This window comes from Gymnoscopelus braueri (assembly GCF_963280865.1).
Source record: "Gymnoscopelus braueri genome assembly, chromosome: 22".
Lineage (NCBI taxonomy): Eukaryota > Metazoa > Chordata > Actinopteri > Myctophiformes > Myctophidae > Gymnoscopelus > Gymnoscopelus braueri.
The window spans coordinates 22,076,238-22,194,231 of record NC_137624.1 but is presented as its reverse complement, the minus strand read 5'-3'; the positions used below and the strand labels follow the sequence as shown (position 1 = coordinate 22,194,231).

Genomic DNA, 117,994 nt, shown 5'->3' with positions numbered 1-117,994 from the left:
AGCAAAACCAGCACAGAGCACACTCTAGACAGGTCTGATGAATGCCAAATTATTGTGGTAGGATATAAGGAAAGCCCCGTCAATTTGTAAAAAAAAAAAAAAGAAAAGAAAAGGGGGAGTCCCACACACTGTTTTGAGTGTTTTCATTACAACAACAAAAAGTTTAATGCATATACAAAGTTTCGGTCGCTCGGACCTTCATCAACCATGACTGATGAAGGTCTGAGCGACTGAAACGTATCTGCATTAAGCTTTTGTTGTTGTAAGTGAATACAGTGTGGACTCCCCTTTTTCGCTCTTTTCAAGTTCATTACTCCAACGCACCTGTCCATTTCAGTAGGTGTGCAAAAGTACTTTTTCTACCAAGGGCTTTTCTTTTCTTAAGGACTGCCATACTGTATAAGAGAAACAGCTCTGCAGTGTTACCATTAAGCATGTGACACCTGAGGTGACGAAATAGGCCTCTCTCTCTTTTGAAATGCCAGACATTTAAAAGACATTCACACAAGAGCACTATCGTTAGTGAAGACACGTCGTTTCCGACAGCAAAGAGGGTGGAAGTGGCCATGCTTTGGGGATGCTCCGGATCTTAGGTTATGTGGAACTGAGTCTCAGAGCGGATCATCCTCTTCACAGGGCACAAAGTGTCCCTTCATTCCCTCCTCTATCCTCTCCTTTGTGAGGAAGCCTGCCGTCTCCAAAGGGCCCCACTCCCTCCCTCAGACTCATCACAAGCCTAAATGGACCCCCTGTCTTAAGCCCTAGGTCCAAGCCAGTTCAGAGCCTCAGCTGCACTTACTTAAACATCACAGGTACAAATAGACACACAAGCAAGTCCCAGATCCAGTGGTAGATGTCACATCAGTGACAGTGAAGACCAAGTACAATTCTGAAGTTTGACTGGATGAATTATTCTACAGTGGATAATAGGGGTTTAGATGTATACTTATACCAAGTGTGTATTAGCACTACAGCCAGAATCACAGCTGTAATAAGTCAGCTGTCACTCTCTCTCTCTCTCTCTCTCTCTCTCTCTCTCTCTCTCTCTCTCTCTCTCTCTCTCTCTCTCTCTCTCTCTCTCTCTCTCTCTCTCTCTCTCTCTCTCTCTCTCTCTCTCAATTTCAATTCAATTCAAATCAAAGGAGCTTTATTGCCATGAGAAAACATACTTTACATTGCCAATTTATGCCAAAGCAAAAGTGGAACAAAACAAAACAACGTATGTACAATTAAATATTAAATATAAATGCGAATAAATAAATGTGTAAACAGAGCTATGTTACATTGCAACTTAGAGGGAAGACTATCTTACACATATACAAATTGTGCATTCTCTCTCTCTTGCATCCATGCCCCCCCCCCCCCCCCCCCCACACACACACACAGACTGTTCTGCATAGCCCTTTCCTGGCAGGTGGTATTTTGAAAAGCCCACCATGACAAAGAACAGACAGATCTATGGTCGAAACTAAAAAGAGAAAGAGAAGAAAGTGTGGAACAAATTAACACCACTACTCTAATTGCAAAATTGTTCATGCCTATTGTTCCAAATCTGGTAACACTTGGTGTAGTCTATTGTCTATTGCATGCAATGTGGGATTTTTCCTGACATAATTTCAGCAGTAAAATTTGAAATAAAAAACATTTCTTCATCTCTCCCAGACTCATTTTGACACCACCGTGTTTGCCTGTTTTGTATTATTGAAACATATAAACTGGCACATTTTACCGGGGCATGTTTGAGCTGGGAAACACTGACCCCTAGTGGTGACACCGCTGGCACGAAGTCTTGTGCGGAACCTTCTTTAGGCTTTGCTGGCGGACTTGTAAATCAGCAGGACCGGAAACAACCAGTGTTGCCATGTACGCTTATTATAAGCGACTTTGGGCTTGTTTATCTATACAAGTTGCTTGTAAATATTGTTTAGTTGCGGTTGCGTTTTTTTGCTTGCTTCTTATTTTGGGCTTGCTTCCTAAATGTTGTTTAAAACAGTGTTTTTCAAATATTCTCTTGTCAAGGATATTTTTTGTGACCCCTGTACCAGATTAGTGTTAAAATGTTTCAAAAACATATTCAAAATGTTTCACTTTATTTCAAGATTATTATTTTTTTAAATAGCAGATCGACATGCTCACAACGCGTCACATCGTGACGCGTTGTGAGCTTGTAGATCTGCTATTTTCAAATATCCGACGCTTATGTGGCCTAGTCGCTTGGGCTTGTTTTCATAGACCTAGTTGCTTATTCTGTCGCAATATCTGGCAACACTGAACAGGGTGGATGTTCCAATGCTAATGTTTTGGTATTTTGTTCTCCTTTATTTGCCAATACAGTGTCGTGTGGTTCTATTAATTAACTAGACACTGGACTTAGCATTGGCTATAATTCAGTTGGGTTATATTTCGTACTAGTGGTGGTTATTTTGTCAAGGTCGTTGGCTATTAAACAGTTGTTCGGTTCTCGGCCTGGTTTGCTAGTTAGCGTTTTATAATCGTAACCGGAAGCCTCACCCCAAAACACGCTCGCCCCCACCTTTTTCACGGACCAGCGGTTCTTGTATTGTATTCTTGTATCTGTTTTACTGAGGATAAGGTTAGAAATAAGCTTAGGGTTTGTCACGGTTTTACCGAGGTTACGTTTAGGAATAAGGTTAGGGTTAGGCATAGTTTACTACTGAGGTTACGTTCAGGAATACCAGGTGAATACCGCCGGATTTGTCCCGGGGCGACTGTGTTTTGGGGCGAGCGTTTTGGTATTCTTAATAATGGCTTCTCGAAAACAGAAGCGAGTTGTGAGATACGTGGAGGAGGGTAGTCTGTTGAAGTTGAAGTCGTACCTGCGTAAACACTCAGAGTTGGACGTCAACTTCTCTCACAACAAAAAGCAGAGAAGCCCGTTGCACCTGGCCTGTAAACTGGGCGACGACGCCGTCCTTCGACTTTTGTTAAAGCACGGAGCTGACGTCCTTCAGAAGGATCTGAAAGGAGATACACCTTTACACCTCGCAGCCAACAGAGCACTTAAACATGGGAAAAGAGGTGAAGGGACTACTACACTACACTACTACAATCTAGAGTGTGCTGTGAACTTATTGAATGAATAACCCATTATTTTAAGTACCAAACTGTATGGTGGGTAGAGTTTCTTCAGTGGTGGAAAAAGTACTGACATTTTTTACTTAAGTAAAAGTATCAATACTGCAATGTAGAAACACTCTGTTACAAGTAAAAGTCTGGAATTCAAAATTGACTTGAGTAAAAGTACAAAAGTACTGCTATCAAAATGTACTTAAAGTACCATAAGTAGAAAGCACTCATTATGCAAAATGTCCCATTTCACACGTTTTCAGATGTATAAAATCTTCTGTCTGTCTGTTAAGACACAGCAGATCTGTCTCTTAACTACCCCACAGCATTCCATTGCTGTATAATCCTTAATCTGACTTTGTATTACTTTTCCTTTCTTAAGCCTATGATGAGCTGGTTGTGCCTTTACGAAACAGCTGCCCAGAAGCTATGGATATGTGTAATAATGCTGGAATTACCCCGAAAGACCTCTTACTGTGGATGAAAGATGAAAAGGTAACCCAGTTTCAAATGAATTAAAACTGATGTATGATATAGACTATGAGGACTTGTCTGGAATTACACGGTTGACAGACAAAAACATACATAGATTTTATATTAATAATGTATTGTTCATGTAATTATAGCCTGCTGCAACTAGTAGGAATGCTGCACCTGCTTCAGACCAAGAGAAGGAATGGAGGGATAAGCTCTTTGGGGAGTGTGAAGATGAGTTCTTTGAAACCTTTGGGGTGTATGATGGTAAGTAGAAAATACACTTAAAAATATATATATTTAAATAATATGTTTATAAACAGTGCTGTTTTTACCAAATCCTGAATATGTGTTAATTTTGAGGGCTTTGTTTTGCAGATGATGATTTCCTTCCAGTTGATGACGATGAGGAGGACTTCGGGGACTGGGCTGATAAAATCAGAAGAGAGTATTTTGCTGAAAAGCATGCTGAAGCTCAAAGACTGGCAGCATCAGCTTCAGGATGGAAAAGGACTAAAAGTACGAAGGAGGCAGAAGAGGAGGAGAGAGGCCGGAAGGAGCTGACAGAGAAGCTGCAGAGGGAGCATGAAGAGTACCTGGGTCGTGCAGCACGTAAAGAGGAAGAGACCCGACAGGGCAAGAAGCAACGTTATGAAGAGAGATGCGCTGCTACTTTCCAAAAGAGTGCTTCGGCAGAAAACACAAAGCTGAGCTATAGTGACATCCCATGGCCAACCCCACGAGGCACAGTACAAGAAATGGTGGATGTGATGTTGCATGGTGCCAACCGGAAGGATGTGCCCGTATTCCGGAAAGTGCTCAAGCGGCAACAGACGCTGTGGCACCCAGATAGGTTTGCCCAGCGCTGTGGAGACCGACTGGCAGAAAATGACAAGCAAAAGATTCTAGACACAGTCACTGCCCTTTCACAGGAGCTGAACAGACTGTCTCAGAGTCTGAAGTAGAGTCAGACCGATATCTGGCATAATCCATTATTTGACCTTTTTGACGACATCCGTATCGGCAATTATGCTGCCGATGTGTGGTAAACGTTCACATTTAACTGTAAAGATATATATTAAATCCTTGGTATCTTGATCATGTAATTACAACTGAGTGGTTTGTGCTTTGTCTTACTGTTCATTAATTTATTTATTTACCACTTATTTTGTTTGAGGAAGCAAATGATATAGGCTTGGGGGTGGGGGGCGGCCAGAGGTTGATGCTTCTCATTTATTTACATCATTTCCACAGAAGTTTATTTTCCTACTGTTTTTTTTCCTACACATTTTTTAAATCTACTCCTTGCTTAAATTGTATTATGAAGCCCATGTTCCTCACAGTTATTTTGAAGCTTACGAAAATCCTTCATCTCTGTTCCAATGGCTGTAATGGCACTAACTGAAGAGAATATAATACCTGAGCATCAATTTAAAGACACCATCATTGCATGAGGCTTTTCAAAAGTGTGTCATTAAAATACATGGATATTTAAAACTGCTATACGAATATACTGTCAAATACGCTACTTTAAAACGGCTGAGCAGTGAGTGAATAAATCACATCAGATACACTCTTTCACACAAAGGAAGGGCAGATGGTCGGCCTGGTTTCAGCGATGGAACAGAATATATAAGTGGATGCAACGGTTGCCATGTTTGATATTACCACCCACTTCTAGAATAATTATGTAAATTCAGAATTCTATAGAAAACTTCTAACATGATGTTCACCTCAATGGTACTATAGTATACATCTTGTGTGATTGATGTAAATATTTTGCAGGCTGGTGATGAGATATTATAGGCTGTTTATTATGCTACACATTGCATTCATTTATATTTCCCAGAGGGTTATAGTTTGGTAATGTATACCTAATTCGTATCAGAAAAGAGATAATCATTATAGGAATATTTGAATAGCCACTTTTTTTAATTTGAAGTATGAATAAATTGACACCAAGACATGGGTGGGTGTAGGGTAGGCTAAATAATAGGCTATGTATGCAGGTGTAATAAATAGACCATATAAATGGGCTGCAGGGAATCCTGCTAGTGTGATTTCCCCGGTGATTAATATAATTATATAATATATATATCATTTAAAGATCTGGGAGGTTATTGATTGCTGTACATTTCAAACAAGGAAAACTGGAACATTTCTCCTATATACGACAAATGGTCGGTCTACGAGTCAGGCGCACTCATTTACGTATAGAGCAATATCTGGCAACCCAAAGACGCAATCTGTGTCAATTGCCGGGGCGACGTAGCAGCCCGGTGCGAATCTAAAGGCCGTAGCCTATTTCTGATTATCGCCTTTAAACGTACTTTAGACGAATCTGCCTTATTGCCCAAACCGTTCAGTAATTATACAACATTTAGCCGTTTCTTCTGTAGTTTTGACCGACCCGTTAGTATCGCGTTGTTACAGTCTTTTCTGCAATACGGTGACAGGTGTTCAAGGTATAGCCTGCAGCAGGATGACGGCTTGCGTGGAGCTCTTTGGATGGAATAGGTGCATTAAGGAGGTTTCGGCCTTTGTTTCCACGTTATTTATGCCGTAGAGATTAAAAACGTCTTCTTGGAAGGAACGCGAGCTTAAAGCATAAGCTTACAGTGCGATCATGTCTAGACTGACAATGTCACAACCGATCCTTTGAAATATCATCTTTATTTACTGACATTAATTCATCATCGGGATCGTTAATTGGTTAAGAGGTTGGTGTAGTGTGGTGATGATGATGATGATGATGGCATATTCTATTCTTATTAGTGATACATCGCTCGATGTCTAACGGATATTAGACGAATTAAGGCCGGGTGGGGAGGTGGATATAGCCTACAGATAAGATGGTGTTCCGAAGTGAGGAGATGTGCTTGGCGCAATTGTTCCTGCAGTCCGGCTCTGAATATGACTGCATCAGTGAGCTGGGAGAAATGGGACTGGTCGAGTTCCGAGATGTAAGTATGTAGGCAGTGGTGGTAAAAGTACTGGCATTTTTTACTTGAGTAAAAGTATCAATTCTGCAATGTAGAAATACTCTGTTACAAGTAAAAGGAATACAACATTTACTTGAGTAAAAGTGCAAAAGTATTGGTATCAAAATGTACTTCAAGTACCAAAAGTAGAAAGTATAGCCTACTCATTATGCAGAATGTCCCATTTCACAAGTTGTATGAAATGTATTAAAATCTTTTGAAAATAGCAGATCTACAAGTTCACAATGCATCACATCGCAAGGCATTGTGAGCTTGTAGATCTGCTTTTTTCAAATGGTCGAAATGTATATAGGGTTAATGTATGTTTTGTAATAATAATCAAAATATACTGTAACTAGTAACTGAAGTTTCCAAAAAAATGTAGTGGAGTATTAAGCACAATATTTGCCTCTGAGATGATGAGTAGAAGTAAAAGTACTGAAAATTGGAAATACTCCAGTAAAGTAAAAACACCTCAAACTTGTACTTAAGTACAGTACTTGAGTAAATGTACTTAATTACTTTACACCACTGAGTATAGGCTACTGAACTGAACTAACTGCCAATACACAGTGAAATTCGCAGTGGTCATTTAACTCTGATAGAGCACAAGTGGACTCTTGTGGGTCCATTTTGTTACATTTGTACACTTGGAGTTACTGATGGATAAATGAACACTGGGGATTTTTACTATAGCCCAATAAACTGGCTGTTTAAAATACGTTGTCTTTTATTTTTAAAGCAGCAAAATAAATGGTTATAGTCTTTGTTTCTGCATGCAATGCATGCATGTCCGTGCTAATTAGAGCTGCCATAAATATGCCTGAATGTCCCAATATAGGCCGCCTACTCCATTTAGATATCACTTGGGTAAAGTAGAACACTACCAAAACTGTAGCTATTTGCACGTGGTAATCATCAGCCCGATGTTAACCCTAACTCTCAACTCTAACACTAACATGGGAACATAGGACCCTGGGAATATAGGGATGACCCTGTGGTGGTAATAATAATAATAATAATAATAATAATAATCATCGTCATCATTTTATTTTACTTTATTTAGACAGGCAATCATCTCATTGAAGTCGGAGGTGTCATTCTCCAGAGAGACCTGCAGACTTGCCATGTACATGCAATATGTCAATAAAGAACTCAATACAAAAGAACAGCAGCAACTATCACACAAAATCATGTGTGGGACGTGTTCGGCTGAATGAAGTACGTCAATGGGTGGCATTAACTTACCAACAGTTGACTTAGTGCCTGCTGTCAAAAGTGCTAAAGAATGCAGCCACCTTTCATGACCTCGATCAGGTATTATTGGCAAATGTTCTTATTTGCACAGTGACTATAATGCTTCTCTGGTTACAGCTCAACCCAAGTGTCAGCTCATTCCAGCGCCGCTTTGTCAGCGAAATCAAAAGGTGCGAGGAGATGGAGAGAATTCTGGGTAAGACAGCAATTGGAATGGACCACTATATATCTGGATGAAAGGTCATCTGGACGTTGAATAGCTGATGGGCTCTCTGATTATGATGTAGTGAAACTAATCTTTTAGCTAATAGTTCTAACTTGTTCTGATGTTTAATTGAGCTATCATAACAAGATGATCTTTGATTGATTTTGATTTTGATTATTTCTTTCTATGACCAAGGCTACCTCTTAAGAGAGATCCGCAAGGCTAATATAGCTTTTCCAGAAGATGATGAAAGTCCAGTTGCTCCACCACCCAAACAAGTCCTTGAGATCATGGTAAATTGTCTGTGTTTACCTTTGTTTGAGTACATATGACATGCTAAGATATAATATGGTTTAAATGTGGCCAAATATGAACTACCCAGCCTGATCGCCAGAGAATTTAGTATTCATTGCACGGATCCAGTGCACGTCATTCCGTGCATAGTCGCCTAGAAACCCCGAAAATCTGTGCATATGTACGGCGAGTCCCATGGTGGGCGTAACCAGTTGCAACCCGGAAAAACCCGGAAGCAGAGCAGTCCCCACAACAAAATGTACGATTCTGTGCCTATCGGTACGTAACTCAAGCGGCGCTGAGTAGGCTCAAGGGAACGTCGCAACGTTCGGGACGGCAACTCGCTCGCTTTACCTCACTCGGTGGTCCCTTACGTGGCGACAGTTCCCTTGAGACTGCGCGCCTCCGAAATGGTTTAGTCACAATGGGGGAGATGCGAGGCGGCTATGCACGGATTTTCGGGTTTTCCAGTTGTCTATGCACGGAATTTGAAAAAGGTTCAATGAGAACGTTTCCTCTGGCAATCGGGTTGCAGCACCATAACCAACCACATGCAGTGTTAAAGCTGCAATCCATAACTTTCATGTCCGACTAAGGATTCAATCTCGGTTTCCCCGTGAAACTTTTGTTGTTGAGCTTTAACAGAGAGCTCATTTGGGAAGTTGAGTTCTTTCATTTGAGTTTCATGCAATACCTCTTGTCAACCAGTAGTGGTCATACCCATAGCACAGGATGTCTAGGTTATGTCTCAATAGAAGAGCAGGGAGACCACCTCTCCAATCACCGCTGCAGTTTTGTTAGTATTGTAGTAAATAAATAAGTAGCCTTGGGAACCAACAGTTCCAGAGCCATGTGACCCCTAGGGCAGGAGCCTATATCCTGTTTCTGTAGTGTGAGGCAGCTTCATGTACAAGTAGGCTACATCCCCCAGTCATGATGTACAAGTATACCCCCTGGACATGACGCCAGTATGTCGCAGGGACTTACCCCCAATCCAACACTTGATGCTCTGAGTGTGTCAAGTAGTGTCAATTTGTAACTGCAACCTCCCTGTCTCAGGGCGGACACTCTAACCACAAGGCCACTGAGCTGGTAATAGCTATATTGTGCTCTACCATAAACATTGGTTAAAATCATGCTTTATTCACACAAAAACAAGTTATGGATTGCAACTTTAAGTTAGCATCATCATCCTTATCCTTTATTTAATCAGGTAAAAACTATCAGTGAGATTACAACCTCTTTTCCAAGAGCGACCGGCCAAGAGAGCAGGTTATCCGACTGATAAGGCATAAGGCTAAAAGTTTATGTTGGATCTGCTGTGATTTTCAGGAGCAGCTTCAGAGGCTTGAGATGGAGCTTAGTGAGGTGACTAGGAACAAGGAGAAGCTGCAGAGGAATCTGTTGGAGCTCACCGAGTACACACACATGTTGAAGATCACACGGACCTTCGTACACAGCCGTTCAAGAGTGAGTTTGTTTATACAGCTACAGTTTTAGGCCCGTTCATCTAATTGACACCAACCATCTGTCACACGCAATCCATACTCCGGTCTCAGATTGATCTGTTTTCATGTCAGGTGAGACTCAGCAACATGTGTCGTATTTGTTTTACCAGATGAGGTTGTAATAGAAAGCATCCTGTATATAATTAATAGCACAGTCACAGTGTAGGTATTAAGCCTAATGTATGCTATTATATTCATATAGAACTCGGTTTTCAAAAGAGAGGCAGATAGCCATATGCTATCTAGTCTGGAGAAGCTAAAGTCAATTACACAGTTTTAGGCTTGGATATGTTAGATGCTTGTCATAAAGACTTGATAGAAATCTGATTATTCAAACGTGTTTCTTTTTATTTGTAGCATGAGGCTCTTGGTCCACAGTATGAAGAATTTCCCACTATGGAGACAGACTCTGTGACTGGATGCACTGGCATGCAAAGACTAGGAGCCAAGCTGGGGTGAGTTACAGTATGCTTGATTTATATATGGTTTGCGCATCGTGTCGCCCACCAAAAATAGGCAATCTACAAGCTCACAAAGCGCCACATTGAGACGTGTTGTGAGCTTGTAGACCTTGAGTGTGTGACACTGCTGCCGCGCAACTTCGGATAAATTCGGCTTTTACGACAGTTACACTATATAAGATTACTGACATCACTGATGTAACCATGATATGAATCTGGACTCATGTTGAACTCTCTTGGCCATAGATTTGTATCAGGACTTATCCTGCGCGTAAAGATGGAGGCCTTTGAGCGGATGCTGTGGAGAGTCTGTAAAGGCTACACCATCCTCAGCTATGCCGAAATGGATGAGAACCTCACTGATTTGGACACTGTGAGTTGATTAACACAACTATTATGGACATGATATGATGAGACATGCTATCCACAGAAATGTAATATGTAAGTAATAACATATCTATTATTCCAGGGTGAGATCAACAAAAGCGTTGTGTTTCTCATCTCATTCTGGGGTGATCAGATTGGCCAAAAGGTTCAAAAAATCTGTGACTGGTAAGTTTGTTACCATACACTAACTTCATCTGAGAATACACGATTAATATCAGATGCCTCATGTACTTCACCCTCTCGATACCATAGTTTCATAATATTTCACATCATCGTGTGCTTGGTTATCCCTCAGTTACCACTGTCATCTTTACCCTCACCCCGAGAATGACGAGGAGAGAGCGGATGTGATGGATAGCCTAAGAACACGCATGCAAGACCTTAACAATGTAGGACTTTGATAAACCTTCTGCCAGGGCTAAAACTACCATAGTACATTACAGAAAACTCTTAACATGCAATCAATACTTCCTCCATACAGACATATATAAACATGGTTGTATAATAAAAGCTCCCTTCTCCAGGTGCTGCACCGTACAGAGGACTACTTAAAGCAGGTGTTGCAGAAGGCCTCTGAGTCAGCCTTTACATGGGTTGTGCAGGTGAAAAAGATGAAGGCTATTTTTCACATACTCAACCTCTGCAGCTTTGACGTCACCAACAAGTGTCTAATAGCAGAAGTATGGTGTCCTGTTAATGACCTGGCGAACCTGCGCGGGGCGCTAGAGGAGGGTTCGGTGAGTTTGCTAGAACATTCATTAACCACTTTTTGTGACTAAATGGCTCTGCAAGAGGTTAAACAGTCTATAAGAGGTGTGTGTGTGTGTGTGTGTGTGTGTGTGTGTGTGTGTGTGTGTGTGTGTGTGTGTGTGTGTGTGTGTGTGTGTGTGTGTGTGTCCGGAGCTAATCTAAACTGCCTTGAGGTTTGTGCAGAAGGGTTTAGTACATTGTTTCAATATGTGAAAAATGGAGATAACATGTACCACTGCAGGAATTTCATGGCCACTGTGCCCCCGTATTTTGGGAAATAAACAGCTCTTTGTTTATGTATTTATGTATGCATGTATGTATTATATCATACTCTGAATTTTAAATAAAATCATCCTTACCCATTAAGTAATTTAAATTCATAATTTCCTTGGACTTACAATTATTGTTTTATTTGATGGCCTTGCTGCACTGGCATTTGGCCTTGGTGACCTCAAAACATTTCCAAAACCAAAGATCAGGTTGCCTTGCCCCTAAAATGATGAAATTCCAGTCATGAGCTCCACTCATTTCTTTCTTCTTGAACTGTACTTTTACAATGGAAGTCAGTGGGGCTGGGCTTGGGCTGAAATGGTGCTCAAAAATAGTCAATCTACAAGCTCACAACCCCTCTCATCACGACACATTGAGCTTGTAGATTGGCTATTTTTGCTGTTTTTGTTCTCATTTTTTTGTAAACATGATAATAGTTATTGATGACATGACATTGATGATATGAGTTATTCATCCTTAACATTTTTGTTCCTACTTTTTCAGAGAAAAGGTGAGGCAACTGTACCGTCCTTTGTGAACCGGATCCCTAGTAATGACACTCCGCCCACCTTGTTGAGAACCAACAAATTCACATCTGGCTTCCAGAGCATCGTGGAGGCATATGGGGTTGGAGACTACAGGGAGGCCAGCCCAGGTACGAACAGATGCATGTCCCTGTATATATACAATTTGATGGTCTTATGTACCCGATGTCTCCAATCTCCTCAAGGGGCCCAGACGTTTTTCATATGTTTTTGGTTTTACTGAAGGTTTGCGATAGCTTAGATACAAGTGTGTTTAATCCTTTTTCTCATATTGGCAGCTCCGTACACCATCATCACATTCCCTTTCCTGTTTGCTGTTATGTTTGGGGATCTGGGACATGGGCTGGTCATGGCTCTCTTTGGCCTGTATATGGTGCTGACAGAGAAGGGACACAGAAAAAAAAGATCCAGTAACGAGGTAGAAGATCTGTGGTCATTTGTATGATCATGATGACATGATTTTTATTATTTATTATTCCCTGGAATGACAACATTCTACTGTATCTGGGTTAAGATTTGGATCATGTTCTTCGAGGGACGTTATATCATCCTGATGATGGGGCTCTTCTCTGTGTACACTGGGCTGATCTACAACGACTGTTTTTCGAAGTCCCTCAACATATTTGGCTCTGGTTGGAGTGTCAGGGCTATGTTCATAAACCAACAATGGACGTGAGTATAGTCTATTCAATAGAAACATGCTCAGCCATGCAAAGCAATTATGCATGTTATAGGACAATAAAAGTGGTCTGGAATATTTATCCCATTGAGTCACAGAACACAGTATACAGCTGACCATTTTCCAAAGCATACTGTAGTTTTTGTTATTGTTGTAATTTTTGATTGACCTGACTTCCTGACTTTTTTTTAATTCATGCTGTCAGGTGATAAGCTCTCTTTACAATTCTCAGTTCCTCTGGCTGATATTTATGTCCACGTGACAAAGTCATGAACATTTGAATTTCGTTTCTAAAACGATCTTTTCTTTAGAGACACATTTTTAGCAACACTTTTCAAATCTGCACTTTAAGCTGCATTAAATGATGTCAAAACTTTGACATAAAATAAAGGCAACAAAAACGTATGTTGTTGAATTACCTGTCTCAAGCGAGTTTCAATACTATGCAAGTTTCATACTGAAATTAATTTAAACCATTGGTTTCCTCAAAAACTCCAACTACGATAGGCATTGGAAAATTGTCAGCAGTAATGTAATGTGTATACCATGAGTCATAGTCAATACTTTGCTTTAAGTTGTCTGGTCCTTTATGTTGTATCTTGTATAAATATATGTTTCAAAATCTTCGTGTTATATTGCAGAAATGAAACCCTCCAAACAAATGCATTGCTCACTCTTGACCCCAATGTCAGTGGTGTGTTCAATGGACCCTACCCATTTGGCATTGATCCTGTGAGTATACCCAGATATTAACAATAGAATTAGTGTCTGGTGCAGTATTTTTGTGAATTATAATTTTTATGTTTCCAATTCTCTGACAGATATGGAACATGGCAGTGAATCGCTTGTCCTTCCTCAACTCGTACAAGATGAAGATGTCTGTCATAATTGGTGTCATACACATGAGCTTTGGAGTGGTGCTAAGTGTCTTCAATCACCTGTGAGTGAATTAATTAATTAATTAATGAATTAATTAATGATAGTGTTATAGTAAACCCGTCTACGGATTCACGAAGTCCGGTAGACAGGTTACTACATGTGTTCTCTCCCTCTAGGCATTTCCGGCAGAAGTTTAATGTCTACCTGCTATTTCTTCCTGAGCTGCTTTTCCTGCTCTGTCTCTTTGGCTACCTGGTCTGCATGATTCTCTACAAGTGGGTAGCATTTGGCGCACGTGACTCCCGGCTGGCCCCTAGCATCCTCATCCACTTCATCAACATGTTCCTAATGCAGGGAGGAGATGTTACTCCACTCTATCCAGGACAGGTTTGTGTTGAGTTGACTGTTGAGGATACATACTGTACCATGTCAAATATGAAAGGTCATACCGATAAAAAATGTATGTAGTCATCTTTTTTTTAATTTATGGTCTGGTCCAAAATGATCGGTTTTGTTCACCTTTGTAAGCTGATGGCCGCCTTTATGCATGTCCTCCCGTTTTCGGACCACAACGGAGGATTTTTGTGTTATCCTTTTAGCATATCTTTTGACTGTACTACATGTACTGTTAACAAACGTGTTAATAAAGTATTCAATCAATCAGCCAATCAATCAATTCGTTGGGAAAGGTACTTTTTCACCCTAAAGAAATATTTGGAGGCGTTACAACATCTGCATAGTTGTTCCTTACAGATGTGAGTCAGGGAATTAAGGAAGTAAGGAATCTTATGCAACAGAGAGAATGCGACAATCTAGTGGCTGAGTGTTGCCTTTTGCCCCTTTAATTAGTTATCAACATGGCATACATTTGATCACTGTGTGTGTGTGTGTGTGTGTGTGTGTGTGTGTGTGTGTGTGTGTGTGTGTGTGTGTGTGTGTGTGTGTGTGTGTGTGTGTGTGTGTGTGTGTGTGTGTGTGTGTGTGTCTGTGTGTGTCTGTGTGTGTGTGTGTGTTTTGACTCCCCAGACTGGACTACAGATCTTTCTGGTGGTGGTAGCTATGCTGTCTGTTCCTGTGCTGTTGTTAGGAAAGCCTCTGTATCTCTACTGGTTGTACCGTGGAGGCAAAGGCCTGCGCAGACGCAGAGTGAGTTTGTTAACACATGGGCTATGTTCAGATTTCTTCCCCTCTATCTCCGATTTAGGCCTTTCCAGACTGGAATCAGATTGGTTTGATCAAGTCTGAACAGCAAAAAACACATGGAAACAGATCTTTCGAAACAGATTTGAACCACATTCCTAGGTTGTTGAAAATGGAATCTGATTTCTAAAGATGTGTCTCAGTCTGGACATTCGGACACTGAAGCCTGATTTATACTTTGATGTACGATGGTGTCACTAGCCGAAAACACAATGCATCACATTGCAATGCATGCATAAAGCCTTAGTCACACCTATGTGACATGCCTGTGGCATGTTTTGAGTTACTCAATGTGCAGTAATCACGTAAAAATTATTGGTTACTTTTTTTTAAATATTTTTTTTCATTATTTTTTTTCTTTTTTTGCGTTCGCTTACCGCGTTCGCGCGTCTTACTTGTTATTAAAGCTATTGTCTTAACTCAGGGTTATGAGAGGGTAAGACGTGTGAGTGAAGATGACAATTCTACAGTACCATCCTATGAAGAAGATGAAGAAGAGGGACTTGATGATGAGAGCGGCAGAGAAACCATGCCCAAAGAGGTCAGGCATTTTTCTTTCTATCTATGCCAAATATTTTATTTAAGTCAAATCACATCTTAGCCCTTAATACTGAATTAGCCCGATGGGCAGCATTTGTTTCCAGAGGGCCATACTGACTTTGATAAAGGGAGCGAAGGGCCACAACTTGGACGTGGCAGGTATTTGGTAGACATGTCAGACTACTTTACAATAGGGTCTACAAAACGTTGATGTTTATTACTATTATTATTATTATTATTGTTATTATGTATTATTATTATTCCCATTGCATTATGTTTTAAATATGGACCCAATGCAGACTGTTTCACCGTTACATTATCACCATTTAACATATGAGTACATACCGATGGAATATACAGGTACTGTATGCACTCAAATGGTAAATATGTATTACGGTACTATAAATTGGAGTAGAGTAATTTCCCTCAAAACCATTAACATAACGCTGCCTTTTAGAATATAGATTTTTCTGGGGGGTCATTTTGCTTTTCTTTGAGGGCTTTGCGGGCCCTGAGTCAAAGGGCCGGGTCCGGCCCTTTGACCATCTCAACTTATGTTTTCCATGTGTGATGTAGATGTACCTTGTTTCCCGTCATTTTCACTCAGTGTCTTATACTGTATATGCTTTTGTCTGTGTGGCAGTTTGACTTTGCAGATGTTCTCCTGCACCAGTCCATCCATACCATTGAGTACTGCTTGGGCTGTATCTCCAACACTGCGTCCTATCTGCGTCTCTGGGCCCTCAGCTTGGCCCATGCCCGTAAGTGCATTGTCAACAATGTATGAAGATATTTCCACACCCTACTCTGCTACAGTATTTATTTGTTGTTGTGTGCTGTTGTTTTCTTTTTTAGAGCTGTCTGAGGTTTTGTGGTCCATGGTGATGCGCCTGGGTCTGAGGTTCAGTACCAGAATAGGAGTGTTATTCTTGGTGCCTGTATTCGGCCTCTTTGCTACTCTCACCGTGTCCATCCTACTAGTCATGGAGGGCCTGTCAGCCTTTCTCCATGCTCTCCGCCTCCACTGGTGAGTACCGCCTCATGTCCATGAAACTGAAAGTCAGGTTTCACCTCTACAATTTAGTGTAGGTTTATTAACAACTTTCAACCTGGCGTCCCTATTATGGACACATCATTATAGGCAATACGAACCAGAATGCTGCTCCCATTGTGGGTTTTTGCTTTATTGGTGGTAACGTTTCGAGCCGGGAGGCTCTTCCTCAGACCTTACTTACTTACTTCATGTTGAATTTTTGATCCAGCACCCAGCCCAGCAGGATAGGATGGGACATTTTTCACATCATTATAGGCGAAATGTTTTTTTATTTAACTTTTTTCTTTTCTTTTGTGAAAATGTAAATCGGCAAGCTCCCAACGCGTCGCAATTGTGATATGTTGTTTTTGCTAATCGACATATGACAAAGAATAGGGCTTAAGTAGTTAACAAGCTTGTGTACAGTGTAATTGCTAAAAAGGAAAAATGTAAATTTCAGGGTGGAGTTCCAGAACAAATTCTACCATGGGACAGGTGTCAAGTTTGTCCCCTTCGACTTCTCCCTGCTGCCCTCCGTATTTGAGCAAGATGGCTTACTGTAACAAAGATGAACAAATTGATGACTTTTATAAATTAAGAAGGATGCTGAAGGTTTGAGCAATGCACACTGTGATAATGACAACAGATAAAAACTCATTGTTATAGCAATGTTTTTCCACCATGACAATGTTTAAACTATATATTATTGGCTGCACTGACTGCCTTACATGATTGCCACCGTATCCAGCAAACCTCTGAAAACACTGGGGTTCAAAATTCTTAATCTATGAATTATCTCATTTTGTAGGTACAGTATGTGCTATACACTATTGGTTAATCCATAATTGGGCAAATTCTAACATTTGATTTGCTTTGTGCTGTGTAAAATAGTTTTTGTAATATTTATTACTTAATATTTCCAATTAACATATGTTCGGGGCAATACAAATATGTTACAACAGTACACTTCATATCACGCTTCCTGATTTTGAGTGCCATATAGATTAGCTCCCGATGATGACAAGTGAACAGCTGAGGGTTTGTGAAGTTATTCAATGCTGCTTATTTATGTGATGAAGATACTTGTTGGCAAAGATCATCAAAGTTCCTCTGATAAATGTTGTTACTAATATTAAGGAAAGACATCACAACCTTTTAGTGAAAAATACTGTCACAACGCACTTTTCAAAGAACAATGTAGAAATGATTGTACAAGAGAAAAGAAATCAGAAATTTCAGCAATGACTGTGATGATGCCAAATGAAAATAATCTTCAACTGTTAGCTGTTTACTTTAATTTAATGCTTATTTAAAAAATAACCTCCCCTGCAATAAATAGGGAAATGTTCCTGAAAAAGTCAAGATGCCATAGTTCTTTCTTCAGACGTGATACTGCTTTTAGCATCTTTTGGTGATGACTGGTTAAATTATAATTATTTAGGCCTAAATTGTTGTCAGTATAAGGCTCTAATCCTATTTTACCATTTTTGTGTTGGATAAAGGTTGCAAGAAATGCCAGCAAATAAAATGTTTATGCTCAAAGATATATCTTATTTCCTGTTTCCCTCTAAATCTAATTAAATAATCTACAGTATGTTTTCATGTTTACTGACTGAGACACTTGCTGTCAGCAATAAAACTAAGCTACACAGGTGGGGAAAAGAAAAGAATAAAGGAAAGATTCATAATGGCTGGACTTTTTTGACCAATGCGATGTGAAAACACAAACAAACGAACAAACATGGGATATACAGTACTATACACTGGTCTACTACGGTTAGACATCAAAATAGGAGATTGTGGCACAAATATTTAATTAAAAGAAAGAACTAATTTACACATGCCTGATAATATATTCAAAACACACACACACACACACACACACACGCGCACACACATACACACACACACACACACACACACACACACACACACACACACACACACACACACACACACACACACACACACACACACACACACACCACACACACACACACACACACACACACACACACACACACACACACACACACACACACACACACACACACACACACACGCACGCACACACACGCACACACACGCACACACACACACGTCACTTGATGTCACTTAACTCTTTATACTGCTGGCACAGAACACATTGCAGTAGGTGTGGACCGACTAGTGCTACTGCAAATATCTCAGTATTTAAGTACGTTAACATCTTTACTAACTACATTTAAACTTCGCAACAGAAATAATGCTAGTATTGCCATCCAAAAAATGCCATCCAGGTATAACAATATAACAAATGGCAAAGGGCACCACCTTCTGGACAATTGTCACTACTGACCACATTAACTACAACCCATAAAACCTTATTTTAACCAAAGGGTATGGTAGAGTATGCTAATACAATATTAACCAGTACATTTGCAGTGGTTGGAGGTGGTTAACCTATTCTACCATTGAGAAATGTAGACCTTGGTATCGGGTAGGACTAGTTCACAATGTCAATTAAATAATTTGAAGAAGATGGCTAGAACATGCTTGTCATTGTGAAGTACTATGAATTTTGAAACAAGTGATAACCTAGTCTGTCCATCGTCGTTTGTCTAATTTTCTGTACTTTTACTTCTACTCCATTAAATCTCAGAGGCAAATATTGTAGTTTTACTCCACTACAGTTATTTGAAAACTTAAGTTACTCTTTGTAGATTTTGATTATTATTACAAAACATGCATTAACTACTTGAGCCCAATGTACATTTCGGCCATTTGAAAATAGCCGATCTACAAGCTCACAATGCCTTCACGATGCAACACATTGTGATTTTGTAGATCTGCTATTTTCATTTTGATACCAATGACCACCCTGAGAAGCACTTGGAATTGTAGGCATTACATTTAGTTTGACTCAGTTCCACAGATACATATTGTGAAAATAGCTGATTTGTGACCAGTTTTTATAGTTTAGTTTGTTGATATTTATTTTATTAAAAAGGTCTTAAAAGTCCTTAAATTGCCACTTCACTGTCATCTGGGGACCCCGCCAAAATCATGTGGGGATCCCCCCTGGGGTCCCGACCCACAGGTTGAGAACCACTGGCCTAGCAGGGCACTCATCATGAGCCTCAAGGCCTTGTTGTCGGCACGCCTGCGTGGTTGTTAAAAGTGATGGGGTCATGCCATGGTTTGTGTAATTTGTGAGCATACACGCTGTTTAGAGAGATGCTAGGTTTGATTGTGGTCAAAGGTCAAGGTCACTGTCACCTCACAGCCGTCCCATTCTCAGGAACAGATATCTCGGGAACGCCTAGCTGGAGGGAATTCTATTACATCTAACACAAACGTTCACTTGGACTCATGGATGAACTAATTAGAATTTGGTTGCCAACTAATGTTTCTCAACTCTACCAAACTGTAGATACTGTAGGCTTCTCTTACTCCGTCACATCCAGCAGTTTTGGTGCTTTAATGGATTTGTTTGCCGATCAATTGTACTGTTTCACACAGGTTACAGATTATTTCCCAATGCAAGAGAGCAAGGTCTCAAAACAGAACCCAACACACTGTGTTGTTATGGGTGTTATGTCAGATTTTCATTGAAATCAAGAGGTTTGTCACTCACTCATACATGTGCAAGCAGCGAAATATTGGTGTGACATGGTCTGTTCAGGTTGATGGAGTTGTCCCTTAAAGATCACTATGTTAAGGTAAGATGTGCATTATTGTAGAGAACCTTTTTCTTCTCCAAGGTGATTGGTGTAAGCTCCCCAATAGACCACAAGAGGGTGGTAGTGTTCCACAAATCTATATACAGAGGTTCAAATGGGTTCTGTGTGTAGAGGTGTTTTATTCAAAATGTATATAATACACATGTGTTTCTGATATACATACCTCCCAACCTCAGACCGTCAGATAAAAGGAGATTTTTTTCCAGGGGGGGGGGCTCTTGACCACGTGGGGTTCCCCACCCAGGACATTTTTAACAGAGTAGATGTAATTTCCAGTATTCTGGTGGATTTTGGGAGCTTGACACTTTTATCAGGCTTTACTTACATAGGATCCATTAAAAAGTTAAAAGTAGCAATAAAAGAGCCATATTTAATAACATTTTGCTGGGGACCCCCTGGCAGTACACACGGTTAAACATGACCAAAAATAAATATTCACCAGGACCAAGATTCAAACCCACAAACTCCGAGGCTGTGGAACCTCAGCTTTTCTCTTGCACCACCTGACATTTCTGATATCATAGATGTTTGAAGGTAACATCTCTCACCTTGACAGAATGACTGAATCTCCAAATAAATCCACTACCTAATTTCTTAGTTTTATGACCAAAACTATAGCAGTTTTAATCAACCAGAACTATACTAGTTTTTTTGTAATCAAGTGCAGTGGCTGAGTTTTCAACTAGTTTCTCAAACAGTGTTGTATTTAAATAGTTTAGAAACATTTTAAAAACAGAAATCTTGTATGGGGGTCCACATCCACGGCCAAATACATTAATTCGGGGGTCCTTGACATAAAACAATGCATTGATTTTTTTCAGCCAGCAGGTGTCATGGCAACAACATGAGACCACTTACTGAGGTCTGACTTGGACGTCGTGTAGACGTCGTAGGCACGGCGTATCGGCGTTGTATAAGATGTCTGGTTGGTTTTGTTTTTTTTTGGTGGTTACTGAGGTCCGACCTGGACGTCGTATAGACGTCATATGGACGGCGTGTCGGCGTTGTTGTATGGATGTCTTTTTGACGGTTACAGTGGAACGTCATATCGACGTCGGCTGACTCGGTCTCGGACGTCAGTGTTGCCATATTTTGTGACAGAAATAAGCAACCAGGTCTAGGAAAACAAGACCACAATTATAAGCAACCTACCTGCATATGCATCGCCTATCTACAAGCTCACAACGCGTCCCTTGTAGATCTGCTATTTTCAAACACTCTTGCAAAAAATGTGCAATATAATATTGAACTTTTTACTTTGACCAAAAATAAATATTCACCGGGACCAAGATTCAAACCTTTTTGAGGAACCTCAGCTTTTCTCTTGCACCGCCAGGCATTTCTGATAGATGTTTGAAGTTAATACCTCTCACCTTGACAGAATGCATTGAATCTGAAAATACATCCATTCATGATCAGGGTTCATTATGAGGGTTCATTATTTTGGAATCCCTTGAAAACCAGATGCTGCATGATCTCAAGGGGCTTACCCTCCAGTGAAATTTCAAAATAAAATAAAATATGACACAAGTGATATTTAGTTCATTGTTTAAAAAGCATCTGTTGGAAAGTCTTTACTCTGCACCCAAGAGCAGCTAAAAAAAAACAGCAACCATCATAAGCACTTTTTTTGCATTTTTTTTGCTTTTTTTTTTCCAGCAGGGACCGGTATAAATGTATAAAGCAATAAGACACTAGAGGTCACTGTTTACCGTAGCTTTTGCAATGGCTAAGAGGCGTAGTGTGGCACGACCATAGTTATAAGACCCTAACCCACATATAACTCATACCTGACAACCTCAGAGGGGGTGCTCTTGCCTCTTGACCACGCTGCCCCCCCCCCCCCCCCCACCAGGACATTTTTAACAGAGTGGATGTAATTTCCAGTATTCTGGTGGATTTTGGGAGTTTGACACTTTTATCAGGCTTTACTTACATAGGATCCATTAAAAAGTTAAAAGTAGCAATAAAAGAGCCATATTTAATAATCTTAAATATGGCCTGGGGACCCCCTGGGGACAAGACTCGCGCAACAAAAATCAGCAAGACACACCATCTCCGGTTTACTTCCCGTATCTGCATAGTCTCGCGTCTCGCGTAGCTATCTGCGTGAAGTGGGCGGACGCCTTTTTAGGAGACCGGAAGCAGCTGGCGTCCGCCCACTTCACGCAGATAGCTACGCGAGACGCGAGATATGCAGATACGGGAAGTAAACCGGAGATGGTGTGTCTTGCCAAATTATCTTGCGCGAGTTTTGTATTTTTTTGGCAATCTGCTGTTTTTGCTATTTTAGAATGTTTATGCTGAAAAGTAACAGTTTTGGCCAAAATGAGGTTTCCGCCCGACAGACAATATATTTATATTTATTTTGTACATGCAAAATTGCTGCTATACGAAAACGTATTGTTACTGCACTGTTTCTTATTTTTCATTTTCATTTGTAATACAATGTCACTGACATCACAAGGTATTCTTCATTTTATGTATGGTCCAGTATATTATTAATTCATATCAGTCACTGTATTCCAGTGGGGCAAGGCAGCCTACTGTAAGTCTTAAACAAAATATATAAAACATAACCCTAACCCTAAACAGTGGGATAAAATCAATATGGTAACGTCTTATGCAAATGAGTCATGCGGTCGAATGTAAACAAATTGCTAGTGCAGTCTGAATCTGTCATGACCTTCATGGATGAACTTCAACCTGGTGTTTGCACTTTCTCCATTTTTGACCCGTTCATCTACATAAACGTTTTTCAAATAAAACGTTTTTTTTTTTTTTATTGTCTATGTAATCCTGGGCACTACCTTCCCTCTGCCAACCTAGGGAGGCCAGGGCCGAGCTCATGCCTCCTTCAATGCATGAGAGCCAACTGACCTTCTTGTCACCTGACAGGGGAGAGTTTCCCTGGTTGGACGTAGCGCGTGGAAGGAACACGTTATTCCAACCAGTTCCCTTCCCCTCCATCAGGCGCCCCGGCTGGCCAGGGGGAGGCAGTATAGTGACCAGGATTACTGCATGTTTTTGTGAGGGTACCTACCCTAGGAGACATATGATATTGTGTATAGCATGGTGATGATTGGTTAAAACTATTTATTTAGGCCTAAATTGTTGTCAGTATGAGGCTCTACTTCTATTTTTCAAATGTTGTGTTGGATAAAGGTTGCAAGAAAGGCCAGCAAATACAATCATTATGCTCAAATATATATCTAATTTCCTGTTTCTCTCTAAATCTAATTCAATCAGTATGTTTTAATTTATTGACTGAATCTCTCTCTTAGTTATTACCCTCGCTATAATGATCTACCCAGCTTTCCCCTTATTTGCGTGTCTTTAATATCACAAAGGCTCAAATGGCTCATTCATGTTCACCATATTTTGATTGAAATATCCTTGTGAGTAATTATCTTCTATTTTGTCCAATTTTCTGTTTGGATTGTCTTGACAACTCTGATGCAATGGGTCTGCTAGTAGCAGTGTACAGTACATATACTGTACATTGTGTCTTTTTCCTTTACATACCCAGAGACCTACAGTAAATCAGTCATGCATCTTATGAACATCCTTACTTGAAGGCAAGCTCCCTCCCGCCCAACACTGTTTTTCTGTCTCCCTCCCTTTTTCCCCCAGTATGACGACAGTTAGAGCTGAATGAAATGACCTTCCTTTAGACTCCTCCTATTCTGTGTGTGTGTGAGAGAGAGAGAGAGAGAGAGAGAGAGAGAGAGAGAGAGAGAGAGAGAGAGAGAGAGAGAGAGAGAGAGAGAGAGAGAGAGAGAGAGAGAGAGAGAGAGAGGCAAGGTGAATGAAAAAGAGGAAGTGTAGCTATACCTACACATCTATCTCCATCCACATTGTAAAACAATAGGGAGCAATGAGGGCATTCTTCTCAACTAGTTTCCCATGGTAAGTAACCTCTTTATTACCTGCAGTTATACTGTGAAAAAAATGAAAAGTAAGCTTCAGATGTTGGAATTTGTAACTGTTACGGTGTGTACCTTCATGAGGTTAAATTACTTGGCAGTGGCTTCACAGAGCATGTAAAGATATTACACAATATAGTGTTAAGCTAATAAGACATCTCTCAAAAACAACCTGCAGGTTTTTCTTAAGGTGAGTAACATGGCTCTCTTAATTCAAAAAGCAGGTTATTTCAGAACCTCAGAACACAAATGAGTCTGCATCTGACCCTCTTTGGGAATTGTGAGCCAGCTACTACAGTGTCTATTTCTGAAAGGGGTGTGTCTCTTGAGTGCTCAGTGCTCCTAATACTCTCAATTACAATTAGAATTTAAGGCATACATCTGAAATCATGTGCAAAGAAAGCTTTCTTTTATTCTGGCTGCTTATCTATAGGCAATGAGATTGTAGAAGGTGTCATGTATCCATCAGTATTTGTTTGTTTTGTTTCTTTGGGTGGCTTTAATCATTGACTCTTTAGGGATTCAAGTTAAGATTTACCACTTAAATAGCTGATCTACAAACTTACAACGTGTTGCATCGTGATGAGTTGTGAGCTTGTAGATCTGCTATTTTCTAAAAGTTAAAGTGGTTAAGACACTAAGCAGGGTTTTAACACATGAGCCCATTCGGAAGGTTCTACATGTATCTTATTTGGTCATGCTATGTTTATTTGTCAAATCACTGGTATATTTAAATTGACACATGGATTTTCAAAACAATTTTGAGCTTTAATGTTTTTCTTTGTTTTATTTATGTTAATTTGCTGCAGCCATTGCAGCTCATCCAGTTGTAACAAAAATAATAAATAGGGAGATTTTAACACAAGACTGTGTCAAACAACTGTCACCCCGTTCTTCGTGCCTACAGGCAAATGAATAGATTTGTAAACTCTCACTGCATATGTGAGTTTAAAATCTGAATTCTAATAGATAAGAAAATAACTCAAGAAACAGTGCAGCTACTGTTGTGGAGCAGACTATTTAAACCCTCTACATTAGTTGTACATCAAATAGCAAAAACAGTTGATCTACATGCTCACAAGGCTGTAGATCTGCTGCCTTTTCACCCGTTTTTGCAGAATGTTTGCCTATGACATACCCAGAAAAGGGACGCTAGGGTTCATGTGGTTAAGAAAGTGACTCTTTGATAATTTCCACATTCCCTCTCTTCCTCCCTATTGGTGACCACTCTATCTCTATCTTCAGCCATTCAGTGATGAGTCATATGTCTCAGACTGAAGGCAAGGAATAAGCACAGCACGTTTATATGCTTTCCTCATAATGATTTGTCACCCACTTGCCTTCTTGTTGACGATGTCACTCATATTCACATTAGTATGATTTCCCACTTTTTCTATTAATTATCAATGTCTGTTGATATAGGTGTGTGATGTGTGATATAGAGTGATATCATGTGTATTTGTCTTACCATGTACTGTATATGGGTCATGAAATCATTACAAATGCCAGAATGAGTTTTAATTCTCTCCTTCACTGCTCCTGACTGTTTACACTAATCCAGTTTAGCTTAGACTGTTTGCATTTAATTTAATACAGCATGGAAGTCTGTCTCACTGCTCCGATGCTCAAGGCAGATCTGACACTGGCCTACATTCAGGCAACGTGTGTGGATGATTTCACCTTGCACACAGACAAACGAAAAAAGCAATCTGCGGAATGTTCCTGTAACTGTTAAACCGGACATACTGTAATAGGTTGTCAGCAGTTTTTAGCATCAGGCAAGGTGAATGAAAAAGAGGAAGTGTTGCTATATAAATGTGTGTGATATTTAGCTCTATGACAGCCAGGCCACAGTTTGCTTTAATATCTCTGGCATAAATTAATACATTTTAATCAAATGTGATTGCAAGTGGCTTGTATTCAAGGGGTAGTCTATTGAGCTGTTTCTTTGTTCTCTTGCGAGGTGAGATGTAATAATCTCCTGTAATAATCTGATGGAAAATGCCCATCTTGGCGAATGACAATAAGACTCTCTCTGTCTTTCTCTGTCCTGTATTTCAAGAGCTGAGACTGATGCTTTACCTCATGCCTACACAGGAAACAGAGTGCAGGGAACGTGTAATGCGTCATCTTGTTTTTCTTTTTCTCGCCTCAGCTGCTATAAATAGCTCAACCTCCCAATGGCACAGTCCTGCGTTTCCAGGACAACCACGTTCATTCATAGCTTTGAACATGTGGATGAGAGTGTGTACAGCCTCTCTGTTTACTCCTTAACCCATTGATACCTGGGACGCATCTGTGTCACTTTTAGATTTCTTTAGGCTATTCAAAAATAGCAGATATACAAGCTCATAGCGCGGCACCGAGTGCCGCGCTACGAGCTTGTAGATCTGCTATTTTTGAAAAATCGTGAAAATTATTTTTAAAATATTTTTTTCCGATTTTTTTTTAGGATTTTGAAAATGTTTAGAAGCCGCCTCAGGTCTTAATGGGTTAAGCCTAATTTATATACTTTGTCATAAAACACGATGCTTGCTTCGTACTACCTCTTTGTCAATTTGATATCCATGAACATCTATACAGCCTATTGTAGTGTCGCTGTTACGTAACAGAAAAATAACTGGGGACAGTATGACCTTCAGTAATACCCGAGTGTCATACTGTCATTTGTAATTTATATAATTATCGCTCAGTTCAGTTGGCTGTATGTTTTATGAATACAGGTTTATGAATGTGATTAAAACATCCATGAACTTCCTTTCTCCTCCACCTTTGGTGGAAGATGACTCGGGAGACGAGAGTCTTGTACCACACGAGGACCGTGCACTGACTCAGCGAGCACTCAAGACTTTGGCCATTAAGCTTGATTTCCTGCAGTTAGATCCTGTGAGTTAACAGTCACGCATAGTGCCGCCCTCTACTAGTGTACTGGAGAAACTGCAGGGATCCACTGATGGCACAGACAAACACTCTCTTCTACATCTTACAATATGAGTTTGTCCAATTTGAGCTGCACTGTATTTATATTCTTCATTGTTTTAAAATGTCCCTCACAATTTAGTCTCCAATTCCTAATCAATTGCCACTGTGGCTGATCACAACTGTTTGGTCTTGGGGAAGGTTTCTCGAGTCTAGAGTCTAGACAACTACTCTGCTCTGATACACGTGACATCACTGGCTGCGTCTTTTCACCTGGCAGTGAAGAGTTGCATGCAGTTGCCTGTAGGCTGTAGGAGTCTAGTAGTCACTAGTGTCACTATAGTCTAGTGCAGTGACAGAGAATGCCCTCTCTACCTGGCTTCCCACCTATGAACACCCTGTAATGGAAAGGCCAGCAGGTGCCATGCATTTGGTGAATTATGGTGCTTATGAGGTCTCCATTGATGGGATCTAGATCTTGTGTGTTGACACCTCAGGCTCCTCTGGACCTTTTGGAAATAGCAGAAACTCCCACAGCTGGAGGTGGCAAAAGGCCCTGCATGCAGCATGAGAGAGAACATCTCCCCCATCTGGAGGAGACCATTGGACAGCTAGCCAGCACAACAGCCTAGAAAAAGCCTGGAGGAAGAATCCCAGTTCCAAATAGGTTAAAAGCATCTCTCTCTCTCTCTCTCTCTCTCTCTCTCTCTCTCTCTCTCTCTCTCTCTCTCTCTCTCTCGCTCTGGCTCTGGCTCTTTCGCTCTGGCTCTTTCTCCACTTTCATCCTTGTCCTCAACAAATTACAGCTCTCAAATATGAATACAGCCACCTTCTGATCGGCAGTGGTATTGCAGTCATGTCACTTTGATTTGTGGCTGATATTTTATACTGTAATAACAAGGACTGTGCCACAAACAGTGCCCTCAATCACCTCACTGTTTTTGCAGCAGCTGATGTGGAGGCAACTCAAAGAAGGAGAGGTGTGGAGAGACAATGAGGAGAATGAGTTCATTGATGCCATGGAGGAATCCCCTGCATTCATATCTGTGACTGCCAATGACCACACAAAGCACAAGTAAGATTTCTGCTCTTTAAGAGGAGTTACATAGGAGCTGGATCATCTGAACCCAGCTCCACTGATGTACAATAATTATGACATCACAACCTCAAGCCTGGATCATCTGACCTTATTGTGGATAATTAACATACATTAATGGAGAAAAGTACTTAGGTAAATTAAGCAAAAGTTGTGTAATGAAATATTGTGAATACAATTTCTCTCAGGCACTCAGGGAGTAATCAGAGTATGATGAGTGGAGGAATTCCCAATGACTGGAGCCACAATGACAACGTAAGTCGTCAAGCAGGCTGATCTTGATTAAGTAAAATGTAATATGCATTAGACATGTTACAGCTGTAGCACTATGCTTACATTAAGAGTACCTCAACTACTGTTGTTTTATTTTTTAAACCAGGACTCGACTAGCTCAAACCACACACAGCTACGAAGAACGAGACGCAGCCGTATCCCTGACAAACCCAATTACTCCCTCAACCTATGGTGCATCATGAAGAACTGCATTGGCAAAGAGCTGTCCAAGATACCCATGCCTGTAAAGACTTGACTTATCAACTGGTTCTTTGTCTCCTTTGTATTGTTTACCACTTAAGCTCCAGGTCGTATGATATGAAGTTGTGAAAATATCAGATCCACAAGCCCATTGTGTGCATGTCCTGTTTTCACTATTTCAGAAAAAAATTAACGTTTTGACATTTTTGGGAAAATTTCACACATATACATGCCCAAGGAACGCCAGGGTTAAATGAGTAGTTCACCCCAAAATGACGTATTTTCTATCAATTACACACCCCATGAAGCCTTTAATATTCACAGAGATTTTTTTGTTTTTGTCGCATTCCTATGCCAATAATTTGATGACCGGCGGAGACTCAAATGCAGGTCAATTGAGTCTCCTACCAGTCGTGTTGAATATCGTGTACCTCTCTAGGGGCGAGATATGCAGATACGGGAAGTAAACCGGAGATGGTGTGTCTTGCCAAATTATCTTGCGCGAGTTTTGTATTTTTTTGGCAATCTGCTGTTTTTGCTATTTTAGAATGTTTATGCTGAAAAGTAACAGTTTTGGCCAAAATGAGGTTTCCGCCCGACAGACAATATATTTATATTTATTTTGTACATGCAAAATTGCTGCTATACGAAAACGTATTGTTACTGCACTGTTTCTTATTTTTCATTTTCATTTGTAATACAATGTCACTGACATCACAAGGTATTCTTCATTTTATGTATGGTCCAGTATATTATTAATTCATATCAGTCACTGTATTCCAGTGGGGCAAGGCAGCCTACTGTAAGTCTTAAACAAAATATATAAAACATAACCCTAACCCTAAACAGTGGGATAAAATCAATATGGTAACGTCTTATGCAAATGAGTCATGCGGTCGAATGTAAACAAATTGCTAGTGCAGTCTGAATCTGTCATGACCTTCATGGATGAACTTCAACCTGGTGTTTGCACTTTCTCCATTTTTGACCCGTTCATCTACATAAACGTTTTTCAAATAAAACGTTTTTTTTTTTTTATTGTCTATGTAATCCTGGGCACTACCTTCCCTCTGCCAACCTAGGGAGGCCAGGGCCGAGCTCATGCCTCCTTCAATGCATGAGAGCCAACTGACCTTCTTGTCACCTGACAGGGGAGAGTTTCCCTGGTTGGACGTAGCGCGTGGAAGGAACACGTTATTCCAACCAGTTCCCTTCCCCTCCATCAGGCGCCCCGGCTGGCCAGGGGGAGGCAGTATAGTGACCAGGATTACTGCATGTTTTTGTGAGGGTACCTACCCTAGGAGACATATGATATTGTGTATAGCATGGTGATGATTGGTTAAAACTATTTATTTAGGCCTAAATTGTTGTCAGTATGAGGCTCTACTTCTATTTTTCAAATGTTGTGTTGGATAAAGGTTGCAAGAAAGGCCAGCAAATACAATCATTATGCTCAAATATATATCTAATTTCCTGTTTCTCTCTAAATCTAATTCAATCAGTATGTTTTAATTTATTGACTGAATCTCTCTCTTAGTTATTACCCTCGCTATAATGATCTACCCAGCTTTCCCCTTATTTGCGTGTCTTTAATATCACAAAGGCTCAAATGGCTCATTCATGTTCACCATATTTTGATTGAAATATCCTTGTGAGTAATTATCTTCTATTTTGTCCAATTTTCTGTTTGGATTGTCTTGACAACTCTGATGCAATGGGTCTGCTAGTAGCAGTGTACAGTACATATACTGTACATTGTGTCTTTTTCCTTTACATACCCAGAGACCTACAGTAAATCAGTCATGCATCTTATGAACATCCTTACTTGAAGGCAAGCTCCCTCCCGCCCAACACTGTTTTTCTGTCTCCCTCCCTTTTTCCCCCAGTATGACGACAGTTAGAGCTGAATGAAATGACCTTCCTTTAGACTCCTCCTATTCTGTGTGTGTGTGAGAGAGAGAGAGAGAGAGAGAGAGAGAGAGAGAGAGAGAGAGAGAGAGAGAGAGAGAGAGAGAGAGAGAGAGAGAGAGAGAGAGAGAGAGAGAGAGCAAGGTGAATGAAAAAGAGGAAGTGTAGCTATACCTACACATCTATCTCCATCCACATTGTAAAACAATAGGGAGCAATGAGGGCATTCTTCTCAACTAGTTTCCCATGGTAAGTAACCTCTTTATTACCTGCAGTTATACTGTGAAAAAAATGAAAAGTAAGCTTCAGATGTTGGAATTTGTAACTGTTACGGTGTGTACCTTCATGAGGTTAAATTACTTGGCAGTGGCTTCACAGAGCATGTAAAGATATTACACAATATAGTGTTAAGCTAATAAGACATCTCTCAAAAACAACCTGCAGGTTTTTCTTAAGGTGAGTAACATGGCTCTCTTAATTCAAAAAGCAGGTTATTTCAGAACCTCAGAACACAAATGAGTCTGCATCTGACCCTCTTTGGGAATTGTGAGCCAGCTACTACAGTGTCTATTTCTGAAAGGGGTGTGTCTCTTGAGTGCTCAGTGCTCCTAATACTCTCAATTACAATTAGAATTTAAGGCATACATCTGAAATCATGTGCAAAGAAAGCTTTCTTTTATTCTGGCTGCTTATCTATAGGCAATGAGATTGTAGAAGGTGTCATGTATCCATCAGTATTTGTTTGTTTTGTTTCTTTGGGTGGCTTTAATCATTGACTCTTTAGGGATTCAAGTTAAGATTTACCACTTAAATAGCTGATCTACAAACTTACAACGTGTTGCATCGTGATGAGTTGTGAGCTTGTAGATCTGCTATTTTCTAAAAGTTAAAGTGGTTAAGACACTAAGCAGGGTTTTAACACATGAGCCCATTCGGAAGGTTCTACATGTATCTTATTTGGTCATGCTATGTTTATTTGTCAAATCACTGGTATATTTAAATTGACACATGGATTTTCAAAACAATTTTGAGCTTTAATGTTTTTCTTTGTTTTATTTATGTTAATTTGCTGCAGCCATTGCAGCTCATCCAGTTGTAACAAAAATAATAAATAGGGAGATTTTAACACAAGACTGTGTCAAACAACTGTCACCCCGTTCTTCGTGCCTACAGGCAAATGAATAGATTTGTAAACTCTCACTGCATATGTGAGTTTAAAATCTGAATTCTAATAGATAAGAAAATAACTCAAGAAACAGTGCAGCTACTGTTGTGGAGCAGACTATTTAAACCCTCTACATTAGTTGTACATCAAATAGCAAAAACAGTTGATCTACATGCTCACAAGGCTGTAGATCTGCTGCCTTTTCACCCGTTTTTGCAGAATGTTTGCCTATGACATACCCAGAAAAGGGACGCTAGGGTTCATGTGGTTAAGAAAGTGACTCTTTGATAATTTCCACATTCCCTCTCTTCCTCCCTATTGGTGACCACTCTATCTCTATCTTCAGCCATTCAGTGATGAGTCATATGTCTCAGACTGAAGGCAAGGAATAAGCACAGCACGTTTATATGCTTTCCTCATAATGATTTGTCACCCACTTGCCTTCTTGTTGACGATGTCACTCATATTCACATTAGTATGATTTCCCACTTTTTCTATTAATTATCAATGTCTGTTGATATAGGTGTGTGATGTGTGATATAGAGTGATATCATGTGTATTTGTCTTACCATGTACTGTATATGGGTCATGAAATCATTACAAATGCCAGAATGAGTTTTAATTCTCTCCTTCACTGCTCCTGACTGTTTACACTAATCCAGTTTAGCTTAGACTGTTTGCATTTAATTTAATACAGCATGGAAGTCTGTCTCACTGCTCCGATGCTCAAGGCAGATCTGACACTGGCCTACATTCAGGCAACGTGTGTGGATGATTTCACCTTGCACACAGACAAACGAAAAAAGCAATCTGCGGAATGTTCCTGTAACTGTTAAACCGGACATACTGTAATAGGTTGTCAGCAGTTTTTAGCATCAGGCAAGGTGAATGAAAAAGAGGAAGTGTTGCTATATAAATGTGTGTGATATTTAGCTCTATGACAGCCAGGCCACAGTTTGCTTTAATATCTCTGGCATAAATTAATACATTTTAATCAAATGTGATTGCAAGTGGCTTGTATTCAAGGGGTAGTCTATTGAGCTGTTTCTTTGTTCTCTTGCGAGGTGAGATGTAATAATCTCCTGTAATAATCTGATGGAAAATGCCCATCTTGGCGAATGACAATAAGACTCTCTCTGTCTTTCTCTGTCCTGTATTTCAAGAGCTGAGACTGATGCTTTACCTCATGCCTACACAGGAAACAGAGTGCAGGGAACGTGTAATGCGTCATCTTGTTTTTCTTTTTCTCGCCTCAGCTGCTATAAATAGCTCAACCTCCCAATGGCACAGTCCTGCGTTTCCAGGACAACCACGTTCATTCATAGCTTTGAACATGTGGATGAGAGTGTGTACAGCCTCTCTGTTTACTCCTTAACCCATTGATACCTGGGACGCATCTGTGTCACTTTTAGATTTCTTTAGGCTATTCAAAAATAGCAGATATACAAGCTCATAGCGCGGCACCGAGTGCCGCGCTACGAGCTTGTAGATCTGCTATTTTTGAAAAATCGTGAAAATTATTTTTAAAATATTTTTTTCCGATTTTTTTTTAGGATTTTGAAAATGTTTAGAAGCCGCCTCAGGTCTTAATGGGTTAAGCCTAATTTATATACTTTGTCATAAAACACGATGCTTGCTTCGTACTACCTCTTTGTCAATTTGATATCCATGAACATCTATACAGCCTATTGTAGTGTCGCTGTTACGTAACAGAAAAATAACTGGGGACAGTATGACCTTCAGTAATACCCGAGTGTCATACTGTCATTTGTAATTTATATAATTATCGCTCAGTTCAGTTGGCTGTATGTTTTATGAATACAGGTTTATGAATGTGATTAAAACATCCATGAACTTCCTTTCTCCTCCACCTTTGGTGGAAGATGACTCGGGAGACGAGAGTCTTGTACCACACGAGGACCGTGCACTGACTCAGCGAGCACTCAAGACTTTGGCCATTAAGCTTGATTTCCTGCAGTTAGATCCTGTGAGTTAACAGTCACGCATAGTGCCGCCCTCTACTAGTGTACTGGAGAAACTGCAGGGATCCACTGATGGCACAGACAAACACTCTCTTCTACATCTTACAATATGAGTTTGTCCAATTTGAGCTGCACTGTATTTATATTCTTCATTGTTTTAAAATGTCCCTCACAATTTAGTCTCCAATTCCTAATCAATTGCCACTGTGGCTGATCACAACTGTTTGGTCTTGGGGAAGGTTTCTCGAGTCTAGAGTCTAGACAACTACTCTGCTCTGATACACGTGACATCACTGGCTGCGTCTTTTCACCTGGCAGTGAAGAGTTGCATGCAGTTGCCTGTAGGCTGTAGGAGTCTAGTAGTCACTAGTGTCACTATAGTCTAGTGCAGTGACAGAGAATGCCCTCTCTACCTGGCTTCCCACCTATGAACACCCTGTAATGGAAAGGCCAGCAGGTGCCATGCATTTGGTGAATTATGGTGCTTATGAGGTCTCCATTGATGGGATCTAGATCTTGTGTGTTGACACCTCAGGCTCCTCTGGACCTTTTGGAAATAGCAGAAACTCCCACAGCTGGAGGTGGCAAAAGGCCCTGCATGCAGCATGAGAGAGAACATCTCCCCCATCTGGAGGAGACCATTGGACAGCTAGCCAGCACAACAGCCTAGAAAAAGCCTGGAGGAAGAATCCCAGTTCCAAATAGGTTAAAAGCATCTCTCTCTCTCTCTCTCTCTCTCTCTCTCTCTCTCTCTCTCTCTCTCTCTCTCTCTCTCTCGCTCTGGCTCTGGCTCTTTCGCTCTGGCTCTTTCTCCACTTTCATCCTTGTCCTCAACAAATTACAGCTCTCAAATATGAATACAGCCACCTTCTGATCGGCAGTGGTATTGCAGTCATGTCACTTTGATTTGTGGCTGATATTTTATACTGTAATAACAAGGACTGTGCCACAAACAGTGCCCTCAATCACCTCACTGTTTTTGCAGCAGCTGATGTGGAGGCAACTCAAAGAAGGAGAGGTGTGGAGAGACAATGAGGAGAATGAGTTCATTGATGCCATGGAGGAATCCCCTGCATTCATATCTGTGACTGCCAATGACCACACAAAGCACAAGTAAGATTTCTGCTCTTTAAGAGGAGTTACATAGGAGCTGGATCATCTGAACCCAGCTCCACTGATGTACAATAATTATGACATCACAACCTCAAGCCTGGATCATCTGACCTTATTGTGGATAATTAACATACATTAATGGAGAAAAGTACTTAGGTAAATTAAGCAAAAGTTGTGTAATGAAATATTGTGAATACAATTTCTCTCAGGCACTCAGGGAGTAATCAGAGTATGATGAGTGGAGGAATTCCCAATGACTGGAGCCACAATGACAACGTAAGTCGTCAAGCAGGCTGATCTTGATTAAGTAAAATGTAATATGCATTAGACATGTTACAGCTGTAGCACTATGCTTACATTAAGAGTACCTCAACTACTGTTGTTTTATTTTTTAAACCAGGACTCGACTAGCTCAAACCACACACAGCTACGAAGAACGAGACGCAGCCGTATCCCTGACAAACCCAATTACTCCCTCAACCTATGGTGCATCATGAAGAACTGCATTGGCAAAGAGCTGTCCAAGATACCCATGCCTGTAAAGACTTGACTTATCAACTGGTTCTTTGTCTCCTTTGTATTGTTTACCACTTAAGCTCCAGGTCGTATGATATGAAGTTGTGAAAATATCAGATCCACAAGCCCATTGTGTGCATGTCCTGTTTTCACTATTTCAGAAAAAAATTAACGTTTTGACATTTTTGGGAAAATTTCACACATATACATGCCCAAGGAACGCCAGGGTTAAATGAGTAGTTCACCCCAAAATGACGTATTTTCTATCAATTACACACCCCATGAAGCCTTTAATATTCACAGAGATTTTTTTGTTTTTGTCGCATTCCTATGCCAATAATTTGATGACCGGCGGAGACTCAAATGCAGGTCAATTGAGTCTCCTACCAGTCGTGTTGAATATCGTGTACCTCTCTAGGGCCTTATCTCCATACTCAGATTACTTGTGTGTTTGTGTTAACGTGCTGCAGGTAAACTTCAACGAGCCCTTGTCAATGCTGCAGCGCCTGACCGAGGACCTGGAGTACAGTGAGCTTCTGGACCGGGCGGCTCACTGTGACTCCTCCTTGGAGCAGATGTGCTTGGTGGCTGCCTTCTCAGTGAGCTCCTACTCCACCACGGCCCACCGCTCAGCAAAGCCCTTCAATCCTCTCATGGGGGAGACCTATGAGCTGAACCGCTTAGATGAGTATGGGTATCGCTCCATCTCTGAACAGGTGAGGCACACACAGAAGCGGTGGTGGGAAAAAAGTATATATATTTTTTCTACTTAAGTAAAAGTATCAATACTGCAATGTAAAAGTTCTGAATTAAAAATGTACTTGAGTAAAAGTACAAAAGTATTGGTATCAGAAGTACATAAAGTGCCAAAAGTCCTTATGTAGAATGTCCCATTTCACAAGTCTTTCACAAAGATCATTTGAAAATAGCAGATTTACAAGCTCACAATGCGTCGCTTGCGAGCTTGTAGATCGGCTATTTTCAAATAGCCAAAGTATATATATAGGGCTGAAGTGGTTAACGTACGTTTTGTAATAATAATCTAAATCTACAAAGTTACTAGTAACTAAAGTTTTCATATAATTGTGGTGGAGTAAAAGTACAATATTTGCCTCTGAGATGTAGTGGAGTAGAAAATTGGAAATACTCCAGTAAAGAAAAAATACCTCAAAATTGTACTTAAGTACAGTACTGAAGTACATGTACTTAGTTACTTTACACCACTGCACAGAGATACACGGGCACGGGCACACATTGTCGCTGTCGTGTCAGGTGGTACTTGTGCGTCCAAAACCGTTACATTTCAGGAGATGGAAAAAGGTACCTGTGCTCAAATGGATCTGTCGTGGCAGGAATTAATGTAGCCTATACCTACTTCAGTATGACTTATAGAAAACAATTCCCACAAGGGTAGAGTGGAATGAATCAATGTATTTATTCAACAAAAGGCGAGAGCTCCCGGAGACTGCCACATGCAAATGCAGCCCCCCCCCCCCCCCAATATCAGACATGTGTTCCCTTTATCAGTGGTGGAAAAAGTTCTCAAATGTTTCTCTTAAGTAAAAGTATCAATACTGCAATGTAGAAGTACTCTGTTAGGTAAAAGTCCGGTACCAACAAAATTATTGGTATAAAAATGTACTCAAAGTACCAAAAGTAAAAGTACTCAAATGTTTGAAAATAGCAGATCTACAAGCTCACGACGCATCGCGATGCGACGCGTTGAGAGCTTGTAGATTGGCTATTTTCAAATAGCCTAGGTATAAAATAGGGCTAAAGTGGTTAATGTATGTTTTATAATGTAATAATTTATATCTGCAAAGTAACTAGTAACTAAGGTTTTCAAATAATTGTAGTGGAGTAAAAGTACAATATTTGCCTCTGAGATGTAGTGGAGTAGAAGTGAAAGTATAGACAATTGGAAATACTCCAGTGAAGTAAAAGTACCTCACAATTGTACTTAAGTACAGTACAGTACTTGAGTAAATGTACTTACTTTACACCACTGCCCTTTAAACACAACAAGAGAACCCAAATAGATGGAGGCTTGGTTAGTGGACAGAGCCATACATGGCTCTTTCTACATGACCATGCTAGATTTACAAACAGTTACTCTGACAGACTGCCAACAGGTGAGAACATGATTTGCTTACTAAACTGTGAGTTGTAAATAGACCTGCATAGTGACCAGATGTCCTCTTAGTAAAGGCTCACAGGAGGCATCACTATAGAATTATCACATTATTACAGATCCATTGTAGTTATTTAGTCACAAGCTCTTTATACTTTTCATTGGTTAAAGGTAGGGTAAGTGATTTGCTTTTGTTAAAATAAATGTTAAATAGCTCTATATTCTGATAGTACTCATTGCTATTGAGCGTTTGTTCAGTAAAAGGAGTCTCCCATGTCTCTCCAGCTCTTTATTAAACCGAAAATGCATTTTCAGTGCTCTCTCCTGATTGGCTTAAATGTTGTCACCTACCTGAAAATGTACTATATTCTGTTTACTAAAGAGCTGGAGAGACCCCTGTGACCGAACAAACGCTCTGTAGCAATGATTATGTGGTAAATGGTCTAAGTTTTTCCAACGAAAACAAGTATCATCTCCTGAGTGTTAAAAATGATGAACAAAGCTTCGGTTCAAGTGTGGGTTTATAACAATGTATTTATTGTCATAGAGGCAAAACCATTCAAGGGTCAAATGAGAATAGCGCAAATTACATTACAACAAACACACCTTTTATACTGAACAGTAGGTCTACCTCCATTTCTTTAACAATGAACTTAGACACGCCTTTACTTTCTCAATAGCCAATAACTTTGTCAGGTAAACTGCATCTGACTCCACCTCTCACATCAGCGGGTTTTTTCAAAGAAATTAATTAGCACAAAACTTTAAACCAATATCTCTACAACAGTTATTTTGCAAAGGTATGACTTTAAAATAGAAACTCATAATTCAAACATTACTCCACAATTCATGTACTTCAAGAAATGTCCAAACAGCATAAAAAATATGTTTATGTTAACCCAGAATAATAAAATAAAACAGAATTAAAATTATTACACTAAAAATAGACTTTATGCATGATATCCAATTAAAATTTCATGACTATTTATCACCAAAGTTTTATTCACCTAATTCCTATAAATACGTTTTGAAGGGTAAACCAAATGATATTATTTAATATTTAGAAGTCATGTTTCTTCATCCAGTTAAACATTTGACCATTCTCTGTAACTCTAAACAAACTAAATGAGTGATCCTATTTAACCCAAGATACTATTATATTTCCACCTAAAGTCTTATTTACCTATTTTACAGTTTTTTAAAGGATCTTACATTTTACTATTTCTCATCCTAAGTCTACTTTAGAAAAAGTTACAACCTAATAATTAGACTCATTTACATTAGGTAATTTACATTTGGCTAAATGCTTAAGCCTGGTGACCTTTGGTTTTTCACAGTCAGGGAAAATTACTGCAACTCAACTCTATTTTATCTTACTTATCTTATCTATTTCCTTACAAACTTGCTTTTTGGCTTCCAGCAACTGTCTTGCTTGTCTGGGGAATCAGTAAAAGAGAGGAACTCATGATTTATGCTATTTACATTGGTGACCACCCTCTGTTCTCTTCATCAAAGTAGTTCAGTCTTTGGAGCTTCATCAGGTGATGTACTCATCACACCTTTCAATGTAAATGTGAGAACTGATTAGTCTTTTGTTAGGCAAACTCAGTCACTTTTTGCTGGCACAGTGGACTTTGAGTGATACATCAATTTCTTTAACCTAGTTGCTTATTATTAAACCAATGTGTTATAACAAAATAATCTGGTAGTAATAGCGGATTCACACTATGGTCCCGGGTGCGCACTCCAGACCGCTTGGCAGGTGTCGCGCTAGTGTGAATGTTGCGCATCGTTCCCCGAAACGGATCACCGTTCCGTACCCGAAACCACCTCCGGAGGCAGTCTCGGATCCGGATCATGCGTTTTCGGGTACGGTACGCTGCAATGTGAAAGCAAGCGTGAAATTACATTTCTTCATTAGACCAGAGGGAAAAGTAAATTTGAAGTGCCAAATTGTTTTAGTAAGAAATTTAAATGGCAAATAGCCTACATATTTCACATGAACATTTTGTTCATGCTGTTATGATTTGTTACAATGTTTTGTTCAAATGTTTATTTTCTTTTATTGAAGGACATGATGTTTTGGCTGACTTACTTGGCTGTTTGCAATAAAACAGGGTCATTGACCAGTATTTCTCTATACTAAGTTTTTTATCAAATCTTATTAGTGTGAAATCATATCTTTGCTGTTAGGAAGAAACCCTGTATCGCCATATTGCAACTTTTAATGCTTTTTCATCATAAATGAATGCCCTATTGTCATACAGTGTCACACAAAAGTAGCAAAAATAGCCAAGCTACAAGCTGAAAATGCGGCGCAATGCGACACATTGAGCTTGTTGATCTGCTATTTTTGATATTACAATATAGAGCAGATAACCACACTGATCTTGCATTGGAAAATATAATTTTTATTTTAAATATGAACAAAGGCAGGAGATGCACGTCCCCACAGTTCTTTTTTACACACAGTGCTGGACCCACAAATCATAAATAAATAAAAATAAAAAGGTGAGTCTGCACACAAACTGCTCTACAGTCTTTTAAAATTATAACCAAAAGCTCTAAAGTTAACGTTTCTCCCATGTAGGGCTAATAAATTAATACATAAAATAAGGAGACTCTTTTTAAATAACCAAAAGTGAACTTTCTCTTATTATTATTATTATTACTTTGGAGACTATGGCAAGCGCGATCCTATCGCACACCTTCCTACATGACCAGATATGGCTTTGCAGTCCAGAGGATGAGATCTGCACGTAATGCGCGGATGCGCAGATTAAACAACAGACAGGCAGCGTTGCGGAATGCGTTTGTGTCAACTGTACTTGTACTTTTCTTCATAGAGAAAAAGAAGAGCACAGGTCATATATATATATATATATATATATATATAGTATATCTTGTGGATATCTTGTGGAGTTTCAGCTACTATGCATCCCAGAAATATATAGCTTATAAGGCTTTGTAATTTGAAATTTGTAAGTAAATATGGTAACTCATTTAGATGTAGGCCTACGTAGGTTTATGGTTTCCCAAGGACTATAGCCGTTTCACTCATGATGCAATTTCTCTTTCATAACAGATACATACATGTGCCAGATAATCCCCACACCAAGAGAGTAAAAAAAGAAAAGACGTTGGATTGATTGATTGATGTACTTTATTTAGACATGAGACATGAGAAACAATACATGGAAGTACAATTCACAATACAAGGTTTCAGTCATTCAGTCCGACTTCACTGTATAGGCTACTATAGTTGCCTTTTCATAAATGATATATTTTTGTACTTAAGCTGTCGTGAAAGTTTATAATATTTAGAGAAATTTAAAGTTTCAAATGCAAAAGTAGTAGTAGTTGTGAAGGTTAGCAAACTGGACATTTAGACTGAATGTTTCCTGTATCCTCATCTTGTAATGCACACAAGTGTTTCACCAGGTTTTATTTGTGTTGTTTCTCATAAGCGTACATCCGTTGTCCGTCAACAACACATCAGTCTGTGCTTTGACTTCTGTGCGCTCACTGCGCTCAGTGCGTTGACTCTCTCCCCAGCCGCAACCCTATATGTATGCGCGACCAGCACAAACATTGTCGCATAGTTGATGACGTCTGTGTCCACTGGCGAACCACTATGTGCATGCCGCCACCTATAGGATCGGGGGTATATATGCAAGTGTACTCTGGTGCGCAAGGATCTTGGCCAATGTGAATGCCGGCCAGCTGGTAGAGGCCATTCGTACTCGGGAACGGTTCGAATGCAAACGGACCCAGTGTGAAGCCGCCCTAATATTCTCATGTGTAATAACTACTTTTAGTCCTGGATATACCACAATTACTATCAAAATATAGTACTTTAACCTTTTAACAAAAAAACAACAGCAAAAAAAATCACTTACCCTGCCTTTAAATATTTATAAAACGCACAAAACAACTTAAACACCTGGAGTCCCTGCACAATACTGGCATATGACAAATTATAAAATAGGGCATTAATAAAAATCTAAATAGATTATTATACACTCACTTGCAGCCACACATGAAGATTCTTTTTTTTTATACCTATCAAATCCTACTTCAGTTTTCAACTTCACCAGGTGAGTGTTGCCCACAGAGGAGCGCGGAGGGGGCAGCAGTTCGGAGTTAAGTTTCTTGCTCAGGGACACTTGGACCTTCGGGACCTCCAGAGTCCTAGGCGGGCTCACTAACCATTCAGCTATGGCCTGAATACTGAATACTTGATACACGCATGACAAAATTGCACAGAAAAGAGCACACTGACGGAGCTACGAATCTTTGCACGAAAATAGATGCCATTCTTTCACTCTCTCAGGTCAGTCATCACCCCCCAGCCGCTGCACACCATGTGACATCACAACGAGGCTGGACCCTGAGGCAGGACATTACCATTGACAGCAAGTTTCGTGGGAAATATATCTCTGTTATGCCTTTAGGTGAGAGCAAGAATTAATATGGTGCAGTCAATTCTGACATTTGATGACAATTATCAGTAGCAGGGAAATAACAAATCAAATCCAGAAATACTGTAAATTAAAACTGCAATCTGTAAACTTCTGTGCCCTATGGTATTCAACCCCTGGTCCCCTGTGTGAGTGCCAATTTCTGCCAAAATGTCTACCGTTGAGCAGTGGCGTTCCCAGAAATTACATTTAGGGCAGGCGAGATCCCCCCCCCCCTCCGAAGGGGGGGGGGGGGGGGGGGGGACAAGTTAACAACACAACAACACTACCTGACTACAAAACTGAAAAACATTAATAAAAACAATAATAAGTATAATCAATGTATGTATTTTTATTCAAAAAAAAAAGCAGCATTACAGAAAAGGCGAACATGATGTCCTGCACAAATTATTGAGTCATTTCAACATTGTGATTACAACAGTAACAATAACAGCCAAATCAAATAGTTTTCAAGCATGTAGTGATGTCTCAAAACATGAGACGACGGGGCTTGCTGCACTTGAAAATATCTACAACTGAATCGTAGTTCAGACCTTCAGTTAAATCTCTCTCAAACGCTAGGAGACACAGACTAGGCGAGAGGTTGTCATTGTACTTCTGCGAGGAGTTTTTATGCCAGGTGAGTAGCCTACAGGTGATGGCCCAGCTAGACCCCCACTCCTGGCACTCCTAGTACCCCATGAAGACAATGGCATACATGATTTGCATCACTATAGGCGCGGGTCGCTCTGCTGAATGGATACGGTAGTGATTGACTGCCTGCCTGCGTGAATGACGGCCGCTGTCTGTCAGTCTTTTACTTTATTTTCTAGGGGTGGCGAGATTTTAGTTGGGCAGGCGGCCGCCTGCCTTGCCTCTATGGTGGGTACGCCACTGCCGTTGAGCTAGAATGGAAAGTCCATCTGGGCAGAGGATAAAATACGATTTAAGCCTAATGCAATACCTCTTGTCAACCAGTAGTGGTCCTATCTAACCACAGGATATAAATGTCTAAAAAGAAGAGCATGCGCACCAACTACACCCACCGCAGTTGTGTTAGTTATATTGTAATAACATACTCTACCATACAGATTGGTCAACATAACATTTAATTCACTTAAAAAGGTTATGGATTGCAGCTTTAAAGTGAATACAGAGGAATTTCTTCTTTTTGTTACTATTGTGCATCTTTGGTCATCTTCTTTGTTTCTCTGTAGGCTGTATACACCTTCAATTCCACTCAAGTGGGAATCATTATGTCTGGAGCAAAGTCACCTCCACTGTGCACAACATCATTGTAGGAAAGTTGTGGATTGATCAGGTGTGTTATGTTCAATAAATGTGAAAATATATTTGATCCTCTAGCTCCTCTACCTTCCAGTGTGTTAGTCATAGTTAATATCTCATAGCATTTCTCTCCCTTACATTCCTTCCTCTCTTTCTCAAATCTTCCTCTGTGATTGTTTCCTCCTCCTCTTTTACTATTTGTAGTCTGGTGACATTGAAATAATTAATAACACTACCAAGGACACCTGCCACCTCAAGTTCACCCCCTATAGCTACTTCTCCAGAGAGGTCCCACGCAAAGTAAGTCTATTGTCCCTTCAGTCTTTGCACATTTGCTTCTTTGAAGATTCACTTGATAATAATGACCATATTCATAGTTGGCAAATGTTTTCTTATATCATACTCCAACCATCGGAGTACATTAAAAAGAATGCACACATACACTCATGTTAACTAGTACACACATGTTTGTGCATATTTAAAGAAAGTGGACTGTAAAATAATATCTTTTAGTAATAAATAGCTTTATAAATTACTTTGAGACTGTCTGTCTGATTGAATGGAATGCCGAGAAGACACGGCTTACAATATGACCAGTAAAAAATAAACAATACATAAAGAATTTACCCCATCTTTGCCATTGTCTCAAGGTAACAGGGGTGGTAGAGGACAGTGAAGGAACAGCGCATTATATTTTGTCTGGAACCTGGGACGACAAGATGGAGAGTGCCAAGATAGTGGACAGCAGCGATGGAAATGGAGGGTCTGAAGGCAAACAAAAGATGGTTTATCAGACTCTTCCACCAAAACTGCTGTGGAAGAAATACCCACTACCGTATGTTCATTTTCAGTTCACCCCATTTCCAACGCATCTTGTAAGAAAACCTGTACCACTCTTGCTAAATTTGCTAAAGTTTTATGCCGTCGTACACAGATGTTGCACGCCAATGTCATGTGCTGAAAATAGCAGATCTACAAGCGCACACCGCACGGTGTGTCGCAAATTCGTGATTCAACACATTGTGAGTTTGTAGATCTGCTATTTTCGGCACAAGATACCATTGTACGCCGAAATATAAATCAGGCTTTACAATCCCCTACCCCATGCCTACCCCATACATTTTCTTCATGTCGCCCAATGCACAGGGATAATGCAGAGAACATGCACTTTTTCTCTACCCTGGCTCTAACTCTGAATGAGCCAGAAGAAGGTGTGGCCCCCACTGACAGCCGTATGCGTCCTGACCAACGCCTCATGGAGGCAGGTTTGTGGGATGAAGCTAACGTCCACAAACTGCGTCTAGAGGAACAACAAAGACAGGAAAGAAGGAGAATGGAGGCACAAGCCAACGAAGCCCTGCAACAAGGTATGTAAACCGAGAGAAATAGGGGAGAGGGAGACATGGGTGAAGCTGTGATAGCCACTAAGATGATTTTGATGAGTGCAGGGGGGTACCTTCCATTTCCCAGCTCTATCCACTCAGCTACGTCTGTTCAGAAGAAGATAGCAAATATATAGTATATTGAGCAGTACCTACTAGTACAGTGTGAAGTAACTGGTGATACTTGATAGGGGTGGGACGATATGGGTACCTCACGATACGATATAGGCCCATGATAACAATATATATCACAATATTTGACGATATTCGATATATTGCGATATCACGATATTCAATATATATTGCAAGAAATTTCACCAACGATATATCACGATATCTGAAAATATCGATATATTGCGATATCACGATATATTGCATGAAATTTCACCAACGATATATCACGATAGTCCTTGTATTCAATTCATAAACACATAAAATAGCACCAAACAGTTCAAAATCATTCTTCTTTTTCTTTTTTTAATATCGATATTTTTCGGCAGTATATCGATTAGTTATCGCGGGAGAAAGTATCGTGATATATCGCAATATCGATATATCGTCCCACCGCTAATACTTGAGCAATATGCCAAGCATGTACTGAATAGCTTGTGGTAACCTGCAGGCCAAGACATCGAGGGTCACCAGCCAATGTGGTTTGAGAGGAGGACAGATGATGCAACAGGCGAGAGCACCTACGTCTACAAGGGTGGCTACTGGGAAGCTAAAGAAAGACAAGACTGGAGACAATGTCCTGCAATCTTCTAAGATTGTTTCTCCTGCCTCTGTTTTGACAGAACGTTTTGAGGACAGAGTTGATTAAGAAGCAGAGAGAGGGTCAACTTGCCACAGCAAATACAGTATGAGAGGTGTGAGTAGTAGTGAGTGAGTGAGTGAGTGAGTGAGTGAGTGAGTGAGTGAGTGAGTGAGTGAGTGAGTGAGTGAGTGCGTGCGTGCGTGTGCATGCATGCGTGCATACAATGCCAATTTATATAACCGACTTTTCACTAATGTACTTCAAATCACACCTGCTCTTCTATAACATCTGCAACTTTACAAAGGCAAGCGCTTGGTTGGTGTGTTTGTTCTCCAAAATACTTGGCAGAGAGAACTATTTTAAATTATTTGTGTGTATACGGTATGTACAGTTACGGGTAAGAAAATGTGAACTGCAGAGAAAGGATTGCCGTATTGAAGCACTGTTTCATAGGTTGTACCTGATGGTATCTCTCGGGAGAGCGTAGGAAAGGGACAGCACTCACTGGATGACCTTTGCTCAAAGTGCTCCTCCAGCTTCAGTCTGACTTTGACAACAGATTGTGAACGGACTGCAGCAATGCATTCCACAGTGGAAATATTCATTGCTCCCATTCAGTTTACGAGAACATTTTATATTTTTGTTAAAATCACTCAAACTGTGTTTTTAGAGACCATTCTGACATGGTTCGTTAGAGATAAGGTCACCACTGTATATAGCAAGCTAGAAGCAGGTCCCCCTGTTTGCATAATTGACAATTGACAATTCACATTATGACAGCATACATTCTATAGTGTGGAATAAACATATTTTTGTGCCTGGTTGCATAGAATATATTGAGTTAACCTCCCCTTGCTTACACCCATAAAAATGTATGGTGCTGGTACTATATACTGTAGTACATTCCTTTATTTGTGTGTCCCTAAAAACATTTATTGTGCACTTCTGCATTCTGTGTGAATCACAGATGATTGTAATATACTGTAAAAAGCCTGTTTGATTTTGGCCAGTGTATAACAAGGTAACAAGTATTATGATAGAATTATCACATGTACTGTATTATTACTGGAAGAGAATATTGATTGTTCTCAGTTGTCCTGAACCTTTACAGTATATTCTGTTAGAACTAAAATGCAATTTGTGTAAGCATAATCTTAAATGGATTCAATTTAATTAAATTAATATCCAAGTTTTGGATATTAAATTATGAATCAGAATATTAAATTATAAGTTATGTAATTGTAGTGAAGGTGCAACCGAGATCAAATAATGCACATACTGTATTTACTTTGTCTGGTGGCAATTAAACATGCAACTAAGTTTTTGTAAAAACATAAACAAGTAGCTATGCATGATTTTAGAGTTACTTAACACTGCACTAGTAAAAAACCCTCATCACCTAGCAGATTGTATTTAGATTCTCACTGGACATGATGTGAACTCACCTTTTGTGCCCTATGACCTGGGAAAATTAAAAATTTAAGCTAAAAAAGATTAAAACTGTGTGCTTCTTCACAACCACTGCCAAAAGAGAGCCCTGCTAGTCACAGGGGCCTGAAAACTAAATGTCGGTTGGTCTGTATGTCCACCCATCCAACTCTTACAATTGTATGTGTAGGTCGCAAACAAGGTAACTCAAAAGATACTGGCAGGATAACCAAGGAATTTGCTGACCCCATGACCTTTCCTCTAGCGCCACCCATGTGCCAAAATTTTACTTTGCACACAAGACAACTGATAATCTAATAGGCAGATTGCAGGATGTGCCCTACTGATTTTAGTGACACCATGACTTTTCCTCTAGCGCCATCTTTAGGCCAAAATGTCAAATTCCATACAAAATAGTCTTGACACTTTGTTCCCAAACTTCTTGGAACCTGCTTCCTGGGGTTTTAAGAGCAGCCCGACCTCAAGCCTAGTAGTGGGTTTTTATAAGACTTTTTGTCTTGATAATTCACAAGTGACATGTGGTAGGAATCAAAATAAAAGGTCATGATGTCATGATAACCCACCACCTAAATCTCTAACCTCAGTAGAGATTCTCTAAGGAGTGGTTCTCAAAATAGGGTTTGGGGACCCCCAGGGGTCCTTAAAGGGCAAGACCACTTTGGTAGAGGTTTGGGTTGTGTAGTTACCTTGCCATGATGTAACTCCAAAGGTGGGCAAGAAATTAAAAAAAATTGCTCCATTGATTAGAAATTGATAATTCAAAATATGCTCCTCATTGACTTACATTGTACGGTAAAACAGCTCTCAAAGTCACTCTTTTAGCACAAAAACGAACGCAAACAAAGTTGATTCAGACAATATAGAACATCACCAAACCCAGTACTGTTTTTTTTTTAAATAAAAATGTCAACTTCCTGTTGATTTTGCCATTTTTAATAAGTAGAAAACCCGGACTGGATCCGCGGATCCGGATCCAGATTTTCAAATAGTAAAATCAACAGGAAGTTAAAAAAAAAAAAAAAAAAAACAGTACTGGGTTTGGTGATGCTCTATATTGTCTGAATCAACTTTGTTTGGGTTCATTTACGTGCTAAAAGAGTGACTTTGAGAGCTGTTTTACCGTACAATGTAAGTCAATGAGGAGCATATTTTGAATTATCAATTTCTAATCAATGGAGCAATTTTTTTTTTATTTCTTGCCCACCTTTGGAGTTACATCATGGCAAGGTAACTACACAACCCAAACCTCTACCAAAGTGGTCTTACCCTTTAAGGTGGTTCCCCTATAAAAGACAATGAAGAGCTACTTAAACCTTTTTTATACAGTAGGAATTCTCCTCGTCGGTAACAAAGCCTGATTAAAATGTTGTCTTATTTCACTTACAGTAATGGTTTTTAACTGTACATTTCCCTAGTTAATGGTTTTTAAAATGAGTTTTTGTAAGGAATTACATTTTCAGAACTAATTAGAGCACATACTGAGAAGGTTATGACAGGGTTGGAATAGAAAGCTGTGTGAGAGGACAGAGTGTTCTCTGGCTAGAGAACACCCTGTTTGTGTGCATTTTACAGCGTTCTGAGAACAGCATGTTCCACACTGACAGTCTGGTGTGGATCCCAGCTGAGCTTCTACAGCAGTTTTCTCAGGCAACTTCATGTACAGGTACAGTATGTGAGAGCCAAGAAATTGTGTGTGCACGTGCGTGCATGTGTGTGTGTGTGTGTGTGTGTGTGTGTGTGTGTGTGTGTGTGTGTGTGTGTGTGTGTGTGTGTGTGTGTGTGTGTGTGTGTTTACCCCAAATCTGAATGTTGAGAAAAGGATAGCCGACACTGCAAAATAAACCATGCACTGTAAAATCCTCAGTGTTACTTTAACTCTGAAAAGTACACATGGATAAATTAACCCTGAGGATTTTACTGTATAGGATTGAGATATTTCTGTCTCTAATATATATACACCACACTTAACCCAATTGCAGTAGGCTTTGCTGCGTGGATTATACGTTTTATCTTATAAGGAAACAGTTTTTGAAACAAATCTCCAATTAGAACATTAGGGGCCATTTTGCTTCATGCAGGAGGCAATTCTTTTGCATATTTTTCAATGAATAATGAACTCTGTTATGCAAATATAAAAAGACCAGACACCATCTTCATTCACTGTTACATATACTGAAAAGACAACCAAGAAACTTCCCAATGTCCATATACAGTATAAAAAAGTTATCACTGATTCTGTGATTCATTGATTTTATTATTGCTATCTCTAATGTAGTTATTTGGTTTTACTCCCAGTCCCTGGCATTTGCGTGCAAATGGGCATTATTTTATCAAAGTGAAATACTTTTTTGCATATTACAGACATTTTAATTGATTGATTTTAGTATTTCATTGCTGGCATTTTGGGGTTTGAACAATGTTTTCCAGAATGCTCAAACCGGGTTACTTGGTTAGGTACACCTAAATTGGGTATCAGAGGTCTTTTAGAGAAACTTAACACGATGGATGTATGTTATATCTTATATAACCTTTATTTAACCAGACAGTCGCAATGAGGTTAAAAACCTGGCCAACAACAGAAGTGTGCAACAATTATTCAAACCAAAGATCAAAAATACAACTACAAATTTAAAAGTCTAACAGTACAGTACAGCATTATTAACATATCTCATTATCAGATTTGAAGTAGTACTACAGGGTTTAAAAATATGAGCAGGACATACAGTCTATTATCCGCCTTTTAAAATCTGATAATGAGATATGGTGTTCAAGTAAGTAAGAACATAAGTTATGGTCACAATGTGAAAATGAAAACTTTGCATTTGTGTAGATAGACAGCTTACCAAGGATATAATTACAAATGTACCAGAGTTGCATCCTATGCACTGCAAAGGATGTCCAGTCAACTAAGTTGTACTACAAGAATACAGTGATCGATCCTATATTTGTCATTTGAAATGGATCATAATGCTGAATGAAACAGGGGATCGATAAACAGTTGTACAATAGTCAGGCTGAGACAAAAAAAAGTCCAGCAAATATTCTTTTGCAAGGCATTATGTTGTTTAATATAGTGTTTTGTCCAACCAAATTCAAAAGTATTTGTAACTGTCAACAAATTAAAAGGTAGTTGGACCTTTTGATGATAGACCTGATGAGAAGACCATGGCCTTTATTTTATTAGCGTTCAACAGTAATTTGACGTTTGCCAATTCGAAATCTGGGAACCCATTGGCAAAAAAAAAGGAAACAAAATATGAATCTGTCTTGAGAGATTAGCCAATTCGTGTCACTGTTGCAGGAAGTTATGATTGTAGGGTTAGTGAAGGCCAACTCAGCAGAAGGAGCTCACGAGTAGAGAGCTGTAATGGTAATTACAATGTTAAAACTGGTCAGACGACACACATATTGTTTCAATGAGAAAAAGCAACACATGCCTTGTATGGTTATGGCAGTGTGGTGTCCGGTTATCAGTCCAGTTCATGATGTTTAACTAACACCAACTAATCTTGCTATTTTCACTACTTCTTAAGTTTTTTTTTTTTTATATGTTTGTTTTTACTTTTTGAAAATATTTTGAAATAACGATAATAATTAAAAAATATATATAAATATTTATTTGCTCGTGACCCATAAAAAGTATGCCTAAACCTAAACTCAGTGAAAACCAGGTCGACCAGGGCGAAACACCGGGAAGTAGACCTTGTATTGTGAATTTGTACTTCCATGTACTGTTATGTACTGTCATGTACTATTCTCATGTCTTTCTAAATAAACTACATCAATCAATCAATCAATCAGTCTCCCATAAGATCAGAGCCTATGATCAGAGCCCTATGATCAGAGCACTGAGCAGCAGTAAACAGAAAGCACTGCAGGCTTTCCACAGGTACTGCAGGAAAGGCTGCTGTGTGGTGACGCGAGGTTTAGTACTGAATCTGTGTCGGTCCGACGAGGCAAACGAACTGCCTGGGAGGCTGTGTCAAACCAAAGATACTTCGAGAATAAAGGTAAAGAAATATATAATACACTGATGTCGTGTAAGTTAAACTCTGTGTAGGTAGCTCGGCCACTGTCACATTGTTTATTCGCTTCATAATAAGCTATTAGTCCCAGTAGAAGCCTCGTTAGCGCCGCGGGGCTAAACGTGATTTTTAGCATAACAACACAGGCTGAGGCCAGGGGACATCCGACATGCAGCTGCCCCCCGGGCCGGGTGTCAAATGACACCTCATTTCTAAACGAAGGTTATTGTCATCTAACCTTGCTTACCTTTCCCCCCCTGTGGGCTAAAGCCTGATTTATTTTTCACTTGGTCCGACGTACGGTGATTTTTTTTATTCGACACGATCTATTGGCGTCGTTAACTACATGACTGGATGAATAAAGAACAATCCAGTGAGTGATGATGGCCATGCTGCATAACACGCCCCATTAATTTGATATAATACCGTAACCTTCGCGATATTATATGATAACCCCGCTTTTTGTCAGTCAGAGTTTGATTTGGATGGAGTTCAGGAGTTGTCAGTTATAGCGACACGGACACACATGATGATGATGGGTATGAAGTAAGTTGCTATTTTAAAACTATATAACACCCGACCCGATGTCACCCGTCGTGCAGTGAGGCGTGGTTTCTGTTTTACGAACAACGGATGTCTTAAAATAAATCCTAAAAGAAAACAAACAGTCAACGCAGTTAGTCCTCTAACCTCTATTAAAAGCATCATAGCGCCAAGTCGTCATCATCGCCATCTCGTGATTTGCATGTTAAGATTGAACCAATCACGCCAGTCCCCGTCGTGAAAGAGTATCCTGTGTTGCCATGTCTGCTTATTATAACCGACTTTGGGCTTGTTTTTCTGTAAAGTTGCTTGTAAATATTGGTAGTTGGGCTTGTTTCTAAAATGTAGTTGCTTATTTGGGCTTGTTTACAATGTTTTTTTTAATTATGTTTGAAACCAGTGGTTCTCAAACATTTTCATGGCAAGGACCCCCAAATTAATATATTTGTCCTGGAGCTGGAGGACCCCATCTGAAAATATTTAGTTCCAGGGACCCTCATACAAGATTTGTGTTGTTACAATCATGGTTTTTTTTTTAAATCCACATTTTGCATTAAACAGATTTAAAAAGAAATAGCAGACCCCTTGTTAGAGCCAAATCTGAGCCAAATCCAACATTGTGGACTTCATTGACGTTTGTGAAGTATTTTGACAAGTACATGGTGGGTGTCTTTGTGGTGTACTGTAGTGTATCTTGTAGACCAGGCCCATTGCAAGTTGCTGTACTCTGTCTTCTACCCTGAGCCATCCGACCCTAGCAAAGTGAGCAGTCGCTTATTTGAGGCTGTTTTTCACAGACCTGGTTGCTTATTTCTCTCACAAAAACCTGGCAACACTGAGGAGTATACACTTCAATACAGGGAGGGTTGAACAAGGTTCTCTCTTTCACCCTGTTACACAACCAGCCAGCTGCCAATGCAAAATAGAAGCACGTGTCTAGTCTTTCAGTGGGACAGGAAAAAAACGCCAGTTCACGGGACGGCAACAGAACGAACGAGGCTTATTTTTCAACCATAACGTTAGGATTTGACCGCCGGATTATTATGTAATAGTCGTGAGATAGTTTGTTTTTTGGTAGGTGCCTTTGCGAGATGCGAGTGTGGTTGTTGTTGCGTTATTACGAAGCCAAGCCAAGCTATGTGTTTACCTTTCAGAGACGAGGATGACACGAACAACATGATCAACGCCGATGGCTTCTCAAAATGCGAGGAGACCCCCCGGCCGGAGACGACGACGACGACGAGGAGGAGGCCACCTGCCGAGATGCTTCATCTTCTGTCCGCCGTCATCGTATGGCTTGTGACTGGAACGACCATCTCCAGTCTCAACAAATGGATCTTCGCCGTCTATAACTTTAGATACCCTTTACTGCTGTCGGCTTTGCACATGCTGACAGCCATCGTTGTGGACTACGGTCTGATCAAGCTGAGAGTGGTCAAGCACCAAGGGGCCGGGGAGCAGGAGTTGACCCCCTCTGCCAAATGCAAGGTGTTCCTGTTAAGCTTGACATTTTGTGCCAGCATTGCTTTTGGCAACATGGGTCTGAACTATGTCCAGCTGTCCTTTGCGCAGATGATTTACACCACCACTCCACTCTTCACCCTGGCCATCTCCACCCTGGTCCTGGGCAAACAGCACCATATCCTCAAATACACGGCCATGATGCCAATCTGCCTGGGAGCCTCCTTCAGCATCATGGGCGAGGTCCAGTTCGATCAGACCGGCTGCTTCTTTGTGTTTGCAGCCACCATGTTGAGGGGAGTCAAGAGCATCCAGCAGAGTAAGTCCTGTCATTATTATCCACCACTGGTGTGGTTTCAGACAGTTGTCATTAACTTTCTTTAAAAAAAAAGAAAATGTAACAACTGCAATTATTTTATATACTAATGTAAACTTTAAATGTCATTTTCTGAGATGGACATAATTTTCTCCACGTGAAAGTGGAAAATGTCTCATGCTGCTGACCTCAAAGTGTATTTTGGTGTTTCCCTCGTCTGCATCACTGCAGTCTGAGGTCGTGGAACCTTTTTAGTTGCTCACTGATTCATTCCTCAGTCTTGTAACACACACACACCCATCTTTATAGGTGCATGACGCCCAAGCTTGTTTCCCTGTATTCTGTTTACCATGGAAACCGTTCAGGGTAGCCTATGAAGCTTATAGCAACAGGCAAGCCTCCCACATGTCATGGTTAACCTGGGAATTAAATGGTTGTTTGTACTGTGGGCACAAATGGAACAAATGCAAGTGAATACAAATCACAGGCAACCTTTTTGCGGTTCTGGGTAATGAATGGGTCATTCGCTCTGATTTCAAGAACATTATCGTTAGCATTAAAAGCTGCAAAACGGATCAAGTTTTGACAGTCCAGCATTCATACAGGTTAATGTAATATTAATTTGTTAATGCAGCAGTGATGCAATTGTAACAAACGGTAAACTGACATTAAGCATGTCTTCTTTAATCAAAGGTGTGCTGTGAAGTTTCCTCAAAAGAGTGGACACCCTTTCATGAGGAGGTTGTCTTGTGTTCTAGCCGTCTGCATTTGTTTACTTTTCAAATTGATATCAGCTGGGATGTCTTATGTTAAGTGGTATCCTCACTAGAATCATTTAGCTAATGTCCTGTGCTCAGAGGGAATCAGGCTGGAATTGCTGGAATGGTAGTTTTTGAAAAATAAATGTCCACTACTGTGGTCAAGAGATGTATTTTGTGCAGTGGATTAGGGTTACTAATGTCATTAGTTCACATAATGTGATAGCTGTCTGGGAAGAAATAAACCACAAAGTCTCTAAAATAAATGTATTCTATATGTAGACTGAATGCAGCAGTGTATGCTTATACATAGAAGAGTGTTTATAGCCTTGTGAACAGAGAAGTAGACTTGTTTTCAGTTTGAGTCGTCCTAATACAGCGTTCACACTAGCTGCACTGGCAACAAAAGCTACAAAACAACCAAGCATTGCCACTGCCAAGTCGCAGTTGAAGTGTTGCTCCTCAAGCCTCTCTGCGTAAATGAAAAGGGTAGGTTTAAATAGCACAGGCAGCTGATTAATAGAAAGAAAGAGTTTGTCTTCCTTTTATGGAATGGAGCAGGAATTGTGAAACAAAAATATATGATTGATTGATGCTTCACTGCGTCATTGGAGTGCTGAAAAAAAGTCAGCTTTTTTTTGGTAACGTGTCTTCGCCTGTCACGCAGCAACAAGTGTCTGGCATCAGTTTGTAGCTTTGGTGATGTCTTCCATTGAAAATGACTTAAGTTGAACCTGGTTGCTTTCCACACCGCTAGTGTGGACGCAGCATCGGGCTGCCACAGAAAACTTGAGTGGGGGAAGTGAGTAAGATCCCCTATCACCTATCTCAACGTTTATTGTTGTACTGACCATGAGCAAGATACCGGGGTTTTCACAATGTTCTAGTGCTGCTCAGTGGCAAGCAGTTCAACCTAGTTGTACTGGATAGATCCAAGGCCTCCCGTTTGTCAATTGTCACTGCACATGAGTCATGACTATTACTGTGGTGGTGACGTACTGTATGTATAGTCAAACGTACCTGGTGAAAGAAGTATTCAGCAGCAAAGGTTCTGCTTTAATGTGTGGACCAACATTTGGAGACACAACTAAATGTTTAAAAACGGATGTCATTCCTTGCATTGATGATGCCCACAACCAAAAGGAGCCTTGTCAGATCACATTTGAGCGAAGTTAAAATTGTGGGCTGGCTTTGCCAGGCCACTCAGAGAGGGGTCCTCAGAGAATATGCAGGCCTGAATGTGTGTTTTTCGTATTTTGCTTTATACACGTCTCCGTAACAAATTCTTTGTTATTTCTCAGGCATTCTTCTTCAGGAGGAGAAGATCAACTCTGTTTTCCTGCTCTACCTGATGTCAATTCCCAGCTTCTGTATCCTGGCGGTGGCGGCTTTGGCGTTGGAAAACTGGGCTGTGCTCGAGTCTCCATCCCACTATGACCACCACCTGTGGATCTTCATACTGCTCAGTTGCCTGGGTTCTGTCATGTACAACCTGGCCAGCTGCTGTGTCATCACGCTCACTTCTGCTGTCACACTGCACATTCTGGGCAACCTGAGTGTGGTGGGCAACCTGCTGCTCTCCCAGTTGCTCTTTGGCAGCGAATTGTCTGCCCTCAGTTGTGCTGGGGTGGTGCTCACACTGTCTGGCATGCTTATCTATCAGAACTCTGAGTTTATTGCCAGCTATCTGGATTCACGGAGAGACAAAGTTAAGGGTAAAGGAGAGGGCAAGTTACCTACTGGGAATGAAGAGGGTGTGGAGGACAATGCAAATACATCTGAATGTACAGCGCCAGATCATCAGGAGAGAAGACATGGGAAACAGGAAGACAAGCTGGACTGAACTCGTAAGAGTAGGAGAATGCAGTGAATAATAAAGGTGAATGGTGGAAACCTTTGTTGTTGACAAGTGTAAATCATACTAAACGGTGGCAGGGAGTAGCGGGGTCGACTGTGACCTAATGAGGCCATTGTCAATAAGGACACAGCTGAACATGTTCAGTGTATTTTATTTTGTACTTTATTCACTGTGCCAATTTATTTATTGCTCTTATGGTCTCATGGAACTGGGGTCTGACATAGAAAAAGGTTGCCTTTTAAACAGTGACAGTTGCAATTTTCTCCTTTGTACATGCACTCATACATAGTCTATTATGGTATATTCATGCATGAGCACACTAAAATACTGTACTGTATGTGATACCTCATAAGGTATCCACACTGTCACTCATACGACACTGTGAAAATGTTCTCCTTTACAGAGGGCTCTAAAGCCGGATTTATACTTTGTTGCGCACTGGTGTTGTGCACTGAAAATAACCGATCTACAACTAGATAGTAGTGTAGTGTAGGCTATTATCGGTGCGTGACACTGTGGAACAAAGTATATGCATATCAAGCCCTTAATGGTTTGGGTGGCAGGTGTGGATATTGTACACTACAGATAACCTAACATCATGGTGTTAAGGTCGGAACTGTTACAGGTATGGATATTGAACACTACAGATAATCTAATATTAATGTGTTAAGGTCATAGCTGGTAGAGAGCAGGTATGGATGAATATTGTACACTACAGTTAACCTAACGTTATGGCGTTTAGGTTGGAGCTGGTAGAAAGCACTACAGATAAGATAACCGACCGTTGTGGCTAAGGTCGGAGCTGGTAGGGAGCACTCCACCTCCAAGTTTGATGGGCACAAGTTATTGAAAAAGCACTTGTACTGTTACCTAACAATGACCTGGTCCTGCCTGTCAGGAGACTGGGTTTTTATGGCAGCTTTTTGTGTGTGTCCGTGTGTGTGAGAACAAAAGGAAGCGTGTCAGGGGTGCTGCATTTGTTGTAGAGCTATAGCTTTTGTCTTCATAAAGTTTACAAGGATGGACACATGCAAAGTTTGCAAACCAACATTTTCATGTAATGGCATAGCACTTCTTCAGTCTCTTGTTGCGTTCACATTATCGGCGACAAAAGCTACAAAGCGACCAAGGGTGGCCAGCTGTATTGCTGCTGTATGCAGTTTGGCTTGAGCAACACTGCGTACAGCAGTAAATGAAAAGGGTAGGAAAATGAAAATTTTCCCTCCCATTTACAGAATGGAGCAGGAATTGTGCAGTGAGAAGGGGAGTGAAAATGGTCAAACAAAAACATGATTGATTGACGCTTCACTGCGTCATTGGAATGCTGGATAAAAGTTTAAGCCAGCTCAACTTTTTTTTGTAGCGTGTCATGCAGTCATAAGTGTCTGATGTCAGTTTGTAGTAAGTTCCATGACGCTGGCTCCTTTGAAAATGACTTGTAGCATGTTGCTTTGTCGCTGCTAGTGAACGCAGCATTAGTCCGCTACTAAAGCACAGTCATAACGAGAATGCCTGGCTGAGTCCTTTCTTTAGCCTAGTGCTATGACCCTCAGCAAGATTAAGATCTAGATTTTTTTTGTTGGGGAAGAGAAAAATGGCCTCCTTGGAATTAATCAAATTACGGTATGTTTTACAATAATGTATTCACTGTGGCATACTTGCGTATATTATTAGGTTCCGAAATTCTCTAAGGAGTCTCACCCAAAGAGAGAGGAAAAAAAGTCCTCTTTTCTGGTTGCCTCTAAAAAAAGGCAAAATCATATTTCATTGAGTGACAGTGTCATTGCATGAAAATGCATTGAGTTTGTCCTGTCATGTAAGTATAAATTAGCTGTATGCCAAAGCAATGTTAATCCCTTGGTTGCTCTCTGTTACAGTATGTCCATTGTCCAGGTGCCTCTGTTTGATTATTGGTTTAGTTAACCAGTAAAATGAGAAAACTGGCTTCTTACTACTGGGAAATGTTGTATGTTTTCTTAAAGTATTTGTGGTACATTTTAATATGATTTTCTTTTTGTTGCAAATTGGATTTTACACATTAATGTTGTGAGAACAGCATGTAATTGTTTTAGTTTGGTCATCATAATAGTCAAAGGCTTTGTCTTGCCATAATTGTATCCTATAAGTACAGTAAATTAGAAAGCGCATCTTATAAAACTCTTATCACACATTGAAATCTCATCCATGTGTCAATGTAGCTACTGATATTTCGCTCACAACTAAGTATAAATTAAGCCTTATTCTTCCTCTGCTCAAGCCTAGAGCTCAGATGAGCCAAAATGTCTCTAATCAAAGATGGCATACCTTTACTTCAGATCTGATTTGCAGTTAGGCTGTGTCTGGTTATGATATTTCCATCCAACCATTCCAGACACATCCATGATCAGTCAGATGACTTGCATGCAGTCAAGCTAAGCACAAGACACAGAGTAGCAAAGATAATAGAGGATATTTTATTACTAACTCCTGCTGCTTTCTTTTCTTCTTAAATCTTTTGCCGTAAGCATATTACAGTTGGCAGGATGGCATTTCAAAAGTCTTGAATTCACACACATTGACAGGTATGGAAAATGTAGATTGTCTGATTTGAACTGTTAAGGATACAACCAGGATACTGACCAGGTCAGTCAAGAGCCTTCAAACCACCAACATGATGTGGGAAGTCCTAAAGAATAAAATAACTGCTGGAGATTTCATGTCTTGCTGTTACAATCCTTGAAAGAGCTGTAGCATTATTCACAATCCAGAATTATATGCCCTCTCAATTCAAGGTATATTTACTGTTCATGTAGGCTTATGGTAAATAATATCCTGCTGACTGCAAACAAATGACCACCTTATTATTTTTTGTCATATTGTTATAGTGCTATCGGCCCATGCACATTAATGATCTACTCCCATTCCAGATAATTTTGTTTTGATTGTTAAAACACGATTTCTGATAGTTTGATTGGTATGGCTGCTTGTTTTCATTGGTATTGTTTTCGGGAGGTTATGAAAGCGCATATTGCACTGACAAGTTACGGAGATGCCACCTTCAAAGCGTTTGGCTTCTGTGTACATACTGTTTTGATTGTAAAGATTGTTGGATGTAAATAGTTATTTTATTATATTTATGTATTTTCCAGTCATGAATAGGTGGCTCAAATATACTGACTCAAGAACGACAATTGCCTCCTGTCTTCTTTTAACTAAAAGTATATATATATTTGTTTTAGTTAATTCAAGGCTTAACTTGCATTTGTTATTGTCTGTTATTTCACTTATGATTAGTCTCTAAATTGAATCCCCAAAATATGCCAAAAATGTACATGGTCAAATCTAATTCCATTAATAAAGACTAAAGGGACTGTGATGCAATGCAGGCTGCAGGAGAATGCAGGGCCATAATATGCTATGAAATGTCACATGGGATTGTAGTGTACGTGCTTACACTGACCACTTGATGGAGCTGTCTGTGTAATTTATATAATAGTTTTGTTAGAGCCAACAGGTTCTATTACAGATAAAAAGTCATTAAACTGTTTTGGCTTACTCCGTCTACTGCCAAATTAGTGTGTCAATGTACATGAATGCATACAGGGAAGTATATGTCCTTCAATATGGAGGCTATTCCCTGTAAACTGGGTGTCACTGAGTAGCCCATCAACTTTTTGCCTGAATAAGGCAGTGCTATTCGCTTGCTCTTTCTTTTGTTTTTTCTTCTAGATTTTAACCCCTTGCTTTCCTGCCATTGTGTGTGGTAAACTGTACATGGTCTCCAAAACAGTACAGCATTTAATGACAAATTATCGTCATCGGTTCAAATGTCTAATGAAGATTCAGATTATATCATCTCCAATTCACCTAATAGATAGAGCACTGACAAAAGTATTGAGGAATGGAGATGCAGATAGTTGCAAATGTGTTCTCTGTCCCCCTTCCTACAGTATCTTGGGCAGCTCATGTAAGCGACCTCCACTTACACTCCAAACATGCATCCTTATGAAGTGCTATGGTAGGGGGTGTGATGACAGGGCTGGGTGCAAACACTCCAAGTTTAAAGAAGGGGAGAGAAGGGGAAGGGAGACATTTAACCCTGCTAAGAAGGAGAGAACACAACAACGGAATATATTTGGGAGAAAAACATCCTTAACTGACAACATCATTGCTTCACAGCAAACAAGGGACTCCATCCATAAAACAGGTACGTAACCTAGGAGCCATATTGCTCCACATCCCAACATGATCTCACCTTTTACAATTCCCCCAAATCAATTGATTTATGGTATTGGTTGTTATTAATAGTTTTCGATGTGTAAGCGTAACTTAAACTCTTCATAGCTGCTCTGAGAACATGTTTTAGCACTATAATTAGATTTTCTGGGGAGTTCTCCTACATTACTATATTTGTACGTGTATTAGGAATTTCTTTGCCTGCTCCTGAGCCAGTTGCTGAGTACTTCACGAAAGACAAACACATCTCTAGCACAGCTGCTTGGTTAATGTCAGACTGTTTACATTCAGATTGCTGAACAGAACAGACTGCAAATAGAATAGTTGCATTCTTTCCCCCACATTCATTAATGTCTTTGCTCGACAATCATCTTAAAGTAAAAGTCCACTTTGTCTGTTCTGGCTAATATTATGTTAAAGATTGAGTTTTTATAACTGATAATGCATATAGTTGTACATTATCCTACAAGCAACATGCTGTGGTGTCATGCCTGTAACTTCCTCTTCATCTAACCTCTTCTATGACTGTAAAATAAATTAATATAATACATTTGCTGATTGTCATTTAGTGACCGCCATACAAAATGTTTCTAATTTCTGTGACACAGCAATATTCTCAGTGTTCGTTTAATTCTGATCATGTAAAAGTAGACCTAAAAGGGTCGATTTTTACACTCCAAAGTAACCACGTAGTATGTATTGTTTTATTGTTTATTAGGATCCCCATTAGCTTTTGCCATGGCAAAAGTTAGTATGTATGATGGTGTGTATCTCTACTACAGTAGTCTCACACGCTGAACATGGACATAAAGGCAGATGGAGGACCAACAGTTCCTGACCATGCATCAAGCTCCATGACCAGCCAGGAGTTGGCAGCTATTGAGGATGAGGAGGTCCTCAATCAGATGGTGAGCCTGTTAAATAGGCAACTCATCTAATAGTTAAAAGGATCTTTGCCATTTGTCATGTGTTGAAAGTATTCTTTTTAGAGTAGGCTTTTTAGCTTTCATGCGAAAGCTCAGCATTAAAAGGTGATTCTGCAATGGAGAAATTGTGAAGAAGCTTATGAAAGCAAGCATACTTGTACTGCATGTCACCAGAGTGGCTATATTGGTGGTTGGCTGTTCATGATGAACATCAAGTGCTCTTAAAGGTGAACATTTATTGAATTAATGCTTCAAATATACAATGGGTTTTATGAAACCTTGTTAATTCTTAGATTTCTTTGTTTTGTTTTTGCCACTGTGTACCTCTGATAGTTGGATAAAGCTGTGGATTTTGAAGAGAGACGTATGCTTCGATCTGCACTGAGGGAACTACTCAAGAAAAAGAGAGGTGAATACTTAAGAAAAGATTTGCTGGAAATTATTAGTGCAGTTGTGACGAGCCACACCTCTGGAGGTTTGTTGCAAAAAAACATCTCTATAATTCTGTGATTATGGTTTTATTTTCAACCCGCCATTGTCTCTATTCAGCAGTGGTGTAAAGTAACTAAGTACATTTACTCAAGTACTGTACTTAAGTACACTTTTGAGGAATGTTTACTTAGCTGGAGTGTTTCCAATTTTCAATACTTTTACTTCTACTCCACTACATCTCAGAGGCAAATATTGTACTTTTTACTCCGCTTAAATTATTTGAAAACTTTAGTTACTAGTTACTTTGTAGATTTTGGTTATTATTACAAAACATTACATTAACCACTTCAGCCCTAAATCCGATCTACAAGCTCGGTGTCACGGTGCGACGCGTTGTGAGCTTGTAGATCTGCTGTTTACAAAAGATTTGTATACATTTTAGACTTTTGAAAACTTGTGAACATTCTGCATATTTAGTAAATTACTTTTGGTACTTTAAGTATGTTTTGATGCCAATACTTTTTGTACTTTTGCTCAAGTAAATGTTGATTACCGGACTTTTACTTGTAACAGAGTGTTTCTACATTGCAGTATTGATACTTTTACTTAAGTAAAATTGTCTCTATTCAGATAAGCGTGAGAAGGACAGAGGGTCCAGGCAGCAGGATTTGAGACAGCATGGCTTAAGCAAAGCGGGGACAGTAGGTGTGTCCGTAAGTGTAGGCAGAGGGTCCATGAATCACCAGCCCTTTTCAAACAGTGAGTATCCCATTGATCAAACGGACATACTCAGACTGTCACACACTGATTCACATAGCTGAGTGATATTGTATCAAAATCTGTAATTCTGTATATAATTGTTGTATAAATGTTTTTCTCTTCAGAGCCACAAACTCAGTTCTCACAATCACCATCCAAACCATTTAACAAGCCAACAGGCGGGTAAGTTACCATATGGAAGCATAGCTTGTGTGTGAATGTTAATGTTTTTTATTTTATGGTGTGGCAAAACACCTTAATCCAAAATGCTTTACACAATATGCATAACATTCACCCATTCACACACTGACGGCGGAGGCAACCGTGCAAAGCTCCAACCTGCGTGTTGGGAGCAATTAGAGGTACAGTGTCTTGCTCAAAGACACTTTGACACAAAGCCACGAGTATGTCAAATTGGGGATCCAACGAGAGACCTTTCGGTTCCCAGACAGCCACTCTACCTCATGAGCCACTGCCACCCCGCCAGTATGGCATTTTAGCTAGATGTCACAGTACACATGGCAGGTCTCCTGTCTGTTTACAAAACTCGTCAAATAAACTTAAAATCTGTATGTGCATGGTTTATTTGTATGTTTTCCTCAGCAATGCAAATCTCCCTGTTGCTTCAACTCAAGCATGCCCTGCCACTACAGCACCCAACACTAAAAATGTCAAACAGATGCTACTGGATTGGTGCAGGGCCAAAACAGAACCATATGAGGTAATAAATACTGTACTACAAACTGTCTGCTCTCCACCCATATAGCCTACTGCCCTGTAGAGCTTCAGTCTATGATATGGGTGCTGTATAATAGTAAAATCATGATTTTACTGTGTATTTTACTGCAAGAATGCTTGTCTCATTTACTGCTTGCGTTCTTCTTCATATTGTTTCTTATAAATACTATTCTCTCCTTGGTTGCATATAAGGGGGTGGAGATCCGTAACTTCTCCTCCAGTTGGAGTGATGGCATAGCTTTTTGTGCCTTGGTGCACCGGTTTTTCCCTGATGCCTTTGAGTATTCCATCCTCAATCCTAACAAGCGCCGGGACAACTTCCAGTTGGCCTTCAGCACCGCAGAGTGAGTGTCCCTTCCTAATATGAGCATGCAGATTTATACATTTACAGCTTTGGACAAAACACTTTCTCTCTTGTTCTGTATCTCAAGTTAGTAGGAAAATAATATTTTGTACTGTATGCGTTTCCTCCTCTTTCTTGTTCATACAGATTGGTTGATACACATCACTGTTGATTCTCTGTATACCTACTGTAGTGCATGCTCATTATACTGGTGGTTATAGATTGTACATTTGCCTGTGGCCAAATATAACTAGATAGCTTTATCTACACTGTGCCTATATTTATATAATACCTTTATCTACATGCCTAAATGTGCATAATGATCTATTTTACTGTTGTTACTCGGTAGGCTACATACATAATGACTATACCGTACGTATGCCAGACAGACGACCCCCCTCCCCTTTTTTTCCCTGTATTTGTTATGTTGATGTGAACTGTTTGGTTGCTACTATATATGTCTATGAAATTAATTCAAGGACCCCAAAGGAAACAAGTCCGCAAGGACTTTTTTGGTCGGACCTTTTAGACAAATTTCAATCAATCAACCAATGCCCATTTAACTGAGATAGAATTCACATTATATTTATTTATGCCCAAGTGCAGGTCAGTCCCTAGGTCTTTAAGTCTATTTGTATGCCATTTTTATTAGTGATAAATGCATACAATACCTACACCTCTATTTATTGATTTCTACCTCCTATACGTACATCTGACCAGGTCGGATTATTAAATCATCTTTATAGTGTGTTTTATATTAATTCTCCTATTTTTTACTAGTGTCACTACTTATTCTGTACATGTTTTCTACCCTTACCTGTATCTTTCATCCTTACTGTGGTGCTGCTATTGACAACTGAATTTCCCTCAACATCAATAAAGATCTCTCTCTCTCTCTCTATCTACTCTCTCTGCAGGAGACTGGCAGATTGCCCCCCTCTGCTGGATGTTGAGGACTTGCTGCGGATGGACGAGCCTGACTGGAAGTGTGTGTACACATACATCCAGGAGTTCTACCGATGCCTAGTGGAGAAAGGCCTCGTCAAAACTAAAAAGCGACTCTAGACATTGAGATGTCTGAAACAGTCTGTCATGATGACATGACTGTCTATGATATATGTTTAACAAATGATTCACAAATCTTCACTAGTTGTGTTCAAGTACCTAGCACATGCACTTTGCATATAGCGTGTTTAATTGTTACAATTGTTGTCTTTTTTAATAGTTTGATTAGTTTTACAGAACCGAGTATATTTGTATTCGTTTGTATACATGTGCTTATCTACGTCTATGTGTTTTGAGTAGACAGCTGGCACTAGGATCAGTACATTCCATTGAGATTACACATCTGTATTAATCTCTGTCAAAGCCATAGCAAATCTGGGAATAGCTTTTTATGGTACTGCTACGTGGGGTAGGCCCATGTTACCAGTGGTGTGTGTGTGTGTGTGTGTGTGTGTGTGTGTGTGTGTGTGTGTGTGTGTGTGTGTGTGCGTGTGCGTGTGCGTGTACATGTGCGTGCGTGAGCGTGTGTGTGTGCGCGTGCGTGGGTGCCAGCGTGCGTGCACATATGTCTCTTTATTTCAAAAAAATTAGATAATGAGATCTAATTGTTTGCCCCAACACATTTTTCTCCACTGCCAGCTAAGTTGTATTTTTGTATTAGCCTATGTAAGTTATCTACACTTGATCAATAATCTTTTTTTTATAACAATAATAACAATAAAAGGTAAACAAAATATACTTATTCAAGCATCACGTTTACCTTTTTCTTGGTTTTGTTTAGGTCTAATGCATAGCCTATCAATAGGCTATCATTATGTTATGAGGCTGCATGTCAATCATAGGCCTATAGGCTATTATTACTGCTACAAATATCTCATCTAACTGAGTGCTCTTCATATATTTACCAGCCTGATGTTTTAATTCTCGGTTGTATGCAAATTCTAGAATAGCCAATAAGTCATTGATAGGACAGATGTTATTTATGATAGACATAGACAGACAGCTATAGAAACAGTTGCACTTTCACAAAAGGAGCGTTTTTTCATGTTGCACTGTCGGCTATTGCCACAATTCATATTCATATCTGGGCTGCCTATTATGATAGCCTTGATACAACAAGACTGTCATATATTATATGACAGTCTTGGATGATTTTGAAAATAGTGTTTGCACTTTCTGCCTTTTTAGTACGTGCATCTACATAAACGCTCAAATTTCAAATATAAATTGCTTACCCCATGGCCACAGATGTTACAATTATGTACGTTCCCTCAGAAGTACCCGTATCTTCTGTGCTGTTCAATAAAAAGCATTTTAACCCGATCGGTAGCCATTTTTCCCGTATGCTTTCATCTACGTGACCCTATCGGTTTGGAGGTGTATTGCACTCTGATACATTATAACGCTGAGAAAATGGCCACCGATCAGATTAAAATGCCTTTTATTGAACAATACGGAATATACGGGGTATTAATACCCATCCGAAGTGAAATGCAACATCCGTGGCCATGGGGTAAGCACTTTATATTTGAAATCTGAACGTTTATGTAGATGTACGGACTAAAAGGGGAGAAAGTGCAAACACTATTTTGAAAATCATCCAAGACGGTCATGACAGATGACCGTCTTGTGATCCAAGGCTACCTACAGTATATGAAAGCCTATTCCTCTGATAGCTGGAGCAGGTAGGCTAGGCTAGCAGAAACAAAGTGCACAGCTGTGCACAGCTGTCCAGTGTAAGTGCGCAGCACAGTAGATTTAGTCAGAATCAGATTATAACGTCATTAATAATTAATAAAGTAAGGAATTGCGTTAGATTCAATCATCGTGCAGCTCAGCCTCTGAAGATACAGAGACATCAAGTGTCACCAGTTCCTCTCGTGACCGCTCAGCCCATCTAAGCGTGACAGACGGTCGCTCATCGCTGTCCCAAACATTGCTTTTCGCAACATTCAGTCTGGTTAAGTCGAATCGACATCGCGCTCAAATGATGTGATAGGATAGGCTACCATATGGCATCCCATGCTTTAATCACAGTCTGGAGAAGAACAGGACAACCGATGCCTTAATTTGCCTCGTCTGATTCTGCGAGGTCACTTGGCGATTCACCTTGGAAAACGCATGAAAGGTAAGAGAGATGTTGCGTTTAGGCAATCTCTGTATATCAGCACAACACACCTTTGCATTTATATTTGATCGTGCGTGTAAAATTGCGTTTTAATGGCCAACTCATTGGCCAGTTTAATGTAGGCTATATTATAATAGAATCGGGTATTATTGACTTGAAGGCTTACATAATGGACATAAGACGCATCTCTGCTATGCATTTGCCCCTTCACTTTGGAGCGTGGATTTGAACACAGAATATTTGACAGGTTAGGCCACATGGGATTTCCAGTTACCTGGAGATCCTGAATGTCATCATGAATAAGTAAAGGGGGTGTATTATTTCTGTATGGAGGGAAGGGATGGGAAACAATAACATGGAAAGCCTGCCTGTATGCCTGATGTTGACCTAGAGAGTGAGGTGAACTTAGGCTAGTGTGTGCAATTAAATAGTCTACCATGTGATGTAGCCTACTGTTTGAGGTGTTGTGATAGTGTCCCATGTGCAGCTGTGATGTGTTTTGATCTCAGGCACTGGGGGCTGTGGTCTGTTAGCCACTTTAACTCTGACTTCCCTATTTTGGGTGTGTCAACTCATTATAGGTGAAGATTTTTTATTTCCCCCCTCCCCCGTTAATACTTTGAAAATAGGAGATCTGTCAGATATTTAATACTAAAAAGAAGAAGAAGAGAGGAAGAAAATATGGCTTAAGTGGTTAACAGGTTGGGAAGGAGAGGGTGAGCAAGTAGGAGAGGCAAATAAACAGATAGAGAAAGAAAGCGAGAGAGGTGGAGGTAGATAAAGCGATGAAGAGCAGAGGCCTCTTAGTAGTTCTCCTTGCCATTAGTGATGCTCAGTGGTAAGGCAGGCTTTGATCCATACAGTAAATCACAGAACATTCTCTGCCCCACCACAAGCACATCCATCAATCCTTGGAAGAGGGTCATGGACTATAAAACGTAGGGCTGTACCTAAAGCGAGACCAATTCAAGGCCGAGACCAAGGCCAGAATCATTTTCATCCTATAGAGGCCACTATACAAAATAATTCAGTTTTTAAAAATATTTTAAGCAAAATAGAAATATGTTGATACATCTTATAACAGAATGCAATCTTTGTTTTATTTTTAAATTTAAGATATCTTTCGGGGCTTTTTGGCCTTTATTTATAGTTTTCAGTGGAGACTGACAGGAAACAGGGAGAGAGAGATGGTGAGAGACATGCAGCAAAGATCATCACCCGCGATGCGCTGTCAGGCTACATTGGAGCCTAGGTGCCCGGACCGCTACGCTAGCCATCCAGGCCAGAGCAAATAGTTTGATCTGAAACACTGAAATTGTATTTAGTGTCTTTGGAAAAGCCCTGAATTGGGTAAAGAGTGTCACCTTACTGCTATACTGATAATGAGAAATTTGGCCTATATAACAGTCTGTATTGCTACTGTATGTAGTAGACCTCTGAGTACTACAGCCCTAAAAACATTGCCAGTCAACAGTTGTGTCGTCCAGAATGGAGACGAAATTTGGTCCCTCTGTCCAAATGTCTACCAATGATGTCTATGGAACAGGAGATGAACAGGTACCAATTTAAGTTTGCTATTTTCTTCTCCTAGCTTCCATTGGCGGAAACATTTATCACACAAAAAAATCACCAATTTCCTTCCATTAAGGTCTGTGATCCTCAAGGGAATGCAAGATGGGCAAGAAAGGTGTGGTGGCATGCAGGGGTGGGATGCAAGATACAAAACTAAGTCACTTGTGTCATTCTATTCTGTCTTCATTCGTGCACTGTTGAACCTGCACCATCCTCTTTTTTTATTATCCTGCAGCTCTCTTCTCTTTCAAACTCGTATTTTTCCTTCTTCCAATTCTCCTTGTACTGCATGTTGCAGGTTGATGGATCAGATGCAGCAGAAGCAAAGCAGCACTGACCCAGGCAGGCTCAAAGGTCAACTTGGGTGTGATGCTTTCCCCCAGACCGGCCCAGGACAACCTCCCTGGCCAACAGCCCAAGAAGACCCTACCATTAGTCCCTCAGGAAGGCTCCAAAAGAATGCTGGGCTGGGTCTGTCACAGGCAGCTGGTGCATCTGCTAAAGTGACAGACCCAATGCAGCCAGGGCAAACAACATGTGGAGTAAGTCCAGCACCACTAGCCAGTATCAGCCGACCCAGACCAACTGTTCTGGGAACCAAACCTGCTATAAAGCCCACAAGAGTTTCAGAAGACCTCTCCAAGGATATGGACCACATCACAGTTTGCATCCCAGGACCTCAGAGTGCCAACAACACCCATTCACATTCCCCCACAGAGTCCTCTCTCTCTCTCCAAAGCCCTCCAAGTCCTCATAGTCCTCAGCCTTACACCATTCAGCCTTACCCGAACTTCCAGCCCAGTCCAAATTCAGCTTCCAGCTACAGCCCCAAACTCAGCCCCAAACTCAGCCCCATTCCTCATTCTCAGGGGCTCATTTCACCTTCGAAAACAGCAGAGGACCTTCAACAGTCAGTGGAAATTGATGAATTCAGGTGAGACTGATAATGTTTTTGAACATATCATGTTCATGATATTAGAAGGCCTCTGTCTCTTGTACAAAGGTTTCAACGGTTTGTTTGTCTCCTTGGAAGTTGTTATACCCTTCTCTATTTGGCGTATTAAACAATAGCGACAGAAGGTAGCTTCTGTGACAGCAGTCATTGGCTGTACAAAAGTGTGCCAGACTGTGTCTGATTAATCAAAAGCTGCATGTTTGAGCTTTGTAAAACTGACAGAATAGCACAAGCATGTTATATTGGCCAAGGTCCCAGAAACCTTTTCTGTAAGTTTCTCTAATAAACAACAAATAATCTAACAATCAACTCAGTACAAATATCTTAAACTGTGTTTGTATATTAAATAAATTGAAGAAAGTGGAAACACCTGTATTGGTGAGGTGCTGGCTGTGAGGAACAAAAGCAGGGTCTATAATGGGGAATCCACACACTTTTTGTGTTGACAAGCTAGATGCTTTCATCCTGAAGAAGACAGCTTGTCTGCCAAAATGTTGTGTATATAGTGAAACATTGCATGGGAAATACGAGTGTGTGGCATACAACAAATGTGCCTCATTGATTGATTCTGCTTTTCTTTATCTAAATATAAAGAAAAGCAAATAATAAAGAAAATAATTTCACTGAAGGCAGCACGATAGCTACCTACAATTTCTAATTATATACGATCATATCTATTACCATCCATTATAGGGTGTATGTAGTCACATGGAATGTTGGATCAGCTGTTCCTCCAGACGACGTCACCTCTCTGTTTGGGCCAAATGTTTCTGACGGGAGCATAGACATGTTTATCGTGGGGTAAGGAAGCATTTTTGCCATGCCAGAGAAACTGCCTCGATTGTCCACATACTATATATATCCAGGGGCTGACCGTTAGTCTGACGGCCCATTATTCCAACGTCCCAATTGCATGACAAATGTTAGGTTAATGTGAGGTTAGGGTTAGGCATAGTCATAAAGGGGGCCATCAGACCAATGGTACTTCGGAACAATGGACCGTTGGACTAATGGCATTGCACCATATATCCATGATCTGTTCCGTCCTTCAGTAAACATACAACAGTTTTTGTTCTTGTTAGTAATAATATTTGGGTTCTCTTCTGCCTCCTTCTAGTCTTCAGGAAGTGAACTCCATGATAAACAAACGGCTGAAAGATGCTCTGTTCACAGATCAGTGGAGTGTTCTGTGCATGGACACACTCAGTCCTTTTGGATATGTGTTGGTGAGTGTTATTAATCTAGGACTTTTACAGGTATATACTGCATGTAAGGTGTTAATTCTCTTGGTCTTTATACTCATACACACTGTGTGTGTGTGTGTGTGTGTGTGTGTGTGTGTGTGTGTGTGTGTGTGTGTGTGTGTGTGTGTGTGTGTGTGTGTCTGTGTGTCTGTGTGTCTGTGTGCCTGTGGGGACTGGGATCAACTAGTTTTGCCATTTTCTGATCCGGTCTGAAGAAACCATGGCCAAAACCATGGCGGAATCCAAGAGCGCCTGTACTCCAAAATGATTCCTCACTGCCAATTTGTCATGTGTCATTTGTTTAGCTTGGTATAATCATTTTGTTTGGTTTGGTATAATAATCGTTTGGTATATAGGCCTACATCTTTTATTCAAACTTGTAGCGTGACTAGCAAGACTACTACTAGAAAAACTACTTTATTCAGTGTTATGTGGGGGAACAAAAACAATGTTTCCCTCCAACCGGTAACCATAACTGGAAACGTGGCCATAGCTGAGTGGTTAGTGAGCCCGCCTGGGGAGCCAGAGCCCCGGGTTGTACCAGGTACAATTCCAGGCCCTGAGCAACACTCTTAACCCCTAATTGCTCCCCGAGCGCCGGCTCCCCGAGGTAATGGCTGCTCACTGCTCCTAGTTGTTATAGGATGGGTAAATGAAAGGGACGAATTTTGCGTATGTACATATATAGAGTGACAAAAAACACCCCAAGAAGTGGGGACTATTCTATCTAAACCACCACTTTCTAAAATTATAGAGTAGGCGGGTCCTAGACCGGATCACACTGGTCAGTTTAGAATGAAAAGCAGGCATTCCTCCCTGGTGACATGAGGTTTGCGCGTGTGTAAGAAGAGATGAACGCTGGAGCAACACGGACAATTTAAGCCTTTTATTTTTCAAGTGCAAGTAATAGTTGACTGACGTTTCGGTCTTACGACCTTCCTCAGAGTCATGGGTAGCAGCATACAGGTAGACATATACACAGAGGTAGGCATGGGCTGTGCTCTCAATAAACCAATGGTAGATGGCCCTCTGTTTAGTGGTAATTACCTAGTACTACAAGTCACAGTCTCAAGGTATGTGCGTGTGTGTGTGCGTGTGTGTGTGTGTGTGTGTGTGTGTGCGTGCGTGTGTGTGTGTGTGTGTGTGTGTGTGTGTGTGTTACATATGATACGATACTTAATAACTGCTTCTTTTTATCTCATTACCCCCATAGATAGCATCGCAACGAATGCAGGGAGTGTTATTGCTTGTGTTCTCAAAATTCGGCCACCTTCCCTTTCTGAGAGGAGTGCAAACAGTGACCACACGCACAGGACTTGGGGGCTATTGGGTATGTGCTTTGCATTGCACGTCACTCTACTGACTGTATATCACACATATGTACAGACAGACTAAATGTCCATTGTAACACTGGTGTACTTCACCCTGCGTATTATGGGATGAGGGGGGTGTGCTCATGACAGTGGGTGCATGTTTCTGTGGATTTGTGACCTTCCTGTGAATGTTGATGTCAGCATCACCTCTGACTGCTGGTGCAGTCTCCTTCTCTCTGAGGTCAGTGCAGCTGCTGCAGCGGAAGGACTGTCTGGGTTTCTGGTTCTCTAATTTAGTAGCAGAACCCCCCCACAAATCAGATCCAGAGCACAGCTATGACAGACGCATAATGATGCTGATTTATACGCCATTCATCAATGACGTGTAGTTCATTCATATCACAGTCTCTCTCTCTCTCTCTCTCTCTCTCTCTCTCACTCTCTCTCCCTGTCCCAACTCAAGGGTAATAAAGGCGGTGTCAGTGCAAGGATGACAATGTTCGGCCACCCAGTTTGTTTTCTGAACTGTCACCTGCCAGCTCACATGAGGAATCTAGAGCAGCGCATGGAAGATTTTGAGAGCATTCTGCAGCAGCAGCAGTTTGAGGGAGGGACCGCCAGTGGTGTGCTAGACCATGAGTGCGTGACTTGAATTTTGCACATGACTAGGTGCCATTATTATACAGATTTGTGCTGAGTTATTTAGTCCTTTTTATTGTCTTAGCGCTGTTGAAATGGCTAATGACTTTCTCTTTCCTCAGTGTGGTGTTTTGGTTTGGGGATCTAAACTTCCGCATTGAAGACTATGACATTCATGTGGTGAAATGTGCCATTGATAGCAACAAGCTGCCTCTGCTTTTGGAGAGAGACCAGGTAAGGCAGCTGTAGACTGCCATCTTTTTACCTTTGCAGAAATCAAGTCTTCATCATAGCTACTTGTCACTTGATCAAAAATTGTGTCAACAGGGGGCACTGTTGCACAACAAAACATTATTAAAAAGGATCTAAGTAATACATTTTCCTCCCACCATATTTCTCTTCAACAGCTCAACATGGCTAAAAACACTGAGTCCATTTTGGAGGGCTTCGTGGAGGGCCCTCTTGATTTCCCTCCTACTTACAAGTTTGATGTGGGCACACATACATACGATACCAGGTATGCTCTCTTATGTGGAACAACTACTTTACTGTAGCACACAGGCTTTCAAAGTGTGGACCCCCTGGGGGCCAAATGGAAAGGAAAGTAAATCAAAAAATAAACTCAAAATAGGATAATAATTATTTCAATTCAAATTCAATCAATATGATTATTGTGCCATTTTAAACACTTTCATCCTGGCATCCCTATTTTGGGGGCGTGCATGTCTTGCGAGTGAAAATAGCAGATTTACAAGCTCACAACGCAGCACATTGCCAGTTGCCACACGTTGTGAGCTTGTAGATCAGCTTTTTGGCTTAGTTTTTTTAAGCCATTTCTCAATAGGCCAGAGGCCGGGCTATTTGGGGGTCTTCGGAATGGAAACGTTTGGGAGCCCCTGCTTTAGGAGATTCTCTTTCTTCGTGGCTTTAGTCCTGTTGAACACTTGGTTTTCTCTGCCATTCTCATCCCCAATCTTAACTTTGTGTTAGTGCTAAGAAGAGGAAGCCTGCCTGGACAGATCGCATTCTATGGCGCCTTCGTCGTACCGGCTCCCCTGTCCCTAACCACAATTCAGCACTGCAGCTTGGTCTGACGTCATGGATGGGAGGGGCAACAAAAGTGACACAGCATGCATATCGTAGTCACATGGGCTACACCATCAGTGATCATAAGCCTGTTTCTGCCCTGTTTTCATTGCACGTGAGTTTGAATGCTTTGATATGAACTTTGACCTTTACATATTACATTAACATAACATTTATATGCTGCTCAAAGAAATGTAGGGAACACTTTGATCCCTTAATTATTTTCATGAACTGTGTATATACTGAAAACAAAAACTGCTGAAAATAATTAAGGGATCAATGTGTTCCCTTAATTATTTTGAGCAGTGTAATATGTCCTATATTATCTTCGCCAGGCCTAATGCCGGGGGAGATTGTTTCCCCTATGTTCGTGTGTCTGTCCACGGTTATCTTGCAAACCACTGTAGTGGTCAGCGTCAAATGTATTATGCACTCTGCAGGCCAGTTTAATCCTGAATATTTTTCACCCGTAAACTATGTTTTTTAGTGTGTGTGTGAATGAATAGCCTCAGACCTACAGTACTGTCCTGGAGGCCATAATATGATGAGTCTTTAGTGGCCACCCAGCCTGGCGGAGATGTGCTCCACTAAGCACCCCTTTTTAGTTGTACTGATAACCTGCTGTATGTGATAATTATTGTGTTTTTTATTTTTGTCTCTTATGTACTCTCATAGTTCCCATTTAAGGTGGACAGTCCGCTGGTATCACTACAGGTAAACAAGGAGTGGTGTAAAGTCTCTGACGCTACAGTCAGATTCACTGTGGCATCAAATTATCAACGCAGCTCATGGGACTGGGTAGCCATATACAAGGTAATCTTAAATGTGTTTGTACGGAAATTAATATTTTAATTTGGCTTCGGTTATCTCAAGGTAAATGCAATATTGCTTAGTATCGATATCAACTTTTATGGCTGGCTATCGGGGGTTTGTCTCCATAGGTTGGATTTAAACATCACAAGGATTATGTTGCATATGTGTGGGCCAAGGGAGATTATCTGACACAGGTAGGAAAAGTATTATTTCTTTCTTTTCTTTCTTTTCTTTTTTTTGACAGAATATTATCTTGATTTCATGCCAAACTTATTATATTTTATATTATATATTATATATATTTTTAAAATAGATTTTCATCTATTCTCTCAGGTAACATTTACTGAGGAGGACTTGCCAAGGGATGATGGGGAATACATCCTGGCGTACTACAGTCATAATATGAACACTATTGTTGGAGTGACATTGCCCATCAAGGTAATCATCAAAACAAGTGGCAAATGGACAAAGAACTGGAATCTAGATGAACACAGTGTTTGTCTACTTTCTTCTCTGCACTCTCTGATGCATTTATGTCACATCTCAAATTCCTCATCCTCCATAGATCCAGATTCCAGTCCACAGTCCCACAGTGTGTCGCTCTGACAGCTCTGACATCAGCTCAGAAGATGATAGCACACTGGTTCTGCTGGCTCCAAACACCCACAGCCCTAGTCCTAAAACAGGGAAACACCACCATCAACATCATCGCCGTAGCCACAGTCCTGCTGCGTCAGCTCTTTCTTCTAACCCCCTTCCTTCCATGCAGGGACTCAGCCTCTGTCCTCGTCCTGAAGACGGTCAGGCACGTAGCCGCTCACCTTGCTCTGGTGCCAAGAAGGAGCGGCTTGTTTCTCTTGATTCTCTGACATCACCCTCCATCAGCCCCCTCAGCCCCCACAGCCCCCGCAGTCCACGCAGCCCAGCATCTCCAGGCAATGGAGTTTCTGCCCCAGAGGCCCTTATTGCTGCCATCCTTGGCGAACACAGACCAGCGCATGATAGCCCCACAGGGGGCAGGCAATCAGGGAGGGCAGGAGAAACAAGTTTATGAGAGTTCTACAGGCAATGATGTCAAAATTCAGAAAGAAAACTTAAAATGGGAAGGGAAAGGTGAATGGCAGGTATCAGAGCTGGTAATATCCACGCATACAGATGCTGTCCAGACCCCACACTGTCGCTGTGCTCATAGAAGCAGCACATTGTAAGAATTGTAATCTAGTTTGCAACATTCCGCATTGTAGCCAGCAAGTTCTCTATTACTGAATCTACCATTAGTGACTCCATCGCATACCAAATGTATACTTTGGAGTCAGAGGCTCGTCCAGACTGCAGGCATTCAAGTCTATACCTTGCCCCAACAAGTGCTTTTTATAGACTGATGATAATCAATGTCGTAAACAAACATGTTGAATGTGAAACCAAAGTCAGAGCAAATCTGCAGTGGAATGGACCATTGTTATTGAGAGAAAATGATCCATTATCTTATATCAGAATCAGGACCCTGAACTATGATGTTATGTAAGACTTCAGAAATAGTGACGGTATCATAGTTCACACAGTGTGTGTGTGTGTGTGTGTGTGTGTGTGTGTGTGCGTGCGTGTGTGCGCGTGCGTGCGTGCGTGCGTGCGTGTGTGTGTGTGTGTGTGTGCGCGCATAATATGTGAGTGAGTGACACTGGTTTGAAAAAGAACATTTGTGTGATGTTTTGAACCAGATTAATTATATGAATTCAATTTACAAACAATTTCTGGGTCAATATCCATATAATATATAAGAATAGTGATAGTGATCTTGGTACATTTTGCCATTTTGGTCATCCTGGTGTTATATCTCCATGTGACCCAAACAATGATCCAAGATCAGTGCTCTTTATTCTTAGTAGGTTTGTGAATAAGGCCCTTGATCTACAGATGAGTTATAGAGAGTTTATGTTTAGACTGTTGTGAATGTTTGGGACTTTGCGTAGGCCTGGCAGTAATCACTGATATTTTAGTTGTGTGTGAGTGGAAGAAGAAAATAAAAATATACTACATGTAAAGTGGCAGAAAAAAAGTGTTCCTTCATGCTGGATAAACAACAATACTGTAACAAGGGGAAAACATCTATGCATAGTGTGTTGCCTAAATGCTGTACTGCTAGGATGATACTGTTGGGACAAAGTAAAGTCTTTAGGAGCCAGAGATTTGAGAGAGGATGGAGACTGTAAGAAAGCAGCTTATCGTGTTGGGAAATCATGTGAGGTGATATGCTGTGGTTACTGGACAGAATGCCATACAATTCAGTTCTCACTGCCTTTTGGCTAAATATAAAATGTGTCAGCTGTCATTGCCTATTTCCATGGCATTCATACAATGTTGCGGGGTGCTGCACTGTTATGTTTTGTCTTGGCAAATGTTGAGATTTCTATCCTGCCAGATAGATGCACACAGCTTATAGAGGACCCCCTGTTGTTAGCAATCAGGTTAATTACTCTGTGGATTAGCTCAGATCTGAAACCAAAGCTTTATACTCAAACAACATAGGGCATATCAGACTTTCTGACAAATATAAGAAACTCCACCCGATTTGGAGCAAGGCCCAGGAGTTTTTTGTCCTTTAAAAAATATTATATTGATTTATGCCAACCATGTCTTAAATGTGTTCATTTAATGTATGCATGTCTGTTGATAGTGGTCAGAATGTAGCCTAAGACTACTTTAAGCAAAACAGCCTGTCCTTGAAGCAAGATTTAACTTTTAGAAAACTTTCATTCACTTTCATCGTTAACTTTTCTGGGGATACTGACAGTGTCAGTAATAGTATTTTGCATTTAGCTTAGCTTGCTTGGAACAATGATAATTGTAAAGATGAAAGAAGAAACCCATACACAGAATAAAATAATATTACCAGAGGAGGGCAAACATTGATTGTTACAAGATGTAATATGTTCGAATTTCTAATGAAATTGGAAAAGCAACCTCACTGCAGACCAACTTTCTTTGGTGACTTTTCAAGAAGTCCTGAGTGCATTAAATTAAATGTCAGAGCCTACACATAGGCTATTTTAAGGCTACTGTAGTCCTACTTGACAAATCAACTGGAAAACCTTGCCAAATCAGTTGTGTGACTGTCCCATTTAATGCCAAATTAATTGTCTCATTAAGTTTAAATTTAATTAATTAACACTGATTAACATTAATTAACATCTCGAAATGTAGGCAGGGCCTAACTAAGATATATATATATATATACATATATATACATATATATATATATATATATATATATATATATATATATATATAATTTTTCTTTTTCTGTCAAAGACCCCTGAGGAGACTATCCTGTCGAAACGTTGCTTTCTGAGAATTCTGACTTTATTTTAAATAAATAAATATTGCATTGTGTGCCGTGGCCTCGAGCTGTGCGGCCTCCTCCTTCTTTATCAACTTTCATAATAACCACAACTCAAATATAGGGATTATGCTCACAGTTTTAGGCCCTACCTAGTACCTACATTTCGAGATAAATGTTAATTAATTAAATGAAACCTTAATGAGACAATTCATTTGGCATTAAATTGAAAAGTCCCCAAAGAAAGTTGGTCTGCAGACAGTGAGGTTGCTTTCCCAATTTCATTAGAAATTCTAACATATTAGATCTTTTAACAATCAATGTTTTCCCCCCTCTGATAATATATATATTTTTTCTGTGAATGTGTTTCTTCTATCCAAATGAAAGCAGCAGAAGAAGCCGGGTACATCTTTGTATCAATCAAACAAAAGTAACGTATCATTACACCAGCCAGGGGGTCCTTCGTCACTTTCCACACTACCTGTACAAGTAAGACGCGCGAACGCGGGAAGCGAACGCAGCCCTATTTTTTTTTTGTCTTTTTTAAATTGTTATGTTGTGTATTTACGGACTTGTAATCCGTGTTATTTCACCGTGATGGGTAGAGCGTAGAGAGAAAGTCACGTGACTGCCTTCGCCTCGTATTGAAGTTAATGGGGGGGATATGGTTCTCCTATGCACGGAGTTTCAGAGTTCCTAGTCATCTATGCACGGAATTGCCGTTTGTCAATCCGTGCTATTTCACCATGTTTGGGGGGCGATCGGGTTGGTTTCATAGTAAGCTCCACTCTGAGATCTGTCAGCAGCCAATGAGAGCGTGAGTCACATGGGGGCGCGGCTGCACACAGGCAGTGCACACAGAGCCTCACACACACAACCCGAGCACGGTTTCATAGTAAGCTCCACTTGGGCGGCCTCCTTCCGCGCCTCCTTCCGCGTTCGCAATAAAGCCTGGTTTCTATTCCGCAGTGGTCAGAATGTAGCCTAAGACTACTTTAAAGACGGGGTGCCGTGATTGTCAGTGATTTTTCCCCCCCCTAAAACATAATCATCAGGTATTATGGTTATACTAGGAGGAAGATTTTTTTCAAAAAAGTGTACAGAAATTGATAAAATAATGTTTTTATGTGGACACGCCTCCAGTTCATTAAGTATACCTGGTTCTCACCTTAGCACCTCCTCCACCACCTTAGCACCACCCACCTGTCCTAGTCCCTCCTCCTCCTCATGCCCACACCTGTTGTGTTATGATAATGAGGGGGAGGGTATGTTTTTACTATGTCACTAAAGCGCTGTTTCTCTATTGGCACGTTTGACCCTCAAGGTTTCAGCCTACAGGTAGAAACTCAAAATGGTCAGAGAAGACATAAAACACCATAAAAACACCACCAGGGGGCTTAATGAAGTTCTATCAACCTCATAGACACATGAAAAACAGAAAAAGTGCAAAACATGGCACCACCTCTTTAAGCAAAACAGCCTGTCCTTGAAGCAAGATTTAACTTTTAGAAAACTTTCATTCACTTTCATCGTTAACTTTTCTGGGGATACTGACAGTGTCAGTAATAGTATTTTGCATTTAGCTTAGCTTGCTTGGAACAATGATAATTGTAAAGATGAAAGAAGAAACCCATACAGAATAAAATAATATTACCCGAGGAGGGCAAACATTGATTGTTACAAGATGTAATATGTTCGAATTTCTAATGAAATTGGAAAAGCAACCTCACTGCAGACCAACTTTCTTTGGTGACTTTTCAAGAAGTCCTGAGTGCATTAAATTAAATGTCAGAGCCTACACATAGGCTATTTTAAGGCTACTGTAGTCCTACTTGACAAATCAACTGGAAAACCTTCTTGCCAAATCAGTGGTGTGACTGTCCCATTTAATGCCAAATTAATTGTCTCATTAAGTTTCAATTTAATGAATTAACACCGATTAACATTAATTAACATCTCGAAATGTAGGTAGGGCCTAACTAAGATGAAACTGATATTATATAAAACTGATAATATATATATATATATATATATATATATATATATATATATATATATATATATATATATATATATATATATATATATATATATATATATATATATATATATATATATATAGTTTCATTGGTATTGCATGTGAATGAGCTAGAGTTTACTTGTTTGCCACATAAAATAGTATTTGTACAAACACAATTTTTCTTTTTCTGTCAAAGACCCCTGAGGAGACTATCCTGTCAAAACGTTGCTTTCTGAGAATTCTGACTTTATTTTAAATAAATAAATATTGCATTGTGTGCCGTGGCCTCGAGCTGTGCGGCCTCCTCCTTCTTTATCAACTTTCATAATAACCACAACTCAAATATAGGGATTATGCTCACAGTTTTAGGCCCTAGTACCTAGTACCTACATTTCGAGATAAATGTTAATTAATTAAATCGAACCTTAATGAGACAATTCATTTGGCATTAAATGGGACAGTTTCTTGAAAAGTCCCCAAAGAAAGTTGGTCTGCAGTGAGGTTGCTTTCCCAATTTCATTAGAAATTCTAACATATTAGATCTTTTAACAATCAATGTTTTCCCCCCTCTGATATATATATATATATTTTTTTCTGTGAATGTGTTTCTTCTATCCAAATGAAAGCAGCAGCAGAGGCCGGGTACATCTTTGTATCAATCAAACAAAAGTAACGTATCATTACACCAGCCAGGGGGTCCTTCGTCACTTTCCACACTACCTGTATAAAGCCTGGTTTCTATTCCGCATTAACTAGAGTGATCCGCGCTAGAGCCCGCCTACTGTATCCGGTCATTTGCAGACGCACATGCATGTGCGGTATCTTGGACCCTGGACCACTTATGAAAGACAGATTATGAAGTCTAATTTGCAACATTCAAATGTTATTCCACCATCTGTTTCGGTAGATCTGTTGACCGTGTCAAGCCTTTTCATTCCTTGCCACCTTAAAAACCTTTTGATCCATTGTTTAGCCAGGGCAACCTGGGTCTTCTTCACCTGTTATTCAAAGTTGGGTGTTTACAATGGAACAGTAAAAGCAGTAAAAGGAGGTTCTTTTATCAAGGCTTCCTGGCTGTAGACGCAGTAATCAAGAGAGCATTGTTCTCTCTGAGTTAATTATCACATCAATGTTTCTTACTAGAGAAGTTGCCAGTCTGCCTACTGACAGACACATCACTCAAGGCTTTGTGTCATATGTCTGTTTAACACAAAACTACATGCAAGCACGATTTCCGTATCCGGTCTACACGAATTGATCCCAGTCTAACGAGAGCCCTCCCCTTTCATACCACATGGTCTTCATTCATTGGCTAAATCGATAAAGACACGGATTTGGGACCACTCGCCAAAACAGGTCCTTGTAGTGCTCTTACTATTTAAGCTGGTGAACCTTCAACCCTCTTGGTGTTAGAAACTAAATCTATCGCTTTAATTGTTTATTATCGGTAAGAGACTTGGCCGGTTTTGATAACTCGCCAAATACATCGGAAAGAACAAGAACCACCACAGACTGCATGATCTAAAAGCTAGTTTGCTATCTCGAGTGTTTTCACAGCTCTTTTAAAATGAACGGCCAGTTGAACGGTTTCCATAACTCTCTCATTGATGAAGGCTGTTTTCTCTTTACTTCTGAGTCGGTCGGAGAGGGACATCCAGGTGAGTTAATATGATCTGATGTCATGTCAGTTTTCTGGAGAGGAGAACGAACATGCTGGGCTTTTCTCAGCAGCAGCAGCAGCAGCAGCAAGGTCATGTTGTGGCACTGGCATCATGTTGTTAATAGCCTGCCCCTGCAGACAGTGCATGCCTTCAGTCCTATTCAAAAAAATCTTAAAAATAGCAGTGCTAAAAAGTAAAAAAATGTTTGGGAAAGATTGTTAATTTTTGCCTGCAATGACATGGTCTCTAGTACACACATTAAGATGTTTTAGCCTTGGATCAAGACTATCATAGATGTATTTGATAAAGTCTGACTTTGACTTTCGGACGTAGATATAAAGAAGAAGCAACATCGATCAAATACATCTATGATAGTCTTGATTCAAGGCTAAAGATGTTTAATACTTTCATAATTTGCTCTCATCTAATTTTAAACATTACAAAACTGCTATCGACATTCTTTGGCAGTTATGTAATAATATCTACAGGCCACTCACAATAGTACCCATGATAATTGATTCGTACAAATCATGCTATTACTGCATTCAAATGTCTTCCTTCAAGGGGTTGATGCTAATACTCAAGGCTAACTAACAACCACCACGTTCCTTCAAGCTCGGCCACGCGTGGCCGATTGTCAACGTAAAGAATGACGGTGTCTTGCGCCGAAAACAGCTGATCTACAAGCCCACAACGCATCGCGGGCGCAACTTGTCGTGAGCTTGTACAGTAGGTCTGCTACTTTTGGCGCGCGGCACCGTCGTACGACGACGAAGTACTACTACTGTTGTTGTTGTTATGGTAATGTCTATTATAGCTGCATTTCTGAAATGGACCATAATCTTATATTTAAATAATTGTATATATTAAATGGTGGTCTAGTGGAAGCTTGCAGGAGGCCACCTTTTGACAATTAATTGTGTCCAGTCCAGACTGAGGTTGTTATTAATGTTATCCTGGTGTTATTAGCCGGGTACTGTAACGGTAGCAAACAGTTGCCGATCAGTGTTGCCAGGTTGCGTAAGAGAAATAAGCAATCAGTTCTAGGAAAACAAGCCCCCAAGAAGCGACTGGGAATTTGAAAATATGATCACTTTAAACCTATATACTTTATACATCTGTGAGCTTGTAGATCTGCTGTTTTCAAAATATCTTGAAAGACATTTTGGAATACAAATTGTCTAACACAAATCTGGTAGGGGGCTCCCTGGCACAAAACGTTTTCAGATTGGGGTTATGGATCGGGGCAATTAAATGACATGAAAATATTTGAGAAGCATTGGTTTATAATAAAAAGCTTATAATAAGCAGACATGGCAACACTGGTTGCCGGCATTGCATCATTTATTGAGTAGCAGCTGCTGCAGCAGTGTGTCAGGTGAGAAAATACAACAATGTAAGACTTCCGGTTGCCTTTAAAAAAATAAAATGTTGAATAACTTTTTAATAGAAATTAAACATGTAATTCAACATGATTATGCTGTATACAGCGATATTTGAAGTTAACAACAAGACCTGTGTAGCGGTGTTTCCCCTCTACTGTTTGGAACACAATGAAATGCTGTGCTGACTGATCCTTCACTGCTGCAACCACATCACTGTATTTTACAGTAGCCTAATCTGTATATTATCTGGATGGAAGCTTACATTAGCCATTTGTTATGAAACTCACAAGCAAAACATTCTTGTAGTCATGGAAAAAGATCATGAAGTTAGACAATTCTGTGTCACATTCCTTAAGATAGATAGTTTAACAATGGTTTTGTAGAAGAATCACTGAAATGTGTATCTTTTCAATTATGTGACTGTCGCCACTCTGCAGTTATCGATTGGATTTAACATTAATTGGGTCAATAAGCGCACATTTTACATTTATAATGGACGATTTACTTTTCGGGCAATTGGGCATGACCTTTGCGCAAGTAGAACATGACCTGTACTTGCCCGACGGGCAAGCGCCTCTGAGACCTTAGTGCCAACCCCTGGTAATGTATGAGGAGTCCATTCAGGTGGTCCATGTTAGCTCTTGTTGCTCTCCCTCAACCTGTGATGAAGTGCATTGAACCTTCTTTTCCTTTCCTTCACAGATAAGATTTGTGACCAAATAAGTGATGCTGTGCTTGATGCCCACCTCAAACAGGACCCTGATGCCAAAGTGGCATGTGGTAAGGATGTGGTTTATAAGCTGAGCACCTCCCCTAAACTCAATGCCTATTTTACATAAAGGAATAATTTACATCCAACATGTGTTACTTCCTTATGACTTTTGTCATTGATAGTAATATTTATCAGTTTGTTTTATTGGTATTGCATTTGAATGAGCTAGAGTTAACTTTTTTGCCACATAAGGTACAGGTGTAATTTTTCTTTTTCTGTCAAAAACTCCTGAGGAGACTTATCCTGTCAAAACATTGGTTTCTGACTGTGTTTTAAATAAATATTAGGCATTGTGGCCTCGAGCTGTGCGGCCTCCTCCTTCTTTATCAACTTTCATAATAACCACAACTCAAATATTGGGCTTATGCTCACAGTTTTTGGGCAAGTACATGTTTGTAATTAAAAAAATTCTGTCAAAAACCCCTGAGCAGACTAGAAATGAGATGTGTTGGAACAGGATGAAATGTAAACGACAGTTAGAGAGACTGTTTTGTGTTGCTAATGCCAGGGAGGCCTGAAATGGATTCAATGTTATGATGGGTTAGGAGGGGAAAAAACTGTACTGTGTCCCACTGTATTTTGCTAATGTGAATAATTTAATAAGCGCTTTAATGATAATGATATCTAGGATTTATTCACTAACACCACTGATCACTAATGGTAATTGTACTGACAGAGGCATATGTATCAGCCAGCCTAGCTAGAATTAAACCTAGTAAAGCACCTGCACCTAATGGATTAAGGGGTAGGGTGTTTAAATCGTGTCGGTTGCAGCTTACAGCAGTCTTTACAAAATAGTTCCAGCTTCTATTGAATGAATGAACATTCTGTATCCAAAACCTGGAAACCCTCCAATCACATTCCTGTACTGAAGCCCTGAGTTCAAGGATTTGGGTGCCGGGAAGGGACATGTATCGTACCTTGCAGATAAAATAAAGATTACAATAAAGATTCTTATCCCACATTTTGTTAGCACTCTTGTCAATCAATTTAAAGCTTAAAACCAAGGAGTCGAGTGTCATTTTAACCTACAATATGTGAAGTTCAATCTCCACTCCATCTGGACACCTAACGCCTTCTTAAATCATATTTTATATTGTTTTCCTAATCGTCACCTTCCTGTGGTTAAAAACGAAACTTATTTTCAGGCCTGTTCCACTGTGTATGTTTGTCTCCTCAGAGACTGTAGCTAAGACGGGGATGATCCTGCTGGCAGGAGAGGTCACCTCCCGGGCTAACGTCGACTACCAGAAGATTGTTAGGGAAACGATCAAGCACATTGGCTACGATGACTCTTCCAAAGGTACTATATGGGTGCTTGCTTGGCAATGGCTGTTATAATGGCAAAGGCGCATTTATTCAATGACACTGTTTGACAGTGGGGAAACATTTAGCTGAGAATTGATCTCTCTCTCATCCTGCAGGCTTTGATTATAAGACCTGTAATGTGCTGGTGGCTTTAGAGCAGCAGTCCCCTGATATTGCTCAGGGCGTCCACCTGGACCGCAAGGAGGAGGACGTGGGGGCTGGTGACCAGGTATGAGGGGCCTTAGTCTTCAATATTTGCATGTTTTTGTCTCGCACTAAGTAAGAAAAGGGGCTGTCATTTATTTTTGCTGGACCATAAAGGGCCAGCCTATTATAGTCAATATTCCCTTGTGCTCTCTCTCTCTGACAACAGAAAAGCATTCATTCACCTTGAAATGTAACATATAGATTTATTTTTAAGACTGACTGAACTTCCAGGTTACCAGTCCTGCTGCCATAAGAGAACCGGGGTTAGATAGATCCCAAATAAGAAGGAAGTCGGTCGGTTGGTAATTTAACAACAATAATATTCAGCATGACGCGAAAGGATAGTCACAACCATAACGTTATCCTTAATTTAAATTAAGCCGATAATCTTGTAGATCTGCTATTTTGGCGAGCAACACCGTCGTACCACAAAGTATGAATCAGCCTTCACGGTCCTTCCTATGGCTCATTAGCCGATTGGGCTGTGTATCATGCACAGTTGCTCTGCGAACACACACACACTGTCTGCATGCTCACAACACCCCAACCCATGTACTGTACATATAATCAGGGATGAAAACAACTCTTCGGTGAATGATTTGTAAATTGCCAAGATCCAAAGAGCTTTTTTTCTTCCAGAGGGCGTGTGCGGGTGATGGGTGACAGATGTTAAATAGAACGCATGCACTAAATGTTTATAATAAAAATGTCATAGCAACGTTGAGTGGGAGCCCCTTTTGTCTCATTTGCGCAGCTGCTATTTACTCTCCTGTACACGCATTTTGAGAACAGTGTACATACACTCTTTGTGGATGGCAAAATCACCCAAGGACTTTTGCTTTTTTTTGGTTAGATGACTAACATTCATATATTTTGACTTGAAATGGCTAGTTGTTATAACAGTGCTGAGTTTTACCTTGTTTTACGTTAGCTGACTACTATCTACATACCTAGCAGCAAAAGTAGTCTCATTAGTGCTGGCATTGGGTCATGCTGTTCTGCCTCAGTCAGCCAGATAGGCTTTTTCCATGCAGGCCATTTCAATTGCACAATATTTCACAGTTCCAAAAGAGAGGCATATTTGCAGCTAAAGGTAGGGTAAGTGATTTTCTTTGGTTAAAATAAGTGTTAAATAGCTCTATATTCTGATAGTACTCATTGCTATAGAGTGTTTGTTCAGTAAAAGGAGTCTCCTCGTCTCTCCAGCTCTTTATAAAACAGAAAATGCATTTTCGTTTCAGTTTCATTTCCAATTTTATCCAATCGGGATAGAGAACTCAATCAGGATATAGATTAAACAAGTGAAATTGGAAGTGATGACACTAAGAAATGAGCAGGCAAAATTGGAACTGGAACACTATAAAAATGAAGCTTAAAAATGGGTACTTTCTCCTGATTGGCTGAGATTTTGACAGAAACATGTAGAAAATACATTTTCTGTTTATTAAAGAGCTGGAGAGACGGGGAGACTCCTGTTACTGAACAAACACTCTATCTATAGCAATGATTTCTATCAGAATATAGTGCTTTAACCTTTTTTACAAAATACTTTTTGTTTTAACCCAAAAATATCACTTACCCTACCTTTAATGGCCCACAAATAATGTTGCAATTCACAACTTTACTAACAAAACAATACACACATGTCACATATCTGGCTAGAAAGGAGGTTGTAGACAGAAGTAATGTTACTGTAAATGAGAATGTTTTAGCTTGTAGATAAAAAAAACCCATATGATGCACCCAAAATAGTGATGCTAGGGTTAAAGTGGTTAAAGGTAAAATCTCAGTTCATTGTTATAGTATATAGCATGGGTTCCCAAACTTTTCAGCCCGCGACCCCAAAATAAGGGGGCCATTGACTCGCGACCCCACCCAAACCTGGAGGTAATTTATGCACATAAACGTGCACGTTCGGTGCGCATTTGAAATGTATTAAAATGGTAAAATGTACTATTTGTAATCATTTTAGGTTGTATTTCATCCATTCTGTTGAATTGAAATTAAAATAAAAAATAAATAAAACAAGTTTTTTTTTTTTTTTTTTTTTATCCCCCAAAATAATTTCGCGACCCCACCGTCAGTCTCCCGCGACCCCAAGTGGGGTCGCGACCCCAACTTTGGGAACCCCTGGTATATAGGGTCTGGCTTAATTCGTCTTAATACAGTTTGTGACTGGTCTATTGCATATCTCTGAAAGGGTCTGATGTTTGGCTATGCCACTGATGAGACTGAGGAGTGCATGCCTCTTACCATCGTCCTGGCTCACAAGCTCAATGCCAAGATGGCGGAGCTACGGCGTAATGGAACGCTGCCATGGCTTCGACCAGACTCCAAAACTCAGGTAAGGCAAATACATTATACATCCCTTCCTACGAATCACTTTGTTAAAGGATCAATTCCAGTCTAAACTGATGCAATTGTTTACTCTAAGTCTAAACACTCGCTTCTGCCATGTATTGTACATAAACCTACATCATTTTGCCATTAAATGTTTCATTTTTAGAGGTCATGGTTGTCGTATGTTGGTTTACATATTTTCCAAAGTCATTAACTCGCTACTGAACTAACTGCATTATTGAGTTGATGCTAGCTTAAAAAAAATCTCCAGGGACTGTTTTGAGCTTTCAAATCAATATGCATTCAAATGTAATTAACGTAACTTTAAATAAAATAATGGGGCAATATAATTTAGGCCAGGGTGTTTGATTATATATTTCAATCTCTAGATTTTCAAGTTGTTGCAAATTGATTTTCATACCGTACTGAAATTGACTGTAAAATGGTAAAACCTTGGTATGCTTTGGAAAATAGTTGACAATAATTTCAAGTACAGTGAGTAGACAAGTTCAAGCTAGACCACCGGCATGAGCTGGTCAATTTTTCACATTGGCCTGTTATAGCGCCAGATAAATTTAAGTAGGCAGATTTTTGCCAAACAATTTTTTTACTTTACAGATTTTGTCCAAACATCACGCAAATCGCTACACATTATCTATATAGTCATGTGATCAAGACGGATCTGACGGATTGTTCATATTTCATCCTGATTGACTAAGAATAGCTACCAAAGTTTGCAGGAGTGGCCCGTTTTGTAGAAAATGCCTCAAATCATGAACGCAGCGTCCGATTGCCATGCACGCACATCCTCACTAGGCCAAGGGAGAAATGCCACCCTAAATTTTTTTAATTGGCCTCATGGTGGTGCTATAACAGCTATTTTGTCCAAAGCTCACCCAAATTAGTACACATTATCTCTGTAGTCATGTGATCAAGATGTATCTGTCGGATTCGGATTCTATTCCGATGACTACGGTTGGCTTTCAAAGTTTGCTAGAAGGGCCCGTTTTGCACAACATGCTAAAAGCGGTCCAGCGGGAAACTTTGGACTTACACTCCCAGTAGGCCAAGAGAAGAATCTCCACCCAATTGTTTTTCAAATCAGCCAGTTATAGCGCCACCATGAGACGGATGTTTGCGAAACACATTTGTTGTTACTACTCATTACTACAGATTTTGTCCAAACCTCACGCAAATTGGTATACATTTTCTCTGTAGTCATGTGATCAAGGCATATCTGTCACATTTCTCATATTCCATTCCGACTGGCTATGATTGGCTTCCAAGGTTTGTGGAGGTGGCCCAGCGCCCGATTGCTTGGAACCTTTGCATGCACGTTCCCACTAAGCCAAGGAAGAATCTCCATCCCAATTTTTTCAAATCTCCTCATGGTGGCGCCACAACAGCCCACTTCACGTTTTGGCCTATAACCTTAGACCGTAGGTCGTACAATTAACATCCTTTATTCCCTGGATTCCTTGGATCATGACGCAATTTATAGTGTGCCAGATTACATTTTCTGCCATACTGTGTTTTCTCCAAAACACTTTTTTTCTACCACTCCTACAGATTTTGTCCAAAACTCACACAAATCGGTACACATTGTCTCTGGGGTCATGTGTTCAAGATGTACGGTATTCACCCGTTTCCTAGGCTGTGTGTTTTCCACTTCCTGTCGGATTTCATTGGATATCATTAGTCATCTGACCAGTTTTATTGGATTTCATTGGATCAAATCGACAGGAAGTGGAACACACACAGGAAGTGAAAAGCCTAGGAAACAGGTGGATAAGTTAGATTTTTCAGATTCCATTCCAAGTGGCTTTGACCAAAGTTTGCGGATCTGTGCTCCGAGGAGCACACTTTTCTTGTTGTGTAGATAATTGTTTGCCATTTGCCCAACTGCATTATATTCCGTGAAATGTATTTAGTTCATAAACCCACATCACTTGCTCTATTGTCTCTCAGGTGACCGTTCAGTACAAACAGGACCGTGGTGCCATGCTGCCAATGCGGGTGCACACCATCGTGGTGTCTGTGCAGCATGACGAGATTATAGGCCTGGATGAAATGCGCAACTCCCTGAAGGAACAAGTGGTCAAGGCTGTAGTTCCCAGCGTGTACCTCGATGATGACACCATTTACCACCTGCAGCCCAGTGGTCGTTTTGTTATTGGAGGCCCACAGGTGAGAACTGGGCCAGTTACGTATATGTCGACTACATAAGGGCAAGGTCCATGGTTTCCTCTCACTCTTCATTGTCCTGTGTCACAATTCACCATGAAAATGTCCCTTCCCGCACGGGAAGGGACGTTAAATTCAGTCCTCTTTACCACTAGCCTAAAGGCAATCCCCCTTGACTGTGGGAGATATTAGGCTTGTGGGTTTTAGGCAGAGGCTTTGAGAGGCTCTGCTACAAGACATAGTATAACATCTGATCTTATCACAGTAATTTATGTCTAACTGCCCAAAGCTATCATGTATATCAGTGTTTTGAGTTCTCCTGAAGTATATTTCAGTGTGAAACGGCCTGCATGCTAATTTAAATCCTCAGCCTAAGCCATATCCTAGGAAAAAACATGGCAGATACAGCAATTTACTGCTTTTCTTCATTTCTGTTTTTCCCCCGCAGGGTGATGCTGGTCTAACAGGTCGTAAGATCATTGTGGATACCTATGGGGGGTGGGGGGCCCATGGGGGAGGAGCTTTCTCTGGCAAGGACTATACTAAAGTGGACCGCTCTGCTGCCTATGCTGCCCGCTGGGTGGCCAAGTCTCTGGTGAAGGCTGGGCTCTGTAAGCGTGTTCTAGTCCAGGTGAGGAGGACCATTGAGAAGCCTCTGTTTTCAGGCGATATTTTGACTTTGTGATGCCGTCAGCACATGCATTTTCTTGTGTTTGCTTGGCTAATTTTGTCCTGTTTTATGGATAAACTATCCTTTAGGTGGCCTATGCCATTGGTGTTGCCCATCCACTCTCCATCTCTATCTTCCACTACGGGACTTCGCAGATGAGCGAGAGGGAGCTGCTGGACATTGTGAAGAAGAACTTTGACCTCCGTCCTGGGGTTATTGTCAGGTAACATTATGCGTGAGGTCATGAGGTTGTTGTGCTATAGGTTTATTGTTTAAACGTTGTTCCAATAGTAATCATTGCTATAGGGTGTTTGTTCAGTAACCAGTCTCTCAAGCTCTTTAGTAGATATTTTCAGATGGGTTACAAATGTCATCCAATCAGGAGAGAGAACCGCACAAAGACCATTTGTCAGCTTGTGTTACAGTTCCAAATTTGTCTGATCATTCATTTGTTTCATCACTTCCGATTTCACTTGTTTATCCTGTGTGCTGTATGACTTCTCTCTCCTGATTGGATAAAATTGGTATCCCAAACAAAAAAATTACTTTCTGTTTACTAAAGAGTTGGAGAGATGGCGAGACTGTTACTGAACACTCATTAGCAATGATTTTTATGATTGACTATAGAGCTATTTAGCACACTCATTTTCATCCATATTCACTCATATTCAGCACGAATATCACTTGCAGCACCTTAAATCCAGGCCAGCCTATGCTTTTAGAAGTTGCTTTTAATGTCACACATTTACGTTAATTCCATTCTGTGTGTCCTAGGGAGCTTGATCTGAAGAAGCCCATCTACCAGCGCACAGCAGCATATGGTCACTTTGGCCGAGAGGACTTTACCTGGGAGAGGCCCAAGAAGCTCAAATACTGAACCCTACATCCAGGTGTCTCTGTAGGTGTACTGCAGAGAAACCGGCATGCCTAGTAGGAGAGTATGTTCCTCCATTTTCCTGTACTTTCCCCCCGTGCCTCTCATATAGAGAGATATGTCTACTCCTGCCCCTGCCCCCCCCTCCACCAGTACTTCATTCTCCTTTAAGAGAAAGCAACAGAATTTCAGGTGCCAAAAATGGAGAATGTGCCGTCATCAACACATGCTTATTTCGGCCGTGCCGTTTTTTGTGCCGTTTTTTTAAGCATTGTGTGTATTTTTTTCTTTTCTCTATTCTTGGCCTCAATCAGTACTTTGATATACTTTTCTTTCCGTTGCCCCTGCACCTAATAGTCAGGGTGGATAAATTCAGAGGATGAATTCCACATATGTACAAATGTACTTACATATATAACAACTACATGATTTGTATTAAACTTATTTAGTAAGTTGCAGAAAATTGTATACAAGGTAGATTGTAGGCTATAAACCTCCTAACATTAATGAGTTATATGGTAAACAGTATTTTGAAATGCCTGACAAGAGACATTCTGTTGCTTTCTTTTAATGGTTTGCACTCTCCTATAAATGAACTCCGCTGTCAAGTTTCTCATTGACTTTCTTGTGTCAAAGATGCCTTGCCATCAAAGAAATGTCAAAGATGCCTTGCCATCAAAGAAATGTCAGCTCTGTCCCCACAACCCTGATCCCATCTTCACCTGGAGACCTTTGTGGCACAAATATGGTTGAAGTTTGCTTTAAGTCACTGCCCATCATGGGATGTGAACCTAGCCCGTTTGAATATTTTGGATTTGTCTGAAAGGCATCCTTATTTTGGACGTGATTAATGATTATAGGCAAAATGTTTCAAAAATAGTGACAATAGCAGATATTCAAGCTCACAAGTTTGTAGATCGGCTATTTTCACTATTCGTCGGAGTGTATAGGGCTTACGTCAAGTCATTTTGAAATTGTGCTGTCCCTCCAGACCAAGTTTTCTGACGTGTTACAGAGAAGTCAGAAGCTGCTAATGATCTTGTGTTTCTGCTGGGTTGCACAATCAAATCATTCTTACCTTCTAGCGGTTATTTATTTTGTTGGTTAAGATTCAGCGTGAATGTACCGGATGTACTTTTATTTGTCTACTTCTGACCAAGGTAAAGGCAAGGCACTCCCCCTCCTAGAACAGTGACAGTGACTCTGGTTATACCAACAGAGAAACTCTAGCCTAATGTATACTTGAATGCACAATGGTGTTGTCATTGAAAGTAACTGATTTCCAAGCTAGCGACAGTATAAATCCGTCTTCAGTCTCAGTCGCTCCTGGGCAGGGGCTGCCTTTACCATATGAAAATTTCGCTTGAAAACAATATGAAGGTTTTTTTTAGTTTGGCACCTTTTTGGGACCTTATACATGCTAACGGGTGAGGAACGACATCTTTGAGAACCCCTGTGTCAGTCAGTTTCTTCAAGTTAAGACCACTTAATTTATAACGACAAATGTTATCTCATGATATTTTACATAAAGAGCTGGTCAAGAACCATACTCTCAACAATTTACCCCTGATCAAGCACTTGGCGGCGGCAGCAAGGAAAATCTCCCTTTTTAATGGGAAGAACCCTTGAACAGAACCTGGCTCTACTGTAGGTGGGCAGCCATCTGCCTTGACCAGTTTGCGTTGGGAGAGAGACTCACCAATAACTATGAAAACGGTGTGCAGCCATAGTCCGTGGAAACCTTTGTATTGAGTTGCCAAAGTCAATTGGAGCGATAGGACTTCCGTCCTATCGCTTCACTCTGATGGCAAAAAAGCGCTTCTAATCTCTTTCACAATCTGCTCACCAAGACTAGAAAAAAGAATGTGAAGAGTGTACAGTCTGTGTTCATTCTTTTTTTTCTTTTAAATCTGAGCATATCTGATATAATTGAGAGCATTTGTCTGCTTATTTATGTATTCCACTTTGGGAAACACCTTGAAATGTTCTTTGTTATAACAGGCAATTCTGTGACTCATCAGCTGGCGTAAGAGATGGGCTTGGGACAAAATCATTTACCTTATTTCCATGTTTGTGCAAAGGCTGGCATTCCCAATGATGTAGGCTTTCACTTAACCACATTAACCCAGGTGTACCTATTTTGAGCAACATTTTTCAAATGTAGTGAAAAAAGCTGATCACACCGCATTGTGATGTGGTGTGAGCTTGTCGACCGGCAAGTTAAGTCATTTGTTGTACGACAAAGAATATACAACTTGTGTTTAAGCTGAATAATGTAAGAGGATGTAGCTGTAGCCAATATATGTGTACAATAATATTTTCTGTTATGTATGGAATTAGGTTGCCATGGGAATTGTTATATTGAATTCATATAGGCTAATGTGTGAATTCCTGTATGTCTTGTGCCTTCTAAAAACACACATATCGAGGTGGGATCATTTGCCCAATCATGTGGAATACATAATAAGGTGGAGAAGTGGTCTGTATGCAGAGGGGAAAAACAAACTGGGTCTATTTCAGGGGTTCTCAAAGTGGAGTCAATGGACCCTCAGGGTTCCTTATAGTTCTGTAACCCGGAGTGTTATGGGTGTCCTTGAATAAAAACGTATGAGAACTACTGGTCTAATAAAAGTATGGCTTCCCCATGAATCGCTGACATATCGATGTCAGTCTTTCCCAAATATGGAGGGCTGGCGGAACGGTGGATCTGAGATTATGAATTCATAAAATGTGAAAGATATAGATTTGGCACTGATCGGTGTAGTGGTTCGCAAGATTAGCCTCGGCCGGACTGACACAAGGAAGCAAAGATTTTGTAGACGGCTGTGCCACTCCCGTTAAAATGTCTACTGAGAAACTTTTTGTTGGCATCACCTTGTGGTTCCTGGAGTGTTGTACAGAAAAACTTCAGGTCACTGCCACAGGGTGGAGCTGAAAGCATGCCCCCAGACAAGATGTAATGACAATCTGATCTGATGACTAGACTTCCAAAAGTGTGCACCCCCCCCACCACCACCCAATTTGAATCCTCCCACTTGCTCACAGATGAAAGCAAATATTTGTCTGGTGTTGTACAGAGAAACCAGCCTGTTTACATGCTCTCATGTGGGCCTTTGAGGAGAAGATAGTTTTGTTTTTCCATTTTTGGAAGTGCTTTTCTGTCGGGATAGTGAAGTAAAAGTGCCTTTTCTAATGTGCTGCCCTTGCCCTGTCCCTTGCCTTCACTCACCCATTTAGTTGCTCTCGGGCTGAAACCTTGTATCTCCATATCTCAACTTTTTGTTTTTTTTGTAAGTTAATGCCCCACATAGTACAGTATCGCACAAGTAGAAAAATAGCCGATCTATAAGCTCACAATGCATCGTGAAGCGAGGTGTTGTGATCTTGTAGATCTGCTATTTTTGACATTTTTGAAAAAACAAAGTGAAAGCAGTTCAGTCTGAGAGCTGGTGACTAAATAACTACAATCGATTCCATTGGAAAACATGTTCTTTCCATTTTCTGAAAAGTTTTGGACATAAGTTTTCCACCCGACAATTTCCACATTTCTGCACCTGTTTTAATGTCTACAGTAGCTGTGACCCTGTGTTACTTCTGAGCACCATGTCCACATCTCAAAATGTTTTAACTTGAATTGCTGCCCTGCCTGGTCAGTATTTGAATAAATATTATACCCCCTAATTGTCTCATCTCCTCTGTGGCATCACACATTCTGTATGGCAGCCACCAAGATAGCTTTGCTACCCTTCAAAAAGGAGTGAATTTTATTGTATACAATTCCTATCAGTCTCTACAGTGCAGTGAACCAACATAGCTTAGAATCACTATCAAATCTCTTCTGTTAAAGCTCTAACTTTCATTTCCTACCGATTTGAACCCTGATCCCCCAAGTGAGTGCTAAAATGTCTACCTCTGAACTAATGGAGCACACCTGCTTGCTCAAGGGGGAAATAGAATTTTGACCTTCAGGCAGTGCCATTAGTGGTCCTACTCCAACCACAGGATATAATGCATACAATTTAAGCTGATAAATGGGTACCCTCTCCTGATTGGCTAAAAATGTGTAACCCAACTGAAAATGTATTTTGTTTATAAAAGAGCTGGAGAGACTCTTGTTACTGTTACTGAACACTAGCCTATCAGAATATAATGCTTTCACCTTAACAAAAAAAAACTGTTAAAAATATATATACCGGTAGTATCACCCTGCCTTAATTTAGTGCTACATGTTATAGGCTTAAAAGCAACCCACCATTAAGTTTATTCACTCCCACTCAATGCTGGCAATTGTAAGCAAAAGTAACAGTGGTTTCTCCATCTGTATGCAGAGGTCTAGTACAGGACAAAAGATCCAGTAGGATCTTCTAAAACAAGTGGAGCTGAGAAATAACTGTTGCAGCCTTTATTCCTTTTCTAGTACGGGTCTCGAGAAAGCTGAAGATGCGACTGCCCCCTCTCCTGTCCTCCCTTGTGTCTACAAACGACCTTTAAATAGTCCCATCCGTCTGTATTTTGATCCTGAGTTGCCACACACCCAGTTCTGTTGCGTAGTTATTGACACCAACAGTTCAGCAATCCATGCTGCCTTCACCTAATATTTTCAGTGCGTGCAGAACATAAATTAGGCATTACTTGTCACCATCTGACCCCTCTTAACCAATTATGAGACGTTGATGGGGAAATAAGAGTGACTTGTTGGTTGTGCCTGATGAAACAGCACATGGGGTTACCTCAAAGCTGATGAAATCATCAAACTATATCCACAGTAAATAGGAAGCAGTTTTGTGCCAATCAAAGTTTATTAGTATGCAATGAAAATATTAAAACACAATACCACTTGGATCATATAATCAAAATAAAGGTTGGTTGAAGTTACACATTACAGTATTTGTATAAGAATATGCTCTGCAGACCCATTTTAGCTTGCCATTAAAGTGGAGCTTGTAAGGTTTTTTTGTGCATGGTTTGATTTCAGAATATCAGCTCGTCTATTATATTTTGTTTTTACAAGGAAAGTCAAGTTTCTTTGAATTCTACAGACCATGTATTCAAAATCACAATAGATGGAATGGTGGAATGATATCAAATCAGTGCTAACACAACCATGAATGAAGTGCAGATAAGCCATTGGCAATGACCAGCTTGAGTAATATTTGCAGCTAGATTTTGAAAGTCCTGGGTCATCTGTGGTGGCAAAGACCGGTTGATTCATATTCCCAACCTTTGTCACAATCTTGTCATGGTGATTATGCCCATAGTACCGTAGCTTCAGAAGACATTATTTGGGACCGCCTTCCAGGCAACTCTCTGGCAGAAGGACACGGTCTGCAAACAAGACAGTTATAAGCAAAAACTCAGTAGCGACAGTAATCAACCTTAATTCAGATGAAACGTATTATTCACATTTAAGACATGCATGTTGTTGCTTGACCAGTTTAAACCCGATGTCAACCATTGTTGGCATACACTGCATTTGAAATTGTTTTGAGAATAACTTCTACAAGCTCACAACGCAATGTGTCATCAGCTTTTTTTTAAATAATTTTTGAAAATAGTGCTCAACTTACCCCACATTTGAGAGCAGTCTTAAAATCTTTGCACATGTGACCTCTCAGAATACAGGGGTCCTGAAAACGTCTCTCTGATAGGGAGAGAGAGAGACCATAAATGGTGGTTGGATAGACAGACGAGAGAGGCCACCTTGTTTTATATTGTCTATGCATGCTTCCATTTATGATTGCGCTGTCTGTTATGGATTCAAAAGAGAACATGTAAGAAAATGAGATAAGCAGTCATACTGACTCACCGATGGAAGGAGGCACCTCCTGGTCCTCACATATTTGGATAAATTCACAAATGGCCTGCGGGGTGGCATAGCTCAGAAGGCTCTCCACCAGTACCTTACCAAACTGGGCAATCAGGGCTTTGCACTGACCCTGGTGGGAGACGGGCAAAATGCTGCAAAACTCCTCCATCACATCAAGCATAGCACTCTGTACAGTAGGGCAAGATGGATAGAGATGACAATATGTTTTGTTTGTGTGTGCACGTACAGTATATGCATTAATATCTTCAAAATGTTCACCTATAATGACATGCCCAAAATAGGGATTCCAGGGTTAAAGTGGTACATTTTTGATTGGTTTTGACTCACCACAGTTTCTTCTTTGGGAAGCAAGCTCTCCAAAGCTTGGAAAAGAAGTATGCAGTAATTGCATTGTTTGGTGGGCAGCACCTGGTAAACAGGCAAAGAAAAACAAAAAACAGAGGCGTTGAAGCACAGAGAAGGACAGACTCTACTATTTGACATTATGGATTGTGGGAAGATGAACCAGAAGGTTTTAAGCCTAATTTATCGCGACGTGTTGTGAGCTTGTAGATCGGCTATTTTAGCACACGACACCGTCATATGACATTGTAAATTAAGAATGAGAAACTGCAACTGGGGGCCACAACAACTGACAGGTTAGCAAAATTGGATTCCTTGGGTTTGCAGCTCTGTCAGACCGTTTGTGAAGTAGCCATGTTTGGTATAAGTGTCAACATCACTTATTAGGTCTCATTAGGTCAAGCAGAAAAAGAGTTTGAGTTTAATAAACCCAAACATGTATAGGCTATAAAGGTTTATGGAAATGCAATGTACATGATAGTAGATAAGCACTTCTAATGTCTAACCGCAATGTCCAGAGAAAGCCTTGAATGATTAAAATGTGCATTTGTATCTTGCCTTTTGCCGAAAACAAGATGACCAAGGAATACACAAGTATGTATATCTGCCTGGCAGATGTGTGTGTGTGTGTGTGTGTGTGTGTGTGTGTACTGACCTTGTCCAGTGTCAGTGTAGCCTTCAGTCCTTCCTGGATATAGCTGATCAACAATCTCTCCTGCTTATCATGTGACTGGGAGCCACAAAGCCCCAGGAGAATGCAGGCCTGATGTGGTTTCTGTAGAAGAGATAATACCAATACACGTTTTTATCTTTATGATAGTTTTGGCCTTTTCAAACACACTAAACACAGGCATGAGCAAGGAACACATTATTCCTATGTTTTGGGAAGGTCATTGCGGAGAAAAGCAATTCAGCCCACAACTTACGATAGCACTCGTGATGAAGGTCAAGGCCAGTGGGAGCACCTGGTCCACCTTCTCATGGCAGATTTTGGCAGCACCACTTGGGCCAGGCAGGCGGTCACACAAATGTTCAAGGCCGTCCATCATCTTTTTCTGTCACAGGGATGTGAATTACAGTAGGTTGTCAATTTCAACTGATAACTTTGAGTTCTTGATTATTTTTCATTAAACTTCTTGCTCCAATTAGAAACAATCCCACAATCTACTTGGTTCACAGTTCAAGAAACAGCGGTTTAGATGAGCGTTGAAAAGATCTTCTAGAAATGAATGGAATGTCACTGAGAGAGAGAGACAGAGAGAGACAGAGAGAGACAGAGAGAGAGCATGCGCATCCATGCATGAGTTTGTGTAGACACATCTATGACTCTGTTCCTCTGCACCTTATCTAAACATAATCTTCAACTAATAAAAGTGGATGTGCAAGTTTGACATTTTCAAGAAATGAAAGTCACCTGGCAGTGTGACTGACTTTCAAAGCCTACACATTGCATTTTCATCCGATATCAACTGCAGATCGATGTCAGACATGAATAACAGATTTCCCTTGAAAACATTTTGACTATCACTTATTCATATTATTTACCTGTAGGTCCGTGTTGGAGAGCATGTCAACCACAAGTCCAAATATTTGGGTACAATCCTGGCAGACATCCCCGGTCTGAATAGAATAGATTTAGAAATTCCCCAAAAATGTTGAAATACTTATAGTACAGCGTCACATACAATGCATTGTGAGTTTGTAGATCAGGTATTTTAGCTATTTAGTATTACTGTAAGGCTTACAGTAAGTGATTAAGCCGTGATATAAGGTAGAAATGCCATTTTAAAACCTGTTACTGATGCATAATATACAGTGCATATTGGTAAAGTACTGGTGATCATGCATTGCGCAGGGGGGAAAAATCATGCATATACAAATGCAACATGCTAATGATGGTAGTGAGCAAACCTATAACTCGCATCTATAAAAATCTGCAAAACAGTTAGTTGGGATGATTTGTTCTCTGGCCGTCAGGATTAGAGAAGTGGTAGATAGTTCAGTTTCCTCTCTTATCAATTGTAAATGACAAATTATTTTCTGCTTTTTCCCCAATGTGTTATTACATAATGAAGACATGGACACAAAGATTCATAATTTGGCATTATGACGGGTGTGCTTCATGATAGCGGATGACGTATCTCTATGGTTTTATCTATGAGCTCTTGATGAAGGTAATTTGTACACCAAAAGTGTATGCGTTTGTTAGTTATTGTTTTGGAGAGAAAAAAAACATAACTTACAGCTCTCAGGTTATCTGCAACCTTGGGTGATCCCTCCAGATGAAACACCATTGGCAGGGCTGTGGAGCAGAATAAAAGTGGACACATTTTCTCATTACTTTACAACTTCACGATATACTTGGAAAAAAAACTACGGTTAGTAAACACAATATTCATGCTTCCATTACAGTGCAGTGAATGACAGCAGGACTTAAGGTCAAAGTCATTCAGAAGAGTGTACATATGGAACCACATCCATTTGGAGTTAAATTAACAGTGATTCTTTGTTTTTTTACTGTCTGACATCAACAAGTATCAAACAATTGATAAAGTATTACCTGAGTCCTGGAGGCATATAAGGAGAAGCAGTGCTAACTTGAGAGAGACCATCTTCCATACACCAGAGATTTTACTTGAAGACCCTTTCTTTTACATACTGGGATATATACACAAAGAGCCTCTTTGAAGGACCACCTGCTTTTGATTGTTCACACCAATCAGAATTTGAGAGAAACCCACATGCCAGTGTGATAAGGTATTTGTATTCTGCATAGCAGAATACATTTTTTCCTCTCTCCCTCTCTCAGATGGAGTGCCAATTTTAGTGACTTATTAAGTTTCATACTTGGTTCCTCATACCAAAGTAAGCAAAAAAAAAAAAACATACATTCCGTGTTGCATGCTTGTGTGCCATTATGAGCTTTGTTTGATATTATATTTAATCACATGATTTAACCGGTGAAGAGATTTTCTGTTGAGGGAAAAAAAGGAGTGGGCCAAGTATAAAGCCCTGGGGTACCCCAGTCAACAAAATATATACCAGGTATTGCGGCTGATAACAATCTCAATGAAAGATCAGCCGGCAGGCTAAGCCTGGGAGATTGAAAACTGTATGACACGCATTAAAAGATTCAGGTCCAAACAAACGCTCAAGTTTAAAATGTTTACTATAGTGTCACCAATTATTACATAATTTTTCCAATAAATAAGTAATAAATATGTGTGAGCAAATTACAAAAGCGGTCAACAAAATATAACTCCCAGTTCACCCTACCTCCATGGGCAAACCAACCAATAAAGGTGTGCAGGTGAGAGCCATTATTTATAGCCGCTGAGGCCACCCATAAAGGCACTCCCACCATCAAGGTGCCAATGAGGTGCCTCCATCAATCACTAATCCAATCCAGTGCACAATGCAAATATAAGCCTTCATTTATCTCCTACACCAGGGTTTAATACGTGGTCAAAATGAACTATAATTATACAACGTTCCGCAGGTGTCATATCATATACCTTTCCATGCTGGCCTAGCAAATTTGGAATTGTTTTAAGCTTTGGTTTGGACAAACATTGAAAAAGTTAGAAGGCATGGAGAAAGTATGAGATCTTTTCACATAACTATACAAGGTTAACGTTTTAATTGGTCGCTATAGACTACAGGGCAGAGTACACAGCACCTGCAAAGCCAAGCACTGGGTATTTACAGTATGTGGTTCTTTGTAATAAGAAAACAGGTTAATTTGCATTTATTGCATAGCTTTTTGTCCCATGGCTCTGAAAGAGGTTAGCCATCTATGAGAGGGTGTGTGTGTGCTTGTGTGTACGCACATCTGTGACTGCTCCTCTGCACCTGTACTGTATCTAAACATATTCTTCATCAACTGATAAAAGTGGAAGCGCAAGTCGAAATGTGCAAGAAATCATCATCAATGCAGTCCTGCTGCCAATGCCTGCCATTAGGCCAACTTAATAGCAACTTATTACCATACCCATATTTGGAGATGATACCAATACATTTTAAGGAAATGCTCTACGTACAGTATCATGGTAAACTCTGACTGAGAATTTGTTTTAACAGAGTAATCACCCTCAGTACAACTGCATCAGTGAGGAAGGCAGAAGCCGAAATCATGTTGTTTTAAACTATCGTTTAAATCAACCGTTTTGCAGTCAAGACGGTTTGGTTTGTTACAAATGGTAGACATTTAGTTATGTTATGATGTAGTGTAGGCTACTTGAAAATATGGGTTTTCATACCAAAACACCTTATCTTACATAGACAATAACAGTAATGATTACAAATCCGAAATAGAAGTTAAGTCTCGGGTTCTTATACGACTCAGGCATATTTCTTGCAGTGGAGTTATGGCAGGCTGCCCCTTTTAATATGGGGGTGGCATTGATGTATGGCTATTGTTTTGGTACAGCCTATCTTGTTATGGTTCAGTTTGTCCTTCAAGCATCTACAGTATAACTACGATCTCTGCCCTGTGCTCGAGGCAGAACTACCGTATCACTGACATGAGTGTTATCGTACCTACTTCTGACCATGATATCATGTACTGTACATAAAGCATAATCATCACCACCTAGAATATTGTCTCGACTCCTATGTGCCTCATCGATTGCTGATTGATCCAGAATTCCATGACAGTTCAAGAAGTGCTGTGGAATTATGGATCAATCAGCAATCAATGAGGTTTTGATTGCCCCAAGTTCCTGCATTGTGTCATACGCCTATTGCTCCATCATACGGCAAAGTATACATCAGGCGATAGCCTACAGGTCCTTCAGTTCATGTCCTACAGTGCTACTGCATTTCCTTATTATGTGAGTGGAAAAGATGAGGTCTAAATTAAACTGCCATGTTTAGTGACGTGTGGCTATTGTCAACTGGCCTAGATTAGTTAAATGCTTCTCTGAATGAAAAATGTGATTAGTGAAGCAGAACACTGTACAGAATTACAGTACTGTGACCCTGAATACCTCTCTGTACAGTATGTACACGTGTCAGTCTGCTGTAGATATTGTTGATGGTGTGTCCAATATCCTAGGTAATCAATTTTCATTAATAAAACATTTATGCTTGCAAATATGAAAATTATTTGATTGCTTATATCAGCTTTACCCAAATGTATACAGAAGTTAGTCTGTACTGACCCACCTCTGACCACCAATCTGGTGAAATCCCATTACTTCACATAGTTAGCTAATTGTGGTTTGCAAAATACTACCAATTTCTGCATTTTGAGCTGTTGTTTGGGCAACTTTCCGTTACAATTGGTTTCCTGTGTATGTTGCAAATAACAACACTGACATTTCTTGCTACTGGAAAGGTGACACCAAGACTTGAGCAGCCTGAAATGTCACATTGATCTTATATGTAATTAGATGCTTTCAATGCTATGTTTGTGTGTAAAATGTACAATACATTGATTAATGTATATTGCCTTAAATAAAATCCTTGCCTATTTGTATGCACTATTACAGGCATAGAAGAAGTTGCTTTAGAAGCATTTTCCAATTCATCAATTTAAAGTCTGCACTCTGCAGTCATGGTTAGACATTAGTGACTGGGTAACTATGGCTAATCCATTGTTGATTTCTTTTAGCTTTTAGGTAACTGTTAGGTCCTTGTGAAGCACTAAGCGGGAATTCCCTTCTAATTGTATTTTCCTTACTGCTCAAACCTCACAACAGAGTATTATTTGTCATTCCTTTGTGACACACCCTTAAATAATGTGCGGCAGAAAGCCCCTGCAGTGGAGCTCAGGTTAACCCATTTAGACCTGAAGCCGATTCTAAAAACGCCTTCTAAATCCTGACCTACATTTTCTGAAAAACTTCAAATATGTGTTATTATTATTTTTTCAAATGTATGTTGCTATATACTGTACATAGCAACAGGAACCCTAAAATGGGTTCCCGGCCTGAAAGGTATCTTCACAACTCACGCCAAACCAGTGGTCCAATTCTCTCCCAACTTGCTACAAAAATCGCTCATGCAAAAGTAGATACTATCATCTATTTTCTTTTCCACCTTCACACGTGTCTCCTTTTCTAATAATCATAAAGTGGTATATATTTCAGCTCGCAATTTACTTCCGGGCTGATCGTGAAAAAAGCTGGCAACGCAGGCTACGCCAATCATGTGCGAGAGATCTACAAGCTATGGGGCAGACACGCTATGTGCCATACACCGTATCTTAGCAACAACAAAAGCACTAACTCTCATTGGTCGTGTCATGCTGAGGGCAGTTTCCAGACAGCAGCATCGAATACTCGCTCGCACAGCATGCTGCCGCCATCACAGTCAGACGCAGCAACGACAGGGCTCCGTGATAGTTGTGCGAGCTGAGCTGGGCAGCACAATCCCCGTCATTTCTCTAATAAATCGCCCTGTCATTCATATTGTCAAGACTTTTAGGTCACTGCAGCCTGCTACTAATGTAACAAATGTTTATGTCCACTACTGTGATAGCGTTCGTTGTATTTGAATGATTAGTGCCCAGGGGTGCTTAATATGAGCCGTTAGCATGTGGCTAACGCTAACATACTTTTTCCTAGGGAGAGCGGGGAATATAGGACCTAACCTAAACCTAACCCTAACCCTAACCTTAGTGGGGAACATAGAACCCGGGGAACATAGGTATGACCCCCTTTTACCGTTAGCATGTAGCTAACGCTAACGTGGTTGTCATGGCTGAAGCAGCTGTGAAATGACTTTGTCAACAATGAACGTTAGTGTAGTGAATGTTAATATTGCTGCTCAGTTAGTCCATTGTAGATGCTAGATGGTGTATTTTGTGGGCTTGTGTGTCTTGTGGAGAACTATGTGTAGCTCCACAGTAACTCCAGTAACTAACGTAATGGCAGGTCCGCCCCGTGCAACACACGTTTAGGCTGCATAATGGGTAATGTAGTAATTTCAGATAATTTCGGTCCTATTAGGGGAGAGTCAGTGAGAGCTGGATAAACGAGGTAAAATGTGTCAAATGGAGTCTGTATGCAACACATGATGTCGGTGGGAGAGGAGATATTGTGTGTTTTGGACAAACAGCAGCGTGGTGCTAATGTTTGTTGTGTGAAGCTTAATATCAGAGTGTTTGTGTTGGAGCGCCTTAGTGCGGCTGCAGAGTTCATGTGCAACCTCTTCCAGAGAGAGATAGAGACACTAGAAACTCTGCTGGAGAAACAAAAGACACTGCTGGACATTGACTTTCATATGGACATCGATCTACACACTGCAGGTATGTCTGTTACACACACAACATCAAACTACACACTACAGGTATGACGCAGTGTTTGTATTCCAGCCAGCACGCCAACGTAGTTCCCATAAGGTTTCAAGGTGGCCTAAACCATATGGACCCCATGTCGGCAATGTCAGCGGGATCTAATATGAGTCCCAACTGGGATGCCCTTGTGATATAAGTGTGTTCTACCTGGGCCTTAGGTGGGCCCCACCTAGGCAATTCTATGTGGGGCCGAGATGGGTCCTAACTGGGATGCCCATGTGGGCTATAAGTAGGTTCTACCTGGGCCTTAGGTGGGCCCCAACTAGGCAAGTTTATGTGGGACGAGGTGGGTCCTAGCTGGGTTTGCCCATGCAGGCTTTAAGTGGGTTCTACCTGGGCCCTAGGTGTACCCCAACTTGGCAATTTATGTGGGGCTGACGTGGGTCCCATATGGTTTCAAGGTGGGCTGAACTATAAGGGCCTACAGTGGGCAATGTCAGCGGGATCCACTTGGGTCCCACTTGGGCTTTGCCCGTGTGGCCTATACGTGGGTTATACCTGGGCCCTAGGTGGGCCCTAGCCTCGATCTCCAGGCTTTTATTTTCCTTCGCGTTTTGCTCAAAAATAAGAGACTGGACCAGGCTGTTGAAATTCCTGGCATAGGAAGTGGGAGTCAACCTTTCATTTCCCCAACCAACCAGAGTGCAGTGGGCATCGCTCCAAATGTTGTGACGTCAGGGCTCTCAATACTGCACATTGGGGGAGGAGGAGGGGCGCGGGGCGGGCGCACAGATTGGTGAACCAATGGGTGCCCACAGATGTTTTCTCTGGATATTTTGAATCCACCCCCTGGCCCCACTGGCCCTGATGACGCTACGCCACTGATATGCGCTGCCAAGTGGGCGCGGGCGCTAGAGGTTCGGCCCGCGTGGGCCGAACTTCTAGTAGTTCCAAATAGGGGTTCCCGCCCAAGGTTAAGGTCGCATGCACCACGGGTTTTTAGAACAGATTACAAATATTCTTAAACATGATAAACACGATGACCTCTTAATCAATTTCATTGTGGCAACATCTAACCACAAGAACATGGCAACATTTAGGATAAGAAATGTATTGATATTATGAATCTAAAACATACGTGTCACAAGCATACGTGAAAGATGCCTTTTTTGGAAATTCCAAAACAGAAAGTAAAAGAGATGACACATATACCGGCAAAATAATCATAAAATAATCTCTTGCAAGCAGTAGACAACAAAGCATGACCAATTTAGATATGATAACAACATTACTTGTGATTGCGTTTGGTCAACAGAAAATATCTATCCCACGCTCAGCCTCTATCTGTAGGCCCACAGGTGAACAGGTGAATGCCATCCGGTGAACATGCCCACCACCTATAATGCCAGTGCAGTGCCCACAAACAACACATGTGAATAATCACATAGTCACATAGCTCCTACATTCTGGGCCCTAATTATTGGAACATAATAATTGCGTGTGTCCCTGTCTTCTTTAGGCCAAAAACAAAAAAGTCCATAGCTTAATAAAAATCACACCCAGTGTGAAGTGAGCGGTGCCTTTGATAAGTTCATTTCATTAAGCTATATACAGTATGAGTGGACAATGACAAACTTCCTGTGTGATGGTGTGTTCAATCTAATGCCTTTATGTTTAAGATCATGATCAGAGACAGACTCTTGACCAGAAGAGGGATCCTCTCCACGGTCAATTCAATCTATGACCTCTTTTCTTGGCGCCTGTTGTGCTATCTGCCAACATGTTCCTTCAAGACTTGTGCAGACAAGCTGCAGAAGAGTGGACAATTTGGCTCAAGGAGCTCTGTCAGCTTGAAGATTTTGAAAGTTCCCAAATGCCTGAAACTGGTGGATTTTGGGGAAGTATACTTCTGCTCAGTTGCACCATTTTGCAGATGCACGTGAAAGTGGTTATGGAACAGGGATTTACAGTACCTTTTATTACACAACATCCATGTCCAAGTCTTTATAATGGGAGTAGCTCCATTACTAATCACCATCTTTTGTACGTGGCAGTATGACGACTGCCACAGTGGCAGGTCAAATGGACAAGATGGGGAGATAGGAGCAGCAAATGCAACTTCAGGACTCAATTGTTTGAACTGATGGTACTTCTGTACTGATAAAATCCAGGAATGAGTAGAGTGGCTACTGGCTAGCCCTGAAGAATATAAACATCCTGCCATATTGGTGAAATATCTTCACATGTCTGACATTCTGCAGCATACACCAAGGTGTGGGACATGTTGTAACCACAACTGCCAAAGATATTGCTGGATATCCTGGTGCTAGTGTGGCTATAAGGAAAGTGTATTTGTCTGTCCACATACAACTGCCTGCAGCTCCACTGCACCAGCATATGGCAGATTTGCCCCAGGACAGAGTATCTCCAGATGAGCCTCCATTCACTTATGTTAGAGGTGATTATTTTGGACCTTTTGAAGTGAACCTCTTGAACCCCAGCAGGCCTATTCTAGGGGGAACATTCGCCCAAAACAGCCGATCTACAAGCTTACAACTTGTCGCAACATGTGACGATGAGCTTGTAGATTGGCTATATTTTGGCGAAGAATTAGTGTAGAGAGAAAAAAGTGGTTTAAGTACAGTTGTAACACAGGTCTGTTTTTACTAAGGAGTACAAAGCAGAACAGTACACCAGTCTGTTCTGCTTTTAAACCAAAATCGGCAAACCAAGAGGATATGTTCTATTGTTCTTGTTTCTGTCTGCTTCTGTGATGTGTGTCCTGTAATGTACCTTGTGTAATGTACTGTGTATGTCCTGTCTCTATCTTGAACGGTGACGTCATGGACACAAAGCAAATTTCAGTGAGAGCTGACAATAAAGTTGTATCGTATCGTATCATACAGTAAAGAAGAGTTCTCTTCACATGCTTAACGATAAGAGCCAGAAGATGGTCTTCTCGAAATATCCATCCCACTCTCACCCCTTCCCTGTCTACATGCCCACAGGTCAATAAGTGAATGCCATATACTAATCACCAGCGCCCCAGCTCCAGTGAACACGCCCACCACCTATAATGCCAGGGCAGTGCCCACTATACAAAAAATGTGAACCAGGACGATGGTCATTATTATACATTATAAAACACAACTTTATGTGAAGCCACATATGGCTCCTATACAACTACATTGAACAGTATTTTAGGGTGAATTGTGGCATATTTTATTATGTCACTGAAGGCTGCTGAAATTGCTGCTTCTACTAGACTACTACATATTATTATTGTCAGACAATATAAGCTAAATATCTGTTATTATTATTAATACTACTACTACTACTACTTATTATTATTAACAGAGTTATCTTAATTTATTCTTATTTTGGGGTGAACCCATTTGGAGATCCTTATCAGTGAACAATAAAGTCAGACAGATACTTAAGAATGAGGGGAAGAAGAAGGAACTACCCTTTACTGATTTGAACTTGAGCTACAACACAGGGGGGCGAGGCTTTTTGCTGACTATAAGTAAGGCTAGTGGTGTAAATGCTAAAACAACTTCATATTTTGAAGTTCTCTGAGAAACATCAAAGTTACAGGTAAGGGGGTTGTTATTATTTATGTTTCTTTCTGTCATCTTTTGCAAAGACTTAAAAATTACCTATTGAATATTTACTCTCTACATACTTGGAAAAAACTTCCCCAAATCTGCAGGTCTGCTACAAATCTCAGTTCTTTTAAATCACAGCTAAAAACCTTTGTTTGCCACTGCCTTTTATTGAGATTTCTTAAATTTCTTCTGCCCTGTAATTATACCATCTTATATTTCTATTTGATGTATTACTTTCTATTGTATTCAAATGTCCTTTTATATTGTTTTCTCTCTCATGTCCTGGCTCCTGAATAGGTGTTTCATATTTAGTCCATAGGTGTTTAACTTATTTTTTTGTTCTTTTGTAATGTGTTTTATAATGTGTTTCTGTTTTATGTACAACACATTTAATCGGCCAGTTGTTGAAATGTGATATACAAATAAACTTTGTATATCGTATACCTTGCCTTGCTTTGACTCTGAGACGCATTGATATTTATTCTCATACATTTCAGAGATGAATCCCTGTCTCTTCATCTTTTTGACACTGAGCCTGTGCTTCGTGCACAGCCACTCTACTCCATCAGGTATAATATGTTACAAAATGTTAAAACTCCTAATTCTTTTATATACCAAATGATATGCCATTCAGTATATAGCTGTGTCAACTGATCATTGCTTGTGTGGATGTCACACATGGCAATTTCCTAATCACTTTGGCACAGATGATGCAAGACATGAAAAAACCTAAATAATCATCTTTCTGATTGTTTGCAGGGGGACATTTGGGCAGCCCATACCTTCAACGTGCTTTTGAGAAGGCAAAGAAAATTGTGGATGAAGCTTACAAGTACTCCAGAGAAGAGTAAGTTACTGAATGAACCGACTACCTATTAAATCACAGCAAATCACTGCAACCTACTTCCTTTTAAAAATAACAGATAAAAACCTTCCTGTTTGCACACTGACTTTCATTGAGATTTTCAATTGTGCCTCTGCGCTGTAATTTTATTCTCTTATTTTTCTATTTTATTTTTTACTTATTTAGTTTTTACTGTATTCAAATGTCCCACTATTGTGTTTTTTGCTCTGTGTTGTGAATAAGCGTTTCCTTTTTACTGAATTCAAATGTCCTATGTTTTATGTAGGCCTAAAGCACATTGAATTGCCTTGTTGTTGAAATGTGCTACACAAATACTTTTGCCTTGCCTTGCCTTAATCCATCCAGTTGACTAAACAATTGAATAGCTTACAACCTGATTGATTGATTGATTGATTGATTGAATACTTTATTAGCCTGATCGAAAACACTACAGCAGTACAGTAAAACAATAACAGTTTAGCTAAAAGCCCTGAGGGCTTTTTTTCCATTATTGTCTGTTCTACTCAATAATATTCATTTTCATGTAAGATGAAAGTAACAACCAGCAACAAGACTTGTTTTAAATGACTTGAATAACAAATGAGTGGATGAAGATATTTTAGCTCACTGGTACCTACCTATTTTCTTTTCAAGGAGCCTGCGCAGGGTGCGCAAGGATCACGTTAGCCCCTCCGATGTTCTTCGGCTCATGAAGCAACCACGTGGAGATACCCGCCAAGCAGTGCGATCTGCAGACTACATGGCCCAAACCCTCAGACTGTTGCACGACAAGGTCCACCATGTGCACAAACGCTCACTGAATGCAACAGGTCGGCAGAGATTTCAACACAAATGCACATTCCACACAATTAGGTTCATAAGCAGTTGACTACATAGAAACACACAATCACTAAACTATATTTTTGTGTTTTTATCTTTTATGATCTTTTCTTTTGTCTTGCACTCTTGTATCCTTTTATGCTTCTTTATAGTTTCTTGCACATTTATCCTTTGATGCACAATTTTTATGTTGTATTTATATTTAATGCTGTGTGAAGCACTTTGCAACTCCGTTTTTGCTACAGCATACAAATAAAGTTTATTATTATTACTTATTATCGCACATTCTTTTCAGATCTTCTTTCTCCTGAGGACCTGATGCACCTTGCTAAAATAACAGGATGTACAGCTCGTGTGAGCGACCCACCTTGTCGCGCCATCCCAAACCTTGACACGTTCCGCACAGCCACAAGCGTCTGCAACAACTTGTAAGAACTGCCATGCATTATTTACATGACACAGCTTGTTTCTATTTTATTTGTATTTTTTAGCTTTTTCTGCCTTTATTGATAGTAGGCTATAAAGTAGATTGACAGGAAATGGGGGGAGAGAGACGGGGAGTGACACGCAGAAACCAGTGACACGCTGCATTGCTGCATTGCAGCCTAGGTGCCCGGACCGCTACGCCAGTAGTACTAGTGGTGTTTTTAATCTCGACAGATGATCTGATACAGGATATCCTGTTACGCTATCCATTTTAATAGGTTTTAGAAGTCCGTGGCATAACCATAGACATCTGTAAGAGCATATTTGGTTTATAGGTTCAACACAGTAATATTTATAAGAGTGAAGCAGATCTTAATGGTTGTACATTTCATAATGTTGCTTATAAAATAAGATTTTTGAATAATTTATTTCAAAGGTTTTTACAGAAATAGAAAAGGGCAATAAGGGTTTTTAAAGTCAAGTATGAATTCAACATAATTTTCAGAATACCATTCCTCTGAATTATTCAAAGTACGTATCAATGTTCCAAATTTAGTCTAAATCATCTTATCAATTTTTTACAGTATAATGATAATAATCAAAAGTAAAAAAGTGAAACATTGTAAAAAACGGAATAAATTCTTTTCACCCTTTCGATGGTCAGAGATGCACAAAGCGGTTGATAATTTCCCTTCCATACTTTCTTTTACAGAATTAAAATAGTTAATTCCGGGGGTTTTCTCTATTAGATTAGTGCAAGATGCCTTTTGGCGTGGGACCTCCCGCTGGGGTAGAAAGCCCAACGTCCCTTCTGAAGGGGATGGTATATATACCTTTGTCAGACTATTGTGTTATTGGGTGGATTCAATTTCTCCATCACTGCGGTTTGTTGAGTGACCAATTTACTTCCACATTTGTTGTTTGTCATACATTTTGGCCTTGTCCAAATGACCCGTCACCCAATTAATGCATCTCTATCCTTAAACGAACAACAACCATATAATTCATATCCCATTTCATCACAGATTTTGTAAACATAGCATAGTCCGTTGCATACTTCAGCATGATCAATACTGTTGATTAAATTACATTATTCAAATAATTATAATTTTCATCATGTCCAGCATTAGATCTGCAACTCTGTGAATCGTTACAGTCAAGTTCCTCTTTCTTGACCCGCCCTGTGATTTTGTAATGGCCCAATTAATACCTCTCCCATGGGTGTGTGTCTGTATTGCAGCAGCCTCGTGCCCCACAACCTAAGCAATCTATGTGTATGTGCGTGTGTACTGTGTGTGTGTGTGTGTGTGTGTGTGTGTGTGTGTGTGTGTGTGTGTGTGTGTGTGTGTGTGTGTGTGTGTGTGTGTGTGTGTGTGTGTGTGTGTGTGTGTGTGTGTCGGTGTGTGTGTGTCGGTGTGTGGTTGTGTCTGTCCTGTTCCCCCAGATGTGTCCTTTCAGCAATACAATACACAAGCTTTACACACAACAGTATGCAGTGATGTGATTCATTCTTCATTATTTCGAGCCCTACTGTGCTATACTCTTTCCTATAAATTCCTCTCTTCTTTTGACCCTCGATCAGTTAGTAGGCCTAGTAGCCTCAAATGGAGGCCTCACCTTGATCTAAAGTTTAGGGAATCCAGGGTTGAAAGGCTGATTTGAAAGCCATCTTTTGACAAGCTGCACTTAATATTAGGCTATAGTAGCCATTATGACTTTTAACTTATAACTACTTTTTAAGAGCAGTTTGTGGGATTTTTGTTCATGTATATTTCTTCACGATTGGTTCATTTGTTACTGTCCAACGCACCTGCATCTGAGCTAAGTGGATGAGCAAAATAAATTCAAATTCCTTTGCAAAGAATCTTATCTTTAAAAAAAGAGCATGCATTTTCCAGCATGCGTTCAGTGTTTGTATTATTCCAGCCAAATTTGTTAGAAATTTGGCTGGAATTGTATAGTAAGTGAATCTATCAAATGCATGACTTTCATGTTTATTTTTTAGGAGCTTTTCGCAACTACCAGTGTGCAGACTTTATTCTTTTTCATTTTTATATATTTTTTTAGGAGGAACACTCGTCTTGGGGCCTCCAACACCCCATTCGTACGCGCGCTCCCTGCTGAATACGATGATGGAATCTTTTTAACAAGAGGCTCCACAAACAGGACGATCAACAATGTCATGCTCCCACTGGTATGATATACTGTAGTGTAGGCTACTGCATGTACTATATGATGCATAAGATATCAGAATAATATCTTCAATAAATTACGTAACCAATTCTACTCCTCTCTAAGGTGAGAGAGGTCTCCAACCAAATTCTGCGCGCAGTGGATAATAACGTGGTCAATGACAGAGAGAACACCCTCATGACGACCTTTTTCGGTCAATGGAACGATCATGATCTTACCTTCGGCCCTTTCTCCCCCAGCATTCGTTCCTTCAGCAATGGTGTTAACTGTGACGAGAGCTGTGAGGAAGTTGAGCCCTGCATCCCCATTCGGGTTGGTGTCCTTGCTCATAGCCTTACTGGAATTAAACTTATTTTATTATGACAATAACTATGATTTAACCCCATACTTTTCCCAGTGATTCTTTTTTCTTTCCATAAACTTTAAGCACGTTCAGACTGGTATCCCAATTTTGGGCATGTCATTAACTTAATAGATCTGCTATTTTCGCTATTCGTCGTACAGCAAAGTATATAGGGCTTAAGTGGTTGATCTATGCTTTCAATGAACAGGTCCCCCGTAATGACCCTCGTCGACCCCGCCCCAATGAAGGTTGCCTGCCTTCCTTCAGATCGGCACCTGCTTGTGGGACAGGAACTTCAGCCTTCAATTTTGGTGGTGAACCTAACACGAGAGAGCAGATCAATGCTCTGACAGCCTTCCTTGACCTTGGCCAAGTATATGGGTCTGAGGAAAAGCTAGCACTTTTCCTCCGTGACTTAACAAATGACGGGGGCCTGATGCGTGTCAATCCTGAGTTCAGAGACAGAGGACGTGAGCTGCTTCCCTTCAACCCTATGAATGCAAAGATGTGTGCCACACGCAGAAATGTCACCAATGACCCAAATGCAAGAGAGGTGCCCTGTTTCATTGCAGGTGAGTGTGAGTTATGTTTTGTAACAATCAGTTGGTAAATACAATGCCAGATGGCAAAAATGGTGCCACAATGTGGTGCCATCTGGTATTGCATTTACCAACTGACTATTACAGTTTGTCTCTGAGATCTGAGAATAAAATCTTTTAATCTGATGTAGAAAGAAATGCCATCGATATACTGTTTTAAAACCCTCCTGACCACTCAACGCAAACACCCAAAGATGTTCGTATTTGACATACTGACAAGAGATGCTGGAAGTGATTGATATTTGGTCATTGTCTGTTTTCTTATTTTCCAGGTGATACCCGTGTGGATGAAAACATATGCCTGACATCTATGCACACAATGTTTTTGCGTGAACACAACCGTTTGGCCCGTGAACTGAGGAGAATTAACCCACAATGGGACAGTGAGAGGCTCTACCAAGAGGCTCGTAAGATTAATGGTGCCTACACACAGGTAACATAACCAGCCCTATCAGTGCACCCTGTCATATTAATGCAAATACTGTAAATCTCTGTAAGATAAGATAAGGAAATATAGGTGTCAGCAATAGCAGTAAGCATTAAACACAGTGTGTTTAATTATGTACAGTCTATCAATAAATGTCCAGATAGTTTTGAGGTGTGATGAGGAGGAATGAGTCTGTGGCTCCTCATCCTCACTAGCTGATTATAGATGCAATGCGAGTGTGCGGACTAGCCAACACCAACCCTCTGATTATAGAGGGGTCTTCCTCCAGGATAGCATTCAGATTCCTCCACATCCTCCCCTCCATAACCACCTCCAGACAGAATGTAGAAACAGGAGAACTACCAAAACAGCGGTACTAGAACTACAGATGAGACTGATGAGACATTCACCCAGACACTCACTGTACCGACAGTTCCTGCACATGACATGACTGACACCACAATATTTCATATATTCTAGGTGTTCGTGTTCCGGGACTACCTGGAACATATTCTTGGTCCTGACATAATCCGACAGCTTGGCCGTTACCCTGGCTACAACCCTAATGTAGACCCTAGCATTGCTAACGTGTTTGCTACAGCAGCATACCGCTTTGCGCACAATACCATCCAGCCTATCTTGCCCCGTCTGGATGAAAACTTCAGAGAGGCCAATGTCCGCAGTGTTCCCTTGTTCCAGGCCTTCTTTTCTCCCTGGAGAATTGTTTTTGAAGGTATACGTCATTCACTGAAGACCTATGTACCAATGGCCAACACTGTGTAATTTGCAAGAAGAAATTATCGTATGATTCACAATATGCTCATACTGTATATATATAAAATATGATATGACAATATATCTGAGTCCAAAATATGACATAATTTGGCCAGTTTTGAAACGTGAAAATATTTCTTCAGTGGGTATTGTTATTGTACCAATAACATTTTTGTACATTGGTTTTCTCAGGTGGCATTGACCCTCTGGTCCGTGGTTTGATTGGACGGCCAGCTAAACTCAACACACAGGATAACATGATGGTGGATGCCCTGAGGGACAAGCTCTTCCAATTTGTCTTTGAAGTAGCTTTGGACCTGGGCTCCCTCAACATGGCTAGAGGACGTGACCATGGCCTTCCTGGTACATGTTTTAACCACTTTCAACCTGGTGTCTAACATTTTCAAAAATAGCAAAAATAGCAGATCTACATGCTAACTTCATGAAGCATTGTCAGCTTGTATAGATGCTATTTTCACCACGTGATAGGGTTACGTTTACTTTATACATTGTGTCGCTCACCAAAACATTTCACTTGAAAATCAATTATTAAATCGAATTCTACGCCATGACACCATGTTACAAACAACAAACACCATGGTACATACAACAGAGCTAGGCTCTGCTTAACATTGTATTAGTGCTTTACAAAATCCTGCTGGGTTCATCATCATTGTTGTGATGTTCACAAGAATGTGTTGTTGACATGTGCAATTACACCATCTATTGAAGACACAGATGTAGTCAGTCAGTCAGCAAGCAGCCAGCACTGTTGATAAAGCCCATTGAACGTACCTCGCTGTTTGCCTGGTGTAAACAGAAACATTATAATTGTTTAATCAAAATTGTCTTTGTTTACTCATAAGGTTACAACGCCTGGCGCAGGCACTGTGAGCTCTCTCAACCTAGCAATGTGGCTGAGCTCGGTGCAGTTTTGCAGAATCCTAACCTGGCTCGCAGGCTGCTTCAGCTCTATGGCACACCTGCTAATATCGATGTCTGGATCGGTGGCGTAGCTGAGCCTTTTATCAGAGGTGCCCGTGTTGGCCCTCTGTTTGCCTGTCTCATTAGAAACCAGTTCCGGGATATCCGTCAAGGAGACAGGTGAGGAATACAGTATATAGAAATGTACATACATACTGTACATACATACATACATACATACATACATACATACATACATACATACATACATACATACATACATACATACATACATACCTACCGACCGACCGACCGACCGACCGACCGACCGACCGACCGACCGACCGACCGACCGACATACCGACCGACCGACCGACCGACCGACCGACCGACCGACCGACCGACATACCGACATACCTACCTACATACATACATACTATGTAACAGAGTGGCTCAGATCCTCTGCCTGAAGAGACCTTGGCTTTATTGTCCCCTCCCACGTCAAATCCCGGGCGTTATAGTGTGTGTGTGTGTGTGTGTGTGTGTGTGTGTGTGTGTGTGTGTGTGTGTGTGTGTGTGTGTGTGTGTGTGTGTGTGTGTGTGTGTGTGTGTGTGTGTGTGTGTGTGTGTGTCTCTCACACCTTCTTTTCTATTCCCAGGTTGTGGTATGAGGCTCCTGGTGTCTTCACCTCTGCACAGAGAAATGAACTGCAACGTGCCACCCTGGCCAGGATCATCTGTGACAACACTGGAATCAACACTCTTCCTCAGGATGTCTTCACTGTATTATCAAACCGTAATAGGCTCGTCAACTGCAACACAATACCAAGGCTGAATCTCAATCAATGGAGAGAGAGGAGGCAGTGCTCAGGTGAAAGAGCATTTTAATTTCTGTTTTTCTTGTATAATTAATAATTGAATAATGAATAATGAATTATTCAATATTCAATATTCAATATTCAATATTCAATATTCAATATTCAATATTCAGTTATTTTTTACATTTTTACAATTATTTTGTTATGGTTGCTCTGACATTGTAGTAACAATAATGATAAACAAACAATAACAAGAAAATAAAAAAGTATCAAAGAAAAGCAGCAATAGTAAGACAGGATAACACAGTTTGTACGTTGGCCCTAGTACACTTGAGGTGCTTGAAGGTGCTGTGTGCAAGGTTCCTACTCCAAAAGTTACAAACATCTATTTAGCTGTATATCTATGTGTATAAAAGCTGCAAGGACAAAAAGCTGCAAATTATGGTTTTAATGAAAATCCTAAATCATGTGTTGTGTTTGGTGTTGCAGGCAACGGTGCAAATTGCGATGAAGTCCAAGGAATTGAGGTCAGACTCTTATTTGGTGCAATGTCTTGATAACCACTTGATCAAGGTTATGATTAAAACCAACAATTTTCCTCAGTTCCTGTTGCCTTGGTCAAGTCTCTTTGTACAAAAACAGACCTGATCCATTAAGTCAAGCATATATTTGATCAACACCAGTCTCAAAAATATTCTTTTCTCAATTGTGAGACCAAATAAGATGAATATCTGTTTTTTTCTGATTGTAAACTCACACCAGATTGAGACAGATGCGTTGGATCAAGACAAACAAGCCAACCAGCTGGACCCAATTGACCAAGAGAACCAGCTTGTTGAGCTTCAGGACAATGAGGTAATCAACTAAATATAAATCTTGACCAAAAATAAGTCAGAATTATTTATTTCTTCCCCTGTCATACAACGCTCTCACATGACAACATTTGCTGATCTACAAGCTTACAAAGCATCGCATCCCGTGTTGTGAGTTCATATCTTAGTGTGAGAGTGACCTTTCTGTCTGTGCTGTGCTTCTCCCTAGATCCCACAGGCATAAGAGGTTCCCTTGTCCTTCCAGAAGCTAGCCATTCCTTCATACTGCCTTTCCTCTTCACCCCAGGCTAACAAAACTCAGCTTCAAATAAATGCATTCAATGGACCGTTACTGTGTAACTGTCTATATACTGTAGACATTGCAAATGGCTTATTCAAAATATTTCACCAGGAACAGACAGCCTGTTCAACTTCTCCTCACCTCTGACCATCAATATGGTGAAATCCCACTTTTGTGCTCTGTCACATAGTTAGCTAATTGCGGTTTGTGAAATATTACCAGTTTCTGCATTTTGAGTTGTTGTTTGGGCAACTTTCTGTTACAATTAGTTTCCTGTGTATGTTGCAAATAACAACACTGACATTTCTTGCAAGTGGGAAATTGACACAAAGACTTGATGGACGCACCCTGAAATTTCACATTGACCTTATTGACCTTATATGTTTAAGATTATGCTTTCAACGTTACATCTGTGTGTAAAATGTACAATAAATTGATTAATGTACAGTATATTTCCATCTATAAAATCCTTGTCTATTTTTTGTAATATTAATGGAACCTTTGTCTGCCCTCTGCAAGGATACAACCTAATAGACCATAGAAGAAGCATAAGTTGCTTTAGAAGCATATTTTCCGACCCATCAATACAGGTTGAGAGTGAAGTTGTAGTAGTTAAGGTTTTGTCATCCAAGAGTTTGTGCACCTCATTTGCCCAAAACCTAGACTTATTATTACACTTATATTCTAGAAAATGCCATTTTTTTTGCCCATGCCAATGGGTTTGTTTTATTGTCCCTGCCAGGCCGGAGACTATGTGGACCCTGTGTAGGCAACCCGGCCTGGAAGACCTGTGCTCTGAGGAGCACACTTTTCTAGTATGTTCCTGTTTCTTTGGTTCCTTGGACTGGGCTGGGCAGTTTACTCCTATGAGCCTGTTTCTTGGAATGGGCTCAGCAGTTTAATTTGGTTGCTGCTTTACTTGGAATGAATCAAGAATCAAGGTTTTATTTGTCAC

At 40.3% G+C, this 117,994-nt stretch overlaps 9 protein-coding genes across 12 annotated transcripts; 8 read left to right on the top strand and 1 right to left on the bottom strand.

Moving 5' to 3' along the window:
* Positions 1 to 2,273: 2,273 nt before the first annotated feature.
* On the top strand, positions 2,274 to 4,667 carry nfkbil1 (nuclear factor of kappa light polypeptide gene enhancer in B-cells inhibitor-like 1). The gene is made up of 4 exons (XM_080419698.1): positions 2,274 to 3,039; positions 3,470 to 3,582; positions 3,714 to 3,828; positions 3,940 to 4,667. Exons 1-4 carry the CDS (start codon positions 2,766 to 2,768, stop codon positions 4,524 to 4,526), a joined length of 1,089 nt encoding a protein of 362 aa, XP_080275824.1. The 5' UTR covers positions 2,274 to 2,765; the 3' UTR covers positions 4,527 to 4,667.
* Positions 4,668 to 5,892: 1,225 nt separating this feature from the next.
* On the top strand, positions 5,893 to 17,113 carry atp6v0a2a (ATPase H+ transporting V0 subunit a2a; the record flags this gene model as incomplete). Its single annotated transcript, XM_080419667.1, has 20 exons — positions 5,893 to 6,524; positions 7,917 to 7,995; positions 8,200 to 8,297; positions 9,631 to 9,768; positions 10,164 to 10,261; positions 10,514 to 10,640; positions 10,737 to 10,819; positions 10,950 to 11,043; positions 11,179 to 11,391; positions 12,179 to 12,329; positions 12,498 to 12,637; positions 12,734 to 12,891; positions 13,540 to 13,630; positions 13,720 to 13,838; positions 13,954 to 14,164; positions 14,804 to 14,923; positions 15,402 to 15,518; positions 16,161 to 16,278; positions 16,373 to 16,544; positions 17,011 to 17,113. The coding sequence occupies exons 1-20, from the start codon at positions 6,414 to 6,416 to the stop codon at positions 17,111 to 17,113; spliced, it is 2,541 nt and encodes an 846-aa protein (XP_080275793.1). The 5' UTR covers positions 5,893 to 6,413.
* A 16,496-nt stretch (positions 17,114 to 33,609) lies between these two features.
* osbp2a (oxysterol binding protein 2a) lies at positions 33,610 to 45,396 on the top strand (the record flags this gene model as incomplete). The annotated part of the gene is given in 14 exon segments (XM_080420236.1): positions 33,610 to 33,747; positions 34,256 to 34,342; positions 34,344 to 34,392; positions 34,395 to 34,436; positions 34,699 to 34,855; positions 35,065 to 35,131; positions 35,256 to 35,393; positions 35,842 to 36,087; positions 41,836 to 41,956; positions 43,180 to 43,283; positions 43,454 to 43,549; positions 43,900 to 44,084; positions 44,396 to 44,616; positions 45,254 to 45,396. Coding segments are annotated over 14 exon segments (1,794 nt in total).
* A 5,304-nt stretch (positions 45,397 to 50,700) lies between these two features.
* Positions 50,701 to 58,965, top strand: slc35e4 (solute carrier family 35 member E4). Of its 2 annotated transcripts, XM_080420492.1 has the most exons (3): positions 50,701 to 50,844; positions 52,557 to 53,182; positions 55,239 to 58,965. In XM_080420492.1, exons 2-3 carry the CDS (start codon positions 52,579 to 52,581, stop codon positions 55,778 to 55,780), a joined length of 1,146 nt encoding a protein of 381 aa, XP_080276618.1. In that variant the 5' UTR covers positions 50,701 to 50,844; positions 52,557 to 52,578; the 3' UTR covers positions 55,781 to 58,965. The 2 variants fall into 2 exon arrangements, with proteins under 2 accessions (XP_080276618.1, XP_080276617.1); XM_080420491.1 differs by lacking the exon at positions 50,701 to 50,844 and having other exon boundaries at positions 52,186 to 53,182.
* An 889-nt stretch (positions 58,966 to 59,854) lies between these two features.
* On the top strand, positions 59,855 to 64,577 carry smtna (smoothelin a). The gene is made up of 8 exons (XM_080420501.1): positions 59,855 to 59,981; positions 60,793 to 60,918; positions 61,270 to 61,345; positions 61,999 to 62,127; positions 62,253 to 62,310; positions 62,731 to 62,848; positions 63,058 to 63,209; positions 64,126 to 64,577. The coding sequence occupies exons 2-8, from the start codon at positions 60,811 to 60,813 to the stop codon at positions 64,271 to 64,273; spliced, it is 789 nt and encodes a 262-aa protein (XP_080276627.1). The 5' UTR covers positions 59,855 to 59,981; positions 60,793 to 60,810; the 3' UTR covers positions 64,274 to 64,577.
* A 3,295-nt stretch (positions 64,578 to 67,872) lies between these two features.
* Positions 67,873 to 75,017, top strand: inpp5ja (inositol polyphosphate-5-phosphatase Ja; the record flags this gene model as incomplete). The annotated part of the gene is made up of 13 exons (XM_080420235.1): positions 67,873 to 67,898; positions 68,212 to 68,847; positions 69,562 to 69,669; positions 69,986 to 70,094; positions 71,326 to 71,442; positions 71,889 to 72,064; positions 72,187 to 72,298; positions 72,472 to 72,581; positions 73,055 to 73,265; positions 73,826 to 73,963; positions 74,092 to 74,157; positions 74,297 to 74,401; positions 74,529 to 75,017. The coding sequence occupies 13 exons, from the start codon at positions 67,873 to 67,875 to the stop codon at positions 75,015 to 75,017; spliced, it is 2,403 nt and encodes an 800-aa protein (XP_080276361.1).
* Positions 75,018 to 80,659: 5,642 nt separating this feature from the next.
* On the top strand, positions 80,660 to 94,402 carry mat2aa (methionine adenosyltransferase 2Aa; the record flags this gene model as incomplete). 2 transcript variants are annotated; one of them, XM_080420489.1, is made up of 9 exons in its annotated part: positions 80,660 to 80,978; positions 83,069 to 83,146; positions 84,319 to 84,441; positions 84,563 to 84,675; positions 86,854 to 86,997; positions 88,962 to 89,180; positions 89,626 to 89,808; positions 89,937 to 90,070; positions 90,622 to 94,402. In XM_080420489.1, exons 1-9 carry the CDS (start codon positions 80,888 to 80,890, stop codon positions 90,722 to 90,724), a joined length of 1,188 nt encoding a protein of 395 aa, XP_080276615.1. In that variant the 5' UTR covers positions 80,660 to 80,887. The 2 variants fall into 2 exon arrangements, with proteins under 2 accessions (XP_080276615.1, XP_080276616.1); XM_080420490.1 differs by lacking the exon at positions 90,622 to 94,402 and having other exon boundaries at positions 89,937 to 90,074.
* A 1,170-nt stretch (positions 94,403 to 95,572) lies between these two features.
* Positions 95,573 to 109,347, bottom strand: sftpba (surfactant protein Ba). Of its 2 annotated transcripts, none has more exons than XM_080420499.1 (9): positions 99,451 to 99,525; positions 99,134 to 99,192; positions 98,436 to 98,510; positions 97,817 to 97,945; positions 97,546 to 97,665; positions 96,876 to 96,956; positions 96,528 to 96,714; positions 96,289 to 96,362; positions 95,573 to 96,046 (listed from the first exon to the last, which is right to left on the bottom strand). In XM_080420499.1, the coding sequence occupies exons 1-9, from the start codon at positions 99,500 to 99,502 to the stop codon at positions 95,990 to 95,992; spliced, it is 834 nt and encodes a 277-aa protein (XP_080276625.1). In that variant the 5' UTR covers positions 99,503 to 99,525; the 3' UTR covers positions 95,573 to 95,989. The 2 variants fall into 2 exon arrangements, with proteins under 2 accessions (XP_080276625.1, XP_080276626.1); XM_080420500.1 differs by lacking the exon at positions 99,451 to 99,525 and adding an exon at positions 109,221 to 109,347 and having other exon boundaries at positions 95,574 to 96,046.
* On the top strand, positions 107,614 to 117,494 carry LOC308079112 (eosinophil peroxidase-like). The gene is made up of 16 exons (XM_080420471.1): positions 107,614 to 107,727; positions 108,236 to 108,307; positions 108,498 to 108,585; positions 109,237 to 109,412; positions 109,718 to 109,850; positions 111,916 to 112,042; positions 112,147 to 112,353; positions 112,593 to 112,956; positions 113,256 to 113,416; positions 113,891 to 114,143; positions 114,377 to 114,547; positions 115,051 to 115,288; positions 115,768 to 115,979; positions 116,416 to 116,453; positions 116,689 to 116,781; positions 116,968 to 117,494. Exons 2-16 carry the CDS (start codon positions 108,238 to 108,240, stop codon positions 116,980 to 116,982), a joined length of 2,346 nt encoding a protein of 781 aa, XP_080276597.1. The 5' UTR covers positions 107,614 to 107,727; positions 108,236 to 108,237; the 3' UTR covers positions 116,983 to 117,494.
* Positions 117,495 to 117,994: the final 500 nt, after the last annotated feature.

Coding starts and splice junctions, on each gene's coding strand:
- sftpba (XM_080420499.1), bottom strand. CDS start 99,502: ATGGTCTCTCTCAAGTTAGCACTGCTTCTCCTTATATGCCTCCAGGAC. Junction 96,957..97,545: donor CTACACTGACACTGGACAAG/GTCAGTACACAC, acceptor CCTGTTTACCAG/GTGCTGCCCACCAAACAATG. Junction 96,047..96,288: donor AGACTGCTCTCAAATGTGGG/GTAAGTTGAGCA, acceptor TCTTGTTTGCAG/ACCGTGTCCTTCTGCCAGAG.
- nfkbil1 (XM_080419698.1), top strand. CDS start 2,766: ATGGCTTCTCGAAAACAGAAGCGAGTTGTGAGATACGTGGAGGAGGGT. Junction 3,583..3,713: donor TGTGGATGAAAGATGAAAAG/GTAACCCAGTTT, acceptor ATGTAATTATAG/CCTGCTGCAACTAGTAGGAA. Junction 3,829..3,939: donor AACCTTTGGGGTGTATGATG/GTAAGTAGAAAA, acceptor TTTGTTTTGCAG/ATGATGATTTCCTTCCAGTT.
- smtna (XM_080420501.1), top strand. CDS start 60,811: ATGGACATAAAGGCAGATGGAGGACCAACAGTTCCTGACCATGCATCA. Junction 62,311..62,730: donor TTTAACAAGCCAACAGGCGG/GTAAGTTACCAT, acceptor TGTTTTCCTCAG/CAATGCAAATCTCCCTGTTG. Junction 63,210..64,125: donor TTGGCCTTCAGCACCGCAGA/GTGAGTGTCCCT, acceptor CTCTCTCTGCAG/GAGACTGGCAGATTGCCCCC.
- slc35e4 (XM_080420491.1), top strand. CDS start 52,540: ATGTGTTTACCTTTCAGAGACGAGGATGACACGAACAACATGATCAAC. Junction 53,183..55,238: donor AGTCAAGAGCATCCAGCAGA/GTAAGTCCTGTC, acceptor GTTATTTCTCAG/GCATTCTTCTTCAGGAGGAG.
- LOC308079112 (XM_080420471.1), top strand. CDS start 108,238: ATGAATCCCTGTCTCTTCATCTTTTTGACACTGAGCCTGTGCTTCGTG. Junction 114,144..114,376: donor CTGGAGAATTGTTTTTGAAG/GTATACGTCATT, acceptor TGGTTTTCTCAG/GTGGCATTGACCCTCTGGTC. Junction 115,289..115,767: donor GATATCCGTCAAGGAGACAG/GTGAGGAATACA, acceptor TTCTATTCCCAG/GTTGTGGTATGAGGCTCCTG.